At 40.9% G+C, this 122,373-nt stretch overlaps 6 protein-coding genes across 19 annotated transcripts; 1 reads left to right on the top strand and 5 right to left on the bottom strand.

Annotated features, from left to right (window-relative positions):
• Positions 1-25,354: 25,354 nt before the first annotated feature.
• kcnc4 (potassium voltage-gated channel, Shaw-related subfamily, member 4) lies at positions 25,355-55,950 on the bottom strand. 2 transcript variants are annotated; one of them, XM_049580473.1, is made up of 5 exons: positions 54,685-55,950; positions 33,692-34,628; positions 33,243-33,308; positions 32,646-32,822; positions 25,355-28,147 (listed from the first exon to the last, which is right to left on the bottom strand). In XM_049580473.1, exons 1-5 carry the CDS (start codon positions 55,288-55,290, stop codon positions 28,080-28,082), a joined length of 1,854 nt encoding a protein of 617 aa, XP_049436430.1. In that variant the 5' UTR covers positions 55,291-55,950; the 3' UTR covers positions 25,355-28,079. The 2 variants fall into 2 exon arrangements, with proteins under 2 accessions (XP_049436430.1, XP_049436431.1); XM_049580474.1 differs by lacking the exon at positions 33,243-33,308.
• A 3,757-nt stretch (positions 55,951-59,707) lies between these two features.
• hspa1b (heat shock protein family A (Hsp70) member 1B) lies at positions 59,708-62,627 on the bottom strand. Its single transcript, XM_049580472.1, has 2 exons — positions 62,471-62,627; positions 59,708-61,763 (listed from the first exon to the last, which is right to left on the bottom strand). The coding sequence occupies exon 2, from the start codon at positions 61,739-61,741 to the stop codon at positions 59,822-59,824; it is 1,920 nt and encodes a 639-aa protein (XP_049436429.1). The 5' UTR covers positions 61,742-61,763; positions 62,471-62,627; the 3' UTR covers positions 59,708-59,821.
• Positions 62,628-62,989: 362 nt separating this feature from the next.
• On the bottom strand, positions 62,990-84,439 carry ahcyl1 (adenosylhomocysteinase-like 1). Of its 3 annotated transcripts, none has more exons than XM_049581852.1 (17): positions 83,569-84,434; positions 74,798-74,912; positions 72,875-73,018; positions 72,014-72,114; positions 71,809-71,911; positions 70,763-70,857; positions 70,512-70,618; positions 68,522-68,638; positions 68,336-68,399; positions 68,104-68,192; positions 67,879-67,949; positions 67,478-67,572; positions 66,345-66,443; positions 66,148-66,216; positions 65,943-66,021; positions 65,629-65,749; positions 62,990-64,293 (listed from the first exon to the last, which is right to left on the bottom strand). In XM_049581852.1, the coding sequence occupies exons 1-17, from the start codon at positions 83,758-83,760 to the stop codon at positions 64,287-64,289; spliced, it is 1,668 nt and encodes a 555-aa protein (XP_049437809.1). In that variant the 5' UTR covers positions 83,761-84,434; the 3' UTR covers positions 62,990-64,286. The 3 variants fall into 3 exon arrangements, with proteins under 3 accessions (XP_049437809.1, XP_049437811.1, XP_049437810.1); XM_049581854.1 differs by lacking the exon at positions 83,569-84,434 and adding an exon at positions 78,488-78,596; XM_049581853.1 differs by lacking the exon at positions 62,990-64,293 and having other exon boundaries at positions 65,625-65,749; positions 83,569-84,439.
• Positions 84,440-85,371: 932 nt separating this feature from the next.
• On the bottom strand, positions 85,372-92,024 carry nfyal (nuclear transcription factor Y, alpha, like). 11 transcript variants are annotated; one of them, XM_049581605.1, is made up of 10 exons: positions 91,879-92,024; positions 90,999-91,103; positions 90,730-90,816; positions 89,652-89,798; positions 89,169-89,300; positions 88,975-89,077; positions 88,689-88,858; positions 87,803-87,976; positions 87,365-87,478; positions 85,372-86,414 (listed from the first exon to the last, which is right to left on the bottom strand). In XM_049581605.1, the coding sequence occupies exons 2-10, from the start codon at positions 91,077-91,079 to the stop codon at positions 86,349-86,351; spliced, it is 1,074 nt and encodes a 357-aa protein (XP_049437562.1). In that variant the 5' UTR covers positions 91,080-91,103; positions 91,879-92,024; the 3' UTR covers positions 85,372-86,348. The 11 variants fall into 11 exon arrangements, with proteins under 11 accessions (XP_049437562.1, XP_049437565.1, XP_049437567.1 ...); XM_049581608.1 differs by having other exon boundaries at positions 87,365-87,475; XM_049581610.1 differs by having other exon boundaries at positions 88,707-88,858.
• Positions 92,025-93,155: 1,131 nt separating this feature from the next.
• On the top strand, positions 93,156-97,558 carry ngrn (neugrin, neurite outgrowth associated). Its single transcript, XM_049580749.1, has 3 exons — positions 93,156-93,971; positions 94,060-94,170; positions 96,838-97,558. Exons 1-3 carry the CDS (start codon positions 93,733-93,735, stop codon positions 97,427-97,429), a joined length of 942 nt encoding a protein of 313 aa, XP_049436706.1. The 5' UTR covers positions 93,156-93,732; the 3' UTR covers positions 97,430-97,558.
• Positions 97,559-98,441: 883 nt separating this feature from the next.
• sort1b (sortilin 1b) lies at positions 98,442-117,819 on the bottom strand. The gene is made up of 20 exons (XM_049580257.1): positions 117,198-117,819; positions 113,988-114,047; positions 113,679-113,752; positions 113,495-113,591; positions 113,220-113,381; positions 112,162-112,235; positions 111,037-111,086; positions 110,097-110,224; positions 109,232-109,376; positions 108,739-108,894; positions 107,295-107,401; positions 106,967-107,069; positions 106,665-106,836; positions 105,815-106,005; positions 105,512-105,701; positions 104,107-104,223; positions 103,413-103,521; positions 103,176-103,288; positions 101,845-101,977; positions 98,442-100,678 (listed from the first exon to the last, which is right to left on the bottom strand). The coding sequence occupies exons 1-20, from the start codon at positions 117,468-117,470 to the stop codon at positions 100,664-100,666; spliced, it is 2,469 nt and encodes an 822-aa protein (XP_049436214.1). The 5' UTR covers positions 117,471-117,819; the 3' UTR covers positions 98,442-100,663.
• Positions 117,820-122,373: the final 4,554 nt, after the last annotated feature.

Here is a 122,373-nt window from a genome sequence, read left to right as displayed (position 1 = left end):
TGAGAGCAGCATTCTCATTCAAGAGGCTAAAGGATGGCATTTCCTACCTGGGAACCACTATAACACAAAATCTGGATAAGTTATATAAGGCAAACTACAATAAAATAATTGACAATATATCTGCTGATCTTAATAAATGGGCTGTGCTGCCCCTCACTATCTCAGGTAGAATAGAGAGTATTAGGATGAATGTGCTACCTAAGTTGTTATTTCTTTTTCAAATGCTGCCCCTCACACCACCAAAAAACATGTTTACAATTTTATCTGGCAGGGAAGGCGCCCTCGCGTAAGATACAAAACTCTGCAGTTATCTAAACAACATGGAGGGTGGGGACTCTCCCACCTTAGACATTACTGGCTGGCCTGCCAGCTAAGGGCTTTGACAATTTGGATTTTAGACAAGAGAGACACAGGGTGGTTGGAAACTGAGAAGTCACTCTGTACTCTAACGCCGTTATCAAATGTTCCATTCACTGAAAATAAAGCCCTAGAAGAGACCCTGGGTAGATGGTCCAAAACTACACTGGCAGCATGGAGAGAGGTGCAGAGGACTTTTGGCCTCCCTGGTGATGTGTCAGTTTTGTCGGGTGTTGCTCATGTAAAAGGTTTTATACCACTAAAATTGGACGCAGGATACAAAAGATGGAGACATCTAAATCTTAACTTCATCCACCAGTTCATTGAGGATCAGGAATTGAAAACATTTGAACAGTTTATTAATGAATTTGACCTGCCAAGATCGGATTTTTATAGATATCTTCAGATAAGAAGTTATTTGCTTAAACATCCAGACTGGAACCGCATTAAAAAATCAGACTCACCTATTGAGCAATACCTGCCAAAGATTCAAAACAGAGAGCACATAAGGACACCAATATCTAGTGTATACAGAATATTATCAAACATGAAACAAGAAAACACCCTACATATCAAACAAAAATGGGAAGCAGAGCTCAAACTAGAAATAAGCAAGGAGGTCTGGGATAATATCGCATCAGAAATGCACTAATGCAAATCTATGGAGAGAGTTCCAGTGGAAAATAATCCATAGATTCTTTAGAACTCCTCTAATCCTTTCCAAAATAGACCCCAGTCAAACATGTGTGATATATGTTGTATTTGACAATGTTGCTCAATAAACATAAAGTTGGAAAAAAAAAAGAAAAAAAAAAGGGCCTTCTGCCAGAGTACACGCTCGTACATCCATTTCAAGACAGACTTATTATTGGCTATCAACAGGGACACATTATCATCCTTTTGAGCTGCTGGCTCTTCACAGCTGCTCACAGTGACTCATAGTTCATACAAGTGCAGTCAGATGTTACAGATTTACACAAGAGACACATTTGCTGAACATCACTGGTCACAATGATGTGAAAACATCCTGTTTCTACACACATGCCTCCAGTTCATGTACTTGAGCTTGAAAAATGACCGAGATCAGTATTCCAGTCTAATTGTAGCTTCACTTCAGCTGAGTAGTGGATTTAATAAAATGCTGCCCCACTCCCACAGGCCATCTTGGAGTCTACAGAGTGACGTTACTTTAATCGATATTGGACAGCAGTCACTCAGAGTCCCAGTAAAGCAGAGACGAATGCCGCTGTGGTGGTTTGGACCTCACAGATTGTTGTGCGTAAATGTCAAGATATTTGTCTCCCAGGCTGCGTCACACTTCCTCTCTTGATTCGGCTGTCCGGTGCACTTTGAAGAACATCTCACTATTCCGTATCCTGTAAACAAATCATTTCCCACCACAGAGCAACACAAGAGATACAAAAAAAGGCTGAGGTGACTTGATAATACACACAAACAGAGAGCGTGAGTGTACGCACGTTAATGGAAATCCCACCTGCAGGAACCCTTACAGATGTTTATCTAAAAACAGCACATGCAGCCAAGAGGCCGCTTCCCATTTTCCCACTGCCCTGCCACCTGATCCAGGAAAAGACTGAGCTAGTGGACATTTTTCACACTTTGAGCAGCATTTTCCTGGCAGATTGGGATTGCGTGGGCAGAGATCCATCAGTCATATTCTCACATGGCTCTTTCAGCTGCTGTCAGCCTCCACATCAGAGGCCAGATGGTCCTCTGTGAGGCCTGCTCAGAGGACTGACCCGACAGCCACGACAGCTCATTACTGTTTGACCAGCTAGTCTCACTGCAAACAACGCTGAGCTTTCACAGCATTGACACTGAAGGAGGTCACATGTTGTTCTGTAGGAAGGCAGACAGTGATGTCATGCTTCAGAGGTGATTTTTTTTTTTCAATTACTTCAACACAGGCTTCAGATAACATGTTTGTTTTTAGCATCACAAGGCAATAGGGCAGCAGGTTGGAACGATGTGCACAAAATAAAGATTGTTGGTTTGAATCATTTGACTGTCTGCTCAGTGGATGAAAGGGGCAAAGGCTCCAAAATGTGAATGTGTACCCTTGTGGATATAAAGTATCTCACTTACCAAAACCTTCCTTAATTGATGTATAAGAGATGTTTTTAGCTGCACCAGCAGGATGGGCCTTAGGGATGGTAATGACACAAATTTAATCCGCACCAATTTTCATAATAGACATAGTGTGATGATAGTTACACTTCAATCAAGAAAGATAACAAGTGTAACAAGCCTCACAAATTGCTGATTTTCTATATCTTAAATCATTTTTCAGTGCATATCTTTCAGAGTGTTGGACAAAACAAAGCATGGACAGATTTTTTTGATAATGAATTCAAGCGTTTGTGCCTGCTCCTGAGTTAATTTGAAAAGCACTGCATGAAGCCTTATTGATTGGAGGTGAAATATCCTCAAGAACTAATCACCTCTTAGCACTTCTGAATATAGGCTACCATGACTGAGACTGAGAATCTTCCCAGACGTTGGTATGCTAACAGGCTAAACTACAATAAAAATCCTCAACATTATACATGCTTTGCATCAACATGTTAGCACTGTCACTCTTTACTCTCAGAATTTACCTCAAAACGACTCACAGAGAGAAGTTAACCTTCAGGGCTTTCTAAACACACAGTGGTTAACATTGTGAAAGGCTCTATTTGAACTAAAACCGTTATCTTTTTCTGAACCCAACCATGCAGCTTTGGTTGAAAAACAAAAGAAAAACAAAAAAAAATATATTAAGTCAAATAAGTCTAAGAAAAATTAGTCAGCATTGTCATTTGGTTTCTCACAGGACGCAGGACACAGTCTCCTGGGTGAAAATCTTGAGTTTGACCCAGTCATCCACCATGACCTCCTACCTGTGCGTACTTTGTTGCTTTTTATACTGCTTCACCTGACCTCTTAAAGCTTTTAATGCCATAAAACTTTTTGGCAGCAGCAGCTGCTTGGATCAGCTATTGTTCTTAAGTAATGAAGGCTAATGCCCTGCTTTCCTGTTTCAGTCAACAGACTCTGTGAAACTCTACTGCAAAGTTTATGACAAATGCTATTCAAATTTTTAAAAAATCCCAGCTCAAATGTTTTATGACCCTGTTTGTAAGTCCTACCTTTTAATTTTCCTAAGTGCTTGCTTTACACTCTTCCACCTGGGACATATGTTCATATTACACTGACATATCTTTGTTTGCCTGTCCGCTGGATTAAAGGTTCAATATAATGTACAGCAAAGCACTAATATACCAACAAACAATTATCCTGTTTGCTATATAAAGATAAAGTGGGGTAATGTCCTGATCAGAGAATGAATTCATGCTTCTCTGTTCTTTGATCTGGTAGCTGGTCCATCCAGCCACGTGTGCATGTTAGTGTATATGATGATGATGATATGTACTCACTAGCTAGCTAACCACCAGGGCTTTGCATTGTGCTCAAGCCATGTCCTCTGCGACAGCACCAGTTTCACTTGTCACTTTGTCAGAAGAAGGAGGCAGAGAATGAGGAGAGATATCCAGATCTGTTCCCCATCCCTGCCTACTTGGTGGTCATTAAGAGCTATGAAATGAACTCAGAGAAATTTTAAAAATTAAAAGATGAACTTCTAATGTTGCAGCAGATTGTAGGTATGGATTCAACGAGAGGACTCCGTGGGACAGCTCCAAGGAGTCATGGACTCATGGCAGATGGCACACACCATATCACATCACAGTATTGCATTACATGTGTTCTATCACAGTGCATATGGTTTATCAATTCACTGTTCATTTAAGCTTATTCACACATGTTCTCATCTGTATTTGTGATTTCATTGTAATATCACCGATCATATCTATTCCACAGTATATTTTTGTCATCATTACGGTCAGGGAGACAAACATTTACAGTTAAGAATTCTGTACACTCTCTGATAATCATTCATGAGTTAGTATTCTTGTTTAGTTATCTATTGATGATACTATGTACCAGTAGAATCACTGTATGTAATACTGATGGGTTCATGTTAAAGGTCGCCAGTGGGAGGGGCCGTAAGAGAGTTTTCTTGTAAGCAGCAGACAGGTTTTTTCGCTCTTACACAGTGTGAACCCTAATTTCGTGTAACCTTGTTTTGTGTAGTCTGTAATGGTTAGGTGAATTTTAATTTATCATAGCAAGCTGACCGCAATACTACAGGACAGTTTCACCAACACAGATCAATAACCTTACACACGTATGGGCACATAAAATCTGACAGCATCTGACAGCTTATGTATGTTCTACCTAATTGGTAGAAAAGGGGGAATATGTGGTGGCGAAAAGGTCTAGAAATGTCTGACAGTTAAGATAAAGTTAGAAGCAAAACATGTTTACTAAAATTGAATAATCCTGAATGGTCTCACTCTGGCCGATGAGCAGAGTGACCTGGCAAACATTGTGATGGTGAAACAAGTTCTGGGAAATGGCAGGATATCACACACACATACACACACGGAAAGTTAGGTATGATGTGTGTCTGAGGAGGAGTATAAGAATGTTTGGTGAACTGCTCCACAGTGCTGTCTCATTGTTGTGGCAAGGCTACGATTGACCCCTTGTCATAAAAAAGTATTTTTTCAACAGTGAAAACCGTTGATAACGTCTTCCCAACCAATGGTAGCATTATGGGGCGTTGTGGAAGAGTAAGGTCCATTAAAGGCCAAAACACACCGGCAGCGTACAACGCGTGTCAAAACAGCCACCCCCATTATTTTCTATTTACAAACCCACACTGGCGGCGGCTCGACGTGCATCGAAGTGCCGCGCTGCGGCACTTTACGCTATTGTCCTATTTTTCCAGCGTCGCCGCCCTTGAAAAAGCGCTATTTTGTACTTCCCAGCCTAGCGGACTGGAGTGTGCAATAGAAATCCGGTTGACGCCCCGCAGCGCGAAGCTTTTTGTGTGTGTTGGAGGCAGCACTTGACTCACATCAATGACGCCGCCGTCATATGATGCCGCCGGTGTGTTTTGGCCTTAACACTGTTAGATCTGTCAGCACTGTTGTTGTCATCTTTTAGCCTTGTTAGCACCATTAGCACTATCTGCCACCATTTCATCTCAGTCCCCGCCATGTTTGTTTGCGTGCACATGGCTCGCATTTGAGAGCAGTTTTCCAGGAGGGCTCTCTACCAGAAAGGTTTCTTGATTAAGGTTAGAGGGAAAAGTCTGTTGAAATGAATAGAATTTGTCACAAAGGGCTTTTCAGGAGAAAGCCTACGAAGAACACTTTCTAATGTGCTCACATCAGAGGCGAGAGCCGTGTGCAAGCAATCCTGACTCAGGCTCTTATAGTGTATTACTCTATTAATCTTGTAAATGTGATTCCATCTCATTTAGCTGACAGCAAGTTTTAGCCCAAGAATACTTTGAGCACATTTGGAAATTTCCACCACCAGACAGACAGTTTCTGATCCATTACAACCATAATGGATGGAGATATTGTTCCTGAGTGTACTCTAGCATCGTCAGAAAATTTATTTCGGTAGAGAACTGTTGAACCTAGCCTGCTATTTTATGATACTATTATGTAGAATAATAAGCAGGTGAAGTGATAACGTAGATAGCTGTTCCAATCAGCTGGGAGACTATTCAGACAAAGAGAAACAGGTAGAGCAGGTCATGAGAGGCAGCTGTTTCCGCTCCATTTGTTTTTTCCTGTTGGATGAGCAACAAGTTGTGTGCAGGGCTACAAGCTCTGCTGTGAGAGCCGGAGAGGTCAATCATCTGACGTAGAGTGAAGGAAGGCAGGAAGCAATGAGATAATTTTAAGAAACACCCAAATTTATCTTGGATTTTTTCTGAATATGATCATTCATATAGCCATTAAAAACAGTGATCTTTACATTAGAATATACAGTAATGTTACACATAGAGATCTGGCTGTACAGACCATCTCAGAGAAAAAGTTAAGAGCAGAGGAACATGGACAGCACCAATTATCTCCACACTCAAGCCTGGCTAGACCACAATGCACCTTGTCTTCCTGGATCCCAATTAGATGGTTGAGGCAACGGTGGCCCCAGACACCCACTGACAACCAGCTACCTTTAATAACTGCAGCGTTTCCTCTTCTCTGTGAGAAGGAGAACCTTTCATGTTTCACTTGCACTGAAGCTTGTGCTACATTAAAGGAGAGCCAGAAATATTTCTGGACAGACAATAAAGACAGGTGATTATGTTTTCAACAAGAGGATTTTACTAAAGTGCTGCTGTAACGACTACTGATGATGGATATAAAACCTTCTTATCTTTCAGTATGTGAACATAAGAAGTTACAACAAAACAACACTCCCATACAGACAAAATGTTCAGTCTGTTGAAACAGAAATAAGTTCCATCCATCTTTGCATTAAAGCTGTCTCTGCCTGTGAAGTTGAAGGGTCACAGGTAAACAGGAAGATGATTAAAATGCACCAGGAAGAGAGAGGTGGAGTGCAGAGGTCACGGGATCCATCGGAGGAATTCAGTATAAACAAACAAGCCCACAGACAAACACTGCCATCTGATCACATCAGTCATTTCTTGGTATTATGTAAGTCTATCTGTTGTGTGAAGCTGATGTAAAAAAAAAAAACATAAAGCAAATATTTTTAGACATAGTAAGCTACATTTGAATTTTATTAATAAATGGAAGCTGTCCTGGGAGGCAACTAAACAGGCAAAATAGATAGATAGATAGATAGATAGATAGATAGATAGATAGATAGATAGATAGATAGATAGATAGATAGATAGATACTTGTCAGATTATTAGAAAGTTATTTTAAAGTGCCAGAGGTCACATGCAAAGAGGGAATTATTGAGGAAATATGATGTTTACACTTAGTGAAATATTCAAATCCAAGGCTCGGTGTTTCCTATTGTTGCATCCTCATCAAATGGAAATATTTAAGATATCTTGTGCACCATTTTGAATACTTTTGCGCAAGATATTCATCATTTTATTGGAAGCTTTAAAATCTCCAGTGTAATCTAAAATAAAAACCTGTGTGTATCAGTAATGTCTGGCTGCATGGCACAAATATACAGTGTGTTATTTTAAAGTATTTTACAGCAAAAGATTAATAAAATGTCTGCTGCCACTGTTAGAACCCATTGCTGGTGAGATCCCAAAAATTCTCGATGAAGATTTATCAGAGCTGAAGTGAAAAAAGAAAAAAAACATGCTCATCAAGAGCAAAGGCCAGACGCACGAGCAGATGGAAATATCAACAAGGCTTCCTGAGATGAGCGTGGGGAGAGATCTGACAGCAGGCGGCCGGATCTCTGGAAATATTTTTGAATCAGTTCATTCTTTCAAAGTCTTCTCCAGCAGCGCTTGGCAGGAGTCTTGTAAGTCCATACTGTGATATTGATCTCACTTAACTGAAAATACAACATACTATCACATGGTGCGACAGTGATGCCTCACACCAATTTCGAATGCAGACACACTGTATTTCCCACTTTGGTGATCTCTACCTCTGATTTCCTAGAGGACATCACTTCAGAAATGTGAGAAATGGCATTTTACAGCAGGAAATGGTTTTGTGAGTATGTGTTTAACTGTGATATACACACAAATAACAGCCACAGCTGAACATTGACTTCAGGTGTATTAAACATGAACCATCCATACAGAAGATGCCTTTTCCATTTCTGTAACTGATCCCCAGAGACAGAAGACCATTGTTCCACAGGGGGAGGGGGTGTGAGGTATTTTGGTTTCCCCTTTGTAAGTCCTCAGATGTCTGAGGAGGCTGATTTGCTGCATTGATCACTGCATTGATTGAAGCTGCTCCTATAGAAATTCTCATTGGTTGCTGCGGTTTCAGGTCTACGCTGAATCCAACTGTTGATGCTGCTTCCAGGCAGATTTGTGTGAATGACGGAAGGGAAATAGCCACCAGTGAATAAATCACCCAGATGGTGATGACCTACGTACAGACATGATGTTGCAAGTAAACTTGTATGTCTAGTCTTGGTAGAGTTTATTACAAGTAAAAGCCGTATTAATGATTTTTGTACAGAGCCAATAGTTAAGCAGTATATTCAAGCTGTGTGGTAGGCCTGCCTACTGCTGCTGTGTAATATATATTTGCTGTTAAGAGATAAAGAGTAGTGCAGGAATGAGTCCTAAAACCCAGAAATGAGTTAGCATTTTATTATTCCCGGTTCCCTTATCTTGAAGTCAATGTTTTTTTTTAATGGGTTTTTGGTTGATGCCTGGAATAAGGTCTGTGGTAAACACATGCTCAAGAGACTAAAAAAGGTGATTGCTAATAAGTGGCTAAATGAGACAACAGAACGTCATCAGGCAGATCACAGCTTTACAGCCTCGTTGTGGTGCCAACTTTAAGTCATGTGACCGTGGTGACGTTCACTTATAGCCTAACCATAGCTTTTTACTTCTGACTATTGCATTTACTCCAATGGACAAATCCCGTTGAATTTTTGACGAGGGAACCAGGACGAGGCTAACTTCTGCGTCAGCTTGCAAAAAAACATCAAGTACTCTCTTGTCACAACTTAAAACTTTTAGACACCATTAACACCTTGCATTAAAATGCATTTTGGGTGCTTGGATTGCAATCAGATGGTGCTTGACCATTAGCGTACAGGTGTAAATGCACTCAAAACCTATCAAGGACGGACTGTGATCCGATCGGCTAAACCACTTTTGGAGGTGGTCATGGGCGCGTTGTGACCACATTAAACACAAGTATAAATGCAACTGTGTTTTCAATCCACATACAACTACATGGGGGGAAATGCATAATCATACGGGAGTGTTCCAAACCAACGAAAAAGTAGCCATTAGCCTGTTAGCAAGACAAGCTACTGGCAAAAAAGTAGCAAGACAGCTCTATGGATGGATATCAAGACACTCGTGGATGGAATCAAGATAAAACCAAGTGTCTGCTTTCAATTCGGTCCAGTGAAAGTATACAAGCAAAACTTGGCAATTCATGTTGCAAATGAGTCATTTATGAAGCAATGGCCATGCAAATGGTGGTGAACAACCGGTACTAACTGCAATGTCAATGAAAAATTGAGCACATGAAACTTGCATACAGAAAAACCAAGGACAACAACAGGAAAAGAGTCATGGGCTGGATCCATTGTTTGGTGACTGACCTACGTTTTGCCCTGGCGTAGAATTTTCAGATTCTAACATTAGCATGGACTCCACAAACAGTGCCAGCTGCGACAAGGACAACAGGAGGGGAATCACCACTGATAAAGGAGGTATGTTGTGATCAGATCTCAATCGGTCCTTTATATTATGGACACTGGAGACACATTTTAGCACCAGGTGTAAATGTAATCAGGTTATATAATATCTAGATTTAAAATGCAGATGTGCAAGGTGGGTCTTTGCAGCTCCACTTTATTTGGTCTGGTATAACCAGAGGCTCATTGTAAGTAATGCTAGAACACATTGATACTGCTGTAACTGACATGACAGAGTAAGTTTGGTGACTTTACGACTCTTCCCCTGCATGTGCTGCTACAACACCACATAAACATTTAAATAGTTTTGTCTCGATATTGAGCAGACGACATACCATATCCTCACAGAGGACATGTTTGCTGTGGCCTGCTTGTAGTCCCATTGCACTCACTCTCAGTTAGGTTTCCTAATGATGAGGTTTTAGAAGCAGGTGCCTAAAGAGAGTCTTAAATGGAAGGGAAGTTCAAAGTGCCACTATCCTCTAAGTGTCACAGTGGTCATTGTTCAACTACACTACAACATTGTTCAACTACATCTCTCAAACAGTGTATCCTTGGAATTCTTTAATTTGTGTCTAAAATGTGTTCTACTGAATGGATTGCCATGAAAATCGGAACAAATATTCATCATTTCAAGAGGATGACTTGTAATAACTTTGATGATCCTCTGACTTTTTGTCCAGCACTATCTGTCCATTTAATTTGTTTTTGGACCAATACCTGGAAAATGAATGTTGTTCCCATCAATCCAGCCAACCTGGACTCATTCCTAAGTCATCGAATACTTGCGTCACAGGGAAATGCAGCCGGACAACAACAGAAGTACAGGGGACGAAACGTCAGAATAGATTGGGTGGGAGGGGTGGTGGATGTGTCCAGCAACCATCAATTTTCCCCTGGAAGGTTGTTGTATGATTCCCATATGAATGTAAAGCCAAACCCTGTTATTTCTTTCCAAACCTTACCACATGCTTTTGTTGCCCAAACCTAACCACGTACCTGTGTTGGCTAAATCATGCGATTATTGTCAAAGGAAACCATCGTCAATTTGCGGTGTTGTTACATTGTTTATTTTGAAAGAGACTGTATGCAAACTGTATATTTCCTGTGAAAGCAGAATTTTTGTGTTAAAACAGACAATGCATGCAGATCATCCAGAACATCAACAAACACACCCAGGGTACCTTGCACATCATATGTTCACATGGAAAGTCCATGAGCAAGCGTTGATATGTGACGAGTTCGGAGTGAGAATGTGTTGGTCCAGATGTACTTTGACTTTAGCTCTAATTAGCAAATCTTGCCATGCTAGCACTTAGCATTGTTATTAGGAAAGTGAGCATGTGAGAATGCTGATGCTTGCATTTAGCTCAAAGCCTGGCTGTGCCTGAGTACCATAAAGAGAACCGGATACAGTGTTGGAGGTGGGGCCCCCTTCACTTCTAGGAAAGTTGCTCAGTGGTGCATGAAGCCAAAAAAGTTCAACTGCTGCATAGAAACTACCCAGATGATCAGCATTGTTTCTTCATCACTGAGTGGGCACACTTGACACTTCCAATTACCAAGTCGGCTACTTTGGGTTTAGAGCTCTGCGAACTCGAATGGGAATAAAATGATTCAATCATGTGGCTCTTCTAGGCCTTCCAAATGTTATTGGGCCAAATGGATCAAATTCTGTTAGTGAAACGAATCATTTCACGGATGTTGTGATGCTCAAAAAAATTGGTCTAATGATGTAAAGATGTTTCTTTTGCATGTAAGTCAATAGGGGAAAGTATTAATGGGCCAGATGGCGTCACATGACGGATGTAATTCCACTGTTCGACCACTATGAAAGCAAGGCTGCTAATGTGGCTGTAAACTCTTGTTTGCGATTTGCAAGAACAGATCCTTTTTATTTAACTCCAAGTTTCAAGCTTACAGCACTTTTTTCACTTTTGAAAATCCCCAGGGAGTCTCCTGAAATCCAGCTTGAAGTCAAATAATCCACCCACATGCAATTAGTAAATAGGCAGCAGTATCAAATATTTAACAACTTTACATTGTGCACTGAGTAGTTGACGGTAGCACAATAATTACTTGATGAATAACGGTGGCGCCTTTATGATTCCCCACCTACCTGGGGAAGGCCTCATCACTAATGCATTAGCCATTTACTGTGTGCTGGACCAGTCAAAAGGGATGACTGCACCCATTCAGCCATTCTTTTGGAGTGCAACTCTGAAATGACAGCTGAAGAGCAGTGGGCACTGATTAGACCGCTGCTGAGAAAGAACGCACATTCTCATTCATTCTCCTCATTGATTTCTGATGCAAAGACTTCGTCATGCATAAGTAATGACGTCCTGTTAGGTTGAAAGTTCACAATGTAGTGTAACTGTAAAGAGGAGAGTCTGTTATGTTTTACAGATTCCTTTACAGCACGTGACGAAGCCATTCGAGTGATAAATATTCATGAGCTCCTACTTTTCACTTCTGTTATCCATTTTTTAATTATTGCCTTTCAAAGTGTTGGGAAATGACTGCATGGGTATCTAAATGGACCGAGTATTTCAGAGGCTTGCATAGTGAAGAGGCAAATGCACATAGGCTGCTAATGGCTGTGTTATTTCCTGCCTGTCTTTAGACATAATGGCCAAGCTCTTACACAAGACATCCCTCCCGTCTGAGAGGAATCTCATCCACCAGTAGCATGAATTTACTAAATGATAGTAAAGAGCTCTAAGAGAGGCTGTCCAGAAAACACTCAAAGTTTCATAAACTTCCCTGCTGTTTGGCTGACTCCAGATTCAAAACAAAGATAAGCAGCCACAGTTGAAATGTCACCCAAACATTATCAGTCAGTAAGTTACTTGTCACTGTGATTGATGACATTGTTTGTAAGTTTGTTCATGTTTCTTGGAAATGCACCCCATGATTGTCTGGCTGTTTATGAGCACAATCCACCTGGGAGATATCTGCGAACGAGGGGTCGGCTTCTCAGAAGAAGCAGCAGATGTGTTTTTTTTCCATCAGCTGGCATAAATCCAGTCAGCCGGGTCACTTGGTGAAGGTTGATTGTGGAGACTTCCAGTGCAGGAACGTGATCAAAATGTTCAACAATCAGGAAACTTGAGAGGTAAAATTTGAGTACACATGGGTCAGATTATATATAGCTCATACCCTCACATTATGTAAAACACTGATCTATGTTACTCTCCTTTTTTATCTAGATCCTCATGTGTAAAATATACAGTTCATCTGATAATGAATATAAAGATCAACAGTATATTCCTACAAAAAGATGGGTAAATATCAGCCTATTGACCGTAGACTAAGTCTATTTCCCACAGAATTAGAATAAATTTGTGATGGCTGATCACCAATGATGACCTGTTGCTGATGGATCGGCTCTGTGAGCCATTGCCCTCTTGCCCTGTCTGTCCAGTCAGTACGACCTTACACTGCATGACATGATCTCATACCTACTTGTCACGTGTTGGCACTTGGGCAGAAACCCTGCAGCAGCAGTTAACATCCGACACCAACCCTTTAATCTCGCATCGACACCAGACGGCTTGACACTGTCATTAAACTTGTTAAAGCCGTCTGATGATAACAGATGATGATAACACTTAGCCCTGTTACTGTGTGTGACTCCAGTCACGGAGCTCTGTCCTGTGGCAGTAGTCTCATGTTAAAAAAAGAGATTTCAGTCTTTCAGCTGTGTTCAGTGGCAGCCATATGTAGGCCCTTCACCTCGCAACATTTTCATGATTATTTATGCAGTGGCTGAGTGCAGCAAGCAGTGAGAGTCAAGGCTATAACTATAATTCAGAGACCGTAAAAGTGACCAACGTTTTCTTAAGTGTCCACAGCACCTTTCCCCTCTGACTGTCAACTCTAGACAGCTACAGTTGCAGGTTTGAACTGAAAGAGACAGTGACAGTGTGACTGACACAGTTATCCCAAATCAATAATTTAGTCACTGTTTACAAATTATTTTAAATTTGTTGCAGTGTAAGATGTCAGGGTAAACACGTGTCTCCTCAATCTTAATCTCAACCAGCCAGCCAAAGGAGCACAGGAACTTCCAGAGACTTTAAGGGGGCTGTACACATGCCAAGATTTTTGTGCCCTCAAATACATTGTTTTCAATGTAGATGCGCGGCAGGTATGCTCAAATGCCAGACCGATGCCGCCGCGGTGCACACATGTTTCCGAGTGTCCATTTTTTTTAGATAAACAGAGTTCAACTTTTGAAATACCATGTCATGTGACAACAAACAACCAATCACAGCCAACAGATATCTTTTCCTTCCTCTGTAAATATCAGTCTGTGTTAAATACGGAAAGGTTGATCTTTTTAGTGCAGGGCTACCCAAAGCTTTACATCTGTCCCAGGGACGATAGGCCTAGACACTTATAAACAGCAAAGAAAATCAGTTCTGCAGTCAGGATTTCAGGTAAATGGACTATAATGTGGTGCTTGTAGATGTTGCTTAGCAACCTCAGACACAACCTGCCGCCACACTCTTGAAAGCCGGCACAAAAAAGGCACAAGAGTAGCACCCAGTGCCTGACCTCATGTCTTCCAGGTGGTTACGCAGCATGCGTATTTCCCCTAAGAGCTTCAATAAAGACACATGAGGCAATTAACAGCAACAACAGCAGGGTGGTGTTCCCTTTAATAGCATATAATGCTTCCTTGTATACACCCTGTTGAATATATATTTTAGTGACAACATTGGGGATTTTTCTTATGTGTAGGCTGTGATGAATTTTAACCAGCTGCCTATTACGTATCAAAGAACTTTTTACACCAGCCTCTTATTGAAATGGGGTAAATGTTGTCATAAACAGCTCTGTGTCTGTGGCCTTACAACCTTTGTGAAAAGGTGAAATATTTTTTTAAAACTAAAAAAAGGAGATTTTACCCCTCTTGAATAGTCAATTTTTATTAAAATTTTTAATTGCAGTGACTGGACATAATTGCAAGGTTGTGCAGAATTCATGGGCATTGGCTGAATTACCGTTAACTGTTGCAATCCAAACCTCGCAACATCCTGGAGCGGCTGGTCAGCCTGGCTCTTTTCACAGGCAACACAATCCGCCTGCCAACTCTAATGCTCATTAATTAACATATTATACCTTGTTTGTTTAATCTGTACAAAACCAAAGAGTAGAAATGACACATTGCTATCTGCAGGACTATTTCTTTACCTGGCACAGTCCCTTCCTGGAGTCTCCACTCGTTGCCTGGCAACAAGACTCCAGCTAACCTAACCTGTCTTGTTGACAGACATGAAAGTGGCGTCAATCTTCTCATCGAACTCTCAAAATGTTGAACTATTCTTAAATACAGATATTTTTTGCAGTGAAGTTTTGCGTCATGAGGAAAGGATCCATACAAAGTGCTTGGAAGCACGGTAATATGACCCACATTCTCATCACAAATCCAGACACCACTTTCTCATATTTTCCTTTCTCAGTTGTGGCTAAACAAGCTCATAATGAAGCGGCCTTGCTGCCTGGCCTTTCCTTTGGCTCACAAGCTGCACCTCGATCACTCATTAAGATGTGGATGCACAACATCTGAGTCTTCTGGACAGCTGACGGAAACAGAAAACAGCCAGGCATTTATATCCAGTACTAAAAACCAAAGAAAACAACATAAAATCATTTACTGGGCTTAATGCATGTGTTTTATTATTTCCATCTTTCTGTGGAAGCATATTCAGCAGCGATAAAACGTCACTAATCAAACATGTCTTGTGTTATTTTAGTCACAAGCTGTTAGTGACTGACTCAGCTGTTTCCCATATGTCCTGATGGTTGTTCTTGGCCTCCTCTTGGCGCTGCATACAGTAAACTTCATCAGTACTTTTCACTGTCACAGTGAGCGCATATTAGAACCGTCTTCAGCTAAAGGTAAATTGACTTTTGTTGACCGCACTAGAAAATCTACCAGCCATGATTAAAGATTGTTTCCAATTTTAGTGTGTGATCATTACGTGACGGTGGTTGAGAAAAAGAGTGGTGGCGGTGGGGGAACTGGTGTGATGTATTGTTCAGTGGGGTCAATGCTGATGGAGCTCCCACTTTTTACCCCTCTCCTCCCCACCCCCACCATTCAACCCACACACATACACACATTAGGGCACAGGAGAGCAGGGAGTGTTGTCCATTAGCGGCCCACAGGAGACTGGCCTCGTGCTGAACACATAATGCTTCTGCGGTGAGGGGAAACTCCCTTTAGGATAGTTGACTGAGAAATAACTCTCCTGCTCTTCACAGATCATTACGTCTCCATCCCCGCTCATAGGGCTGGATTGGTTTCACTTATTGTTTGGGGTTTTGTTGTGATGGTCAGTGGGCTTTTTACTTTAGGACACTCATGATCATGATGCACTTGGGCAGAACGGCTGTGAGCAGCTTTGAAAAATGTTGATATCTGGTGCCCTGATGAGATTCAAGCTGCAGATGGATATATTCTAGTTTAGAGGATGATTCTGGTTTAGTACAGCTCTGCTTGGCTTTATCATTTCAAATGGTTCTGAAAACATTATTCTCACGGGGTTAATTGCAAAGATTTGGGAAGACGAGAAACAGGGTAAAGAAACAACAACAGATCAGACAGGTCATAAACAAACAACCAGATTACCCGTCTTACCTACACTAACTTTATTTGGAGGCAAAACTGACACTGAATATCAGTTACAATCAACATTGCACAGGAAAACTGATGCATGCATGGTAGGTCAAAGGTGAACCTGGGAGTCTGTAAACTATGGCTGCGTTCAAAATTCCTCATTACTCACCATATAGTGACCTTGCCATTTTGTAGTGCTGTCCAAATGCATAAAGGGAATTATTATACTCTATATAGTGGACTCAGATTATCCCCATCGTGAAGTGTACAGCTCATGGTCACGAACCAAGCACTATATCCCATCATGCATTGTGGATGGACACAGAGACAGACAAGAGGAGGAAGAGCAGCTCAGTTGCCTTTACCTGTTGTACATGTTTAACTTTTGATGACACGTTGAAGTTTGCTTCACCAGTTTCTTCATCATATTATTGTAACCATAATTACTGCATGCATTATATATTAATGGGTACATTATTAATATTTAAGTAGTAATAGATTCAGCCTTACTGAGTTGCTGGTAAATTATTATTTCTATGTTGTTTATAGTACTTTGTATATTGTTTCATTTGTATTTTCACATGCAGTGTTTAAGTGAAGTCATTGTGTTCCCCAGTGCCTCGTAAATGTATGGAGACCAGGCAACTGGAAGTCCAGTCATTCCTATGGGAATTTTCGTGATATCCGATGTGTCTGTGAAACTCTTTCTATCAGGTTTCTATCCATCTGTAAAGAAATGCACTTCCTGGCATTGGCCACTAGAGGCATCATCTGTATATTTACTAACACTGTTAGTTGTTACATGTTATCAATCTGTTGTCAAGCCATGCTCCAGAATCAGTTAGGTGTAATAACAACAATGGAGAGCACTATAGACAAGATAGATGCTGCTACTGAGGCTCTCCCAAATTGGCATGTCTTCTCAATCGTATTTTGTTTTTTCTTTACTCTGCCCCACTCTTAAAACCGCGGAAAACAGGTGTGTTGGCATGGACACGCATCAGTGTGAACTTAAAATGATGTTAGATTCAGGCAGATGCATGAGTCTCTTGTGACTGGTTAGGGAAAATTGAAACCTGCTCCCCTAGGGACATCAGTTATAAGGGATGCAATGTCAGACTGAGTGTAACGAGATGTCAACTCTGTCTGATATCAGACAAAAAAATACCACAAGTTTAATTTCTAGATTATATTTTAATCAGTTACTAATCTGAGATGTATCTGATCAATCTTTTTCTCTATATTATCAGACAATTATCACAACATCAGATATTCTTTTGGATCGGAGAGAGTCTTCCTACAGAGAGTGTTGCATTATGGGTTGTTTGTGGCTTTAATGTCGAGAAGATAAACTCTTGAGTAGAGAAAATGACTTGAAAGCATCTCCCCGCATCGACTGCAGAAACACACCAGGGACCAATTCATCTGTCGAGCAGCTGAGAGTTACGACTGTCACAGATGAAGAGCTCAAAAAATTATCCGCTTCCAAGAGACACAGCGTGACAGACTGACCACATACGCACATGTAAGATTTACATTATGCTTTAATAGACGTATTTCATGTTTTCCTTTTATGTCTTATAATCAGGATTGTCAAACATTCAGTACAAAGTGCGATTTCTTGATTTTGGAACAAAACTACCCAATCTGTGAAAAACACGGGTATCAAACCTCTCTAGTAATGAGCTGTGGGCTCAGTCCAGAAACAACATGACACAGGATCTTCTGCTCCCTGTGATGATGGCAGTGAAGAGCTCCTGTGGCTCCACACCCACTCTAGTTCTGAAGGCTAATAGAGGTTAGCTCTCCAGATGGGAACGACCCTCGAACTTTGAGAGCGGAGAGAATAAAGGGAAAAAAATAAAAATCAGAGCCTCAAACGTCCATCTGCATAGCAACCACATCATGTCATCCATCCATAAGAGGCTGGTGGATGTGGGCTCAACAAAAGCCTGTCAATTAGTCCCTCTAGGATTTCACAGGCTTTTGGGGATTGATGCGTCCTTAAATGCCTGATTTCAAGGCAGCTTTTCTAAAACATTGTGTTGCATGTTGCAATGTTTTCATGCGTGTTTTTGCCAAAAACTCTTGCAATTTCTTTGGTTAATACCTTCTTAAAAAGGGAACTTGTTCCAGTGAGACAAAAAACACCCTTTTGTCAGTTAAGTTATCTTACTCTAACATTACAATTAACTGTGTATATTTAACTCACTTTGATTCTTTAGCACATGCAATAGATGTATGCACCAGCCTCATTCATGGTGATTTGTCTTGTCTGTTGTCCACACGTGTTTTGCAATAGAAAAGTGTTCTCTGGGGCGCCTGCAGAGCTTGGTCTTACACCGAGTCATCAAAACCGATGCTTGGGCAGTGACTTGCAAAGTCAGAAACCAACAAAAAAGCGTCCTCTAATGTTGGCATGATTTGCAACTGGTTGCCGTTACAATTTAACTCTGTCCAGTGGTGTCAGGGGGAAACGCGGCAGGACAAGGACGAAAGTTAAGGCGGCGAAAGTCCAATTTGGGGCAGCCAAGAACGGTGGTGGATGGGTCCAACAAACACTAACTTTCACCTGAGAGAGCGGTGTTTGTATCCCATAAGATACTAAAGCCAAGCCTTGTTCTTTTTTCCTAAACCTAACCACGTGTTTATGTTCCCTAAACCCAACAATGTGCATTAGTTGTTGAAGTAAAAAAAAAAACCTTCAAATTAATGGTGTTGTACCGACGTAGTGCTTTTAATTTGAAAGAGACTGTATGCACTGTAAATGGTAAATTTCCTGTGAAAACGGAAGGGTATTTTGGAAGAAGACAATGCACTTCACACAGCATCCCAGGACGTCAACAGCAAATGCACCCATGGTACCTTTAACGTTGTGTCTGGACGTGGAAAGACCATGACCAAATGTTAATATGTGACAAGGCTGTAGTGAGAATGAGTTGGCCTGCAGCACCTTGCTGCAAGTCATCTCCTCTCGCTCCCCTGTCACACTTAGACTGTCCTGTCTAATAAAGGCAAAAATCCAGAAAAAGGAAAATGTTTGTCATTCCACCATATTGTTGCAGACAGTGTAAAACAGTTCACCCCCACTTTTGTTGGTAAATGTGAGTCGTTAGTATCACAGGAGAAACAAGTCAGAAACAAGTAAGAGAGTTTGGTGACAGATAACTGCTATTATTGGCAAACTAATGGGAAGCTACGATGAGTGGTCAAATTTGTGGCGGAGTTAGTGTGATTGGACAAAATTGCAGGATTGCAGGGATTGATTAAATTTGCATTACATGCTGTGATTGCACCATCGTAACATCCTACAGGGGCTGGTCAGTGCTGTAAAACAGATTCAACATCGCTCAGGATTCAGACCTCCTTGACATGACTTCATTGTGGCTATAATGTGATTTTTAAAGCTGCCAGATCCTGCCTCGTAAGATGATTTCAGTTGTCAAAGACAGCAGTACAAGTCTTCTACCTGTTTGAAAAAATCTTCTGGTTCATAATAGAAAACCATCGACATGTTTCAAAGAGATTAATGGACAGTCTTTTTTCAATTATAAAGTGCTCAAAGTGAGTTCAATACATTGATCCAAATCTCACTTTGCACGTGCCCAGGATTTGCAGGCTGCAACAGTCTAATAATGATACATAATTTATATACTGGATGGAAGCTTATATCATCATATGTATAGTGGAAAGTCAACCCTCTAAATTACGTCATCATAAAGCCATAAATAAGTAAAAGATTGTTATTCCACCAAGATAAGACGTCAAGATGGTGCCTTTTCCACAGCATCGCACCAGTGAATGAAATGGTGAAATGGCTCAGCCGTTCTCCATGGAAACTGTGTTCAATATTGTCATGACAACCTTCAACAGAGGAGGAAAAAAATAAAACAAAGAATGAGGGGAAACAATGAAAGGGAGCAATCACGGATGACAGGACAAGCCCTGACAGATTCTCTCTCGACTTCCAGCTCTGACTCTTCCTCCTCTGCCCGAGCTCATCTTGTTTCATGAATCACAGCCCCGCGAATCTGTCAATCATCTCTCCTCCAGGCCCCCAGAGCGAGAGATGCTGCTCCACTAATGGAGTTATTCAGGTGTGGAAAACTATCAGCTACAAGCATCATGGCTGCTTTGTGTTGATAGAGTCATCAAAATACAGCATTCAGCCAGATCAAAGGATCCAGCTGGGCAATTATCACCTCTGAGCATGGGGATGCACACAAATTTAAAGAGGACTGTTAAGGTGGTATTTCCCTCCGGAAATCATCTGTGATGTATGTTATCTACAGTGTGGCTTCTGTAGTGAGTGGTGAGAGGGCTTCAGTCATTACAACCAGGTGATTATGATGATTCCTGATGTACAATCTTGACATTTAAATAACAATAAAGCAAAACTGCCAAACATTAAAAGGCAGTTTTTAAACATACTGAGCTGTAAAACACCACTAAAATTCGTTCATCAATCACCACCAGACACCCACTGTGTAGAAAACTTGACATGTTTCTAACAGATGTGTATAACGTTACTGCTTTATTTAAAAGATATAGATAATTAAACCTGAAACACAAACACATTCAAGTGTCCAAATGACAGCATGAAATAGTGAAATGTTAATGTAGACTTGATGGAAACAATAAGAAAAAGGAAAATTGATGTCACCCAAATTTTCAGTCTATTAAAGGGTCAGTTCAACCAAATACAAAACACATTTTCTTGCACTTACCTTTGGTTGGATCTCTTAAATTTCTACCCCCAAAACAATGGAGATGAATGGAATTTTGTTTATGATGCCCACAGCATTGAACAGTTTTCCCCCGACAGCCCCAGTTTTTGCCCTATCAAAGGCGAAATGTGTGTGTGTGTGTGTGTGTGTGTGTGTGTGTGTGTGTGTGTGTGTTTCTGTGCTTCTGCCATTTGGCTAAAAGGCGCAGTGATAATGGGAGTCACCCTCACTAAGAAAGCACATAACCTCCAAATGGATTCACAGACGATTGGAACAATTGGCCATGAGCCAAAGGGACAGCTGCATGAACATTTCGATGTATGCGCATACATGGTCCCAGCTATTGCAACTTTGCATTTGTTTACAAGGATCAGGCACATTAATTAACCTTTTTTGTAAATGTGCCAGTGCTTGCCAGCCTGATAATGTTCAGCTGCAGTCCTTGTGGCAATTTGTTCTGAAACTATGAAGTTACAGGTTAAGAAGTACAAACATAAAACAATAAAATATGTCAAAATGAAAACAAATAAGCAACAACTAAAGCATGCAAAGGACACAGATTGCTCAGCATGCAGAGCAACAGAAAGCAGGAAAACACTGATGCAACATGACAACATGCACAATTCATGCAACCATACAGTATAAAACAATTTAAACCAACAGAACATAAAAGAGCCAAACTGCTATTAAACAGATGTAAAAATGGTCTGCAAGCTACCTCCAGAGCAGGTCAGTAACCTTTACTATCAAAAAGCCATTATTGGCCAAAAAAAATTGAAAAACAATCTGTCAGGAGCCACAAACCATTTGAATAAAGAACAGCCTATTAAGTCTAAATTAGCCCATCAATATTATGAAGAGGTCTAAATGAGCATTCATTAATATGATTTACTATGAGGTGGCTACTCTGCAGTGGGCTATATATAATTATTTTGTAGGCTACTTAAGCTTTGCAGCATTAGTGGTGAAAGCAAATATATCTGTCTGCACATTTTTGAAATCCTCTATTTTCCTCCAAGACTTTTCCTTTTTTTTTGGATTTGGACTCCAGGCTAGCCACTGCTACTGAGCTTAAGCAAAATTTAGAGACAAATGGAAATCTGAATGTTTAGAAAATAACCATTATTCATTTCCATATAATTTTATGTTAAAGCCACAGGGAGACTATGGAGAGGGTCTGAAGAGCTGCATGTCTTTGTAGCCGCAGGCCGCCTACCCCTGCTCTAGAGGTTAGTAAGAATATTAGTGAACTGTCCCTTTGAATCCAAAGACTGATGCATCTCACTTGTAAAAAAGCCCTCGAGCTAAATCCACTTGTCTCACAAATGTTCACTGTATTTAAAAATATATATTCTCATGACCTCATGCAGCTCTGTGTGTTGAGATGATGTCACATGTACAGACTCCAGTAATCTGCCACTTAGTAAAGATAAACTGAATATTTCTCTGTACATGTTAACGCCCCTCCTCAAGTTACCGTTAAAGGGAAAAGTCTCCACTTTTTGTGTGGATGTCTGATTAAATGTAGTTGATTGAAGCAATAAATTCCTCAGTGTGTGCTATACTGACCGAGAAACCTGAGTTACGCAACTTTATAGACGAGGATACATTTTACAGTGGTTCTTTACGTTCTTTGGTGAACTTGGATATTCAGCCATATTTATCCAAGCCAGAGTATATGGTTGAAGAAATGCAGCAGAGAGAGGCCAAGGCTGCGGCTGCATTACATGCAAGAGGATGCCGTCAGTGAGGACCCTCCAGAACCTGAGCTCCTGAGAACAAACACTGACTGGTGAGGCCTTTGCTCAAACTGCCCTCTAATGTCAACAGAAACTGAATCATTCTGCTGCAAGGAATTTCAGTGTGGGAAGTTTTTGTTGGATGAAGTCACCACTGCGAACCCTGACAGAGCAAAAATGTACTCCTCACTCCAGCAGAGGTGTGCTTGAGACTTTCTTCAGGATCACAAAGATGAACTGGAAAAGACAACTAAGATCAGCAGGGCCGAGAGGGCAGATGATCACTGAGTAAGTATGTTAGTCACCGAACACTAAGCTGTTTTAGCCCAGTCACCAGAAGAAAATGTTGGTATTGTACATTTCTGTGAACCATGGATATGTTACACCAAGCTGTAGACCACAGTTGGAAACCAACAAATAACAAAACCAGGTCTATTTTAGAGACCCATGGCTGTGTTTTAAGTGGCTTTTTAGCCACAGAACATGAGTGATTTTCAGCGGCCTATTGCTGTTTTTCCACTGGGGTTAGTGCCACAAAAAGCAGTTGTCTTTTACCAAGATATCGCTGCATTTCCAGCAGAGATTAGTCCCTAAAAACTGAGATTTTACGCCAAAACAGTATCCTCTCCTAACCATAACCAATTGTTTGTTTATGCCTAAACCTAACCATGTTAACCACATCATTGTTGAAATGTAAAATCTGAACACATTGGCTACATAATAATGTACAAATGTGACATATCTGTGGTTTTCAGAAACATACAGGGACAATGTTTTATTTTCCTGGCAGTTGCCTCTTTTGTTGAGTTAAGTTGCCTCCTAGTAAGATGTATTAATCTAAAGTTGGTAGGCCAATGTGGGTAATCGGTCACTCTTTCACAACATGTGGGGTCCCTTCATGTGTTATGTGGAGAGGACAGATTTACTACACATGTTGGAAGCAGTGTGGATATGCTATAAGTGACCCTCTGCTATAAGTTTTTTTTTCTTATTGTCGTCAAAATTTGTACGTTAATATAACGTGTACTGAAACTGAAGTGTATTGTATTGCACTAATACGATCTTCAACCTGTAATTTATGATTTTCTTTCTTGTTGTTTTTATTTCTTTACTTTCCTCTCTCATTTATTAATTTATTTTTAATGTATTCCATTTATTTTATCTGTTTATTTATTTTTAAATTCATACTTTTTGGGTGGGGGTGGATTACATGTGTGTTAAATACTCTGCAGTTGTACCAATCTTTTTGTGGTGTCCTTTTCTTTTGCATGTTTGTGGATGTATATATATACACATACTGGATGTGTGTTTATGTATGTCGTTCCTTGTTGTTGAAATCAATAAAGATGTTGTTGAAAAAAATACTAATTTAAGTTGGGCTTTTATTGTAAAAGGTTAAAAAAAAGGGAAGGAGTGAAGTGATAATGTGCTACTGTGCATGAAAAATAATAGTGTTGCCATCTTGGTTGCCACTGGTTCAGACTACGGAGCCTCCATATTTTTATTTTGTCACCTGCAGGCCAAACCTTGTAAACGTTGGCGACGTCATGTTTTAGTTCTGGGTGTCAGAAGCTCACATGCATTGCATCTTGGTACATGTAGGCCTGCTGTCTAGGCTCAGTGAGCAGGAGAGCTCAGCTTTCTTGGTCAATATAGCACGCACTGAGGAATTTATTGTTTCAGTGGACTACATTTACCATCAGCACTGACTGGTTATCTGCATAAAAAATGGCACATTTTTCCTTTAATATCAGAGCAGCCAAATACTGTGTTTGAGACCATCAGAGCATCTTCTCATCATCAACCTGCTTTAATCTGATCAGTCTGTATCTCAGTCCACGTTTAGCTTCACTGAAAGACTGTGTCTGCTTTTGTATGAACACATGGCGTCTGCTTTCGTATTCATGCAGCCTTTATGGCTTAGACTCTCCCATGACATCTTGCCCCCCCCCATTCCTCGCCACAGTGCGCTGCACAATACATCCCTGAACATCAAAACACTCCTCATGGGCAACAACAGTAATGATGATCACGCTGAGCTGAGGTGAGTGTGTGTGTGTGTGTGTGTGTGTGTGTGTGTGTGTGTGTGTGTGTGTGTGTGTGTGTGTGAGAGAGAGAGAGAGAGAGAGAGTGGTGTTTCTTTGCGTGTGAAAGACGGGGGGCCGAGCAGTAATTAGTGTTGCCTGTCATCCCAAATCTCCATGGTGATGTGTTCTGTATGCCATCTACACCTTCGGTACATAATCATGGAGGCACAGGAGAGCAGGAGGCACGTCTGTGACTGCCGTTACACCACTTTGAGCGAGCCCTAGATCAACCACCAGACTACACTTGTGTCACCACTATAAATAGCCGTACAGTAGGTGACACAGCGGTGGCGGCAGCAGAGATATAGAACCGCTAACTGTTCACCTAATGGAAAAAAAGGCAGATTCCATAATGCAAGCTGTGAACAAACCAGAAACGACAAGATTTTATCTTCAACAGCAGGAGGGGAAATGGATTTTATTTCTAGTTCTGCATAGAAACATGCCTACATGATACATCACACACACACACACACACACACACACACACACACACACACACACACACACACACACACACACACACACACACACACAAAATCCAAAATCCATCACAGTCACTTATACAATCCATAATGGGGAGATATGAAACTGGTGTGCTGTGTGCTTCTCCATCACATTCGAGTACATATACAACAGGGAAAACAGGAAATGAGGCTAAAAAGGCGGATTATCAAAATAATAATCTTTCATTGTTGGTAAACAGCTAAGCATGTCATATACAGAGGAGAAAAGGAATGATCCAGAATATTCTACTGTGCTACATACGTACAACTGTGCTTCTACATAATTGCAGACCTCTGGGGTCAGCATAGAAACGGAGCTGGAGTCTAATGAAGATGAAATTAACTTTCCCTTTGTTTGTTAAACATAAGGCCACTATGGTAGACCATGAGGAATATATTATAAGTCACAAGTGAAAGAAACCACACTCCTGCTTCTCTCTCCGTGGAAACATGTAACAGGGTTTCTACGCATCCGACACAACCAGAAGTGTTAGGGAACAAATCTAATTACATTACTGCACACATGTAAGCTCCGTTACTCAACATGAGGCACAAGTGGAACTGATGGCATTGCACTGTATGAAGTTTCACTAATGATGGTACTAAAAATCTACCATGCAGTCTGACAGAGTCTACGTTTGGTCCTGACTCAACCAGCAGTGATGCATGCATTGTATACGGCTAATGTAACAGACAGACAATACTGCTCCATTGATTTCTTTTGTTAAACTCTCTTATTGTACAAGGATTTATAAACAATGTGTTGCCTGAGCAGCATTTATACCACGCTGTGTCCCGACAAAATATCTGCATGTTGTCCCAGTGGTCAGTGTTAAAAAGCAGTGGCACGACAGAGGGCAGAGACCGGATGATCAACAAAGAATAGAGGGTCTGTTTCGTCGAGAACCGGACAATGATTTCAAGTTTTAATCTAACCCTAGTTCACAGTAACAGTTTCGCTGTACAAACCCATATTCACAAATGTTTGGGTGTTCTTACTCGACATTTAACAACGTTTATGGACTTAAGACGTTAATCCAAGTGAAGTTTTTAGTTTTTTTTTTTGTTTGTTTTTAAGTTCCAAAAACTGTCTCTGTACATATCGCACTAAAGGAAAAAAAAATCATGCTAATTAATGCTCTATCTCATTAGAAAAATGTTGCCATGTGGTTTCAACAGCTCACATCATGGATGGATTACTGAACACGCCTACCGGCACAGGCCAAGGGGCCCCTCTGGCCTTCACCTGCAAAATGTCACCACCATGTACTCACCAGGAGGAGACTCAGATGACAAGATAAACATTAAAATGAACTGATAAGAGACACAACATGACCAAAAGATACATAAAATGACCTTAGAGTGATACAAAACCACCTCTGAATCTGTGTGTCCTGCTTCTAACTAAGAAAAGGTCGAGCGGCCTTTTGTGTATCTGTGCCCAGGGGCCCACTGCCTCGTAATCCACCCATGGTTCACTTCAGACCAAAACCCACAAAAAGTCTTCCTCTATAACATCAAATATTCATGGATCAATACAGTCAAAACTGACCAAGAAGGAATTACGACTAACTCATCAAGTAACTAAATCATCATAACTGATAAAGAGTTTATGACCTCATAAACTCGAGACTGTGTGTGCGTGATTTGATCAGATTTGATTGACAGTGACCAAACGACGTTACTAAATCCTGATTGACTGACATGCATGACATCACATTTCTGCAACTGAGTCCCTCCCACTTCAAACCAATAAGAAAAGCACAGAAAAAAAAAAAAAAACAGAACTGTTTCAGTAATGGCAGAAAACTGTGTGTTCATGTGCAGCAGGACCCCGTTGGTAGGGCTGGGTATCGTTAAAATAAACATTATGATACCAGTACCAATACCAGTTCTCTTAAACGATGCCAATACAAATAGAGAACTTGATTCAGTACCAATAATTTTTTTAGGTGGCAGGTAGGTTTAGGTGGCATCTTGGCATGCTGAACTGCAAACTGCGGGAGCTTGAGCTCTGCACCAGGGACAGTTGTGAGAGTCTGCCCGACTGCACACGCACAGTGAGAGGGCTAGCTGTTAGCATCACATGGCTAACGTTACTTGATAGTTATTAATTGGTTAAACGACTGAGTCAAGCTGGTTCAGTGTTGGTGTGAGTTTGTTAGGACGTTTTAACTGCTCGGGGTTGGATGTTAGCCGCTGCTGATTATGTTAGGTTGTGCTAACCAGGCAGATGTTAAACTGATCGTTTGCCAAGGAGAGCAGCTTTGGAGATGGTAGCAACACAAGTCCGGGAAAGGATTGAATGCAGGCATCGTTTCACTGGAAATGTTTCAATGTTACTTCGCTCTGGGTTACTTCAGTCGATATCTCAAAGGTATTGAGTACTGAAACCCAGCCCTACCCACCAGACGCAACAAGAAGCTGATTGACAAAATGTGATTTCAGGGCCTTTTCAGGCTATGACATGTCCACTAAATGATAAGCATATTAATGTCATTTTCTAAAGTACATTATACAATGGTAGATCATGCAACACATGCAAACTGTTCTGTAACATGTAAAGTGTGTGAGTGTACATATGGTAAATCTCTTACGCAACTGATTTTCTACCACAGGGTTTTGGATGTTTGACAGAGACAAAGAAAACTTGTCTTGAATAAAAAGAATCCGCTCTGCAGTTCATTCAGGACCAGAGCCGAAGCTCTGCGCAGCATGTACTCCATCGAGAGTTCACGCTCTTTCTCCTTTTCCTAGCCAATCAGCATCAGGTCAGCGTGGTGACCTCGGGCTGAGCGTAGTTTCCAGTGGCAGCGAGGATGTCTTTGCAGCTCTCTATTAGGAAACACAGAGGACACAAATACAATGAAACACAGTGACTTATGATGTGAGCATGAAAGACCTGGTTAACGGCTATATGATAGAATATAATAGACATATGAAGTGATGAAATATCTCTGCTGAATAAAAGCTGCCCACAAGAAGTAGCTTAAGCCCAAAGTGACATTCTCAAATAGCTTGTTTTGTTTGACCAACAATTCACAATTTAAACTCATAAATTTGAGAATGATGATTAATCAGCTATCAAAATTAAAGTTTCTTATTTCCTATTTAAAGATACACTATGAAGGAATTGTTGGTTACTGTTTGTAGACAGTATCTTCAGTGAAAGTGAAAGCCAAACCCAGCTTTGTCTGCTTGGCATCTTGCCTCTCTCTGTGTTTTGTTGTTTTTTTTTTTTTTTGTTCGTGTGTTTTCTTGGCGCTGTGTCCACAATTTTTGTAGCTTCTGCTTGGATGTGTGCTGCTTACGGTCTGGCACCTGGTCACTGTGCCCAGGAATGTCCCAAACACAGAAAATAAGAAGAAAATGAGAAAATACAAGCAGAGAGAGGACAGGGTTACACTGCACGTACTGGGTCATCAGTGATGATTGAGGGATTACTGTTGGGTGAGTCAATACGCTAATTTTATTAGGAAATCCCTGCATAGTGTATCTGTAAAAGGATACTTCACCTGGAAAATGATCATCTGTATATCAATTTCTCACCCTGTGTTTCACTGAGTTCATGAAGAAAACTTTATTTTTCTTGTATCCCTTCACGGTGAATGGAGAGTACCCAAAATGATCAAGTCATAGGTTTCTGTGATTAACAATGGCAAAACTCTATCAAAACACCTTACATTTTATAAACTCACACACAACTTGTGCTGCTGAACCAGTTGTTCTCAGATGGTATGCCGTGATGCCATTCAAGGTGTGCCGTGGGATTCTGTGATAACCACACATTATTATGGAAATATTTAACTGGGCCTATACAAAAAGTTAGGAATTAATTTTTTCATTGGCTGTATCAGTATGCTGCATGCACCCATTTCTTAATAAAGAGACAAACTAATCAAACTAATAATGTAATTTGATTTGATAAAAAAAAAAACCTTCACAGGGGACCTATTTGTTCACAAATTAAAGTGAACACACGATGAGTAGTTGATATACAAATGGTTATTTTGCAGGTGAAGCAGTCCTTAAAGTAGTAATTGATTAACTGACTGGTGTTTTTACTTCTCCTCCACAGACAAAGAAATCCTACAGATCTGAACTTCAGAGGCCAGCAGGAGGCTTTCGCTCTGACCACCCATGTTGTTAATGGAAACCTATTAGTAGCAATCACCCAGAGGAGTCACTGGGGAATATGGAGGCTCATCCGAGCTCAGAAGTCTTTTCTCTGCTTGTCAGAATATCTCCCTGCTGCTTCCTCTTAGAAACACTTGAACGGTTTGCCACACCATTATGCACTCATCTCAAGGCAACAAGCTGGCGGTTGACACATTGCTGAGGCAGTGCGCTTTCTACTGGGACAATGTTTGCGTGTATAAATGGTGACAGCGAGTGTTAACATTGTCACAGGCTCCCTGTGTCGACCGTAATCACTTTAAATCCACCAGCATTTTGTCCCACTGCGGGCCGGGCGACCATTTCCTGTCAAATGATAACCATCAGAGCATCTTCAGACCTGCTGCATCCATCTGTCCTCCTCTCTGCTTCCTGCCATACAGCTCTGGTGAAATATGATCCATACCTTGTATCCTGTAACCCTGAAATTAACCCAATGCCATCCCCTATGGGCATAGCTCTAAAGAGCAGAGCCACTGTGTCATAATCTCTTTCCATCTAACCAGCTCAAAATGGCTGCAACCACAGAGCAAGCCTTTCTCATGTCCGACAGAAATGAGGAGATTTTTATTTTGAACTCTGCCACAACACTTTCCCTCACTGTTAGGAAACAGTAAAGTCCACTTGAGCCTTTTTTTGCAGGTAATGTGCACTAAAATGTGTTGTGTATGTGTGATATTCCCCTGTAATAGACTAGGATATCATTATCCACATACTCACCAGACACAGGGCTCAGGATTGAATTACCCCCTCCTCTCTCCCTCAAAGATTAGTTTTGAGGTGTTCTGGCTTTGCTCAGCCTCCCATTGTTTTTGTCCCTGCGATCAGAATAAAGCTCGCTTGGCAATTTCACGAGCTGACCAGATAATTTAGCGTATTATTAGAGAAGTCAGCGTGAAAGCAGCCTGGTAACAATTTGGTGTTTCGCTGTGTTTGTGTCTTTGCCACTGTGACTGTGAGGCTATAGATTTTATTTTGACAGATGTTTTCCTCCCCTGAGCATCACAACATGTCCACAAACATCCCTTCTTCTCATTTATCTGACAGACACAACCGAGGCTGTTTTTTTCCCGTCATGTGACAACATGCCATTAACCAACACCAATCTACAACACTCAACACGTTCAGGGATTGGCAAGGCTTTCAACACACGTTCAAATACAATTTCCTTGTAATGGGCTGTCAAAAAAATGTGGGAAGTATATAGTCTCATAGGAGCCGAGCTACAGTAAGTGCCCCATTTATGTGTTGTTGTTTTTTCCTTGACAGTGATGTGCTAATGAGCTTTGGTAGAAAAATGCATAGCTGTAAAGTGCAGTTTTGCCGGAAAACACCTTCAGTGTTGTTGGGCTGTTTGCACACGAGAGTTAGGATGTTGACTGGGTGGGATGTGTGCTCAGGATGTCAGAAATGAATCCATGACTGCCAAATATAGAGCCTCTTCTCACAAGGGGCTTTTGGGTACTTTGGGAAGCTCAGATGTGAGATCCAGCGGCCATTCAAGCAGAGAGAGATGGCAGGCTGACGGCGGATGTCAATTGAAAGATTCAAAGGAGCTTTGCATTTATGTTACCTGTTTCACACGGCTCTTAAAACTGTCACAATTACAGAATATTGGTGTTACTTGTTAAAAATGTTTAATTTGAAGGGACAGTTCACCCCCAGTATACCTATTTTCCCTCTTACCTGTAGTGCTACTTATCAGTGTAGATTGTTTTGGTGTGAGGTGCAGAGTGTTGGAGATATCAGCTGTAGAGATTTTTGCCTTCTCTCCAATATAATGGAACTAGATGACACTCGGTTTGTGGTGCTCAAAGTGCCAAAAAGGGTGTTGTGTTTTATATTTAGTTACAACAGCTTCTTTGGCAGCAAAGCTTAAAAACCACAATGTTTTATTTTTGCACCTCTTTTTTTGCATGAATTAATCAGACAAGATATGACATGTTAATTGGTGAATGTTAGAGGTGCTGGTAGGCAGATTTGTTTTCACCACTGGACAGAGCCAGGCTAGCTGTTTTTCATGTTTAGTGAACAGACATGAGAGTGGTGTCAATATTCTCATCAACAGGCCTTGCACACCAAATCTGTATTTTTGGTATGTGTTTTTTAATCCATCATCAGATGAAAACTGCTACACACGGAAGCCTTGCACTGAGTCTGGTATGTTTTATTGTGTTCATTTCGACAAAATTTGCATATGAGGCAAAATAGAAAGACACATTTGCTCCTTTGCTTCTCTCCTCAGGAGGTACCTCCCTGGCTGTCGCCACTCTGCCCACATTTTGCATTTGACACCGCAGCTACCTGAGTCATGAAGGATACTATTAAACTGCACCCTGCCGCAAGCATTAGGGTTGCAATGGTATGAGATTTTCACAGTACAATAACCTCAGAGAATATTGCAGTTTCATGGTATCATGGTATCAGTCAGAATGACCTTTGAACCAATGAGAGCAAAAGGGTTATTTTTGGTTGAACAAATGTTTATTACCACTTGAAACAATAATTTGTAATGGAAGTATGTGTAAAATACATAAAATAAAGGTGAGATTCTCTATCCAGTTATGTATATTTTTCAATATAGTAGATAAGCAAATGCACATGGTACGATAACCATCCAATTTCATATCACAGTATACCACTGCAAACCTAATAAGCATCATCATTTCTGGATAGGCAAACATTACTTTCTCATTGTCGTGGAAGATTTCAAGGAAGACACTGCTCCCATGTATTTCCACTTCTTTTTCTTGCTGATTGTCCACTTCTGCCCTGCCAAAAGTCTTGGAGTTGGTGTGTAAACGTGTTTGACACAATGTGAGGTTGCATTTATTTTTAAATGTGACAATATTGGATGAAAAATAAAGACTTGGTGTGCAAAGGCCTTCACTATCTGCAAAGAAGTACCAGTCAAGTCAAGTACAAGTACATTCAGTCTGTCAGGAGCATGTTGCACATGTGACTTAAACCTCTTAAATACACTGTACAAATTCCAGAGAGCTCCAGTGGAGAGACACAAAACACCTGACCACATACCAACAGAACCAAAATCTCAGAGAATTGACTTGAAACTACAGTACAGATAAAAGCACGCAGTACAATGTGCAACACTACAATCAGTACAGTGTTTTCTCAGGTGTGTAGTGATGTAACTCACCACTGTGGACGTTGGGGTCTCCAGAGGTGAGTAGGAAGCAGGTGGCCTCCTTCTTAGTCTTGTCTCGCCCTCGGGAGCACCGCAGGGACCACTTTTCACTGGGGGACAGCGGCTGGGTCAGACTGCAGCCCTCCTCCTCTGAAAGGGCCACATTTGCATCCCCGTTCTGTTTGGAGTCTGACAGGAAGACAAAAACACACAGCAACGTAAATGCCAAAGCTTTTACTGAGACTGCCCCGAGGGCCCAGACAGACAGAAGTATATTGCATAAAATCGGTATTTTTCTGTGATGAAATTCAATTTGACTGAGACGTTATGAGGAGTAATTTAATCCCTGTGCGTTACTGTCTATATGACTAAGTGCGGTTCATCTATCAGACAAACTCTGAAAAGCCTCAGAAACTAGAAGACTAGAAATACAGTGCTGTGTTTCTATTAGGCTCAAGGCCACTCAAATATCTGTCATCAATTAAAGAAACAGGATGAAGAAAAATAATCTTTCTGATTTAAAAACCTATCAAATAAATTCAATAAGCAGTAACATTAGATTAAAGGGTTACTTTACCCAAATTACAAAGAAAGCATTTTCTAACTTACCTCCAGTGGTATTTAGCCACGCAGATAGTTTTGTTGTTCTGAGAGGTTCCACACTAAGATTTCTGCCTAAACATAAATTATAAACAATAATTAAAAAATCAGAACATCTTTTTCCAGCATTAGTGTCCCCATTGCTCTGGATTATCCATAGATTGTATTTAATTTTAAAATACAATATTTATGTGATAGAAAATATCTATTAAGAGATAATTACAGTAACAAGGACACTGTTTCTAGAAGAGATATTCCTGTTTAAGTCAAACATTTTCATTCATCACACAAATATCAATCATGTTTGTATTAAATTGTCATCAGTAAACCTGAGAATTAAAACCTGAGTAAATGAAGCCAAAGCTGTCTGCATGGCTGGATACCACAAAAGATCAGTGAGAAAAATGTTTTCTGTATTTTGGGTGAACTGCACCTTTAACATTAAACTGCAGCCTGACCTGAGCGGTTCCTGCTGATGCTCTCCTCAGCAGCCAGCGGACACGTGTCGCTCTGAGTGCTGTCTCTGTGTGAGTTTGTTTCCGACTTCACAAACGAGGCCGAGTCAGTCGGAGCGTCGGGGTTCGGGTTGTGCTTCTTCTTCTTTTTCGGCAGCTTCTGTTTGGCCATAGCCAGTGAGTAGTACATCCCAAAGTTATTGACAATGACAGGGACCGGCATAGCGATGGTCAACACCCCGGCCAGCGCGCACAGCGCCCCCACCATCATGCCCAGCCACGTCTGTGGGTACATGTCTCCGTAGCCCAGTGTTGTCATGGTGACCACTGCCCACCAGAAGCTGATGGGGATGTTCTTGAAGTGTGTGTGGTTGGAGCCTGTGGGGTCATCGGGCTTGGCTCCGATGCGCTCGGCGTAGTATATCATGGTGGCGAAGATGAGCACACCCAGTGCCAAGAAGATGATGAGAAGGAGGAACTCATTGACACTGGCCCTCAGCGTGTGGCCCAGCACGCGCAGGCCTACAAAGTGCCGCGTCAGCTTGAAGATCCTGAGGATCCGGACAAACCTCACCACGCGGAGGAAGCCCAGCACGTCGCTGGCAGCTTTGGATGACAAACCCTTCAGGCACATCTCCAGGTAGAATGGCAGAATGGCCACAAAGTCAATGATGTTGAGTGTGTTCCTGATGAAGACCACCTTGTTTGGGCAGCAGATGATTCGCACCAGGAATTCAAATGTGAACCAGATCACACAGACGCCCTCCACCCAGGTGAGGATGGGCTTGGTCACCATCTCTGGCCTCTCCACTGGGACTGTGATGTTGCCCACGACAACATGCTCTGTGCGGTTCTGCAGTTCATTAAAAGCTTGATGGGTCTCCAGGCAGAAGGTGGTGATGGACACCAGGATGAAAAAGAGCGAGGCAAGCGCTACTCCCTGCAGGAGACAGATGAAAAAGTTAATCAACACAACGTCAGACCTTCACACTGACTAATAAGCAATCAAAACTATTTATTGCTTCAAATACTGTTTGTTCAAAGGCTTTTAATTGAACCTTTGCCTGCATGATGTGTGCCTCCAAAAAAACTATTTTTCAATCCATGCCTTAATTAATGATATCATAAGACTTATTTTTTTTTATCAAACTCTTCAGTATCACCAATAAAAGACATGGATGTGCCAATCATGTCTGTAAAGCAGCGTGTTTTGAGGGATTATTTTCTGGGGGAGGCAGTGAGCGTCAGGTGATTGACAGTTAGCGAAGACTGAAATAATGAACACACAGATATGAGAACATTTAAGTCAGGCGCAAAGAAATATGATAAGACACAAACTCTGACAACATCAAAGTAAGGATATAAATGTATTGTGATGAATCAGTGACTGTGAAGTTAGTTTTGCACATACATGAATGAATGACTGCAAAAAGCTTCATCTGAAATGGAGAAAATGAGCCCTGATATCTCTTACAATGCAGGAGTACGATACAAATATACCAAAAACTAAATATTCAAAAGGAGGAGAGCCACCCAGACCACTATGGCAAATTCATCCATCTGTGACAAATTCCAGTAGATACCTTAATGTGACTTACACCTATGAGGCTGCATTGCATTGCAGTGCTATGAGCTAAATGCTAACATAAGCATGCTAACAAACCAGTGTTTAGCAGGTGTAGTGTTTACGATGTTCACCATCTTAGTCTTGTTGTTAGCATGAAAACGTTGGCTAATAAGCACTTAACATTAAGCACAGCCTTGACTTACAGGACTGTCATTAGACTGGCAGGTCTATATTATGCCCAAGCCATAATATTGGACAAATATAAATTTCAACATGATGGTAGCACTGGATGAAAAATTCAGGGGATCACCAAAGGTTCTGCAATTCAAACCGCAGGAGGAAATTAATGTCTGAATCCAATTTCATTGCAATCAAAGTAAGAGTTGTACAGATAGTTCAGTGTGGATCAAAGAGACGGTTGACTGAAACTGCCATTCCTACACCTGCCAATGACATGCCCAGTAAACAAGAAGTTTACAATGAAAACAAAGATGCTAAAGAAGATGTGTTATTGACAGTTAAGCTCAAAAGGCAGATATTTGATACTATCATTTTACACCCACCACAGTCGCCAGAATAAAATGTTGGCACTATAGAACGGATATGTCATATTTGCACCTTTCGTATGAATCATATCAACTTTTCTAAAGTTTAAATAACATGTATATGGGCTGAGTTTCTCATGAGGAGGAACAGCAGATGGTGGATGGCGAGACAACTGCCGAGCAGCAGACAGCTGCAGACCACTGCTCGAGACCAACAAACAACAAAAGCAAGTGTTTTTAATAACACGTCTCCAGCCTGTTTTCCACCTAATCATCAGAAAAATGTTGACACACTGAACGTCTCTGCAAACCATGGATATGTTATATTTGCACGTTACATAGCGGATACATTGAAACTTCACATTTCAACAACGCTGTGATAAAAGTGGTGAGGTTAAGGCACAAACGCAACTTAGATATCATTAGGAAATGATCATGTTTTAGCTTAAAATACCCTGTTTGGAGAACACAATCTGGACAGGAAAAGCAGTAATATCTTGGTAAAAAAAAACAACCATTTTTTAAGCCTAAAAAGCTGCTTGAGACACAGCGATAGCTCCCCAAAAAGACCCATATTTGGGGGCTAAAAGCCACTGGGAACACAACAATGACTCATTAACTTGATTCACTAACAACCTTTTCTCAAACAGTGATCTGCAGCTTGGCAGGCATCTCACCTAGGTGACACACCATCAACCACGGCCTCCACCTCCCGATGACAATGCAGGCTTACATATTACATCCCTTTAGAAATGACATGATATGTGTGGAACGTGCAAATGTAACGTTCATAATACACCAATCATGTAGCCCAAGTGGAAACAAAAATAAATAAATAAAATAAGCACTGCCACTGACATCCTATTACCTGCCAGGAAATAACAAATTCCTGTGATTGTCCACTGCCACTCCAGTTTAAAGATTAGTGAGTGAAGATATCTTTTTTATCATTATTATTATTTGAAAAGGCACCACGGCTGCAGGAGGGCCTGGACAATGTTCTCTGAGAAAACAGACCAATTTCAAACCAATTGCTGAGAGAAAACGTGATTCTATTAACATGGGCCGTGCCAGCTGCGGACAGCAGGGGGCGCTCACATGGTGCCAACATGGAGTGAGCTGACTTACTAAACCAACTTCAGATAAACACACAGAAAATGGTTTCATGATTTGAATTTGCTGAGACCAGGGAGGTTTTTGGTTAATGTGGTAACAGCATGTGTCGCCTCCGACCACAAGTGGAGAGGAGGGAAGTGAAGAGATGAGCAGAACAGCGAGCGATAAGAGACACTGGACAAGAGCTGAGTCATAAAAGTCACCTGTGCTGTTGTTTGAGTGAGTGAAACACTGCTGTCAGTGTTCCCCCTAAAACAGTAATATATAATATAAAGCAAATGGTCCGTCTTATAAGTACAAATACAAACAAAATGCAGAGAGAGTCAAACGGCTTATACAGCAGATGGGAGGTAATTTAAAGGATGTGGCTGCATGGCATTCACCTGATCCAGCACAATGGCCGTGCCTCTCTGTGTTTGTGTGCTAACTCATACCCAGCCTGTCTTTATTGTTTACTAAAGCCTGGACAAATTATTGTAATGCCTCTCCAACCTTTCTAATCTTTCAGCTGGATAAATATGTACCTGTGCCTTGCATGCACTCAGCTACTCTCTCCCTCGGGGGGCCTCTCACATATCAATCTGCTTTATAGTGTTTGGGTCTGTAGTTAGAAAAAACAAATAAAGCATGTGATGTCGGATGGGGACGATAACTCACTGTGGAACAAATACAATAAATAACAACAGGACAGTCTATGGAGTTTAGAGAACTGAAAGAAAAGCAGCCCATATTAAAATAAATAAATAAATAAATACTGCACATTTACACTATGATACATGTACTCTTAGATAATGTGCAGCTTTCTACCATGACAACTTTCTTCAGCTTTGTCCCTGCAGAGCTCTGAGGCGCCCACAGCTCTGATCCCCTGAGGAGACGAGGACCAAGCAGCAGGACAAGAGGGGAGGAGGTGAAGCCTCGACTCTGTCCCAGGAGGAGAGTCCCCCTCCCTGTCGCGTGGACACGGTTTCCCTGAACATCACCACCGAGGTTAACTGTGTGTGCGTGTGTGTGTGTTACAGAGCTGAATCACAGGGAATATCATAACAAGCCAAACAGCTTGCAAAAGACGCACACAGCTGGATTAGTTACTGATACAGAACATTACAGCAACCAGTAAATAATCTGTCTGTCTTCTCTGTTGGTCTCTTTCACTCAACATTAGGGTGGAAGAAATATTTAGATACTTAAGTAAAAGTAGAAATACTATAATGTATAAAAAATACTCCATTACAAGTAAAAGCCTTACTTCTCTGAAGTAGAAGTACAGAAGCATTTTCAGCAAAATGTTCTTTGAGTATTATTGTATTTTTTTCCTAATAATATTAATCTTTACAATACAAAAAAGGAAAAAGTAAAACTATTCATTATACAGCAGAATGTTCCTGTCAGAATTATAATAATACTGGGCATAATTTCAACTATTTGTATGCTTTTATAATGTGCATAAAATCTGGCACCAATCAACGTTAATTTCCAGCACGACAGTGAACCTTGACCATATTTAACGAGAACACATTCAAAGGAGAGAGAATCACTGCTCTTTTGGGTCGTGACTGGACCGGAGACTTGTTTTGTCGAGACTTGGAAACACAGCTTACATAAACTGGGATCTTATTTTTGTAATATTTTAAAGCTGAACAGTGAAGTGATGCTGGGGTGAGCAGCCCCACTTATAAAAGTAAACAGCTTCCAGTTGTTTCTGAAACCCTCACAAGAAATTGTGAAAGTAGTTTTGGCACAGCTACTGTGGCCATGACACCCAACACCCGCATTTTGGCTGCTTTAAAGGGAACAGGGACATCAGGCTTTTCTTGGAAATAGAAAAGGAGGGTGAGATGAAAAGTGAAAATTAGTATTAGGTCAATACAGCCCTGTTGTAGTAATACATATATATATATATATATATATATATATATCAGACTGTATTACTATTGGGCGGCACAGTGGTGTGGTGGTTAGCACTCTCGCCTCACAGCAAGAGGCATGTTCTCCCCGTGTCAGCGTGGGTTCTCTCCGGGCACTCCGGCTTCCTCCCACAGTCCAAAGACATGCAGATTGGGGACTAGGTTAATTGGTAACTCTAAATTGTCCATAGGTGTGAATGTGAACGTGAATGGTTGTTTGTCTCTATGTGTCAGCCCTGCGATAGACTGGCGACCTGTCCAGGGTGTACCCTGCCTCTCACCTGATGTCAGCTGGGATAGGCTCCAGCCCCCCCGTGACCCTCAAGAGGATGAAGCGGTTAGAAGATGAATGAATGTATTACTATTATTATTGATTCATAAACATTTAATGTTGCAAACAGACTTAATCTTGACTACTTTATATACTGTTGGGTTATTTAGTCTGTAACAATGCATAAGTGATCACTTTATTTAAAATGTAAAATCTTAAGTTTTCTTTTTCTTTTTTTTTTGTTGTGGTAACATCTTGGCCAAGAGACTACAGATGAAACATAACCTTTTGGCTAATTCTGGCATTTTTATACCATGTGTATTTATTAATTTGCACTGTCCCCTCTTAAATAACCTAAAATAACCTGCAGGGTAACTATGGACTGTTGCTGTCAGATAATGAGGTGAAGTAAAAAGTATTTGTTTTCCTCTGAGTTTACCAGAGTAGAAGAATTTTGTAACTGAAGTAACTGAAAACTAAAACACTCAAGTAAAGAACCTCGCATATTTTCTTAAGTAGAAATAGAAATTATGTTTTATTTATTGCTAAAGGTCCAGTGTGTAGGATTTAGTGGCATTGAGCTGTGAGGCTACAGAACCCAAACTTCTCTGGCGCACTAAGCGTGAAGGTGAACCACGTTGGCCTAAATCACAAATGGCCCTATCTAGAGCCAGTGTTTGGTTTGTCCATTCTAGGCTACTGTAGAAACAACATGGCAGAATCCGTGGAAGAGGACCTGCTTATTCTCCTTCTAAGGTAATAAAATTCTTATTTTTAGGTGATTATAAACCAATGTACACATTGTTATGTTTATTATATACCATTTTTGCCAGTAGATGCCCCTAAATCCTGCACACTGGACCTTTAAGTCTTATTTTATCTTTAAATCCTGCATCACTGAAACAGATTTTCTTTCTTGCTTCACTTGAAAATGAAATGTGTTTCACAAAATTGAATTTAAACAGCCTGCATTCACCCTAAAATTAATTAAGTACTCATTTACAAGCACTCAGTTTCTCTAACACACACACACTTACATGCACACACACACAGGTGCAAAATATGTTTTCATTGTGTCCTTTCATCCATGATTTCCTATTGGAAACTCTCCAGACAAAAGAGCCAGATATACCGTCAGGGCTGGATAATTAAGTTGGGCTCCACCAAACGAGAGGGTTCAGCTTCTGTTGAAGCACCTCAGCGAGACAATTTCCAAAGTCAATTAATAAAGAAAATGGCCCTGCTGCTTTTCATCAATCCTCTCTGGACTTCAAAGTCCCAAGGTGGGTTCTTCCCTTGTTACACAGCAGACCTGAATAATAACCCGAAGAGAGGAGCTCAGTGTAAACAGTAGAAGAAGAAATGTTTAAAAAAAAAAAAAAGGAGCTTCCAACTCCAAGTATAAGAAAACGGGCCAGACATATTGATAAGATTGGTAATAATAACAGAGCCAATATGTACAAATTACTTTGAATATTTTTTCTGTCATTTGAGTTGATATGATTGTCAAATATCCTGTGACATACGCACACAAAACAGGTAAATTAAATGTATTTTTAATTGTACATGATTCCCTATATGCACTGCCGTCCTCGTCACTTTGTTGGGCCAGTGTAGACAGACAGGTGCCACCTCTGTGACATATAAGCAACAAGCTACATCAAGCAACATATGACACACTGATGACACCCTCCAAACAAGCAGTAAGTTGAAAACTGGTCACCACCTCACAACCAAACACAGCAGATTGTGTCCGTTGAAACGCACAGTTCAGTTTACATAAAAGCCTCAATAAATGTTTCCACTGTGTGTGATTTCTAAAAACTGCCCAGCTGTTTCATCATCGATCTCTGTATTTATCTTATGCATCTATTCATTCTACATAACATTAATCATTTTAGTAAGTATAAATAAACGTCATCTTGCAGCCGAACACATTATCCCACTTTTCTGGCTTTGATAAAAACACATCACACAGAAAGCGGTCCTGCAGTGTGACAACAAAGCAGCAGCATCCCAAATAAAACCTGTGAGTCCTGCTGCTGTTCAGACGCCTGTAATGAGCCTGACAGGCCCTGACAGCGTTCAGTTTACTCAAATGCCAAACGGTTTATCCCAGAACTAAACAGAGCTGGGTATCAGCAGCCAGGGGCACCTCTGCAGGGAAGGTGCTGGAGGCCCTGGCACACACAAGGACAATCCGCTCTGCTCATAAAAGGCTCAACAAGAAAGTCTAACAATAACACGACACAGCTTGACCTAACACCTGTGTGTGTGTGTGTGTGTGTGTGTGTGTGTGTGTGTGTGTGTGTGTGTGTGTGTGTGTGTCTGTGTGTGTGTGTGTGTGTGTGTGTGTTTATGCATCTGCAGGACAGCCACTTCTCTTGCTGAGAGCATTTTGGGGTTTGTCGTGAAGTGTTTTTCTTATAATCTGCTTGTGTCCATGTCTGTGTGTCTTTGTCCCATCCAGTCCATCTTGCAGCATTAAAATGCATCTGTATGGTTATAATTTAAGACCTGACCCACACATGGAGACCACAATATCATGTTTACAGCTGAACAGTGGGAACTTTAAACACAGTCAGTGCTGGAGTGATTGCCATAATGTCTCCGTGTCACCACAGAGTGTTTCCATGTTGGTCTGCTGAGCCTGCTGATGTTATAATGAATGTTAACACTGAGGTTTTTACAGTGCATGGAGCAGCTACACAAAAAAGGTGCAGCGCTGGGCGTGGCACTTTTTCTCCAGGCAACTGCATACGTTCGCATCACACTGAGAACAACTGAAAAAAGACACCAGCCCTGAGAAAAAAACGTTATGTGGACACAGGCCCTTACAGTGTCTATGAGTGTTTTCATTTGATGCTACTCCACTTCACGTCACCGACAGATATTTTAAGTTCCGTTCTACTACATTTGTTTTTACATGTCTTATAGCCTGATTATCGGACTGAATTGCTGTTACGTTTTACCTCATTCATTTTATTCAAATGGCAGAGATGCAGACAGAGATTACAGTCATGTGATTACAACTGAATCATCTACATCTGCCAATGAAGACCATGAGATCCGATTAAAAGCTACAGAGAAAGGGACTTCTAATAAATAACCTACAATAAACTGCTGATTAAACAACAATGTATCACCAGCTAGTCATCAACTGTGCAGTCAGTGTACAGTGGGTTTTTGGAGCTTTTCACTGACAATAACACTGTGAGAAGGGTGACAGTGAACCAAAACAGTGAAGCTGTGGAACAGACAGCTAAATAATAAGTTATATAAAGCTCCATAGAGTCGATAGAAAGTACAGAGTTGGTGATAATTATCTGTGAGTTCATCACTATGAATCATGTCACACAGAAAGGAAATTACAACCATTTGTTGGTCCTCTAATATAAAATCTACAGAAATGTAGGCATCACTTTGGATTCTTATTTGAACTTTGAACCACATGTCAGTAATCTCATTAAAATTGTTATTGTTGTTTTATCTTCATGCACTTTGTGAAGCACTTTGTCACCTTGTTTAGATAAGTGATACACAAATTAAACTATTATTAATAATAGTATTATCATTATTTGAAGATTTGATCCATTGTTAATAAAAAAATATTGAACATCCAATACATCCACTCAAAGAATGAATGATGATACAGATGATACAAAAGTCTGTGAGTACTAAACACTGGTGCCAAAAAGACATCGATTCAAGGTCATCAGGTGTCAGTGTGCAGACAGAGCAGAGGTTAGCCTGAGGGGACAGCTGCCCGGTCCCAGCTGCAGAATCAGAGCAGGAGGGAGCAAGACAGGACGGGCAGCAGGATGCATGTCAGTGTGCAGCAGCTGGGGAGTCCCTTCACAGCCATCACCTCCAGCTGTTCAGCATCACGCTCCGTTACTAACACTGACATGCTATACACAAGAACCACAACAAGGAGCCTTCTAAGCAGTCAGCAGCTGCGAAGCCAGAGAAAGCAGCCACTTGTGTTGCTTTCTCAGAGTCTATCATGTCACACTGACTCAGAGTCAGTACACCTGAGGATGGAGAATCAATGCTCACCTCCTCCTGGGTATCTGTAGAGAAGTCATTCATTGTCACACCTTTATGTTTCATTCAACCAGAAACATTAAGTGCAACGTGATCTAAACTTTGATACAACACAAGACAAATTACTGCAGTTCTAAATTTTGACTTACAGCTATTGAAGTTAAGTGACTTTCATCTATAATCAACCTTCATCAGCAGTCAATGAACTGCAGAAGGGACAGGGGACTGCTAAATTCAAAATCAAAAACTTAGAGCCTAAAAGATCAGCAGTGGAGACGTTCCTACACAGAGAAAAACATCTCATTAATGAAGAGGAGGACAGAGAGACTCCGGGCCAACAGGTGCAAGCATTTGCGTATCAGTTACTCATCCTGTGTTACGCTGAATACGTGAAGAAACCTTGTTTTTCTCGCATGTCTCCATGACTCCAGTTCTCATTTATCAAGTCATATGCCCAGTACCTCCCAGACAGACAGCCCTTTCTGGGGACGGGAATTAAACGGAAAGTGAAACTTAGGGTGCTTTCACACCTGCCCTGTTTGGTTCAGTTTAATCAGGCCGAGACCTTCCTGAAGAGGTGGTCATGGCCTAATTACAAATGAACTCTGGTGCGGTTCATCTGTGGTGAGAATGTGTTCTGACCTCTATCTGAACTAACTGCAGTCACATGACACATTGTTTGGGTTAAACATGAGCATGTTCCAGTCCTGGAGGATTATTAATGTGCACCTCCTCCTGTACTGCCTTAATATGCACATTCAGCACATCCAGTGCATCAAAACATTGTTTTCTAGTTGGAGCCGCGCCTCGTTTTCAAACTGTATGGTTTGACTAAAATGAACAATGACAGCAATATAGTCCATGTTGACCAGCGCTAAAATCAACCTGCGTAGTTGTCCCTCCATTGTGACATTAGAAAGTGTCACATTTATCTTGCAAGTGTACTCTTCTTCAACATTTTGTTCACTTCCTGGATTTCTCCCACATGGAAATTCTGACCAATCAAGAGTAGCTTTCCGGCACAAGGCATTTTATCTGGTCTGCTTGTAAATGCTGCCGTGAGAACACGAACCAACTCAAGGCAATTATGCAACTTTGTAACAAAATTTGTCCCTGATTCAGACCAAAGCAAGACAACTCTAGGTCGGAAAGCACCCTTAGGTAGTTAAACTGATCGAGGCAGCAGTAGACCAGCAGCTCTCGTGTTCAGCGAGGTAAAATTACTGCTTTTGTCATTAGAGCCTGGCTTAAAAGAGAGCATAGATATAAGTTTCTCTTTTAGTTCAGCTCCCTGTTGGGAACAGCTGTTTATGGAGTCAGTTTCTGGATTCTTCGTTCACCATTTTCTTCACAAATTCAACATAACATGGGTTGGGTAACTGATGTAGAAACGGTCATTTGGGGGGTTATGTACATGCCAGTGGGACTCTCTTATGTGGCTTTAACACCTACAGACGTCTGCTGGTACGTCGTAAGGACAGGACTGCCTCTGACATCGCATGCAGGGAAACAAAGAGGGCCTGGACAAGAGACAACACCAGCTCCCTATGGACACCGGAACAAAGCAGGTCACAGCATAGACTGTTTAGAGGTCAAAGGTCATCAACTAGGAGTAGGGCTGGGTATTGGTACTCTTCCTCTTTAAGGTGTCAACTGAAAGAACCCAATACCAAGATGTACTGAAACTTCTCCAGTTGAAACATATCTGCATTAGATCCTTTTTGAACCCAAATATAGAAATAATAACTAAAGCAGAAGCTACAGTCTGTGGTGGTGTGGTGAAGTTGAGCACGGTGTACTTAAAAGAGCTCTTTGTAGAGGTAAATAAATATTTTAATAATTTCAACACCTTCAAAATGTGTTTGTGTAAAAAAAAAACATTTGGATGTGGGGAAGTGGTGGTGGCATTTTACATAACTTCCATTCACATGATGGGAGTACAAAAAAATGTGTCAAATGGAGTACTACTGATATCAGTATCACTTTAAGGGTACTGTTATTGGTACTGGTATTGAATTTTTTTAAACAATACCCAGCCCTAAACAGGAGTCAACAGACAACCAGAGAAAGATTGTCTACGTCTAATGCCAGAGACCATCTTTGAACATTTACAGGAGTTCTGATCTCCCCCCATATACGACCATTGGTTATGATGTGACACACGTTCCACACATGGCAACTGAGGATACACTGTCCTGATGAGGACCATGAGATTTACTGTAGAAGTTCAGGAAGAAAAAAGACAGAAAATGAACCTTGAGCTGGGCCCCTTTTTTCAGTCAAAATCCAGAGACTACTGAGGAGGTTACTCTGCTGTGTATCACAGCTTCCAGACAGATGCTGGGTCAAAGCAAAGCTGCATGTGTCAGGTGGTGTCAGAGTGTGTTTAAAAATTTTAACAAGCATTTTGTCTCAAAACAAAGCACAAGCTGGATAGTTGGGCAAGAAATTTCAGCATTTAGAAAAATAATTATTTGACCTTCAATACTGATCATCAATCAAAGCCTTTTAAATCCATTCAACCAGTAAAAAAACTGACTGCACTTATTTCACAAATGTGCAAATGTAGTGAAGTTAAAAGAGCAGCAGTTTTTGTTTTTCTCTCCCTCTGAAATGTAAATATACTGTCTACCATCCTGCTGAGGTTTGAAGCTGTTAACAATACTATCTAATCTTTCTGGCCAATCTTCTACGCTTACAATTAAGCTGTTAATTGTATATTTCTATATTTTATGAATGCTCTCTGTCAAATTATTTATTTAATTATGAAAAAAACTTTTCAACCAAAAAGCTTTAAAAAGAGAAAATCACATTGCAGCTCAAACACCAACAATCCACGTGACTGATGATTGCTCTTTGGCTTAGGTAGAAGTAAGATGATATTTTCAGTAATGTGCATTTATTGATTTTATTTTGTCTGCAAAATAAAGTCTGCAACTCTGTGTATACTTTGTGATGCATTCACTGACCTCACGGCAGCACAGCCAATCTATTTCCAGCTAACAGCTTGGAATCGAGCAGAATAAACAAGCAACATAATCACACAGGATTACATGCCTCTCTCCTCGAGAATTTGGTGTTATAAGAGTCTCCTTAACGAGGCTGCGCCGCTTTGATGATGTGTGAAAAATCAAATCCTGTGCTCCATTCACAGAGCAGCACAGAAAGGTGTCAGCGCTGTGAGAGCCGAGCCCGGAGGAATAAGAGGTTCTGCACGCAGCGCTCCTTTATTATTTATCAGCTGGGTGTCACACGGAGACATAATGTGACGCATGAAATAAGTTTCATATTCAGCAAAGAACAAAGCAGCCTACTGAAAGATATCGACCAATTTTTCTCTTTTAAATCAATTTTTACTGGTTCAGCCTGAAAAGCAGAAATGAGATTTGATGAAGATGTAGCTTCTGCAAGTGAATATTGATGTGTGAAGACAAAAGTGAGATGCCAATATTTAGCTCTTGTTAGGGTTGGACGTTCCACCCAATATCAGTATTTTACAGAAGTGTCAATATCAGTAAAATTTTGGCTCACAGGACATGAATTACATCTCTAACATGATGTTTATAATATGACACTGAGCTCACAAAAAACATGCCAAAGAATCTAATCTGGATAATGTCTTAACTTAACACATATCTTAACAAGTTAAAAGAATAAACACATTTTGTATTGCCAAATAGATTGTTTATTGGCAACTTAGACTCCAGATAATATGCATCAGACCTCAACAATCCCACATCTGTTAATCCCTTGGTCTCACAACACAGACAAATTGATTTCTTTCTCTACGTGGGATAAAATTTGTTGCTCTTTTCTGTGGGAAAGGCAGTTTAATTGCTCACCACTGATAACAAGTTGCAGTCCATTACCACAGCGGTGATTAATTACAGGCAGCAGCACCATGGAATTAATGAAATATTGGGTATGGGGAAGTTATCTGGTCTGAGCTCCGTGTTAATAATGTCTAAGTGAAGGTCTGATTGTCACATGTAATGAAGCTGAGATTACAAAGCCTGGTGCTCTATCAGTGTCATAAAGCTCTCCAGGTGTAGAGACTGAAATAATATGTTTATTTTTATCGTATTAATATTATAACAGTGATGTGTTTTCATCGGTTTGGCTCTGTGCTCCTGTAGTTTGGCTTAAAAGTCAAACAATCACTATGAGGTTAACGTTCTGACTGTCAGCTTTAAAGGCGTTAAAGAGTGTTTACATCCATATTTGGTAAACGGAAGTAATTGTACCCCTTTTAATACTAAGACCACAAAATTTAGGAGATAAATATACAGCCAGTCAGCCAAGGAGCTTTTAAAGGAACACTTCACTCACAAAATTACCATTTGTATATCAATTACTCACCCCAAGTTCTGCTGAATTCTTAAATAAAACTTTATTTTTCTCACATGCCTCAATGGTGAACGAATAATCCAAAAACTGAGAAAATTCTTGAAGAGTTGAAGTAAATGGGAGCCACGTTAACAGCAGCAAACAATATCAAATCATCCATTTACAAACTCACACAAGCCGTGCAGTATAATCCAAGTCTCAGTTATCCAGTCGTATGCTCAGTACTTCAAAAACACATGCATTTTCATTAAAACCTTAATATTTAAAAGACTTCTGCACAGCATGCATGGGCAAGCACGTGAATTTGAACTCTGCTCATTGAGTGCCCAGGTACGCTAATTGTCAGTGCATGAGACTGTTTATGGGGAAGAAGGCACGCAAAAAAAAACGCTAACATGACGTAAGTAACAAATGATCATTTTGAGAGTCAAGTATTCCTTTAAAGCCAAACAAAAAGACAGCTGATCGCTTTCCATCTTAACGTGTTTCACATTAAGTCCAGACTGAAGTCAAAAAGCTCATAAACAAGTCAGATATGAAAATGGCTGCAGTTTATGCCTGGTAAATCATCAACAGGGAAGATCTGCTGACGTCTCTGAGTCAAAAACTTCAGACAGCCATTAATTACAAAGGATTCACAACCAAATATTAATAATGATGACTTAACATTAAGTTTATTTTAACTTTATGTCCCCTGAAACTGAAAGACTGAGTAAAGGCAACAACCCTGCTTGTGGCTCTTTACCTGGGGACCAGACAAAAAGCTCATGTTTTCTTTGCTCTGGCAGATGAGTCTGGTGCCCCTCCCCAGCCAGCCTGGCTGTGGCCGGGCCAATTCCAACAGTTCTATCAAATATTAGACGTGTTTGAAATGATGGTTTACAACTTGTGGAAGCTTTGCACTTATGCAAACTACATGATAATGTCAGTTTTGACCCTGTACACCTGCACACAGCAAGAATAACCAAAGCTCAGTGAAGAGGAGCACTGTTGAGGCATTTTTGAAGACAGCCAAGATGGCTGCAGATGATGTGGTACTTTCTGTTGAAGTACTATTTTCATATTCTGGTGGCAAAAGTGTCAATACTTGTTCACCATCACAGTTCATCGCTGCACACTGTGGTCTGTTTACATTTGTCCGTTTCTCAGTGTTGCGTCACGTTTCTTTGCTCTGCATGGTTGCAGGTCTATCCAGTTGCTTTCAGGGGCTTATTAGTCTATGATCGCTGACAACGCCCCGTGGAAATCAAAAATTACTAAAATGTGTGCTCACAGTGGCACTTCATACGTCCTGATGTTTAACAGGTAAAATATTTATTTTTCATTACCACCCTCTTTGTTTGGCGTGTTAGCATGCTAACACAAAGTACAGTTGTGGTATTGGAAACATTAAAAGTTTGATGTCGGCTCCAGGTGAAAACTCAGGGGATTAGCAAGGTTATTCACTCTGATATGAATATCTGTCAATGGCAAAATTAGTTGTTGAGACATTTCACTCAAAAGCACAATTGTCAACCTCATGGTGGCGCCACAGGAAGTCAGGGAATCAGAAGTTTCATGGTCCCTAATGTTGCCAACAAGGACTATAAATGATACAAAGTTCATCTAAATGTGAATTTAAACAGTGAGAGTTAGCGCTTAATTCTTAGTCACTGTTTCATGTACAATCTAATGTGCTGTAAAGCAGCATTACTGCTCTACTTCCTTCTGTATGAGCAGCTCTACATGATCCTCTCATGTCTTTAATTTAAGAGTGGTGCCATAATCAGACTGAAGGCTTCATGTGCCGACTCTCACAGAGCTGCGCCTACAGTCTTGGTGGATGGTGAGGAGGATGTGGCCGAATGATGGACAAATTAACTTCCCTCCGGCTCTCAAGAATCACATTACCTGAGATGAGCTCAGAGGCTCTTTGAAATATAAAGGCCATAAAGGTAACGTGAGTCCCTCAAAATGCACTCTGCATCCTCTGAGAACGCACACAGAGCCAACATGCATACATGGATCATCTGCAGAGGAAATGGACCAAGAACATTATGACCGGGTCAATATGGATCCGCTCGCACTCCTTCTTATGACATACTTCCAGATTCACATCTACACTGCTGTTCTGTCGCAGAACTTCGCAAATCCTAATTGATTCATTTACAAATATTGAGTGGTGAGAGACGGCCGTGATGAACTGGCAGGCACAGCGCGGTCATCCTCAGATGGCAGCTATGACTCAGAGATGTCGGCTGTTCTGCAGTGACAGCCTGCAAATGCCACCTGGACGAGAGGCTAAAATAAACATTATCTGTATTGTGACTGGCGTGCAATAAGAACACTGCACTTCTGCAACACTGCGGGAGTCTCTGAATAGACCATTCAACTCCACAAACAGGCAAACAGAAATTAGAGCATCAGCCTCTCTTTTTCTGGACTAAATGTATTTTTCTTTTTTGACCAATGAAAGCTCCTGACCCTTCGCCTGACAACTCCAGCTATAGTGACACTCGATACTTGCTTCCGCGTTTACTTCATTAAGCACTCTGCTCCTTTTGTTGCAAAGCCATTAGGCTGAGCATACTTTCAAACGCTTACAAAAGGCTGATATTCCCTGTGGAAGAAATGAGAGCAAATTGATTTTAATTTACAGCACAAAAACATTTATTTCATTGATAAACCAAACAGAGGTGTATCTTGGTCATCTTAATAAAATGAGAAAATTAAATTTTTGGTGGGGCTTATGTGTGCTGAAATCATAAATAAATGTCAAAAAATTTAAGATGTGGCATGACGATCTTCATAAATGAGCAAGATGCATCTAGAAACATCGCAGTGGTTTTTCTCTCAACATTGTAGATAAAATTCTTAATGTTGTGATAAACAGATGCTTGGTTTATTTCTGCCTGTATTTGTATTTGGACGCTGCTCTGTGATTTAATATACAGCAGGGTTTACTGTACATGGACGTACACTGCTGCAGCCTTTCAAACACTCGTGTTTTGAGGACCTCTGAGTGCAAACCTTGAACAGGATGTGTGGGAACACTTCAGCTGCACTGTATTTTTGCCATGAAACAGCATTTTCTCTATTTTCAGCATTTTGGTACAATTTCATAACATATATTTAAGTGAGAACTGAAAACCTGCTGTTCACATGACTGAAGGCAACATTTAGTCGCCTGGAGAGAGCACAGACCTTGTAGTGCATCATAAGAAAAAAGGAAACATCTGCATGAAACTGACAGCTGTATAAATACATTTGTTATAGCTTCCAAGTATTAACAACTAGAGCTGCAATGATTAGTTGATTAATCTATTAGTCAGACAACAGAAACTGGCAACTACTTTGATAATCAATAATTGTTTTAGTAGGGATATGTAGTAGGATATTATAGTAGCCTTTTTTATACAGATATCGCGTTATAAGGCTGCTACAAAGTCCCACCTTTATGACTCGTTTGCATTTTCACAGAATGAAACAACAGTGGCAACATCCTGCTCCAGAGTGTGATTATAAACTGTATCCCAGCTTTGCGTAATCAAAAGAGGCATGACGGGTGTGACATGTTACAGAACAGCATTGGCCTCTAGTGTGACATATAACATCCACGTCAGCAGCAATGGCATTACCAAGTCAGTAACAATCATTTACTGTCCCTGTTATATGGCGGCTGATCTCGTCCACTGCGCAGAGGGAAAGGAGCTCCCGGGCCCCGTGGGTTTCCCCATTTTCCCAGACATTTACAGCTCCTGTTCTTCTTCTTTGAGTTAGCTGCTAACAGCTACTTTTTAAATCTCCCGTGGTGGGATGCACGCTTAACAAGTCATCAAAGCGTCACACTCGTGCTCCCCATGATCTAGTCCCTCTTCATACAGACACTGTTTCGACACTGTTTCAACCTGCCATGGCGGATTAAAGGCGAGACTACTCTGTCCCCCCATTCCGCGATTGTACCTTATATACAGCATGGTTAGGAGGCCTAAGGGCATGATATTCCCGCCTTAAAAAGGCAGCGTAACAATTGATATTGTGATATGAGACTAGATATCGTCTTAGATTTTGAATATTGTGATATCGTGTTGTCTTTTCCTGGTTTTGAAGTTGTCCTTAAAGTAAAGTGATGTAATCTTTTTTATTTACCAGACTGTTCTTGCTATTTGTCTTTACCCACTTAGTCACTGTATCCACATTATTCAAAAATCTCATTGTCTACATATTTGGTGAAAGCACCATTTGTCAACCCTATTGCACTGTAATATCTGTGTTGAGGCATTTGGTCAGAGATATTGGGATATTTGATTTCCCTCATATCACCCAGCTCTAAGTTTTAAGGCGTTTTTATATCAGGCAGGATTGATTGACTGCCTCCTCTCTCTGCTCCCCCACCACTCAGCTTTCACATTAGTAATGTTGTTACATACCCCAGTACACCAGCATCAGACTTAAAGTTTCTTTTTTTTTAGTCTTTTGTTATAAACCCATGTTGTCTTATGTGAGGCAGTTGATTTTTGTTTGTATGGATTCAAAATAAAAGAACATCATATGTGATAAAGTACGATATGGTTAAATCAAACCATTTCTTAATTGAATTTACAAAGCAATTACTGTAATGTGATATGTGCTGTTACTGTGATATAAACTGAAATATGTCATGATTGATGATGTTGGCCATGTCAGAAGAGACAGAAGAACAGCAGAAAAAATACATATTTTAAGGGAAACAAATGCTTGATTTTGCAGTTATTACTGCTCCACATACAGCAGTGGGCTCTGTGGGACCCCGACAAAGAGGAAGTAAAGCCAGCATTTACAACAAACCTGATCAATCCACCTCTGTGTGGTTGTTCAACATCTCATTACTACGCTGCTTCATCAGCCTCCACTATCCTGGGAAAGATTTCCACCAAATATTTGGCACCAGTCTGCAGGGATTTGCTCCTACTTAGCAACCAGAGCATTACTGAAGTCCACCACTGATGCTGAGTAGTGCGACCCGGCCCACAGTCAACGTGTCAGGTCAACCCAGAGGTGTTGGGTGGGGTTGAGGTCAGGCTCTGTGCAGGTCGGCCAAGTTCTCCCACACCGAACTAGGAAAACATTTTTATAGACCTGGCTTTGTGTCAAAGTAACCAAAAGTACACATTACCACATACTTTGTGCAACATGGTGCTCTCGTGTTTTAATCTTTTAGCACAATGAAAATAATAATGATGTTCTAGGTGAGAAACCACCTGTCAAAATGGAGGCACAGTTTCAGTTTCATCACTCTTCTCACATTGGTAATCAGCACATCAGTCATTTGTGTTTTTACTGGCTCTGTGTGACATTCACAAACAGGAAGCCACTGACTATCTGCATTTTAACCAGCTGTAAAAAATGTTTGTGTTTGGCGTGTGTATGATTTCCTTTGGTCTAAAAGGGGAGCAAGTCAAAGTGATATAGAGGATGTTCATTGTGTTTGTCTCTTTTAGGATGTGCAGATTCAGTCTCTGGTGGATGCGTGGGTGAGTCTACGTCTGTTCCTGGAAACAGTCAATGAAACAAATGTGGAGATATGAACTGCAGCCAGAAAGTCGTTCTAAAAAAAACACTCTTTCCATACAAAGAAAAATCAAGCCTCAACTCAACCTGCCAAGAACATCACAGACTTGTTTCAAAGTGCAGGAAATCCTGTGTGCACTTAAATTAAAAGCCACATTCACACAGATGCTGTTGCCATGATCAAAAACTGCAGTTATGAATAGGTTTTCTACACTCACCTGATCATGTTGAGTTATTAAGTTGGTAGATTTTACAAGGGTCAAACAGGAATAACATGTAACCAGCACACTTGACTGCTGCCATTAATATTTATGTTTTTAACTGAATATTTTGGAAACAACATACATTTCTTATCATCTGCTACGTTATGAACCATCCAGACCTCTCAGGCTGTCTGTTCCTAGAGTCAAAACTTGGGAGCAAATGTCACCAGTGGACTCTAGTGATGTCTGTGTGCTGTAGATATAAAGAGGCCATGGATACCTTCAGAGGCGATCTCCATTTATTCCTGACAACATCTGGCAAAACAAAATCCTCCAGTATACACACCCACACAAACTCCAGCCCCACTCCCACAGAGCATGACAACAAAAAAAAAGGGAGAGGCAAGGTGGGAGACACCCCTTTATAGGTGGTGTACACCCAAAGGTGAATGTAGGGGTACAGAAACTGGGTAACAAACGTTCCACATTCGGTTCATATGCACCATATTTATGAAAGAAACCCCCAGAAAACTGCAGGTCATCTACAACTCTCAGTGCATTTAAATCAAGACTGAAGACTTTACTGTTGGCCAAATTAAATATATCATCTCTTACGCTGCACTGTACCGTTTAGTCTTTATTTTTAGCTGTATTTAAATGTCTTTTATTCTGCTTTTCTTTTGCACTTTTTCTCAACATTTTGGATGTTTTGTGTAAAGTAGTGTTTTCAAAAATATTGATTTATCATGCATATTAATTCTGAATATTTGAATCTGTTTCATTACTCATTTTCACCAGTATCGATACAAAGGCACCAGCTGTGTTTTCTTGCTCTCTCTTATTGTTAATGTTTACTACAGTCATTCCTCTGTTCTCTGCTGCTAACCAAGAAATGCTGTCATTGCCATGTTTTAGCCTTGTTATAGTTATTTTTCGACTGAAAAATTTAGTTTGTGGCTTTGAAAATGGTAGCAGATACTAATGTTTTCAAAGTATTGCATTAAAGTTAGGAATTCTTGTATGATGGCAGCACTAATGTAGAGCACTTTGAACTGCCTTGCTGCTGAATGTGCTGTATAAACTCGCCTAATGTTTCCTGTGCTGATTGAAGGTACTCAGGAGGACTCAGTATTGATATTGAGTGAATGATCCTGAAGAATCAAGGCTATGTGAAAGTGAATAAAGCTGCTGATCATTCAGACTAGAGGTTACACTAACACACTTGGTGTAGACAGATCCTAATTTAGACAGTACATAATAAACACCTTGATGTGAGAAGTGTAAATACAAACACACTCCATGTTCCTGTTACTGCTGCAGCCTGATTGGCTGAACTTTGCAGGGACACCTGTTGATCATGACATGTGCGCATCCTAAAATGGAAAATAGCTCGCCGGTTTTATGGCCCCACACTGACAGGGGCCAATTAAAGCGCCCAGAAGAGAAAACACCTGGTGGACTCACCCTGGCTGCTCTGGATGAGTACGGGTCGTCAAACAAGGCCCAGACCTTCGGCTGCCAAACTTCGCAGCATCCTCTTGACCTGTCCGGACAGTCCTCGATGCCAAACCGTCTCGGCATGTCATCGTCTGTGTCCTCCGGGTCCGGTGGCTCAAACGTCTCCAGGGCCTCCTCCGCGTCCCGGTGCTGCCGGTAGGTCATCCAGCAGCACGGCTCCACGTCGGTCTCGTCAATCCCCCAAAACGCCAGCTCCTCCTCGAAGAGAGGCCCGCAGACATCCGCCGGGCAGTGCAGCTTGCCGGTCCGGTAGTAGTTGAGCACGTAGGCGAAGATGCCCGGGTGTCTGTCGAAGAAGAACTCGGTGCTCGGGGGCGCAGCGTCCGAGTCAGAGCTGACCTGCGAGTCCGGGTCTGCCAGCCATGCCAGGCGGGTCCCCGGCAGGGTCCTCAGGGTGCTCTTGTAGGTCTCATGTCGAGTGCCGCCCACGTTGATGATAATTTTGTCCGAGTCTTCCCCTCTGCACATCTCCTCCTTCAGACATGATTTAGACGGAGGTTTGTTGCCTGACTTGCGCCCCCGGTAAGACGAAACACACACCGAGCTGATCATTGAGAAGCAGGGACCTTCTCCGTTATAAACTGCTGTCCACTGTACAAAAATCAGAAAATGAACGCAAAGTGCGCCCTCATTTCAGACCCCAGTCATTATAGGAACCTGCGCGTCTCATCTATCCAAAAAAATAACAGCGTAATGGTCCAGACAGCGCCGGAGCGAGACGCTCAATAAAAACCACCTGTTACAAAACTCAGTCTGGGGTCGCAACAAAACGCAGATGCTCAGACTCACTGGATGTGTTCTTCCTAGAATAGATTACAAAATGTGACTTACATGAATTCTTCCAGATGTTGCACTTATCACTCATCAAGCCTGTTGCACCCCAAAAATGCCTGATTACGCACAGTAGGATGAACCACTAAGCCTGGAGTAACGTGTCACTCCTCGCCGCCTTTTCTGGCAAATCTCATCCAAATTCTGCAACGCCAAAATCCACAACTACCCCTGACAACTTTTCTCCTCTCCACATAAAACGAGGAAACCTGACAATGATCCGGTCACGCATTTAATCGCGCGCTGAGATATTCATCCAGGTCTTCCCGCTCAGATCGCGTGCCAGATGTGGGGTAGTTTTCCAGCTGGAGATCTGTTGCTGCTCCACAAGTAGCCTATCTTCCCTTAGCGACACAGCCCGGTTGGATGGTGCGCTCAACAACAGGCTCTCGACGGTTTAACTCTTTGGTTGCCGGCGGAGGCTGGTGCATTATTGAACCACTCCCTCTAATCAGACCCACAGGATGTGCTGATGAAGTGTGTGTGTGAGATATGATCAAACCTCGGTTTGCTTTTGGTATGCTATGATGTTTTACATATCCGGGTCTGACCGCACTGTAAAGAAACACCACTAAAAAAATTAAAAACACATAAAATAAAAAATATCAAAGCAAAATGTGAATTGTTCTGTTGCAGCATTGCATGGGCTGTTTGCGCATGTGTTTATATGTCCACATACTGTACTTGCACACACTGACTGAAGGACCAGTGCCACTAAATATAGAAGGAACAGCTACTTTACTGTCCTTAACATCTGCTGATGTTAACTTGACAGTCTAACCTCTTGAAATAAGCCATATTATCACTCTTTATATCAAGATTAATGTCAGTCTCGATTTTCAGCAGCAGCTCAGCTGAAAGCTCCAGCTGTGATTTACTGTCATTTCCTGGATTGTTATTGGTATTATCATTATTACCGAGCTACTACAAAGTGTGAGCCAACAGGTAGCTTCCAGGCCTCCAGTGCGTTTAGAGGAGTCATGATGTTGGTGCACAAACTAAGACCGCCACCTAGTGGATCTTTAAGTGAATTATGAGTGAGAACGAGCAGGGTATAAGTGACATCATGGGAGAAAATATATTAAATGAAAGCTGTTGATGAGCTCTTTCTACTGACAAAAGGGTACTTGTGAATTGTGAACCAATCCAGAGTTATTACTCCAAAATTAAAAGACTTGAACACTGAATACAATTAAATATTTGGGGCCAAAAAGGGTGGAGTTGAGTCGCATGACTTGGTCTGATGTCAGACTGAAGTCACAAATGTAATGACTGTAGACACTACTTGATGAAATCCAAAAAGACCTGCACCTCGACTTGGATTTTACACCAATTACTTGTAACTTCACTTAGACTCGAGCCTTCTTATGAAAGTTATACGCATTTTTTTCAAAATGAGATGAGAATAAGACAAGACAGGACAGAAACATACAAAATTAATTCTGCCGTGGTACTGGTTAATGAGGCTACATGAAAGTGCCATGAAATTTCAGCACTTTCTGACATTGCACATTGACATTTAAGTGCAAAGACTTGTGACTTACTTGTGAACAGCAAAACAATGACCTCTTCCCACCTTTGGCATATATACCGATCAGGCGAAGTGAATAATATTCATCATCTCATTACAGTGCAAATGCAAGGTGGATGCCCCCTGACACACTCCACAAACCCAAACACTATTGCAGATTGACTACCTCACCTAATGGCAACAACACTCCCTAATGGCAGTGGTCCCCCAGCAGGACAATGCACCATTTCACATCATAAGAACTGCTCAGGAACAGCTCAAGGACTGTGAGAGAGCTCAAGGCATCAACCTGTCCTACAACTTCCCCAGATCCCACTTTGCTCAAGCATCCATGCCAGTAGCCCACCTCACAGCCCACAGAGCTCAAAAGATCTGCCAAAAACACCAGGCGCCACATGCCAGACGCCACAGGACAGCCCCCAGAGGTCCTGTGTTCATGCCTTGACAGGTCAGAGCCCAGTCCGATTCAAGGAGACCTCACCATGGATCGAGGAGACCTCTGGGAATTCGGAAACCAGGTCGACACCTTGAGCTCTTTGTAACGTTCCTCGGGCCATTCCTTAGCAGTTGTTATGGTGCATGGTGTACTGTCCTACTGGTAGGACTACTGCCATCAGGTTGTTGTTGGAGTGTTGTGCCATGGGGTGGGGCTCTTGGTCTGCAACAGTGTCTGGGTAGTTGGAGTGAAGAAGCATCCACATGAATGCCAGGACCAAAGGTTTCCCAGCAGAATATTGCATTGTAACAAGATGATTAATGTTTTCACTTCATTTCAGGGGTTCAAATGTTTTGGCTGATCAGTGTATGTACGACTACATGTGTAAAAGTTTTATATTAAAGATTAACATCAATAAAGTCAGGACATAGAATTGTCTTTTTTTGGGGCTGTCCTGTAAAGTTGGTCATATGTCACCCCTCTGGATTCACCCCTCAGATTAATTACAAGTGGTGTTAAGTTGATTTACTATAGCCTAGTTTAAAAAAAATCTGTTACAACTGGATTTATTTTACACTTATCAAAGCCTGTTTACTGGAATAGGCTAACCTGACTAGCTCATTGCAAACCGGTATGCAAACAAAAAAAGTTGTATACAGCCTTTGTGGCTCCAGAAGCAGCTGTGGGAAGTCTGATAACTGGCTGGTCTGAAGACTGCAAGTTTGAAAAATGTGAGTAAAAAACAACAACTTAAAAATAAAAATAAAAATAAAAATGGGTGTGGAGTTTGAAGTGATCTTACCTGACCTCTGTAGTCCACTCCACATCTCTGCTTGATACTAACAGCTTGAGGCTACAAGCTCATTACACCTGAATCTACTGAATCACCTGAATCAGCTGTCGGCGCTGGAGTTGCATTGTGGATATTGCAGATGGTTTTGGAGGGACTGGAAGGCATGAAAATAAATATAATAAATATCTCTGGTATACTTTCTTGAGTTGTTATAGGAGCGCGGTGGAATACTTTATAAAAGAATGTAACCTTAGCCTATTATGAAAAAGTAAAAACTCATTAAGCAGAGTGGACTCTGTCAGTGTTTTCTTCTCTTTTTTTTTAATTATTGATTTTATCACTGCTAATTAAAAAACCTTAAGCTCCTACACAAACACAACAGCATTCATTCATATTGCCACATTAGACTTCTTCTCAGGTCTGTGTGGGTTACAAACTGTTCTTGATTGACACATCCCTCACCCTCCTCCATCATTAGTCTTATAGATCTTTGTGGCATCACATAATTAGCAGCACAGCTCCGACTAATTTAAACCCGACTAGAGGTCTCATCAGCCATATTACTGAAATCACCTGTGTTGGTGTACAGAGCCTTTAATCTGCAAAGCTGTAAGATACATGCAGTGAAGCAAACAGTTAATATTTCCCTCTGAAATGTGGGGGAGTAAATGTGCATACAAGGGAAATACTTGTATTGGCAGAAATGGTATATAACTGTAAGTATGTTTTTATTAGTTTATAATCACCTGAAAATAAAATAGGTTTTTGTTACCTTAGAATGAGCTGTTTATATCTACATAGGGAATGGATCTCCTCCAGTGCACTCCACCATGTTTTTCTAGCCCACAGTAGCCCAGACACTGTCTCTCAATAGGGCCATTTGTGTTCTGACGTCTGCCACTTTAGTTCACCTACATGCTCAGCATGTAGAAGAAGTTTCTGTTCTGCAACCTCAATGTTAGATTTCCCCAAAACCAATCAAGCATCTTTACCAAAAACACCCCCCTTTTAATACATTTTCTGCACAGATTCACAAGAGCATTAAGTATTAAACCCAATTTTAAATTCTTCCTGGAGGCTGGAGCAGCATATCTGAAAGCAAACTTTCCAAGCTCTGAATGTATAATTGGAACCAGCAGCCAAAACCAGTCTGCAGAGTGAGTTTGATGAGTACCAGCTGTCTTTGTGAGATGTTAAGATAAATAAAATGGTAGTCTTATCAGTAAAGCCTCAGAAATACTAGACAACAAACACTGATGCTCACTTTCTAAATAGAGAAAAGGCTGACTATATATGAAGTTTCAGACTGGAGTGAGCCTAACAGTCGGTCAAAACATGCAAAAATCATCTGTAAATTGAGTTGCAAGAGCATTCAAGAGCAATTTGAATTATTTTTATTATGACAAGTCAAGAAAATAAATGGTGACATACATTATTCTAAGTACCAAACAACAGTGTTGTGGCCAAAGTATTTCTGTAAATGTCCACAGTTTTAATCGACCTCCTCAATAGTGGGGCCCTTGGAGTTGCCCCCTGCCTGGCTGCCGCAGCTTCCCGATGGTGCTGCTCCCTGGTACAACTTGGTCACAACTGGCTTGCACACTTTCTCTAGTTCACTCTGCTGATGCTCATACTCGTCTTTCTCCGCCAGCTGGTTGTTCTCCAGCCAGGAGATCGTCTGGTTGCACTTGTCGATGACCATCTTCTTATCCTCCTCGCTGATCTTCCCCTTCATGTTCTCGTCCTCAACGCTGCTCTTCATGTGGTAGGCGTATGACTCCAGTGAGTTCTTTGCTGCGATCTTCTCCCTCTGCAGGTCGTCCTCAGCCTTGTACTTTTCCGACTCCTGTACCATCCGCTCGATCTCCTCTTTGCTGAGGCGGCCCTTGTCGTTGGTGATGGTGATTTTGTTTTCTTTGCCAGTGCTTTTGTCAACGGCGGACACGTTCAGAATGCCGTTGGCATCGATGTCGAAGGTGACCTCCACCTGGGGTACACCTCGGGGTGCAGGAGGGATACCTGTGAGCTCAAACTTGCCCAGAAGGTTGTTGTCCTTGGTCATGGCTCTCTCGCCCTCATACACCTGAATCAGTACACCTGGCTGATTGTCTGAATATGTGGAGAAGATCTGGGTCTGCTTGGAGGGGATGGTGGTGTTTCGTTTGATCAGAGGCGTCATAACTCCACCTGCAGTCTCAATGCCCAGAGACAGGGGAGCCACGTCCAGCAGCAGCAGATCTTGGACGTTCTCTGAAGTGTCACCCATGAGGATGGCAGCCTGGACTGCTGCACCATATGCCACAGCTTCATCTGGGTTGATGCTCTTGTTCAATTCTCTGCCATTGAAAAAGTCCTGCAAGAGCTTCTGGATTTTGGGAATTCTTGTGGAGCCACCGACCAGAACGATTTCATGGACCTTGGACTTATCCAGCTTGGCATCTTGCAGGGCCTTCTCAACTGGCTCCAGTGTTCCCCTGAAGAGCTCAGAGTTGAGCTCCTCAAAGCGTGCCCTTGTGATGGAAGTGTAGAAGTCAATGCCCTCATACAGAGAGTCGATTTCAATGCTGGCCTGGGTGCTGGAGGACAGGGTCCTCTTCGCTCTCTCACAAGCTGTACGCAGTCTCCTCACTGCTCTCTTATTCTGGCTGATGTCCTTCTTGTGTTTTCTCTTAAATTCCTCTACAAAGTGGTTCACCATCCGGTTGTCAAAGTCCTCCCCACCAAGGTGTGTGTCTCCTGCAGTGGATTTCACCTCAAAGATGCCATCCTCAATGGTCAGGATGGACACGTCAAAGGTGCCTCCACCGAGATCGAAGATGAGTACATTGCGCTCCCCTTTTTTACCTTTATCCAGGCCATAGGCGATGGCTGCTGCTGTGGGCTCATTGATGATCCTCAGAACATTCAGTCCAGAGATCACCCCGGCGTCCTTGGTGGCTTGCCTCTGAGAATCATTGAAATAAGCTGGAACTGTGATGACTGCATTTGACACTCTCTGCCCCAGGTAGGCCTCAGCAATCTCCTTCATTTTGACCAGGACCATAGAGGAGATTTCTTCTGGGTAGAAAGCCTTCATCTCCCCTTTATACTCCACCTGGACTTTGGGCTTTCCATTATCATTGATCACCTTGAAAGGCCAGAGCTTCATGTCGGACTGGACAACAGCATCGGTAAACTTTCTCCCAATGAGCCGTTTGGCATCAAAAATTGTGTTGGTGGGGTTCATGGCAACCTGGTTCTTGGCAGCATCTCCTATGAGCCTCTCTGTGTCGGTAAAGGCCACATAGCTGGGGGTGGTCCTGTTGCCCTGGTCGTTGGCAATGATCTCTACTTTTCCATGCTGGAAAACCCCGACACAAGAATAGGTGGTGCCCAGATCAATGCCAATAGAAATTCCCTTAGCTGAGGACATCTTGCTCGTTGCTTTAGAGTTCCTGGAAAATGGGGGGAAATCACGTTTTAATTTAATTTAATTTAATTTAATTTTCTTATGCTAGACATGAAAGCACAATGCAGCTCAATATCAAATACAGCTAATTACTAAATTATTAATGTCAGTAATGTTGATAACATGTTTGAAGTGCGATAATTTTTGTCCACATAAATATCACAGAGAAATGTGCAGTTATACTTCAGGAAACACTGACTGAAAAACCTTTTTATTATTAGTCATACACAGCCAAGGGCACCGTCTATTACACAAATTTAATCTCATGGAATTGCTCTATTGTTGAAAAAAAAAGATAAATAAATAATAATAATAACTCTTATACATGTCAAAATCATAAAATATAATAATTTTTGTACGTTTTTCTATATTAAAAATAGCTCAAACTACATGCTTTAAGTAATTTTAACACCTTTTTATAATTTAATTTAATTATACTTAAATTCAACTGTTTCTCTAATGTACTGTGAAATTAACTTCATACCACCATTAATAAAGACATGATATAAAGTAGAATTGATGCGTTAGTGCTGGTAAGTTTAAAATATCTTTTAGTGAACAAGTAGATTCAATTAATGCCTGAGGATGAACACGTCACCATCACAGATGTGTCTTAACATTAAGAATTCTGCTTCGATATTTCCATTTAAATTAATTAATTTACTATTTAATGGTATAATAGTTGCTACTTACTTTCAGGGATGAGCTCTCTGTTGCTTGAGGATGTTGAAGGATCTCAGCAGAGTCTCCTTTAGTAGTTTCCTTTGCAGCAGCTTTTGCCTCTGTGTGGTTCTTTCTTAAACTAATGCCTGCTCTGACTCAGGCCCTTTGCTTATATAGTTGTAACTAGGTTTCCAGAAGCTCCCAGCTCCCTCCCTGTCCCCCTCCTCCTCCTTGCTCAGTGACTCATGGTTAATATTAGCAGCCACTGCAGCTGGCCGGGTGCGAGAGAGCCGGTGAATATTCCAGAGTGGGACAGCAGTTTGAGGCTTGGCCAGCAGGGCTGACGGCGAGGGAACACAATGTAGGGAATGTCGGAGTAAGGAACGCTGAGGGGGAGTGTGGAAGTGTTACCGGTCATGAATATCAGCTTTGTCCCCAAAAATAATGGAAAACATGTCCTGTGAATACCCAACTACACACCTAGATGCATATCAATGTCAGTCTTCTTGGTTTAAACACATTTTGACCTGTTTAAAGTTTTTTTCTCTGTTAAAAGAATTTGCTTTATTGCTGATTTAATGCATTCTTTTACATACATAATATACACTTATGCATTTTGATCACATGAATTTTTACTTTAGGTGACCCTGCTGGATCAAATTAAGACAGTGGCAATCATATGGCAAACATAAAGGTCTAATATTGTTGTCTCAACACACACAGCTCATACATTAGGGTTACAGTTAATACAGAAGCAGTGAAAGGAAGACATTAAATGCACCACTAATAGATGTGGTTTTACAAACAAGGAATGTTCATTTAATTAAGGTCAGTGCTGATATTTATGTGTAAATGATTAAAAAGGCACATTCATGCCATGGCCTTAAATGTATTATCCAGTCAAAATACTGTGTAACACACCACGCTGCTCATCAGGGAGACAGACCTCAGCTGGAGCTCGAGTGAGCGAATGGAAACTTAAATGAGGGAAGTCAGAGTCAATTTGAAAATGTTTTACTCCTCAACCTTTTCAGTATTTCCTTTGTAGGAATGCATCAAGCCTGTTACTTTTAACGTAACATAAACATCTTTATCTGTTATTAGCACATGAAACGTCCTTTTGGTTTGAATTTATTCAGGAGAACTCATGGGTGTTCTCAGATCATCTTAGGGTGAATGCTGAATGCCAACACCAAGAGTCAGGATTTTAAAATGCACTTCACAGGCTATTATGAATTCTTAAAATAAACAACACGTACTATATTTCATCGCTGTGCTTGGCTGGAATAAAAAGGATGACTGGATGATACCTTTTAGGGCATGGATGCAGATACCAGTCAATGAGATTATTTAGCGCATGTAAAACAAAATCTAATCTAAAATAATGTACATTGTAATGCAGGGTTTGTTTCGGCTCAGCCCAAACCCTGGCTCATGGAATGTACTGATAATGTCATCGACAGACAAAACAAACATGGTATCCGTTCCATTCTTACGGCCATCGTTTGGCACTGCGCGTAAATAGGGTAAACAAACAAATCAACAGCTTTGTGATCTAGCAACAGAAGCGCAGCAACTAAATAAGTACATACACATGAAAGCATGCAGGCAGGCTTCTTATTTAAACACATGACAAGACATGTAAAATGTTAGTTGGTTATACATCGTATGTTTCCTACATGTCTTATTTTTCTTATTTAACACTATGTCTGAAGTGCCAATAATAAGTTACATTCAGCATAATTAAAATAATTCCTCCATTTTGTAGCAATTTAGAAAATAAAATAGATATCTCTGTTTATCCCAGGAACAGCTGTGCTGAGGACCACAGCATCAGACACTCTCATTAATACCTGCGGACAAAGCACACAGTATGTTATTGTACACATGTGAACACATCATAGAAATATAAAAAAAAAATGTTAGACAATGAAAAGTAGTGGAACATAATAGAGAAGTATTAAAGGGTAACTTTGTTTTTTTCCAACCTGAACTCTATTTTCCCACGTTTTTGTGTCTAAGTGACTGATGGAGACAGCAGTTTTTGAAATTGGTCCAGTATTGAGCGAGAGCACTGCAGCCAGCAGTGATGGAACAGAAATGTAATCCCTGCGGGCAATTGAGCACTGTCAATTTATGTCAACAATAAGTGCCTGGTTTTGCCACTGACAGGCTCAGATTGTTATTAAAAGTGTCTGACAACATCGTGGAAAAGATCCCTACAGAGAAAGAGCTGTTTGTTAAACAGTAAGATCCTTTTTGTTTAACTGGAAACAGCCACAAAATCCTCATTGTCAAAGACTCCATCTAAATTAAGTCATTTTTGCTCATATAGAGCCAGGATATTTTCACACCTAACTGGGTTCAGCTTTATTTCAACCAAACCAGATTTGGTGATTGTTGGTGACAGTGGAAAGACAAACCAAGATGGCTTTTATCAGTTTTATTTTGCTTTTGTTGATTTTTAAAGTGCTTTACAATGATAAAATGAGGGAGGTTATATCTGGTTCAGCAAAAATTTACTGTTTAACAAAAAAACAGAAAAAAATCTCTCTATCTCTGTATGGATCTTTTCTGTAAAGTTGTCAGACACTTATAATAACAATCTGAGCCTGTCAGTGGCAAAAACAAGCACTTTTAGTGGAAATAAATTGACAGTGCTAAACTACCCGCAGGGACTACATTGCAGCCTATTCCGTCACTGCTGGCTGCAGTGATCTCCCTCAATACTGGACCAATTAAAAAAATGGTAGTTTCCTTTACTAACTTCGAAACAAAAACTAAAAGGGTCCAGGTTGGAAAAAAACAAAAGTTAACCTTTAGCATCTTTTACTAAACACAAGCAAAAGTCCTGCATTCAGAATCCAAAAGAAAATATATTTAAAGTATAAAAGTAAGTTTTTATGTTGGTTGTTTGAATTTACTGTGTAACTGCATCATATTTAATATATTCATCATATGTTTTTAATATCTTCATCTGCAAAGTAACTAGTAACTAAAGTCAACATATACATGTAGTGAAGTAAAAAAGTACAATATTTCTCTCTGAAATGTGGAGTAGAAACAGAATGTAACTTAAAATTAAACACTAACATAAAGTACAAGTGCCTTAAAAATTGTACTTAAGTGCAGTACTTGAGTAAATGTACTTAGTAACTTTTAACCACTGGGCATACAGTGAAACCTACCTGTAGTAATTAGGTTTGAAGGGGCCGTTCTTGTTGAGGCCCATGTACTTGGCCTGTTCGTCAGAAAGCTCTGTCAGATGGGCATCAAAATTTGGTAGGTGCAAACTGGCCACATATTCATCTGGAGGACAGAGACAGACAGGAATCAACATGGTGTGGAAAGATATTTGGCTGACTGGACGATGTCATTTTTAGGTCTTGTCACATGGGGGCAACAATGAGCACCAAACTGGCCACAGCTTTTTAACTAATGTATCATTCTTATACTTAATCTATTAGTCAACAATATAAATCAAAGTAAATTTGTTTCTTACCCATCTTCTTGGGCAGCAGATACACATCCTGTTTGTAACGTCCCTCTGGAGCATTGAACAACTCGATCAGGGCCAGAGCCTGCAGGCGACAGAGACCACAAAATGGTTATAAGACCAACAGTGAGGGACAGGACACGACAGAACAGCAGGGTGGTGCAGTGAGAGGGAAAGCAGTGTCAGTGATGGAGAGGGCCAAACTACTAACCTGAGTTGTAGCAGTGATGGACAACACAAACGTAGGCACTGTGGAGCAGCTCAGGTTTAAGAGGCGGCCCTGAGTAATAACAGAGTTCATACATGAACAGCACTGTAGACACTGACACATAATGGTGTGCTAAAACTAATCATAAGATTTTAAAGGACACGGTTCTGTAATGATATAGTTCTGTAGAGTGACATCACCTCTGCAAGCAGAACAACCCTCTTTCCATCGGGCCAGATGATGTGATCAACCTGAGAGCGCACCCTCTCCCAGGTCAGCTCAGGGCTGCGCAGACTCGCCTGAGCACATAAAAGACAGGTCAGTCTTTCAACTACATGACAAACAGAAATAGAATAAAGAAAAGAACAAAGATGAAGGGGTTTCATGCAACTCAAATGGTGTGACTTATTTGGTATATTGTCCATGTAGAAAAACAAAAACATCAAAAGAAATCAAACAAAGCAGAGCGGAACATAAAAGTGAAAGATGTAAAAAAAAAAAAAAGAAAAAAAAAAAGAAAAAGAGAGAGATCTGTCTAGCGGAAGAACATTTATTTTGTATCCCCTGAGAGGTTTTTAAGGATGATGATAATTTGACAGTTGAGCTCTGCAGCTAGATCTGATGACTGATCAGATATACAGATCTACTGTATAAATGGAAATGGTAAACAGCCTAAGACATAATGGAGGCAAGAAAGCCACAACATTTGGTGAAGTGAGTAAGACACAGTGTTTCAATTTTGTTGCACTGAAGCTCCCACTGGTCTGCACCATCGACTGTAAAGATGATCGACATGACAGCTCTGCAAAGTGAAGCCAAAATATCTCAGCCTAGTCCCTGCCCCCTGGCGGCTGCTGGCTGCAGTGTAGGTCATAAAGCCTGCCCTCTCCATGTTAGCAAATGAGACATGGGCCGAATTCAAAAACTCTGTCAGTTGATGACTGTTCAAGCTTTCATTTTTCTGACTAGTTTGGTTATAATTAGTTATCTGATGCTATAAAAAACAGGTTTGACAACATGATTGACCTCTGTGTGTGTCAATCCATGTGCTCGCAATCAATGGAACTGCTAGCAATTGGTTTGATGGGTATATTGGTGGAAACTCAATACCATGCCCAGACTCTGGTTCCAAATGACATCACTACTGCAAGATGGCCGGGATATTTTCACTTCATTTTTTTGTATAGTGTTCATCTTTTAATACAATTATTGATCTGCACCTGCCGTGTGCGTGTATGTGTGTGAGTTTGTGCTCTCAAAGTTAGACTTTAAAATATAAATTCCCAGGCACACATATTTACAGAACACCCATACAATGAAATAGACACATTACCACATCAATCTCAGTGTTGGAGTGTCCCATATTGCAGACGATGCAGCCATTCTTCATTCGGTCAAGCTGTTCCCTGGTGACAACATTCTTGTTGCCTATAAAAAAAAACAGTGTTGTGATGTGAAAACAGAGTCACTGTGTTAGCACAAGTGAGAGGAAGTCATGACTGCAGAGTTTCAGAGTGCATCTGTTTCTCTTATAAGAATGGATTCACAGCGACATGTAGATTGTGTTTGCTATTACTGTCATCTGACTAACACATGGACTGAAAGAGCATTTTAGTCGTCAGATGTAAAGCCTGTTTGAACTGGGGTATTTAAATGAGGCATGTTTTTTTTATGCTGGAAACACTGTGATTATCAAAGCAGAAGTAATGGATGTCACTGCATGGGGCACAGTACCAGTGCAAGTTATCACCACGTCCATCTGCCGGATGACCTCACTCAGCTTGACCACTCGGAAGCCGTCCATGCTGTGTCGATACATATGGAGACAGTTAAAACAGCACAAACACAGTGAAAACCAGAGATGGTAACAAGCTGTCTTTTTGGAATCACAGCTTATATAATGCATGTAAAGACAGCGGAGAATAATATGAAACAGTAATGGTAATGTTAGTGACTCACCATGCCTGCAGAGCACAGATGGGGTCAATCTCTGTGATGCACACAATAGCTCCAAGGGCCTTTAGTGCGGTGCAGCAGCCTTTCCCCACCTACACACCACAGGGCAGTGCAATAGTTGTAAACAGAAATCTACAATACATGTAAAAAGGTCTGCTGCAGCAGTGAAAATAGTCATTACATCAGAAGTGACATAAAAAAAATAAAAAGAATCTGAAATCAGAGAATGATTCACCTCTCCATAGCCACACACGACAACTTGTTTGCCTCCAAACATTATATCTGTGGTCCTCTTCAAGCTGGCAGAGACAAAATGACACACGCTTTTATCCATCAGCACGACTCAAACACAGAAAATCTCAACACACACACACGCACACACAAAATGGCTGTCTTTTTCGGATTCTCTAATCCTCCTCACCCATCCAGGATAGATTCACGGCAGCAGTAAAGGTTGTCAAATTTCTGCTTGGTGACTGAGTCGTTCACATTCATGGCAGGGACACACAGCTTGCCGGCCTTAGACAACTGGTACAATCTGAGAGGACACATGAGGAAATGTTAAGACACACACATGCACAAATACACACGCTAACTGAGCTGCAACCCTGTGTGACCTTCTGCTTTCCGGAGTGTCTGGCTAATTGATTCCATTGAGAATTGTACATGCACAGCTGCTGTGACCTGTAGTGCAGCTCTGTCATGCTTCTCAAACAGGCTCCAGTCGACTCAGGCCGGTGACCTTTTCACTGTACAGTGTCAGTGTGTATTAATACTACTATGACTTACATAACTGCTTTTGATATCCTGTATATATCATTCATCAGGGTGGTCAGTTTGCTTCCTGCTCAGCTCCATCTAGAGGACAAAATAATGTAAAGACCTCATGGAGAGGGATTCTAGAAGCAGATTAAACTTGTGCTAGATGTCTGTGCTATGTTGGCACTTTACATAGATATACTGTACATAGACACATATAATATGAGCCTAAAAAGGCATGCACTCATATCAAATCGTGGTCTTTCTCCAAAGATGATTTTACTCGAGACAACAAACCCTGCTGCTCTTTGCACCTGCACTTTTTTAATGTAAAGAGTTATTCATTTTAAAATGAATTTTGTTACATTCTTATTTATCTTAATGTGCCTTTGGCCATTTGATCCATGCTTGCAAACAGCAACACAGAGGAAACGTCTTTTACAGATGAATAAGGACAGGCTGCTAACTGAAGAGTTGTGTAACAGAGTTTCACACTGGTGCATTACAGCTTCATATTTATGCACGTAATGTGTATCAGCTGTGAACTGACATTTTCCTTTTGTTTAACACACTTAACAGAGTTTGAGTCTTTCAATGAGATCTGCGTTAACTGTTTTGACAATAGGTGAGGAAAAAAGTGTGAAAACAATAGAAAGTGTTGACTCATTTTAGACCTCTGCTTTGCTAGAAAGATCACGATGAAGAGCAAGAGGATCCCAGTCTCATTAAGTGTGTCTTAGCAATCAAGAAAATTAGTGTTTCGACAGTGGGTCTTGTTAGGTTTTTATTAATTATAAAAGTAGTAGAGTAATCAGAACTCCAATGAGGCCAAATGATTTGTGCCCAAACTGAAGGACATCAGTGAAAAATGCTGCTAGTTATACTATATGGAGAGTGGAACGGTTTCAAAATTCATGAAGACATATGCAAAATACAAACTGCATTAAAAGAAAAGGAACAGCAGTCACATGGTCAAACTACCTATGTGGGATAAGTGGAATATATGGAGTATGACAGGGAATAGATGGATGGATGATGGGTGATAGATAGATAGCAGTCCTTTTGGGAAATCTCTGTATCGTCATGCAGTGTTGCTGCTGTCCAGTAATCTTATTGGACAGACTGGCAATCTTATGCAGTTTGTTTTTATTGTTTAGTGACAATGAAAAAAGCCAAGCATTAGAAACAGAAAGTTAAAACACTCTCCACAAAGGAGCGATAGAAGAGGACCAATATATGTCTGTCCACTCTGAACAGTCTGTTTACTGTCAGTTTACTGTTTACTGTCTGTACTGTTTTAGAAATTCAGTTTTGTTTAGGCTATTTCTGGAACAGGAAGCAAGATTTTACTTTCCTGCGGCACAAAACAACCATAAAATAACTCCCTGCATCAGATCAATATGAATAACTCACAAGATATTGCCACAGTCTTTATTATTTATAATCCATTAAGGGCTGTCATGAGCTGGCCCACAGACATATCAATTTTGTGATTTCTTGGTGGTTAAAAGATCAATTCTATAATTCTTATATTTTTGGCAGCAGTCACAGCTTTGGCCACCACCCACACTTTACTCATCAACATCAAATGGAGCCTCTGTGTCTCAAGTGGTGGCCCAAACTACAGAAACAGACACTAAGCCCCATCTCACCTGTGCACTCCAGTGACACTCTCCTCCACAATGCCCCGCACCTTCTTGAAGACACTGGGATACTTCTTGTAAACCCAGTGGGTTAAATCTCCACCATCATCCAAGATCTAAGGACAAACACAGGAGAGTTAACAGCATAAATGATAGCCTTCAAAATCAATGATAGCTCAGTAGAGCCCAGCGATAAAACAGATAAAAGATAACCGTCTAAGATTAGTGTTAAATGTGTCATGGGATTGTCAGGTTGGTACCATATTGGCCTGCCAGCCCTCCGTGTTGACACAGCGATCGATGCACCACCAGAAGTCGTCCTCTGACTCACCCTTCCATGCAAACACAGGTACCCCTGCAGGACACAAAACATACACTCCTCTTAGCAAAGACAGACATCAGAGGACAGGAGGGCTGGACAGCTGCATGAGCAACAGGTCCATTAGGGGAACATTACACGGTGAACGCACAGCATGCACACATGGGCTGCTTTATGCTTTGCATCAGGGTTTAGACTTTACTATAACACAAACTGTTTCAACCAAAATCAAAATACATACAACACTTTTCAATGCGTTGTAGACATCCATTATGGTTAACATAACGATCCATAAATAGCTTATTTTTAGCTGACAGAAACCTTTCCTGATGTCATTAGTCTTTAACTGTCAGAAATATAATGCTTTCTATCTAATGCTGATCCACAAACCATGACACTGTATAAAAGAAGTGGACGTAGCCAACATGCCTCATCCATTGGTTTGTAAACTACGTTCTGAACCCTCGAGTCTGGCATTTTGGCCGAGGCCATCTTGTTTTTTTGAAGCCAGAAGTGAGGGCAGAGCTGTGGATGAACAAGGGGTAGATCTGTCTAAAAACATGAGAAAAAATCACAAGGTAGCTACGCCCTGAAGCATACCCTGCTTTATTGTCTATTTGACACTAAATGGGACCATATTTTACAAAATTCACATCATGCTGTACTGAAGAAGACTTGAAACTAGTGATTAAGACCATAAAGTCCTCAGGAAAATGTTTACTGAGGTAATAAATCAAGTGAGAAGTAGAAGCAGCCAGTAGAGTCGCCCCCTGCTGGCCATTGGAAAGGGTGCAGCTTTAAGGCACCTTCACATCGGCTTCACTTTTCAAAGCTGCACATAACCCCTTGTACATAACCTGGCAGTGCATTATAATGATGATGTGTTCTTGTCATTTATGAACTGATTCTCTGATGAGATTTGGCTGCAAACCAAGTTGCAAGAAAATATTTCACATGTAACGCCAGCCTTCGAGGAGAGGAGTTCACCTGTTTCAGCGAGAGCAGCAGCCACCTCATTCTGAGTGGAGTAGATGTTGCAGGCAGTCCAGCGACACTGCGCCCCGAGGGCTACCAGAGTCTCGATCAGGACCTAAGACGGGAAATTCAGATACATGAGCAGGTAGCAAAGGTAAAGAAGTGACGGACATGAATTGTTACAGTGATCTACTATGAACAGAATGAGAGGACGTACTGCAGTCTGAGCAGTGATATGGGTGCAGCCCACTATCTTGGCCCCAGCCAGCGGCTTCTCCCCCTGGGCTCTCTTCCTCAAGGAGATCAGGGCAGACATGTCTGCAGAGGGACAGATTGAGCACAAGTCAGTGCAAGCTGAAAGGACATAAAGGTCAGGTTTCGTGTTGGGAGAGAGAAGAATGATGGGCCGTTTTGAATGCAAAAATAAGCCCTTTCTACAAGGTGGATGTGCAGTAAATGGCTGTAAAATGAAGACTGATTAAACAACAATGTCAGCAACAGCTGTTGCCACCCAGGCTTCAGGCCTGGAGAACACTTGTCAAGCATGCACGCCTACGGTTCACTCACATGGCCAATGTAAACAGACAGATTTGGAGCCTGGGAGTATACAAAAAACTAAAAGGCCTGAGATGGGAGAAGAGGTAAAAGGATGAAATAAGTAAGACATGATGAAAAGAAAAAAGAGACAGAGCTCTGATCATGTTTCCAGAATAATATTGACACTGTTCCAGCCTCAGGTCATAAACTATTTTGAAATCAGGAGGAGAGGGCTGTTTATCAAATAGTGTCTAAGCAGCAGAAAAGATGCCATGTGATACGTATCTGGGAACAAAGTCACAACAGGTAGCACAAAGCTCTCTTTGTATTAATGATAATGATACCGAGTCTGTTATACGACTTTATCACAATAAAATCACAGAAAGAAACTGTGAAATCAAGACTGATATGGCAGGTACACGAGTGAAAAAGAATCCATAAGACACCAAACACTATCAAAATCCTCTGCTAAAAATTGAGAAATGGAAAAAAAAAATCTGTAGTTGTTGAAACCCCCGTGTGCCCGTGAGGTCAGATATACCTTGTTCTGCAATTTCGATTTCACGGCGGCCAAATTCGGCCTGCTTGATGTTCTTCACACAGAAGTCACTGCTGCCGTGAGTGTTGACCTGGGCTTTGTCCCTGGGGGAGGTTTCATCATCAGAGCTGTCGGTGTAGGATGCAGCTGTGAAACGGAGAACACAAAAGGTCACTATTGTGGAAAAGCATACAAAAGAGCCAATTATGAAATATATGCTTCAAACCATTGTGTGTGGGGCGGAGCCTGTGAGTGTGTTTCCTCTGTGTATGTGTCTGTGTATACTGTATATACTGTACATGTATATGTTTATTGCAACAAAGAGTGTACTTGTGTGTATAAACAGTCTAATAATGAATTTTTGAGGCCTAAATTGATGTTAATATTTGAGAGTTTAAAACAATTTATTGTGGATATGTTGGCTGAAAGTAACTGTTTGAATAATATAAACAACAATCTACGTATGAATAGCTTAAATATATTTTCTTTAAGAACTGTGAACAAGATACATATGAAATAAGATGATAATAAGAAAGATATGCTACACATGGAAAATAAATACTGTTCCTAAATTACCTCAAACCCAATTTGGCATCTCTGTACTGTCATTTCTTGTTAGCGCTCAACATATCGGCCAGGCCTTGGTCTACTTGTGTCTGTATATGCGCTTTTATGCAAATATTAGGGCTGAACAATAAGAAGAAAATATGCAGTATGTGATTATGTTGTTGAATACTGCAATAACAATATTGCTTGCAGTAAACATTTATTAAAGTGAAATAAGTTCTGCTTTTCTGCTGCCTTCGGTATACTGCTAGAACATTCAATTGCTTGTTGAATTAAATGAAAGGAAATAACCAATATTCTTAAACTAAATTATTGAACACTGAACTGAACACAAACTGCACCGATAAAAAAAGAATGATAGCTACACTTCAAAGTGCAGTTTTCTATTAATACACTCTTCCAGCTAACACAAAAAATCCCTGTGTGCTCTATCACAGTCTTTCATGATGTGATTATTATGCAAGTTGACATCACAATAACAATTTCAAAAACTAGAATTAACACGTTGCTGCTGTATGCTTTCACGAGTCAAGTTGCAATTACAGTTTACATGCATGTCTGTACAGACTCATACGTAGCAATGTCAGTAGACAATGCTTTAAATATGGATGTTGTTGCAAAGAAGCTACAAATTTTAAAAAGTGGATGCTTCACACACAGAGGATCTCTACAGTCTGCACAGTTTCAGGGTGAAATCAGTGTCACCAATTCAGCATCTGACCAAATGTCTCTTGCTGAGTTATGGTGTTGACTAATGGCCAGAAAAATGTTTTTGCAGAACATAATGATGTCACAGTGAAGTTGACCTTTGACCGTTTGGATATAAAATGTAATCACTTCATCATTTTGCTCTGTTAAACATTTGTGTGAAATTCTGTCAAAGTTAGCTATGAATTCTTGAGGTATGACAAATTCCAAATTCTAATCAGCTCTTCGTTGAGTTCATGTTGATGTTTGTGCCAAATTTAAGGGAATTCCTTCAAGGCCTCCTTGAGATATAGCGTTTGCGAGAATGGGATGGACAGACAAACTGAAAACATAGTGCCTCTGGTCAGAGCTATGGCCTGGGTGGAGGCTTAAAGGCCACATACTGTACAGCCCTATTAAATATGTATGCTTATGTGCTGCATTTGTGAATGCGTGTAGATACTTAATTCCAAAGGTGATATGGACTTTAAAATGGACACATAAATTTCATCTGTTTTTTGTTTTTTTTTAATGAACACAAAAACAGTTAGTATAAACATTTGTGAGTAGAGGTCCTATAGTGCCCCTCAGTCTCAACAGGAATCATAATTACTGTCAGCGGGTGTTTTAACCTCTCATGGTAGTGTAATGAAACATTCAGGTGTGCAGTACCTGAGCTGTAGCTGTCTGTAGAGGACTGCGAGATGGACCGAGACAGGGAGCGGCGGCCGGCCTTGGTGGGGTACTTGCTGAACTCTTGTTTGTCCTCAGTGTTCGCAAACTGGATCTGGAGGGAAGCAGAACAAAACAATGCACAATGTTAACATGACAAGCAAATAAAATCCACATATTACTGACTTAGCGTTAGGACTGTTTGCACTGATTAAGTGTAAACGATGAACCCAGGGAAGCGAGGAACAAACAGTACAGACTCAGTCACATGCTTACGGTAATTTGTTCACACTGTTTTAGTTTTATTTGGACTCATTCTGCTGTTTCCTTTCAAAGGTAAATCACCTGAGTCTGTTATAATAAATCACAGGTGGATCAGGAAGAAGAGAGCTGATGCCTATTTTTAGATGCTCCCTCCTGCTCCGTGATTTATGCTTTGTTCAAATACACAGGCTTCAGTTGTTGGTGTGGTTCATCGTGTCAACCCAACCCTTCAAAGGGCCCAAGATCAAAGACCTGGAAACACATAAAGTGAAACAGCACACAGCCAGCGTGGCTATTTTCTAAGCTAGCCTTTAACAGAAGATTAAAGCTTCAACTGTCCAGCCTTTGGGGTTGCTGTAGCAAACCAAATACGCTGATTCGATTTAAAAAAAAAAAAATCTTAGCATTCAGCTGTTAAATAAAAGCCAACGCTTCCAGTGAATTTGGCTCTATTTAGAGCTTGGCAGGCTACAAGTAGACTAAGGATCTGACAAATCCACTAAGTGTCATTTTAACACCCTGAAACTGTAACAGTCTGGCTGCACTAGCAGACAACAGTCAGTTGTCAACATCAGAAATAGTAAGGAGTCCAAACTCTCTCTCTTTTGGTAAACTGGGTCACTCAGACAGTAAAGTTATTAGTTACAGAAGTATCCAACTACACTGATCTTAACAAAAATTACAGAGAAGTCACAAACAATCTAAAACTGGATGCAGAGATATTTTATTTTCACATACGTAGAAGCCCAGGTGGGCTTACACCTGACGCTATAAATAAATAGGCCTGTGAGAGAGACACAGGGTCACACGTAGACGAGTTACTCAGCATTTTACTTAAATAGGAAGTCTGCAGGTGAGTTTCAGGTCTATACCTCTGTATGTCCTTTAGATTTAGGCCCTATGGCTTTGACTTTCATTCATCATCATCTTCCAAACTCAATATCATATCTGGCAAACACTGATGCTGCCGAAAACAGATCCACTACTGCAGGTTTAGCAACTTTATCTTGCATAAAACACACTTTTAAACCAATGTAAAAGCCTGATTAGGTGTTGCACAAAGACCTGCAATGCTCTGACTTTCCAAGAAATCCTACAGGTGTCTTAGTGGCTTAGTGGCAAGTGTGTTGGACCAACTCCAAGCTCAAACGTTGTCGTTCTCACAACACTATAATGTCACACCATGTAATGTCATGCATTAAAGGGGGTTGGACTTTCGACATGTACGTTTGCACAGTTTTACTTGAATTATTTCATCCTGTGTTCCTTCATTCTTTCCTTGTCATGGCTGGTGAGTGAAAATGTGCTCAAGTAAGTTTTCACGATATTACGTTTTTATATTGATGGTTTGCGTGCACTTTTATTGTGGAGGATGTTAAAAGGCTTTCTTCATGCTTAGACTTTCTAATTCCTGATTATTTGACTTCTGCTAGTGCTATCCTTAAATTTCTACACAGCTTTGTTCCCCTCATTAAAGGGACAGTTCACCCCAAAATCAAGAATACATATGAGTGTTGGAGATATTGGCCATACAGATGTCTGCCTTCTTTCCAATATAATGGAATTAGATGGCTTGTGGTGCTCAAAAAAATCAACAGAAATTCCCTTTACAATAGTAATGACCTGTTTACTCAAAATATTCCACAGACCTTGTTGTGAGCAGTTGCGCGTAGGAACTAATTTCTTTCTACAGAACTACACAAGCCAACTGTATCACCACACAGACGGAAGCGTATATCTACTCATGGACGAAAGACTCGTGCTGGTGATAATGCGAGATGTAAACGTTAATGTCGTTCTCTGCTGCTAGGTAAGACAGAAGTAGACGCATGCTTCTTTCTGCGCTGTGACACGTTTGGTGGGTGCAGCTCTGTATAAGAAAACAGTTTCTACATGAAACTGCTCACACCAAGGTCTGTGGATTATCTTGGATAACCGGGTCATGATTTCTGGAAAAGAGACATTACTGTTGAGGTTATCAAATGTATTTTTTTGGCGCTTTAAGCACCACAAGCTGAATACCAACTTGTGCTAGGCAGACGTCTCTATGGCTGATATCAAAAACTCGGCAGCTCATGCCAAACCAATCTAGACTGATAAATACCACTACAGGTAAGCAAGAAAATATGTATTTTTTATTTTAGGGTGAACAGTGCCTTTAAACACTGTCTTTGTCTCAGTGGTAAACCCATTAAAATATTTCCATTCATTGCGACAGTGCTGTGGGATTTCATTGTTCTCTTATTTTAAATGTCCATACAATGTGTTTGGACTAAAAACTAACATGCCGGCCAGCAGAGTTGACACAACACACAGATGATAAATCCGGGAGCACATAAAAGCCAGACTAACAACAGTGAGTGAGGGTAACATTTCAGTGACATGTACACTGTATGTACAGACACCAGTCTACAACCACGTCTCATAGGTGAAGCTTAGTGTTGATGGTTGTGACATTGAAGAGTTCTGACATAAAAGCAAGACTAAACGTAAAGAAAGTGTTTCCACTCACAGCCGGGTGCAACTAGCATGCATGACTCAGTAACCTGGTAGTCACCACACAAATGTTACCGGAAACTGATTGAATGGGGTTCATAAGGAGCAACACCAGCATCATTTGAGACTCCTGAGGGAAATAGCTTCACACAGCCATACTACTTGCACTTTACTTGAAACTTAATGGCTACATTTTCACTTTAAATTTGAAAAATGTAAAGGTAACTACTACGCAAGTCATTTAAAATGAAAGTTAACTGTATAATAAATATAGAATTGGCTAAAACAGTTGTAACTTACCTCACAATCCATCCTGCCATATACAGTGACACCTTCAACATCTACTGTGTTAGGATAAAGAAACTCAAGAAGCTTGTGAGACAGTGAACTGGGGGGATCTCTGCATGTCTCTGTTTTCACAATTGAGAGTGTGCTCTGTCTCACACACTTGCAAAATAGCTCCTTTATGTTTGCTTTGCATCAGTTTTTGCACAGTCTCTTGAATTTCTGCATTGTTCTTGCCCCAAATCCACAGACTTCAAAATCAGAGACTCCTTCTCTAAGGAAAGGAGGAATTAAAGGACAATAAGAGAGATCTTGTTCATGATGAAGTGTTACTTAAGACAGAATTCTAGTTCTGCTACTCTGACACAGTAAACTATCCTGAAGTGGAGCTCAGTGGATACACTTGGCCTTTTGAGGAGAAGACTGTACTTGCCTGCACTCAACTGAACACTTTTGTTGCAAGTCAAAGAGAAACACTTCTGTGTGGTCTACATTGCATTGCATAAGATAGTCATTCAACATAACAAAAAGAAGAAAAGTTTTAACATGACAAAAGTAACTTTGGCACATGTGTGTGGGATATGCAGTATCTTTAAGAATAAGTGTGCTGGATGACGTCCTGGTGATGCAATAATAGCGACTCACCCTTTCTCTCCCGTGCCCATGTTTGTGTGCCATGGCTGCGAGTCACTCTCCAGTTTTCCAGCCTACTTCCCTGTGCCTGTGTGTCCTCTGTGTGATGGTACTAGGTGTCCCTGATGCTATTATCCCAGAACACTCCCAGGCAGAGCCGGGGGGAGGTTCCCACCTATTATCATGATTTCTAATGGCCAACCTGGACAGAGAGAGGGAGAGAGAGAGAGAGAGAGAGAGGCTCAGCGCAAATCAGCCTTCCCTTTCTCCCTAGGCCTCTCACTCTCTCTCTCTCCGTCTTTCTCTTTCACTCTGGTTCTGCCCTTGACAACCAGCTGCTAAAGTCAGTAGGTTGTACTTCATACTTTAAGTGCTGAGAGGGCAAATGTCAGAAGATTCAGATATGCTCATACACACAGAAGAAATGCGAACAGAGAAGAAATCACATACACACACACACACAGGCACAAAACACATCTGCTGCAGCTTTTACTTTCAGGCTGTACTCCTGATTTGGAGTACTAAATAAAAAGGGGATTGACAGGAGGAATTAAACCCTGTTTCCATTAGCCTTCTGCTGCATCAATAAGCGGCCCATCCAGTCCTCCATCCTATGGCTAAAAATACCCTTTCTCTCTTAGATAGCAGGCCAGGTCACAGACTTAAGCTGTGGTGTGACTGTCAGCAGGCGGTGTAAAGGGTTCAATGTGAGCCTGGCATAAGGTGCGTTAACTACTTAGCCGGACATCACTGGTGCTCCGCAGCGCCATCTAACTGGAAAGACATCCAGTGTAATCCACATAGATCTTTGCATACTGATAACTCACAGTGGGCATGTTCAAAAAGTCAAAGAAATAAGGCCTGGAGGATTTTTCTCTGATTTAGCTGAGCACAAATTATGTTTAGACAAAGCAAAGTTCAAGTCAAAGAAGTGAAGCTCTTCATACGGGTCTCATTCTTAAATCACTGTGTTTACTTTTGTCTGCAGAGGCGCCTGTTTAGATCAACGCATGCATGACGGATTACATGGTGTTGTGCAAAAAACATACACTATGCTAATCCTTCCTCCAGGACTATGTGACCTTTAGCACAAACCATAGCTTCCACTCATTACCATACACCTAAATCTTCAATGAATATCAAGATAACCCACAACCATATTTCATAAACAGACACATGAACATCTACAATATCATTTTGCTCCTAAAATGGTAGAATGAGATAAAAGCCAGAATGCTGGACACAAATACTACAGTTAAACCAGAGTGTTTTTACAGTAAATACCAAAAGGCACGACTAAGAACACAGTGGGGATACGATGAAGCTAGTCAGTATGGATGTGTTATATTTCTCAGCTTATGGTGACTTTTCCCTCAATGTTAATATGGGTCACACTGTGGTACAAACACAGTGCTGTACTTGTGTGGGCTGCGGCACAGTGAGTCTCGCTAAACTTGAAAGAGACTGTTGTCAGTGTTCTCTTTTAAAAATAGCTATAGGTGGCCTTAAAGCCCCATATTGTGAAATAATACACACAGTGTAGGCTTTAAGATTGCCCTCCGAGTCTGACTCTCAGTTAGTTTTACTTTTCAACACAAAGGTCTGAATCTGAATTGAGTAGATTTCTTTTTATATCATTTTCTGTACCTCTCCATACCTTTATTTTAAGCTGCCAGGGGAAAAGAAAATCTGCATTTGACCTTCACAAAACTCTGCCATAATGTTGGCAGACAAACAAGATGAGATTGTGCAAATACGGTACCAACATTTTGGAGAATCTATGTAAAACAGCCCCACAGGGATCAGACAAAAATGATGATGATGCATGAACAAATTCACAGCGAGCGAGTCCTGCTCCCAGGGGGGCGTATTGTGTAACTGCTGGATTGATTCAGAGAGAGAGAGAAGGCAGAGTAGTGGCGTGTTTTGACTCACCCACACACGCGTACACACACATTTCATTTTGTAGAATTGATTGTTTTTGTTCGCGGCACCTCTCAGTCGATTATTTGACAATGCACCAGCCCCTGAACTTCAACTGACATGAAGCTCTTCTTTCTCATGTGTGATATTCTCTGTGATTTTAATTAGTTTTATCTTGTTTCCCAGTCATTTGCACTATTTGTTTTACTCATTCATTTTTTCCATGCAAACAGGTGGCTCTGTTTGACACCGCGCTCTCACATTTATTCATAACACAAGGCTTTGTTTTCATAAGCGGAGTGAACATTCCTACCATCCAATATGTTTTCAATCAGGCTCCCTGAGGCGACTCGCAGTCCACACATTATTGCCTCGTCAGATGGGGGGTCGGAGCTAATATTCTGAAGTCTGTGAGCCCCGCTGCTGGGAAAATAGATATTTTTATTGTGCTGATTATTTTGTCCACCTCTTGTGAACGTAATTCTACATTGATTTTTATGTTTTGTTGAGACTGTCAGAAACATTCATTCAAATCTATCATGATTTTTATAGGGACAGTAACTTACCATAGTGCTATTTATCAAGCTAGATTGTTTTGGTGTAAGCTGTGTTGGAGCTATCAGCCATAGAGATGTCTGCCTTCTCTCTAATATAATAGAACTAGATGGCACTCGGTTATGACGCCCTAAGTGCCAAAAAATACATTTAAAAAACTCAACAGCAATTTCTCTTTCCAGAAATCATGACCCAGATACTCAAGATAATCCACAGACCTTGTTGTGAGCAGTTTTGTGTAGGAACTATTTTCTTTCTACTGAACTGCATCCGCCAATTCAATCACCACACAGAAGGAAGCGTGCATCTACTCATGCACAAGAGAGATCCAAACATTAATGGTGCCCTCAACTGAGCTGTAATGTTAGCTAGTTCAGTGGTGCTAGGTGGGTTAGGGGTAGGTGCTGAGTGTCATCTAGTTCCATTATACTGGAAAGAAGGCAGACATCTACACAGTTGATATCTCAAACACTCTGCAAGTCACACCAAAACAATCTAATTTGATAAACAGCACGACAGGTAACAGGACAAATATGTATTTTAGATTTGGGCGTGAACTGTTACACCTAAACACTGTTACATAAGGACAAGCAATGCAACATAATGTATAGGAGAATAAACCTTAGGGATAATTTACAGCCTCCAGAGATTATATTATTCATCTGCAAATATTCAGTTAACTGTTTTTAAGTCACCAGTGCTGCTGGTTTGCTTTTGATTAGTCGCCTTTCTCTGCCACTGCAGTTTGCTGGGTGCTGCATGTCATCGTGACTTGTCAGATTTATCCACTCACCACGTCATCTCATGATTCTGCAAGGCTTGTGACTGATTTATACTCAAATCACTGAACACCAACTGGCAATGTAATTTGCACTTCTGATAATCCCTATTTTAGATGTCAAATTTTAGATGACAAAGATGTCACAAACATCGCAAACTGTGTGATCAGGCAAAGCGATCACGATCAACATAAAGCACACAGCATCAAGAGATGTGGCAACTACTTTTGGCCCTGAGATATATAAAGTTACATGAAGTTCAGCAGTCGTGTCAGTAACAGGCGTAATTATTTCATGTGGCACGTAGAAACCAACTGAGACTGAATGTATGAGGCTGGTATCAAGACTACAGAGACGGTAAACATAGCAATGCATTTTGTACAGCCTAAATAGAATTTATAAATATCTATAAACAAAAAGCACAACACATTACAGTGAATAAAAAATAAGGATATCAGGATTTCTGCTCACTTATATGCCAGTAACTTTATAAATATTTTCATATCAGGTTATATTATCAGACTGCACCACTACAAAGCACAGGTAACACACAAGTAAGTTAAAGGTCACCTTGATGGTTAGGAAAATGCTCCACAATCAAATTGGCAAACGTGACAATGATAAGACATCAAAAGGTCCCAGCGAATTTCATCATCACGTCTGTGACGCAGTCTTGGTAAAAAAAGAGTTTACCAGAAGTTTCATATCACCATAATCAGTTCAAACATGTGCCAAACCTCAACCTCAGAGTGAAACAGTTTTCTTTTCAATATCTGGGCAGGTTAGATCTGAGAAAATAACATGCCTGTCTGTTTCATGTTTTTCCACTGCCTGTTGCGTGCTGTTACACACGGTGGATCATCTGTAATGATATGAGCTGCCACCTCAGGGGACTCTTTTATTCAGATGATTGTTCTGTGCCGTTGTGTAACAGCCAAGAAATTCAAGGCCTCTTCTCACAGGACCTTGTGCTGGTAATGCTTTTCTATCACACTCTTCTTATTACTTATAATGATGATTATTAGTCGCACAAACACACACCCTGAGCAAAATCAAGTCTGGTGTCATAAACATAATGATTAGTTTACTAGGTACAGACACAATACTTTCTTTTAAAATGGCATTTTCTCGACCCCACACCTTCAAAGAATTCAGCTTTGTGACTGATGGATTGAAAACCAACACATCATTAAATGCCTCATATGTAGCGTGCAGCCCCCCTGAGCTCAGGTATGTTAGGCCATGTATTACTTCACTTAGTTGAGGCCTTGAATCAGAGATTTAAGAGCTCAACTTGGCTTTTAGTTGCTTCCTGCCTACAGGATGCTGGCATGATGTAGACATTGTGATTTACATAAACAGGAAGGCTTTATGAAGGCAGACTATAACAATAATGCAGTCATGATTAAAATCCTGTTAAATTATATGCTGTCACCTCAGTAAAAACATTGTAAAAGCTTTGCTCAGACCACATGTGAGACAGTGAGGCAAAGCTTTTCTCCGTGGCTAAACTTCTCAGATTCTTTAGTGGGATCTGACTGATACAGAAATATTATTTTGCGCACAGCCGCTCAGCTTGGGATGGAGGGATCCCTCAGTGTGATGTGTTACTGTTACGCGTGACACTGCAGCATCACATCCATTAATCTCCCTGCTGTCAACTTGCAGATGGAGGCTTATGAATACATCAACACACAGTGCATCCCTTGGCCTTCTGTACAGTAGTTTGACTGCAGCACAGTGTGTACCGAGGTGGATGTATCCTCCTCACATGTGCCTGCCTACAGGACACACAGTCTTTGCCCACTGAGTGATGGCGAGCATCACGTTTCCTACCTTCTTGACGGATTTCAGTGTAGGGACTGCGGTGAACGCTGCGGAAGGCATTTCCCCAACGTTCATATTCACATCACTGCTGTTCTTGCTCACAGTCATCGCGGAGTATTTCTCCGCGACGTTTTCCGTCTCTTTGACATATTTCGTGGCTTGTTTCACCTCCGCCTTGCTGTCCACAACCGAGTCGGTCATTGCATCCAGGAGGTGTTGAGACTGTTACCGGAGAAAGGCAGAAAGCCGGCTGTGGGTTGACTCTTCAGACTAACGGTAACGTCAGCTCTGCCCGTCGTCTCTTCTTGCTCTCTCCGTTAAGCTTCGTGGCTTAAAATGACCGTTGCTGGAGCACTTCCACCAGACCTCGGCACGGAGCGGTAAGTAGGCTACTTTACGAGAGATTAACGAGCTCTGTATCTTCACTACTTTGTAAAACACCAGTACTGACACTTGTTTCCGTCCTCAAGGTCTGCTGCCATCCACAGACAGCTCCATCTCTGAGGGGGAGGGTGTGTTGAGGCTGTCACCTGAACGAGTGGGCAGTGTGTGTAGGCGGGGATCATCCAGTCACCGGCGGTGCGGAGGAACATGGAGGAGTAACGGCTGAGGAGCGGTTCTCACATCAAGAGTAGCGCGAGCGTTGGTCGGTTACGTTACATGTACTCGTTACTACTTGTCAGTCGGTGCAAGTGTAACCTAGATGCTCTGATTCAATAGCTGCAGTATCAACCTCACAGGAGCAGGCTGAGCACAAGTCCCGCCTCCTTCAGTCTGATTGGTTGGCAGTGGTACAACGTCTATAATCTACAGCGTCTGATTGGCAGACCGTGTTCGGGACAGTGCTTAACTTCAGAGGTTTCTCTGTTGATCCCTCATTTCAAGATTTAATAATTAATTAATTAAAGTTTTATCATTTAAATAGTCTTTAACAATAAAAAAAACTAGTCAAACCAGCAAAATAGTATGTAAAAAAAGGAGCTGGTTTCAGCCTCTCAAACATGAGGGTCTCCTGTTTTTCCTTTGAATTATTTCAGTTCATTAAATTGATTTAAATATTTATGCACCGAGTACTTTTGCTTTTAATACTTAAATACATTCTCCTGCTTGCACGTTTCTATTTTTATGTAAGTAATATTTTCAATGTAGGACTTTTACACTGCACTGTAACTTTAACCGTGTTTCATAACTGTCTTAGCTTATTTTTATTTTCTATTCTTTCACTCTTTTAATGGCATTTTTAAAACTGTATTTAAATGTCCTTTTGAATTGCCTTGTAGCTAAAATGCCTTGCCGAGTAACAGAGTATTTTTACAGTGATATTACTACTTTTATTTAAGTAGAGGATCTGAATACTTCCTCTACAACTGCATCTTAATAATACAAATGTGATAATATTGTGGAGATGATCCAGTGCCCCCACCATTTCCATTTCTTTCTTTCTCTCCGTCTCCTCCGCCCGACACCATCTGGTTCCCTTTTCACTATCTATTAAGTGTAGTTGCTCTTTTTGTACTATTTTGAAGTTATGGTTACAGACTCTCTCTCAACCTACTTTCACTTGTATTTTGGGTACGATTCATTTGCCAAAAAAGAAATAAAAGGCACAATAAAAAAGTTAAAGATGAATTTGACTTAAAGCATTTTTTCCCTAAATTTTCTATACATCGGTTGGCCACGATAAAACTCCACCGTGCCAGCCCTAATACAAACTATATCATCAATTTTTAAAATACCATGCAATGTTACTGATTAAATATTGATGACAGAGTAAACTAACCTGAATTAGAGTTAAAAACTGAGCCACTTAAGTCGCTTAATAAAATTTAATTGACATAGGTTTCATGAATGTCCAACCTTCCTTCCTGTTATATAAAAAAAAAAACATTTCAGAACAGCATCTGATGGGTAAAAAAATCTATTATCTACAATGAAAAAACAAAAACACTTAGGTGGACTGAGTGATGAAGAAATAACTACATGGAGAAAAATGTGTCATGATAAAAACACAGTCATGTTTTCCTACAAACACTATGTCTAACCACGAAATTGTATAAAATGCATCCACAGTACTGGGCAAATTAGTAAGTACATCCGATACACACCGGGGAAGAAAAGAAATTCTGTACAATATCTTCACATTATTATCACATTTCAGCTTCTGCTCAGTGGATGCAGGTTGGATTTATGGTGCTGAGTCCATCCCCCACAGTGCATGGGATGAAAAAAAAAAGAAATGTCAAAATACAGGGCATCACATAAAAGATACGAGACACCAATGCTTAACAAGTGTCTCTGAAAAACACAACATCTGTACCATTTACAAAAAATATTTAAAGCAACAAATATCCACTGGTGACAAATTCTCATCTTTTTAACAGACCAGGGTCTGACATGGCTTCACAGCTGGTATTTACTCTGTGTGACTAGCCCTGGTTATCCAAGACTTCATGCTTCATTATTGTCCAAACACATCCTTGTGAAAATGAAAAGCTGGCTGTAAAAGGCTCTACCAGATAAGCTGAGGGTGGAAGCATCCTTGATTTCTGAGAAGAAGACCAGAACAGTCCACAGGCTCTGCAGCCACATGGTCAGCTCCCTGGAAGACCAGTGTAGGAGTAGAGAGAAAACAGAACAAACCCACTGGTGGTGCTGTGGTTTGGTGTATGATGGCTGGGCAGGAGGGAGTAAAAGTGAGAGTAGAAGATGTGGCAGATCAGGTTAGCTGTGATGAAGAGTCTCAGGCGGGGTAGAGTTCAGAGAGAGAAGGGATGATGTTGGCCACAGTGCTATGCAACTCGGATCATCTGCCCCACCGTCTCATCTGCTGCTGCCTGGGCTGCCTCCTGCTGTTGCTGGAAGAGGAGGAGGAGGAGAAAGGATCAGTGAGGTCACCATAATACATTATAGGGAGTTTCATTCCAAAGTAAGATATCTCATATTTAAACAAAGTGACATTTCTTTTTAATCACATGAAGTGTCAATCTCAAAGATTTCAGTCATTGGCATCACCTGTGGTTACTGTGGTAACAGCAAATGTTTTAATACTACAGGTCACAGAGTTCTGGAGAGAGCAACAAACTAGTTTTGTTTGAATAAAGAAGTCCGGCAATAATTGGCCTTTTTTAATCATTCTGTGAGCAACTGTGATCTGATTTTATGCAGCACACAGCATGAGTCTGCTGACAGCCAGGCACACTAAAGGGAGCTGGCTACTTTGGTAAGTCGGAGGTGTGTTGTCTGTTGCCTGCAGCTCTTCATCTCACAGCTCACTGAGGCTGCTCCTCCTTGTTCCACTGCTATCTGCATTATTTAAAACTGATCTGCTGTCAACTAATGCCTAAAATGACCATAACTTGTTTTGTATACGCATTTTTGATGATCGATAGTGGTAAGTGCTACGTTAATTAGGAAATACTATGTATTTCCTGTCAGCTTTTGTTTTACCAGTTAAATGAATTTAATATTAAGCTGCAGCGGTAGAAAATGTTAGGTTTGCTTGATTAGCAATAACTTCACCCAGCATTTCTTTCCACAAATGTCACCTTTGACACCCAGTTTTTAATACTGCAAATGTATAAATACTGCAATACTTCAGTGGGCCTTAGGTTAAATCACCATTGTGTGACCTCATTCAGTGACAGATAGCAACTTCATAGACATTTATTTATGTGAACATCTTTGAGATTGTTACTTCAAGTGCTTAGTTGACATTTTATAACAACATTTACAGGCTTGAGTCAGAATATATCTCTTGTTACTGAGTGATGATGTGTGTGATATTTTTCTGCACCCAGCGTCTTACCTGTGCCAGTGCCAAAGCCATTTCCTCCTTGTCCTTAGGTGAAAAGAAGCGTCCTCCATCTCCTCGCTTACGCTGCATAGCGTGACGGTGGCGTGACTCGTGTAAGTATTTCTGCTAGAGAAAAATTTATTGTATCATACAGCTCATGGCCAGCTGAAAGATCACTTACCAACCCCAAAAAAACAAAATGCATTTTCGTACTTGTCTCATGGTATTTATAAACCCCAATATAACATAATAGACAGCTACCTTCACAGCACAAGATGATACACAGAATGAGTTGAATATGAAATTGTAGACTGACTGAAAATAATCAAGTAGCTGGTCAAGAGAGGAACAAGGGCTTAAAACATGCATGCTTGCAATTAGCAGGTAGTGAGAGAGAGAACTTCAACGTGTCCGTTTGTGTGGTGTGAGATGATGGATAAAGCCTCTTACCCTCCTTTCCTTGGGGATCTTGCCCTCAGCCTCCAGTTTGGCTCGGGCCTGTCTGCGCTTCAGGATGCGGTGGTACTGTTTGGCATTGACATACAGAGGTTCCTCCTCCAGCATCTCAGCCCCTGGCAGGGGGATACGCTGCATTGTGGGAACTGCACCGCCTCCAGGCACCATCTGATGGTGGGAGAGACACAAACAGGGACACGGTATTTTGAGCCTCTGGCATGGAAATCATTCATGTATATCAGCAAGTAGTTACTGTGCATATACAGGTGTTTTCAGTCATTCTAGATAAATAAAGTTCTTTAAAGGCTGACACTGGGTGGAGTTATGCTGGTAAGTGCATGAGGTCACCAAATATCCAGAACTAATAAGAATCATGAAGTCGTCCTGCTCTAACAAGCACAGTAAAGGTGAGTGAGAAGCCATAGTCAAACATAATCTGTGAAAGCCTATACAATCCTAGGAATGGTCTAGTCAGGCAAAATAGGTGAAAAATACTAATGTCAGTGGACACATTGGGTGTTAGGGGTTTTAAATAAACAGTACTTTTAACTGCAGTTAACAACATGGTTCAAAAAACTAAACTAAAACTAAGCTAAAAATCAAAATTTTCCAATAATGTTAATTTTCACAGCTTTCTGATCAATTTTTACAGAATTAAAGTATCACCAAATTATCAGTTCATCATATCATCACAATATGATTCCACTAAAAGAGACTCTAAATACATTTGTACACCACAATTCTGCAGTTTTACGATTGATAGAGAAAGGATGTTATGATTAGCACAAAAATTATAGATTAAAGAGCTACGTTTGGTGACCACCATCACACCGTGTGAGTCTAGAGTTAAAAAAGAAAAAGGTAAGAAGATGCTGGGTACCTCTGCACAGGGTCTTACCATGACCATTCCACCTGCATTGACCATGTTACCGGAGACGGGCAGGGTGACGGTCACAGTGCCTTGGCCGCTGTTTGTAGTGTTGGTGTTGGCACCCCCTGCCTGTACTATCTGGGCGCCTGCCAAGCTGGCAGCTGGGATGGTGATCATTCCTGCGAAGAGATTATCATTTCAGTTCTTATGCAAGATGACAACTCATCAGTGCTCCTGTTCATAAAGTCTACACAGTAGAAGGCAAACAGAGAAGGGAGGAGAAAAGTGAGTTTACCCTGCTGCAGGACAGTGCCATCTGCATTGACAGGCTGGTAGACGATGGTCTGTCCGTCAGCTGTCTGTGCCACCTGTTGGCCCTGCACGCTTATCTGCTGCCCCTGCGGGACCACAAGTAAGGAGAGAAGTTACTCAGTATTCATAATAATTTGATTACAAGGATTTGCAATTCCACTGGTCAGAGTTTAACACCTGGTTCTGTCCGGCAGTGATGGCTGTCTGGGGCTGCTGGATGATAATCTGCTGGGGCTGACCCTGCTGGCCCTGGAGCTGGAGAGTCTGACCACCCTGCAGCTGTATCTGACCTGGCTGCACCAGCTGGATCTACACATGAACAAAGTACCACAGACTGGCTCAATAAGACGGAAAATTCAGGAACATAGTCTCATTCACATTTCACGGCAGTCACCTCAAACATCTACTCGAATAAACTGTAAGGAAAACACTTATTTTTTGGCACTTCAAATTAGTTTCACAAGTATGCAGCATTTGTCAAAAGTAACGTGTAAAGAAACTGATAAAGCCCAGTCACACTGTGCTTCTCATACTGAAATACTACACCCACTTTCCACATCTGCCAGTACTATTACACAGAGAACACCACTTCCTTGTACGAGATAATGTGGTATAATTTGAATACAGATCTTAATCCAGTAAATGAGCCTTATCTCTTACCTGCTGCAGTCCCTGGGCTCCAGATACAGGGACCTGCATTATGGTTTGACCCTGCCCCCCTGACATGGCCTGCACCATTATTGGTTGCCCTGATGATGTGATGAGCTGTCCACCGCTCACCTGGACCATCAGAGGCTGTCCTTGCACCTACAGAGAGATACAGAAAGCTGTTACAACACCACTGCCAGTACTTGTTACCTTAATATGACTTATATGTCGGTCACAGGACTGCGAGCAAATGATGTCAAATCAGCAACATCCAGGATACAATATCATGGATATAAATACTTAATGTGTTCTGCTTTGGGATACACAAACACGAAGCCATCTGGTTCCATACTAAATCCAAACTGTAGCCTATGTTAGTCGGGCTACAATTGCAAAATACAAACCCTCTGTATTCAGTGGTTTTGTATTTACTGGAATACTGCTGCTGAACCAAACGGTTACACAAAGTTAATTAAAACTTGATTTGCTTAAAAGCACATGATTAGACAAGATGCTGCGGTCAAATGAATTTGCATTCGCATATGCAACTTGACAAGTACACAATGTCCAATTAGCATTCATAAATGAGTGAGTGGCCACAATGGACAACTAAAAGCCTGTGGCAGCAGCTGTACCATAGGAAAAATGCCAGAGGAAAGGAATCCACTGCCATTTTGCATCTAGACAATAAGAAAAATATAGCTAGAGGATGAGAAGTGACAGCCAGGATCCATGCTGTTCAGCACTGGTACTTCTGCTAACTGCAAAACACACTGATATGACTCATGTTTCAAATGGCTTTTGTCCTCACTGAGAAGAACAACATCTGATTTGCATAACTTGCTTTTAAAAGCAAGAGACAAACACAGCTCAGACAAACAGAAGTCATGAGAGCACGAGCAGAAACCCGAGGCTGACGCACAACACACTGTGCTGAGGAACATGCAGTTCAGGCAGCTGTAAGACATGCTGGGGAGGGAGGATGAACCAAACAGCACAGAGATGGGTCATGAGAAACAGCCCTGCTTGTAGCATGCAAACTCGTAGGTTGTAACACTGTAGTGACACAGGGCGACGGCGGTGACACCACTACCTGGAGTGTCTGCACCTGCTGGCCTGAGGCCGTCACCACTGGCGCCTCTGTTTGCAGCTGCACAGCCGTCACTGTGCCCTGTGTCTGCAGGCAAGGCAGGATAATACAGGACAATACAGTCTCAGACAAATATCAGGAAAATAGACTGGATCTGGAATCCATTGGGCACCTGTTACCTGTGATCTTATAGCAGAGGGTTTAACTGTTGATGGTATACCAGACTTTTATTTAGCAAAACCAAATTTATCAGTCAATCCTGAGCTCACCTGCTGTTGGATCTGTCCATTGGCAGTCTGCACAACTATCTGCTCCCCAGTAGTGGTGGTGGCAGTGGTGTACTGCTCCATGGCTTGTTATTGTCACAACCCTCTCTAGAAACAAAAGAAGGACACATACAGTATTAGCTGACGTTAAATGTATGATTCTTAGGTATATATTTTAATATATATTCACCCACAACCTTTTTGATCACCCAGAAAGGAAACAAGGTGTTCACAATTGATATTTAACGTTACTGCCAACTCATTGTTTGAAAACGTTACACATTACACAAAAGGGGACACATTAGCGTCCCTAATAATTTAAATTCATCACACTAATTTATGACGTTATATGTAAAATTTTGTGTATGAGATTCAGAGGTGATATATGGACCCCACACTGAATGATATAGGTCAGCAGCTGGCTTGCTTGTTTTGCTAACAGGATATTGTCGTGGGAGCTAACAAGGCTAACGTCAGCTAGCTAGCTAAAAAGCCGTGTAAATGCTACAAAGCACAACAGGGAGGCCAGTTAGCAGGTAAACAGCTAACGCCAGTCTTTATGGTGGTTATCGTTAATGATATATGATGATTGTTTGCTAGGCAGCGTTTTTCTGACAGGAGGACGTTGGCGTTATCAGCCGTCCCTTTGTTTGAGGTTGTATATTTTAGCTAACGTTAGCTTAAGGCTCACGGAGCACCAGAGATCACGTTTCCTCACAGGAGCCAACATTAGGGACAAGAAGTTACCCAGCCCGGGACGCAGCGGTCGAAATCAAACTGCCATTCGAGTTTTTTGCATTTAGCTGGGTTAGTAATTTGGTTGGTCCATGGCAAACCAATCCGTGCTGACAACTACCAATGCCTTCAATCGGGTCTCCCTTACCGTATCTTCGCTGTCCGGTTTCCCTCTGATTGGCTCTAGTACAGCTCGCTAAAGCCCAATCAACAAAGTGAGCGGACAAAATGGCGCAAATGAAACAACGGCGCCAGGGAGGAGGTGCGCAGCTGCGTGACACATGAGCACCGGGGACAGAGCAGGATGCAGAGCCCCGGGAGCCCGGCAGGTGTCGCCATTTTGTTTTAATTTTTTGTTTTCTCTGACAGCTCCCCTGGGATATAGTATTTACTATCTGGGTCTTGTCATATTATATGGAATTGAAATTGAAATTGTAATTCACAATGAAAATACTTTTTTCTACTTTTTATTTTTTCTACTTTTAAGGTAAATATGTTGCAGGAGTGCACAAAAGGCCTCAAAGGAATCTTTCCCTCATTTTTAAAATCAATTAGTCATGCTCTGTTGCCTTGAATTCATAAGGAAATCTTTGTTTTTCTTGCAGGCCTCCAATATAAAGGCAAACATATAATTCATTGACTGAGTGTGGACCAGCAACAGCAAAAACTATATCAAAACATGCATTTACAAACTCTAGTGGTGTGCTCAGTACTTCCCAAACACATGCATTTTCACTAAAACCTTACTTTTTTAAACTGAACTGAAAGTATGCTCTTATGCTCTCTTCAAAGCCAGACTCCAATACATTACCAAATACTTTACCAAATACATGCTACATGATGATTTTTTAAAGCAAAAATGCATGTATTTTGGAAGAAGGCCTACTGAGATTAAGTTGATAAGTTGTGTGAGTGTTTGTAAACTGGTGTTTTGATACAGTTTTGCTGCTGTAAAACGCTAGTCCCCAATCTATCAATCACTGTGTCCCTCATTGTCCATGGAAGCATATGAGAGGAAAGTTTTCTTCACAAATTTAGGATAACAGGGCATGACTAACTGATAAACAAATGGTCATTTCTGTTGGGAAAATATTCCTTTAATGCTTTTTTATGCACTCCAGCAACTTACTTTAAAGTGAAAAAAAAGTGAGTGTAAAAAAAAAAAGTGAGTGTGAATCATTATTTTCATTGTAAATTAGAAAATGGTTGGAAGGCCGCTTGATTGATTTACAAAAGGTCATTTTGTGAATGAAGCATTGAATACAGATTTGTTTATTTAAAAAAAAAAAGTACCACAAGGATTCCCCTGTCCCCAGAGGTCCTGGCTATGACCCAAATGTGTACACACACTTGACCTATGCAGGGCTGTAATTTTCCTCTTGGCAAAGATGAATAAGGACAATAAACATCAAAAGGTTGGAAAAAGGCAATTCATTTATTACTTCATTCATTATATTAGTTTATTAATTGCCCCCTGGCCTCTTGTCATTTTGAAAAAGTGGCCCCCTGGCAAAGCAAGTTGTGTACCCATATGATAGCAGACTTAATGCGCTTCATGTTACAAGAGAGCCTCTTTGTTCAGTTTAGGTCCACTATAATAACATTTCTTTAAAAAGTTAAAGACTGACACAGATGTAAATTGCTCTTTTTGTGAGTTGCACCCTGAAAGTTGCTGTCATTTGTTTTGGTCTTGTTGTTCACCTCCGCTCCGGCAGAGGGCAGCACCGCACCGTCTTTATGTTTTGAGAGTCATGTTTGCGGAAGTATATTCACGAGGGGTTTATGCGTGTATGGCATGACTGTGGGTGTTGTTAGTTTTGGTGAAGTGGCTCCTCTGTTGTAAAATAACGGAATAGAAATTAAGTAACTCCGGTGAGCAGCAGTGGACAGTTGAAGTGTTACACGCGCGTCAGTGTGTGTTAACTTGTGTCTGGTTGTGTGAACATCTTTGGGGAAGAACAAGCTAGAGATACTGGTTAAAAGGGACACAGTGTCTGTGAGCATGGCCCGACCTCTCCAGGTCCTCTCCCTGCTCTCCAGGCTCGGTGCTCTGTCAGTGATGCCTCCTGTGTCTATGAACAGCTGTCGGTTTGCGAGCAGAGGAGCCAGTAAGGCGTGGAGGGGACAGAGCCATGTGCACAGAGACAGAGCACCAAACAGAGCTCCTGCAGACGCTGATGAGATGTCTGATGATGAACTTGGGGTAGAGGATGTGGAGGACAAGCTCCAGGCCTTGGTTGAGTAAGAGTCAACATTACTCCTATACAATGCTTTGTGTGTGCTGTCTGTATAATCTATGTGAAGTTAAGCTTCCTCTCATGTTTTCCAGTGAGGGGAGGAAGAGACAGAAGACTGTGAAATATCATATACTGAGGAGGCAGATGACTCCATCAGGAGCTCCGCAGAGGAAGCTGACCTGGGATGCTATTGAGCAGATCAGGTGAGGAGCTTTGTTGTTTACACTCACTTACCCAAGAAATGTCTGTAAATCTACAAGCTGTGATGTCATCAAGTGTAAAGTCTGGACCCGCGCCACAGGCAATGAATTTGTGGACCCATGAATGTTTGATATCTTTTTTATACCCATATAAGTATTATTCTATGGTAATGTTCTAAGTTCTGAAACAGAAAATGTTCCCATATACCCAGAGCATTCCCCTGTGTGCTCTCAGTGTCATCTATAACATCTTTCACCATTTGTTGTCTATGGAGCAGCTCCAGACTTTATATCCTGTGACATCACAAGTTTGAGCTTTAGCACTCTAGCTTTTGGATTTGGGAGAGAGTTGTTCATGTTCACCAATATTTTTGGACTGTCATAGACCAGTAGTTCCCAAACGGCGGGTCTTGGTCCAAAAGTGGGTTGCTGGTCTATTCTTAATGGGCCGCAAGTGTCCACAAATGTGTCAAGTTTGTAAAAAACACACTTGATTTCAAAGTACAGTGAATTTCTGGCATATAGCTTTTATTTTGAAGTGCCGTTTCCTGCTGTAGAGTGAGTGACTAACAGACAGGTACTTGACAGAGACATCAAACTAGCTCAATGACATGGCCAAATGCAAGTATGACACTAAATATATTATACTGAGTAGACCTTGACTAATATAAGGAGAAATCTGGACCCCATGGCTAGAGCATCTGGAAACCACTGGTCTCAGAGCATAGGAATTACAAGTATGAATTTTGAAAATGGGCGTAGTTCCCCCTTTCAATAAGGCTTAAAGAAACAGTTTGTAAGATTGAGGGGGATTTAGTGGCATCTAGTGGTGAGGATTGTAAATTGCATCCAGCTAAATCTTCTCCCTGTTAGAAATTCCATCAGAGTTCATTGTTCATGAGGGTTTTACCGAGAGCTGAATTATTTACAGAGGTCTCTTCCTCTCCAAAACAAATGGACAGATAATAAAATCAGTAAAAACACAGAAAGAAGCAGTCTCACGTTACAATCAGGGTCTCTTCGAAGCAGTTTGGGATGTCAGATTAGGGCCACTAATGTAGCACCGCCTAATGTGTGCTCACCTTCTTTTCTGATCACTAAAATTCTAGATATTCAGGAGGTTTTTACAGTTTCTAAAAGAAGTGGACCCAGTGATTTAAACCAGTAGAAACACTGGATAAAACAGTTTCACGTTTTAAAAAATCTGTGTTTTTTCAACGTTCTTGTTGCGGAGGGGCTGCGAACTAGGGTGGCTGACGCAAAAGCATGAATGGCCCTATCTAGAGTTGGTGTTTGGTTTGTCTGTTCTGGGCTAGGTTTGTGTGGATTGAAAATTTTCCAACCGGTTTGATTTAAAGCCAAATATCTAACCAAACCGATATATCGAATTATATACCTAATTTTACCACTGGGGGTCGCATTTGAGCTATTTTTCCCAATAAAAGCCCATTATAGGTGTAATGCGCTTCCAATCCACTAGGAGGCAGTAATGCTGTATTAACCGCCAATACACACAAGGTTACACAAGAAGAAGAAGACGCAGAAGGACACCACGGAACCTTCCTCCGACTCCGCTCTCTCAGTGGAGACACAGCGGTTGAGAGGGCCGAGCGAGAGGACGTTCCTGTAGTAGTTCCAGCCCCCCAAATAGTACCAGGAACTTCTTCAGTGGAAATGGGTTACTAGGGCAACAAACTGAGGGGCTGTCCACACCAATGCGGGTATTTATAAAACCGTGACTCTTTGCTCACGGTTTGGCCTTTCATCCACGCGCAACCGCAGTTTTGGGCCTTTGTAACCGGAGTTATTTGTAACCGGAGTCCACGGTGAACTTTTTGGAAAAGTCCGGTGTCAGGGGGAGTTCAGAGATTGTTGTTTTTCCGCTAATGACGTTTTACTGCCTTCTGATTGGCTACAATGGCAGTTAGGAGTTATATCGCCACCTACTGCTTTGGCATGTGTATGACATTGCTTGATAGTGGAATTTGCGGTGTCATGTGGACGGAAGTATTTTTATTACACCGCTCGTACGGACGCATATTTTTTAAAAACTGGAGGCCAAAAAAGTTCGGTTTTAAAAATACCCGTGCTCGTGTGGACTAGGCCTGAATGACTGCTGACTCCCTCGCACTTTTCCCCGGCCCCAATGAAATTTGATCTCTCGCAGCATCAGCAGACAGCTGAGCAGAGCGGATCTGCGAGTCCCTCTGAAGCCTCTGAGACAAACTAAACAAAACACTTGTAGGCTCCTCCACTTCATTTATAAACAAACATAAAGCTTATTAAGTTGTCATAATGCATGTTATAATGCAAGATAAGTTGAATATAGTCCCTTGACACGCCGCCGATGTGAAAAGCTTTTTTTTTTTTTATCCGGTCGACGTGAATTATAAACCAGGTATAGCTCTTAAACCGGACCGAACCGGTTAAACTGGAAATCGGCACAAGCCTATTCTGGGCTACTGTAGAAACACTGTGTTTCAACATAGTGATCCCTATAGAGGTGGACCTGCTCCCTATGTAGATATAAACAGCTCATTCTAAGATAGGTCCTTTTTTCAGGTGATTACACACTAAAGAAAAGGTACTTATTAGGTAGGGTTTAATTTCTGTCAATATATCCCTTGAAATCCTACAGACTGGAACTTTAAAATATGTCTCATTTTTCAGGTATCTGAAACAGGAGCAACCAGAAGAGTGGACAGTAGGGCGTCTGGCTGAAGGCTTCTCTGTTACCCCTGATGTCATCCTGAGAGTCCTCAGAAGCAAGTTTGTCCCTGTCCCTCAAAGAAAAGCCAAGCAGGATGCCAAAGTAATGGCTGAACTCAGACAGCAGGTGCTGCCTTCAGGTGCTGGAACAGAGCAAGACAGGTTAAAGCTGCCTGGAAACCGCACATCAGCTGCACTCCCACCTGGAAGCACTAAAGGAGCAGTGGTGCCTGTGGCTGACAGGACTTTAATGCTTCGGGATGAAGGCTCAGGTTCCCTCGCTAAGAGTCCCGCTGCCCCTGTCACTCTTCTGCCCACCCAGTTCAGACCTGGTATCAGTAAAGATGTCCCTGCGGCAAGATCAGAGGAAGAGGACAGCATTTCTCACACAAATCCTACAGAGGAGGACGAAGAGGACGAGGAGGGCTGGGATGGATGGCTGCTGACAGAGGAAGAGCTTGAAGAGTTCATAGAAATGGAAAAGCCTCATCCGGCGATGCAAATTGGAAATGACTTCTTTGATGCCGAGGGCAACTTTTTGTACAGAATCTGAGGGCCTCCTGTCTTAAACTGTTAGCTCACAATGTTTGATGCTCAGGTTGGCATCATAACACCTGATAATAATCTGCCCAGTGACTTTCTGACATATTATTAAAGAGGCAAAATAAAAGATCAAAGATTGTTCTGCCCATGTTTTTATTTCTTAATCTCTGTATTTATTCCCTTATTAAAAAACTGATATAAATGCAGCTCTTGTAGAATTAGGCAGAGAACACAGATGAAACTCAAGTTGCACCCAGAGAATATCTCAACCAGCAGCAGCAGCCGTCCTACAACCAGGATGTGCTTTGGTAACTGATCCCTTTGTAAACCATGTGAAATTCTCATTAACTGACAGGGTGTGACAGAAACCACTGTGTGAACTACCAGCAGTGTAGTAGTCCAGATCACCTAATCCGAGACAAAGTCATGACCACATGATAAATTGATAAAATGTGGAACGTACAAACCATAGGCAGTCATATGAATAAAGGAAATAACCGCTTGTCGCTAGGCTAATACAATGTAAAATGCCATAGGCTTGTGCTAATAACATTAGCATGTTGTATTTATGGGGTGTAGGCTACGGCGTAGGGTCTGCCACACAATTATAAATCTCGCTTAAGTCTCTTTATGGTTGGTATGTGTCTGTACAAATGGCATTTTGCAGATGAAGGCCATGAGGGCCCCTGAACCTTTGGGCCCCCAGGCTTGTTTTCACTTCCCAGTAGGCCTGTTCAGTAATCCATCCATGTATGTGTGTATATGTATGTGTAAATGTCTTTATAAAATAATTAGTAGGCACTATCACACTCCTCTTTTGCACAAATAATTTAGGGATATCCCTGCAGTCATGACTGGTCTTGAAATAAAATCTAGAGTCCTCTTTGTCTGAGATCAAGACAAGACTGAATAAAAATGCAGGCAAGTCTTAGATGAGATCTTTAAAAAGTGGTCTTGAGACCGATTGATTTTTCACCCTTATATTTTTACACTGCTATAAAATAAAAACCAGGCAATAAAAATAGAGGAACATATGAATTTATTGGCAAACCAAAAGAAAATTGCCTCAAATATACAGAAAAGAGAAACATAGCAGATACAAAGATGTAACCTTGTATATTTACAGAACCGTCACGATGAATTATTAATTTATACAGCAGTTTTAAACTGTAAGAAAAATATGTTACCTTCACTTAACGCAACAAACCATCATAAAATAACTCGCCATTGTATAGCAGCTACGTAATAACCTTGTATTCACTCTGTATCACTCAGAATTATACATCATGCCGAGATATGACAGAGAGAATAACCAGGTTACTGTAGGCTGTTTTCTTTACAAAGCTCTGTGGATTTAAATATTGAGAGATAACATGCCATTCAATGAGAGCTCGTATGAAACGCACACATCCGTCACTGCTCAAACTCATCTTAGGCAACAAGTGCAACTTCGAGGTGTCACTGACAAACTAGATGGAACTGGTTACACATTAGTTGATATAAATAATAATCAATCATCATATCCTCACCCCAGGCACTTGTATAACCACATCCAATTCACTGCACTCTGAACCTGCAAGTCACAAATAAATAAACCTGTATTAAAGCAACATATTTAACACAAGACAGACAAAACAAAATGTGCAATAGATGAGTACAAGAAGAAGAAAAAAAGCCCTGTAAGACTTAATGTGAAAGACATGATAGATCGGTTTAGAGGCATCAGCCAATCCAGTTTCAAAATGACAGCAGCATGATTAAAAAGAAAAAAAAACAGCAGATCACTGTGAAATGAGAAACTTTCATTGACCCTGTTATTTTAGAGAATTTGCTCCGGCCCAGAAGCAAATACCAATAAAAAAAGTCCAACAACCATGTCTGTTAACTCCAAGAGGCTAAAGTGTTAGTTACGCTATACAACATTTACACAATGTTTTAATAATTTGCTCCTATGCTTCTGTTGCCAAATCTTATCGATGTACTCTGAATCTGATGTAAAAAATATCTGTAGATATTTACTATCAAACTATAATTATTTGTCATTTCAGAACTTCTTCAAACCGCAATTTGTTACACAAGTTCAAAGATTCGTTAGTACAAAAACTGCTCCAGTGATTATAAACACTACTTGAATATGACTACAGTGATTATTACAGTCTCATCATGTTAATCAGTAGGTCACGCTTAAGAAAAACTACAAACTCTAAGCATACAAAGGACCTTGTGCTTTGGACAGTTAGAACTGCAGACATGTTACTGAACGCACCCTGTCTTGAAACAGACACACTTCACCACCCTTTACACACTGATGCGTGATGTGTTTCACGCAACGACATCTCCATTCATCAAACAGAGCGACTGGAAACATTATTGTGCCAATAGGATTATTTAACATGCATGATCAATATGCTCAATTGAAACACGTTATTGCTATCAAACCTAATGCAAATGGACATGTCCACTTGCTTATTATTACTTCAGCCATTGTAAAAGTATGCAGGCTTGCATCCCAAATACAGACAGGAAATTTCACAAGTCAGTACTCATGGAAGAAGAGGCCCGAGAACCTCACATTTACATACTCTTGGCCATCCGGGGCACACTTTCTGACCAACAAATACTTTCTTAACAGCAGGGATTAAGACTCAGATGGTTCGGGAAAGTTATTAACCAGCTACTGAGGGCAACCTTTTTTTTTTTTTTTTTTTTTTTTTACAACTACCAAATTGATACCACATCAGAAATGGCAAAAGAAAATCAGGTTTATGTACAAGTGCATGAGAAAAAAGGACACAGATGTTCAACAGAAGTGAGAGTATTTCCAGGAGCACTCCCATGAGATGGGAGAGGCAGGACCCGTAATGCAATGGTGGTGGATTTACACAACTAGCTTTGCTTAGACACCCAGGACTCTGGCTCTGTCAGCAGTTCAAATGACTGCACCAGTTCTTTGTTCCCTAAAATAAATAGCTTGGAGACTCGAACTCAATCAACAGAATCAATAACTGAAGCACGACACTACAAGACGTCCGTCCTCCTCAGCTGTGGCGTTCGTCCCAGGAAGCCTCCGTACATTCATTATACTTCACAGATGACAGCAGACTCTTAGTCTGGTAGCTGAGGCCAAAGTTCATACTAGAAGGTGAAAGGAAGAAGTAGCTGGAGACAGAGAGTGACAGGAGCAGCAGCCGGCCACGGGGGGAGCTGGAAACCTGTTGCTCAGTTGCAGAGCAGGTTGTGCCTGCTATTCCAGCAGGTCCTGTGTAAAGACAAGAACATAACATACCAATGAAGCCAGCGCCAACGCAGGTGAGCAAACAAGAAGCCATTATGGGTTTGTGTACACACACGCGCTTAACTCAGTTACTCAAGTGGCCTGTTGGAGGTGAATTCAGGTCATAACTTTGTAGCAACAATGAAACATCACCCTCTGACCTACTGGACTAATTAATGTTGTATTTAAACACAGTTTCATTTTTAACAAAACTATATTTGACAAACAGGCAAACAAACATTTGGAGAGCAAAGCTGCAAAGACAGCTGTCCCCTTCCAGCAGTCTTGGCTCTTAGTGATTGTCTGGGAGGTGAAACTGTTGTTTTCCCAAGGATAGCGAGGGCATGACCCGCCCTACCCTGCCTCTGACTGGCGAGTACTCGTTGGATAGGGTGGTTAGGTTTAGGCAACAGCAGTGAGAATGGTTAGGGTTAGAGTAAGAATGTCAGGGAAAGTCCATGAGAGGCAGAGGAAGGCAGAGTAGGGCAGGACATGCCTTCGCCATCTTAGGAAAAAATTCCAGGCAATGTATCAGCTCATGCATCATTCATGTGGTGTCGGAATAACTGGAAAAAAGTTTATCACAGGTATGTTGGTGTCAGCTGACAGGGTCATTACAGAGTTTGTCCACCAGAGAGCACTGACAAGTTTGTTTGTCAAGAGAATAAGTATCAGCTAATATATCATCATCATTGTGTGATATATTATATGGCTCTCTTCCTTTCTACACTTCACAGCAGGTGGTTGGCGTGCACAGTAGGAGTGCACAGTGGGACAGCGTGGCTTCGTCACTGTAGGGTCCTTAATGTTTAATAGACTGATGAATGAGGCTCCTGACATGCAAAGGCCCTAACTCCTAACTCTGTATCTGTACTGTACAACAATACAGCTGAAAGTGTCTAGGGTTTATTTAACAGCAATAATTATTCTTATTTGTCTCCAGCATCAAGATTTGTTGCAGAATTTTTGGTCTGGTTTGGTTGTTTTCTGTCTAACTATTCTATTTCTCTGAATTTCTACATGGCATCAAGCAAGCTTTAAGATAAACACATATGCTGTTGGTTTCACAGTAAAACCTTGGCGCAGTCTTTGAAGAAGACCATGTTTGTAGCTTAGTCCAAGTTTAAAAGAGGAAAAGGTTTCTACTGTACCTCATCTGAGTCGTCGTGAAACTCTATCTTGCCATTCTGTGTGGTGTGGTTGGTCTCCAGCGGGTCATCCATCTCCTCAACAGCATTGTCCTCGACGTGCTGCTGCAGCACAGAGTATCTGTGAACCAGGAACCTGTCGGACACATTCACGATACTGTCACTTGAAATCATCTGAAAGATGCAAAGCAACAAAATGCAATGAAGTGTGACACCCTAAAAACACCATGGTTCAACCTGACAGGCTTGGTTTTGCATGAGGCAGCTGTGCATGCTCTGTGTCCATCTCAGCCCATGCTCTGAGTGCATGTTCATACTTAATATGATGACCTGAACTATTTCTGTTTGATGAAAACGAGAAGTTGGACTGAGTGGAAAAGTACGGGCTAGTTTTTTTTCTGTCTACATGGAAGCTGACAGTGTGACTTGTAAGCCTATTTGGGCTGCCAGATTCTACACTGAGATCAGAATACAGACCCTCATCTGAGCAGATCTTTGTTGTTGGTCCATCCAAATGTCTATATATTTTTGCAGTATTTAGTTTAACATGTTTTTCCACATAACGTTATGAAGGCTAATTTGAGAATTTGTCAATAGTCAGATAAAAGTCATTGGAAATTCTGCAGGGACATCTTGGCCCAGTTGCAGCCATGCGAGCAGTACAAGGAGAAAAGTTTAACTTCATAACTTGATGATCACAAAAATAAAAAATCAACTCTGTTTGAAGTTACAGTTAGGTGTGAGGTCTCCTGTAGGTTTAGTCTTGGGGCCAAGGCAAAGATTAGGTAGATAAAAAAAACTTTCTAGGCTCCAGTTTAGCTGGTTTATCTTAAAAGTGGTGAGACAACCCCATGCAAGCTGACAAGAACGAGCATTAGGCGCAGGATGTAAGGTCCCATCTTGGGGTGAAATACCAACTTCAAGGTGTCTACAGGTATCAGACAGTTTAATTAAATGCTTTCAAGACCCTTTCAAGACACCTTTAACCAAATTTAGGAAAGCTATTTGGACAAATCAAGTATTACTCATTTAAGCATCACAGGTAATCATTGCAGGTAAGTAGTATATATGTGGTCTTGGGCAGAGCTAAGTATTATGTAGAATTATGATTATTAGAGTGAGTTAAGTTGATCTACATTTTGTCAGCAAGTTAAAGTTTAAGATATTTTATGACTTTTTAAGGATCTACATAGACCCTGAAGTGTTTAGGGAATCCTTAAGGACAGTAAAAGAGAAGTGCTAACACAATTACAAAGACACAGTTTACCATCCTGGACACTTTCTTCTGCAGACAGGGCCTGGTTATGAACTGGACAACACATAGACACACTAACCTGCCACCACAGACATATTTCTTGACAAAGACGACTCCAGCTGCGACGCTCAGCAGCATGACGATGATGACTGTTATCACAATGGGTATAGACTTGGAGGAGTGACTGTCCACCTGTAAATATAACAGTAGACAGCAGAAGTAGGTTTAAGTGGAAGCGTGGGATATAAATATATATATATATATGTGTGTGTGTGTGTGTGTGTGTGTACATATATTAGTAGGCAAAGGTACTGACCAGAGGTTCAGGAGCCACCAGGTCGCTCACACATCTCTTACTGAGGTCGATCTCTTTACGCTCCGGCATGTTTCCTCCCTCACATTTATCACCAGGGATTTTCCTATAGCTGTGGAACAAAGGCACATCAACAGTGAATGACAGTTATACTTAGTGTTAATTTATTATCACAATTCTATACATATAAATTTAGCTGTATGGATACGACAGTGACCCTACCTACTGCACATAATGGTTTTACTGGTTTATATAACCTTCTGTGTTCTGTTCATTTAGTGTCAAGATGTACTGTCATTTCTGTGAAGTCAGTCTGCATGCAGACAAGCGAGCACAGTTTACTGAAAATTTCATTTGCTTTTACAGTCAGCATTCACTCCTCCTCACTGAGGAGTCACTCTCACCCTGATCTACTTCCTCTGTGTGACAATTACTTCTTCATTTTCATCACTTGTCTCCTCTGAGAAACACTGAGAGCAATCCTCTCTCTCTTTCTACCATAAAATGTCGCAATGGTGATGGCTTTGTACAGAATGTATTTTACACTGTATCCGTTGCAAAATTAATATGTATTTAATATTAAAACATAACACAGTAAATAAATATAATTATCAAGCAGACTAGACAGTTACAGACAAGTTGAAAGAAATCATGTGTCATCAATGATCACAGCAGAGCGTCAACACATTTCACTCACCCACTGGTCTGCAGTTGTTCCTCTTTGCCGTGCAGACAAAACTCCAGCACTTTGCCTTTCAGGTCCGGCTGCTCCACACACTCAGAGCTGTTCTCTTTACGGTAGTATCCAAAGTCGCTGCAAAGAGTCAGAAGATGCCAGGATGGTGAGCGAGGGTGGAAGAAATAACCTGCATTTGCTCTTGTTACTCCTGTAACGGACAGCTTGTGTGGCTCAGCACTTGTACTTTTCAGTTACAATTCATTTTTACTTGTGGAAAAATCCACTCCAGAATACTTTTACACTCTTATTTAAAACCACTTTGACACGTTAAATGTGAACTCTCCAGTTACTGTATGTTTCAAAGCATCCATTACAGAGTAAACATTTAAATGAGCAACCTTTTACCTTTACTTAAAAGATTCTTACACCAGTAAGTTTACTTTTAACAAAAGCAATCACAGCTAGTTAGCAGCACTTTGGCAAAAGTAAAGTATAGTCAGAATGCATACTAAATAAACACACTTTTTTGACTGTGCTGTTGATTGATAATATTCTCCCACAATGCATTGCACAAAGGGACCTGCTTACAGCTAATGAAAAGAATTAAATTGTGAATGGTGATCAAAAATCTAAAAAAGCATATTAAATCTTAAGACATTTTGCTTCCATTTCTTGAAGCTTAACTTGCCGTGACCTTACAAAATTGCAGTTTGATGGACGGTTTATATTGTGCAATTGACTGACTGCATCACTTCCTGTTAGTATAAAGAGGTAAAACGCATACAACACAGTACCTTCCAACAAAAAACACAATGTATGTATAGAGTCATACAGAAGTAATCCCTCTCAATCATTTATAACCCACTAGAAGTTAGTGGTGGTGGGTTTATCTGCAGAGACTCTGCCCTCTGCCTCTATTTTCCAATTTTCATTTTATTTTGCTGTGTTTAGGACGTGGGCAGTGGGGTGTAGTCCCCAGCCAACAACAACAGGCAGGTGAGGTCAGGATTTAATAAAAAGAGAGTGACCAGGTAGCAGCAGCACACATCCAGGAGGAACCTATTAAAATCACGGACACAGTGCCCCCCCCCCCCCCAAAAAAAAGGATGGTAGGTAGGTACCAGTGGTTAGCTTAGTTAGCTAGCTTAAGTATCGGCTTTTCCATTACAAGTAATGTAACGTTCCTACGTTAGCACAGTAGCTTGCAGGCAGTGTATGTACAGATATTGTAGGGAGGAGGGGCTAAGTTTAAATGTTGTGTTTACTTACAGTAACCAACACTTCCTGCATAGTATACCTTCAAGTATGTGGATTTTCTTTTGTACACTAACCGCAAAAACAGTATACTATGACAATTACAATGCAGCATACACTGTGTATAATTAGTAGGTAACATAGATTTGGGACACAGTGAGCGTCTTACCACAGGAAGTCATCCAGGGTGCACGGACACGGAGTTGGCTGGGTGTTGACATTGTAATCTCGTCCGTTCCAACAAACAGAGTCCTTCCTGAGACGGAGGAACTTCTCTTTGTAGCCCAGCATGCAGCCATCGTTGGGGTCACTGATGTCATCCGAGTGGGCCAACCACTGCACGTAGTCCTTGTCATCACCTACAAACATAAATATTTTGGAATCTGTTACACGTAATCTCAGATCACAACAGCTCACTAAATATTGCATTACAGTCAGTTTGTTATATCAACATGATTCTCATGTGACTCACAGTCTCTGGTGAGAAGATCCCTGAAGTCGATGGTGGTGGAGATCCAGTACTGGCTTAGGAGGGAGTCTCTGTAGCCCCAGATACTGACATTCATGGAGCGAGCTCCAGGCTCTGAAGCCAGCCCAGTAAAGTAGATGGGCTCTTGGGTGAAGGTGTAAACACCCCAGCACTGTCCTTCATCAGTAGAGAATCTGCCAGGACACAAAAGCATGTGCAAATATTAGCATAACCCAAAGAAACTTAAAAGTAAAGCACTAAGCTGTAAAGCATGCAATGTAAATTAAAATCAGAACTCATATAAATCACATTAAGAAAAATGAAAACAGAATTCAAGCATGAGCAAATACAAATTCATCTGTTCCCTCTGATTGTTGCTACCTTCAAATGGGGTCATGTTCACTGTGTTCATGAGATGAGTCCATATAAACGCCTCTCTTTTGTGGTATTAAACTTTTAAGCAGAAATTTTCTGATGCTCTGAGTTCACGAGATGTGATGTGTTTGCTGGCATTTTTAGAAACTGTAGGGACCATGGAAGTCCATTTTTTGGTGGATGGTATGTTAATACATTGTAATTTTAGTCATGTAGACATAATCTTATAATATCTGTGGGGAAATAGTTGATCTTCCTGACAGCCTCATCTTTTTCCTCTGTCATTATACCTTTGCATTCCCTGCATTACATTAGCTGCTAGCCAAAAAGCTAAACTCTTCTTAATGGCTTCTGGATGCCGACAGTTGCTGTTGCATAGCTGCTTAACCACTTGAAATGGCAAGCATATCCTGCACATGACTTCCCATGTTGTAACCAGAAGCTCACAAGTTCCACTTGAAGGCAGCGTGTAACTCACTTTATCTTGTTGATAGGTTGAGTGGGGCTGTGCTCCACAGCAACCAGCAGCCCTCCAGAGTCCAGAATAGCGTAGTGATGGGGCCCATTGAGGGCCTTTATCCAGGTGTACCCCCCGTCATCAGACACATACACATCAGGCTTCATCACTGAGATGGCATCACCAACACTCCCTGATGAAAAACATAAATGGTGAGATGGCAAAAAATCTCTTTAATAACTATCTACTATAGTAGATATCTTTAAAAAACAACTTGGACATTGTCAAAAACACTTGTCTGAAAATTCTGAACTGAGAATTACCATGAGCTAAGATGAGACCGATAGCGTTTGGTTCAGACAGAGGCAGCATGGGGACATTCAGCCTCATAGCAATACTGTAGGCTGCGTGGATGTGAAGAGTGCACTACAGACACAAACACAAGCAGCATTTGGTATCAGACGGTTATATCACCAACACTGTGACAGTCGAAAAAATAACTTGAAAAATAACAAATACTGACACAATAAATGGACTGTGTTTTGGCACTGCAGTCCAAAGTAAGTTTCAAACCCTAGTTCATCAAAGTGCACAGTTTACATCAACTTTCTATCTGTTTTTTCTCCAGACACACCAGCTTCTTCTCTTTACCTTGTCTGGGTCTTTGGCTGTCGCATCACACTTGCTGTTGGCAGGTTTTCGCAAGGGAACCCATTCTCCTCCCTGATCAAAGGACACCACAGACTGCACAGAGGTATCTGGAACAACATGACAAGGACAGCGCATTTACAGGGATTCTTACAGGGGAACTATTATCCTCATTTCCGCATATTTCAGGATTCTACTAGACATGTTTACATGCTTTAATGGTCAAAAAACACTTTATTTTCCTCCTGCTGTCTGTGCTAGAACACCTGTATTCACCCTAGCACCTGTCTCTTATGCCCAAAAAAAGCCCAGTTTGCTCTGATTGGTCAGCATTTCTAGGTCTTATGCACCTTTATTGCAGCTTGAAATGACTGTAACTGAGTAGAGCGGCACTTTCTACAGTGAAAAACCAAAAAAAGCTTCTAAGCCAAAGTCTTCACAGCAAGACATGTTCCAGCAGGAATATGGGCCGATTCGGGGAGAAATCAGCGAGCAAGATTACCTGTTTCCCCAACATTAGCATGTTTGAAGTAGTGCGTACTGTTCTGTAGCATGTACACTATTTAAGCGTAGATGAGAGTGTGTGAGTTTGTTAGTATGCAGTGGATATATGTCTGAATCCCCAGGGCGGCAGAAGTATGCCCCGTTATTCTAATTTGCAGCGTCTAATTCACATAATACGCATGCGTCCTATTTAAAATTCAGTGTTTTTACTGTGTTGTTTCTATTTCATGTTTTGTACTGCAATGTTTGGTTTGATGCAGCAATTTCCTATTACCCAAGACAGTTTTCTCCCATGTGAGACAAATGAAATAACCTTGACCTTGAGCCAAGTCATGTAAATGCTTGCAGTAGCATGTTTGGAGCAGATGCCCATGTAAAGAAACCCTCCAGGGTGATGTCAGCTTGTCTCAAAGTAGAAAACATCAAGTCTTCATAAGTGTCTGAAGCCTGAAGTTTTTGCTCACAGAGATTTGAAACTTTGACCACATTTAATATGAACATCCTTCATTGTATAAAATCATTATATATACATATATACATACATGACAGAAAATGATAAAAGACATAATTGATCCTTGTAAAAAATTAAGCTGATGTGCCTATCCAAAAACAATGCTTGCAAATAAAGCTTTAAAGTAGAGGTAAGAAAAATAGGTAAAAATAAAAGAAGAAAGACAGAGGAGACTGAACAGAAAATAAAGTGTGCAACAGACATAATGAAGTTAAGACTGAGCTGGTGATGTGGTATTTCTGTTGAAGCGTCAGCCAGCGGCATCAGAAAGACATCAAGTCTGACACTGAACAGCTAATTAAATATTTACATAACACCGTCACATCGCTATGCAATTGAGAACTCATATGTGTATGTTCTTCTGAAGGGAGTCTGAGTGCAGGCGTGTGTTGCGATTCTTTTATCTAAGCACAGGCACATGAATAGAGTTACCTTCTGCCAGGACGCTGGTGATGAAAACTCCTCTCAGAGAGGTGACGTTAGTGAAGTCTGTGTCGCCGCCCGTGGTGGTGTAAAGGTGGCGCTCCAGTGACTTGGAGTACACAGTGCCCCGGTCATCTGACACATAAATGGTACCAAATCCTGTATCTGTGGGTATAGGAAAAAAACATACTAATTGGTTAACAAATACTGGAGAGAAAACGCTCATGTTCTCAACATGGACAAAATGGTTACAAAATTAAACAACCCGTGCTTGAGATGGCTGTCAGAGATAGCACAGGTATGATCACATTATCCTATTTGAGGTTTAAAAGGTGGTGTGTTCTGAGTGTTTTATGTCCCATTCGCTTTAGGAAAAAGGATTAGTGTACCGTTACCATTGGAAATTGCTGGTTCCAATAATTTATGCAAGGTATCACGTTGACCAGGAATCAGGTCACTACAGGACCAAGAGTGAACAGGAGAGGTTTCTGTGTGAACTGACCTCCTGGCTCATCGACATGCATGAAGACCATTTCATCGTTCGCTGCAAGGATGGAGTAGAACTGCTCGTGACCGACTGGGGGCAGCTGGGCCATGTTCCACGTCTCACCCTGATCCACTGACACATAGATCATCCTCAGAGTGCCCTGCAAAGGAAGAGATGGGGAAAGAAAGAAAAACAGTGAGAAGGACAGGACGAAAGAAAGTGGAAATGATGTGGAAAAAGAGCAGTTTGGAGAGTATTTACCTCAGGCAAAATGACTTACATTCATAAGGTAAAGGAAAAGAAACAGGGCCATGAACAGTGCACACATGTAAGCACACACAACACGTCATGAGAGCCATGTATTTTGAGTGTAACAATATCCACATGAGCTCGCCATGCAGTGCACATTTAGCAAACATTCAAATATGATGATTTGAGATAACCAGATTAACTGGTTTGCCAAAACTGCCGTTAGATAACGTCACAGTTTCTTAACCATAAGAACTGTATGAGCTAGGATATCTATCCAATATCCATCGAAGGAACTAAAACTAAACAAAAGGGTGACTGACTGACAGATACCAGATATTACTTCTGGAAATCATTGCTACATACAAGACAAATAAGACTGGTGTTTCTCCAACCCTCCGTAATCTGAGGAGGACTGTGGGCAGGGCTGTCATTCTCTGTCTTTGTCTCTTTAGATTAGTTCTGCATAGCCTATTCCCATTCAGTCATTCTAAATGATTTTTTAGGTGGCCAAACATTACACTGTAAAAACTAACTGGATACAGTTGATGCTGATAATATTAGGACTACCTCCAAAAGCCTAAGATTCAAATCAGTCGGAGACCCCTCCATCAAAATTCTGTATACTAACCTTGCCCGTCATTACAGACGCGAAGAGGAAGCGTCCACCCAGGCCAAAGGAGTAGATCTTTGTGGCAACAGTCTTGATGGTTTTACCGTAATCTGTCGTCCTCCTCAGTTCCAGCATTCCCCGATCAACTACAAAAAAAAGACAACATGGAAAGTGTAACTAGTTACGTATAGCATTTAGCAGAGAAATATGAGACGAAATCATGGCAGTCTTGATACCATTTGTCATTACGATTTGTATTCATTGTCCAATCCAAATCCAGTTTATCCATGTAAAAAGAGGTCTCAATAAAAACATGCAGACAATTATCTTTAAAGGTACACTATGCAGGATTTTCCTAACAACAATGTATAGATTCATACAAAAGTAATTTCTCTTTTATAGAAGTGTATGGTGGTGTATTTACGTATCTGCAGAGACTTTGCCTACTTTCTTCTTGTTATACTGTGTTTCGGATCTTCCTGGGCACAGTGCGCAGGAGTGGTCAGGACTTAATAAAAAGGTAGCCAGCACGCAGGCGCCCACTGGCTTAGTGGGTAGAGCAGTCATCCCATATACAAAGGAAATATCCTTGCCAAGTGGCCTTTTGCTGCATGTCATCCCCTTTCTCCCCATTTCATGCTTAGATTGTGCTATCTAGTAAGGCAAAATGCTGAAAAATCTGAGAAAAAAAAAAAAAAGGAAAAAAAAAGAGGAAGCTACAAAAGAACTGCAGACACAGCGCTCAAAAAATACAAATATAGCGAGGCAATCGCCAAACAGTCAAAGCTGGGGTTGGCTTTCACTTTCATTTTGATACTTATCACAAACTGTAGCCAACAAATCCGGCATGGTATACCTTTAAAATGTCTTGAGTTTAAAAGACATTATATTCCATGTACTGCACCTCCGTAATCTACATGTACACACACAGAGGTTGCACATGCTAATTTTCACTTACTGCAGGATCCGTTATGGCTGGCTGTAAAGAAGATGGTATTTTGCCGTCCCCTAGAATCAGAATGGAAAGTACCAAGAATTTTCAGATAAGCAGACATACACATTTTGAATCCACAGAGTCAAGGATATGAAATGCAAAATAGATGTAGGCTGCTCGGTTGATAAGGATGTGACAGCTCTCGTTGAGCTTACATCTTAATAAACAACAAAATAAGGACTGAAGAAATCAGGAGTCTTTATGCATTCTACATCTGTTTCCATAAAAGTTTTGCTTCACTGTGAAAGTACGTATCATGTGACAAGCTTATCAAATGCAACCAGCCATGCCCTACCTAAATATTTACTGTCTTCTGAGTATTATGCTTTGACTACAGAAAGCTCCTGCCCCAGTTGAGAATGACCCATTTTCCTGGAGCTTGATCAGACAAGCGTCTTTGGGATAGTCATGAAAGGTTTCAGGAAGAAATTTTTGTACATGCAGTTCTCTCAAGCACAGAGACCTTGAAAACAAAACCTTAAAGGTGACTAGAAAGATATTCAGAGCAGCCAAGGTTACTAAGTGATGCATACCAGGAAGTGCCTCTAAAACAACAGGAGTGCTGCGAGGGCTTGGCAACAACAGAGCTAGTCAAACAGTCACTGCAATGCAGTTTTACTGCCTACTTCGCAAAGGTGGAGCAACAATAAAAGTCTTGGGAGGAAAATTATGAACATGTTTGCCTCATGTTATTTAATGTTATACAAATCTTACATTTATCAATTAGCATTTAGCATTAGCAGTTAGCATATCAAAACCAAACACGGTTAAACAGGCTTTGCTTTGATCAGTGATAAAGCTCCACAGCAAACAGGGGTGGAGCTTTACTGGCTTCAACTACCTGTAATAATAACCCTCTTGGAGGAACTAAAATTACAGCCAAGGAGAACTGACTAACAGATACCAGATATCACTTCTGGAAATCTTTGCAACATGCCAGACCAATAAGAACATTGTCCTCTCTATTCTCACTGAATAGAAATATTTCCCTGAGTCACAGACACTCGGGATATTAAATGACACTGCTGTTTGTTTACGGAGCACCTGGCAAAGGTGCTAATGCTAATATTAGCTTGTCTAGTCTCTTACCATTTCACAAGACACACCATGTCGTGGATCTTTTTCCAGTTGCTGCCCAAATCTTCAGACAGCCACAGTTCATTCTGACGACAGGAAAAAAGACTTATCAAATGATGAACTCAAGGTTCAACTGCAAAGATACCACTGTTTACACGGGACACACATAATCTGGAATACTAGAGGGGCCCATAAATGCCATAAATATGTTAATAAATGTACTCTGTGCAAACAAATGGTTGACCAGCAGGAGTTTTCTTGCTATGAGGAAGTGAGATGTTGACCTTTGTTTCAGTTTGCTCACCCTGTTAAATTAATGACAGATTTACGATTACTAATTCAGGGTTCACACATCTTAAGGCAAGTTAAGACTTTTTAATGCCACTGGGAATAATATTTAAGACCAATTTTACAATAACCAAAATTCAATAACAAAAAAACATGAGCCAACATCAGTTAATCAGGGTTAGGGACAATTTTGCCCACATGTTTGTTGATGGGTTTGCTGTGCAAGTTTGTGCTTCTCACTCTGCTTGTGGTATTCCACTGTCTTGATACCCATCATGCCCGGTTTGGAAAACCTCTCGCCTTATATTGTTTTTAGCCATACCACAAAGTCTTTGTCAAATGGCCAATTTTTGTCGACTATGCACTTCCCCACGTTGTCCAGGGAACAGTGACAGATAGCTAACAGAATGTTGTTTGTTTGGCTATCCTGAGCTGGGTGACTTTAATGTGTTAATGTGAGAAGGATTAGTAAATTATTTACAAAAAAATTAGATGTCACCCATTGTTTTGAGACTTAACAACGCAATGTCAGAAAAAAAGGATTCATAAAAATCTTCTTTCCATGTCTGACACTTTTAAGGCTTTTGAAAGATAGATTTAAGACATTTTAATACCAATTAAGGCCTTATTTTAGATGAATAATTTTAATTTTAAGTATCTGCAGGAATCTGTTGTTACTTATCTGAGTTACCTGCACACAGAGCTAGAGGTTTTAAGTTTATATATACTAGCTAACTTTTCCTTCCAAATAAATCTTCAGCTCTTTAACATTCACTACTTACGTTGTTGCTGAGGACCAACAACACATTGGCGTTCTCAGGGTTGTATGTGATCTGCATGAGGGGGATGAAAGGCAGGTCTCTGGGTGTGAAACTCTTTCCAAAGTCACTGGAGACAAAGATCCGAGAGGTTTGATCTCCGGACACTTCTCCTGTCAGGATCACCTAAAAGCCAGAGCCCCAAATTCAGGACGTTAAAGGTTAAGATGTTACAGTGTCTTTACATCAGGCACATATTACAGAAGTGCTATATGTTTGTTCATGTGGACGTGACTTACTTTCCCAGAGTTCCCAATAGCAATGCCAAACTCTGATCTGATGAAGGTGTTGTTGATGAGGCTGGTCACATCCTCAAACGACTTCCCATAGTTCTCACTGGCAGACGAGTGGATGCAGCCAAATTAAATGCAAATCAAATGCAAACCGTGTGGTTTTTCCAACAAGTGTGATCGTGAGACTTACCTGCGATAGAGCTTGGACTGCCCGAGCCTTAGCATGAAGAAGGGCACCTGGAAAGTCGTCAAAGCCAGGATGACCTGCCAGGAGAAGAAGGTTCAGCTTGAGGAAAGTGGAGCATGGATCATTTATTAATGTGCACTAGACCCTGATGTGAGGGAACTCATTATGTAATCCTCGAGGTTCTTTACAGGCAAACTACCGTGCCACTTTCACACAGTTCACTGAATAATCCAGCCAAGTTTATCCTATTAACATCACAGAGGAGCAACACTGCATGAGAAGCATGTTAGGTGCAAACAGAAGAACACTCACCCCTGTGCCATCTCCAACCCAGGCCAGCGACACTGACCCACTCAGGTCATTGAAAGTATACTAAAAAAAGACAAAAAATACATTAGAAATAAACATTGTGCATAAAAATCACAGGAGCAGTTAAGCAGTATGTCTACACAACTGTGTGAATGACACTAAATTGTGAGAGGAGTTGGCGTCCAGCTGGCAGGAAGGGATGATCTGACCACACAGTTATAAACTGCAGTCAAAACCTAATTGTGAATTTTGCTTCCAGACTGTATTTTTGCTTTGACTGGCACCATGTTTCCCCTCACCATGTGGTTAAGAAGAGATGACAAAGTGTAAAAAGTGAAGCACCACTTATCAAACACACAAGCATTTCAGCAAACACAAGGCTTTGAGCCAGTTGCTCTCAGCACAGACTTGTGAATACGACGACTGCACACCACATTAAAAACTGAGGTCAAGAATCAGACTTTCACTTTGACGACAGTCTTGTGCATATCAAGTCCATTCAGCAGTGTGGCTATAATGAAAATACTTTTGCTTTTATTTTCAGAGAGAGTCCAGCTGCGTGATGTAAGAGTCTTGATTACTGAAACCCATATCAGTGGCCCATTATTCCTCACAGGGTTGCCATTGCCATTTTGTGGGTGAAGTATTCCCTTCAACATGTCCTTTTTTGGCGCTGATGATGGAATTAGCTAAGGAGTGAGTCACCTCACTTCCTTCTCATGTCAATGAAAGTTGTATACGCTCATTACCATTTGGGCACTCGCAAGAAAATGGTGACGAGTAAAGTCAAAGTTTATGACCTTAAGGGCAGGCGAGCATTTCAGTAAACCTGGACACATGAGCTACAGGCATTTATTAGGCATGTATTGTGCAGTTTGCTGCAACTTCTGTTCTTATTTGATAACCGCTGATAAATGTACATTTGCTTATCTACAGTAGTGGGAAAAATTCAGCCAGGCATGTGTATCTCCTTTCCTTCTCAACCACCTGTCAAACTTTTTACACATAACTTTTTGTTTACCCAAACAAAAACCTTTCTCATTCCTTCACAGGCCACTGTAAATCATAATAATGGTGTAACACCTTCATACTGTGATACTGTAAAACTGCAATTTTTTCTGAGACGATTATCATATTATAAAAATTTCATACAGTTGCAATCCTATTCTTCAACCATGTGAACGTTCACAAACAGTTTAGGCAGGTCCGTATCAGCAACTCATGCTGTAAGCAGCTCCGGCACCAGTGGGACCTGTAACAGTATCCTCGAGGGGAATGACGTGACAGGAATTCTGTCAACTTTAGATTACCGAGGCCAAGTATACAAAGCCTGCAATGCAAAGTTGATCACATGGCAGTGAGGAGCTAGGAAAATAAGCAACACAGGACTCTACTGAGGTCTTAGCCTCCTGATTGTTTTGAGGAGAGCATTGCATAGCTGCATAGATATTTTTATAAGCCACATTAATTTGGGGGTTTCACTTCCAGGGTAAAGTGCTAAAAACAGTGAAATCCATTACATATCTGGTGAGACCACTTAGCCTCCTCTCCTACCCAGGATTTCACTGCTAGTAAAAACAAAACACTGTAGTCTGTCTGTATCCTAACAGACTTCCTGCTCGCTAACTGCTCTCACTCTCAAACAAACACAGCTTTTAATTACAAAATAACTACCACACAGCCAGTCACATGGATCCCACTGGGCACATTTCCCTGTCAGCACTGGGGCAGATTCAGTCTCGGTGGATCCTTAAATACAGAATACAGCTCCATTCTGGAGAAGAATAAGATATAGGTCATGGCCAATAATGGAGCATTTGAGAGGTAAACCAGTCTGGCAGTGCTTCAGTGGAGCCTACGTTGGTCTTATGGCATGAGGAAAATAGGCGCTGTTACTGTTTCCCTACACTGTGTTTCACTGCACCAAATATTAAAGACAAAAAAATCATAGCAGTCCAGAATTGGTAGGCAACAGAAAGGCGAGATGGTACCTTTAATGGTTGGCTGAACATTGAGAGAGGTATAGAAAGAGAGATTTGGATGTTGAATGTCATTTTGGATCTTTAATTAAGTATTTTGTTTTAGGGACTGTTCTTACTTATGATGGGAGCAGGGAGTGGTGCAAAAAAGGGGAAGACATGTCAAATTATTTTTTTAAGACTGAGGAGGGACATAAGTATCTATTTTGGTTTAGGAGAGGGGCAGACGAATTTAAATGGCTATATTTTGTATTTATTTTACGACCAATTTTAGAGAAAACATGCATTTCAAATCTGGCGAATTTGGAGGGCATGTTTTCTTTCTAAATCGTCAAACTTACACCATTTATCATAGCCAGAAACAGTAAAAACACAAATCAATATTGGATTTTCAAATTTCTGATAGTCCTCAGACACATCGTGTGTGACAAATAGGGCTGCAACAATTAGTCGACTCATCGAAGGCTAATTGACTATTAAAATAATCTGTGACTATTTTAGTAGTCGACTAATCAGTTTGAGTCATTTTTCATAGAAAAATACTATAAAAGTACCCCAAAATACTCTTAATGCAGCTTCTTACGCTCAAATATTGGCAGTTTTGGGGTTTGGGAGAGACAGACCGACATTTTTCAACATTTTAACACATTTTTCAATAAAATGATTAGTCGACTAATTGAAGAATTAGTGCCTAGTGACAAACACACAATCTGAGCCTAAAATAGTAATATTCCAACAAAACTACACAACAAAGTTACACTTGGTTTAAAATTTAGCCAAAAATAAACCATTTAGGGTGAAAAACAGACTCCAGGATTTCGTCTTCAGCTTTTAACTTTCCTACATCTGAGGATAAGTTTTTAAAATGTAATAACTAATTTATGGTGGAAGGAGATTCATGCATTTTCAGCCAGTCCACAAAGGGAGGCTCAAGAAAAAAAATGTAGCTTCGAGGAGGGTCAGAATTTAAGAAGAAAGGAGCCACCCGCCTCCTCCGGTAAATAAAGAACAGTCCCTTACAGGAAAAATATAGCCGCAATGCAATTCCTTGTATTTGTTATCCTGGGCTTCAGGGCTTACAGTTGAGTGGAAAACAGCCCATCAGGTTTCTAAGGTCACTGAATAGCTGATTAGGCCTATTTGTGCACCTGGTTAGCACCTGCGCATCATCTCCTCTAGGCTCATTTAATTGTCAGACGTGTGAAGGGAAACACGACCTCAGTTGGTAACTTACACGGTGGGTGTTGCCGGCTAACTTGGTGTCAGATCCTTGTAGAGCTTTGCAGGAGTCCGCCTGCTCGGTGCTTCTCCGTTTTATCTTGTGGTTTGGTGATGGAGCCAGCCATGCGGGCAGAGACCTCTTTACGATGCTCGCAGCTTTTGCTTCAATGTTTGAACGCTTCGAGAAAAGCGACTGTCCGAAGGGTTTGGATCCCAGCTGGAAATCTACACCGGCTGTAAAAGTGGAGACAGATAACAGCAGGATACAGCGCAGCCAAAGTCCCATCCTCGTTGCTGGTGTCACTGGCGACAATAAAAAACAAACAAAGACAGAAAAAACACGTAAAAAAAAAACAGTCTTTGTTTATCCCGGTCTTGCCCAGAAATTGAAGGTCGCTACAGCTCTGCCGCGGATGACATCAACAAAACAGTAGTCCTCCTGACAGCGATTATTTCGGGCTTTGAAAACACGGAGCGCCCTCAAAGCTCCCACTAGCTTAAAATTTTAACAAAACAGTTTTAAAAAATCGCAATTTGTCAAATTAACCGGAGTGTCTAACACCTAATATTCGCGCTGCAACTCGTTAGCCTGCATTATATCACTGTAACGATCACAAAATTGTGTCTACGGGTTGTAATGCTCTATGCCGAGAGAAACCGCTGTGATTGGCTGGTGCGTCCACCTGTTTGCTGCTCTGATTGGTCAAATTCTGAAAAAGGACGGTACCAAACGGAGTTAGGTTGTGCAATACTATCATGTAAGTCCAACCAGCCAGAACTTAAACTTCAAGAAAAAGCTTAAAATGGCATTTTCAGCCACTTTTGGTTTTATTTGCGGTGGGGAATAATGTTTACTTAAATAAAGGTAACCTTCAAAGCTGACAATGACTGTACACACACAGTAATAGCGGTGGAATTAATGATTTAGTGCTGCTTTATAATTAATTGTCTCAGCCCCATGAGTCCACCCACCAGGCTCTGTCAGTCACAAAGTAAGAAATAGGTTAAGTTAAAAAAAAATTTTTAAAAAAAATATATGTTTAGTTTTTGTGTTCCCAATTTATTTTTTCTGAGTCCAAAATGATAAACTTGTCCCCCTCATGTTAACTTATTTCAGTATTTCCCTCACCACATGATAGTATTAGTTTAATTTAGTTTATTTTATACATAGACACAATTCACAAGTGAATGTCATGGGGAGACATTTTACATTTTAGACATTTTGCTTTGAATTCAAAGGCGTGTTTACAGTATAGCCTTTGTTTATAAGTGCGATAACTGTGTCTGATTCTATGACATTTCAGATTAATTCCTTCAATATGTACAAAATTAAATTCTACAGTAACACATGTATCGTGCCATGTTTTAAATGAGACTGTCATATCTACACACTCGTGCCACAGGTTATTTTGTCAGGGATTATACATCTAGGTCTGGTGTGATGTTGGGAGGCTCAAACAACAGATTAAATCACACTGAATCTGAGTAATCTCTCCACCAGTGGAACAGTCCTGCCATCGATGAACTGAAATCCTGTGCACAAGGACTATTTTAAATGCTCTGTTTATGCAAATATATATGAACAATGTAGGGGAAAAACACGAAATATGATGAAAATTGTTGTAGCACTTACAATTTGTAATAAAACTGGTAAGTGACCCCTTTTTAATGGCAGATATTTGGTAATAAATCACTTATTTCAATTTATGTCTCTGCACTTGTGCCTCAACAATTTTGAGATAACTGAAGGGTGAGTATGTGACTGTGCTCACATCATTATTATTATTATTATCATTATTATTATTATTAGAACAGGGTCAAAGAGGAAAACAGAGTTAAGATCATATGATCTTAACTCGTGTAAATTAAGTAGAGTGGATGTTTTTATATAGTGTGCTGCATTTTTAAATCATATTTATTCATTTTGCCGGTTGCAACGAGCCACATTGTGTTCTTGATTAAATTTGTGCATGTGATGGGACAGTAGGTCATAACAAACACATGACTGCTAGTCATGTGATGCGGGAGAAAAAAATCCTGTACCCATAGGTGCCATGACCCTGACTGAATAGATTCATACAACAGACCACAAGCTGTAGTCCAAATATAATGACATGCAGTTTTAGGTTTCATTGTACTGTCCCAGGTCATCTTTTCTGTAAGCTTCCAGTTGGACAGTATGGGACTAGCTGCCTAGTCATACCAGCAGCAGGACAGCTGAAACTCTGTCAGTAGAGGACGGAAGGATCAGATGGTCATGCTGAGTATTTGGTTATGCTCATGTTTAGCCTTTGGTATGGCACGACCTGTCTGACAAGTTTGTGAGCCTGCATCAACAATAAAATGGTGTCATTCCATCGCAGCCAAAAATAAAAAGCTGTTGAACAGGTTTCATTAGTTTCATAAGCTCTGAAACCTTGACCTTAAATCCACAACTTTGCTACACTGAAATGTGCTTGAAATCTGCTGTGTGTTTTTGAGTCTTGCTTGTGTTTTTCTTAATTCCCATATTAACTCAGAAAGCCAAACAATCTGATCTGTGGAGCAGCATTCCTCCACAAAGGGACTGTACAATGGAGTTGCAGCCCCTCCCCCACGGCAGCCCAGTCAACTATTAAAAGGTGGAGAACAAAGCCACTCTTATTCCTTCGAGATGTACTCTGTTAGGATGAGAGCCGTGCCTTTCTACAAGGACCTAGATTTTTCTTTTTGGCTGCACGGTTTGTTGAAAGGAAGTACTTAAATTAAGGGATGGAACCAAGTGTACCTAAGTTTCCCTGTTTATTAAGCCCAAAACAAGAGTTTCCATTGACCAGAACTGAGGGAATAACATGAGCAGCCAGTGTATGAATGAGTTCAGCCTACACTGATGGGAGTCATGGGAAACACATGGCTGGCTTTGTATAAAAAGGGGTAGTTCAGTAATGTAGTGTCTGTGGAAATAGCAACCTCTAGTGAAAAGCCTTTACCATTACAGTGCATTCACCATGGACTCATTTTACACTCTGCCAACTCCAATGCTTAACATTAATATCATATTTAAAGTTACAGTTAGTTATAAACTCAAACATCATTAAAGTTACACACATTCACCCTGTGTTTGTTTAATTTGACAGAAATTATTTAGTGCCTGAACATTTTCAAGACATTTTGAAATATGGAATTAAAAGGTTCACCTTTTTGGAAGCAGCATGAAGAGTTTTGTTTCATTTCAGCTGTTACCATCAGTGTGTCTTGAGCAAATATATGAGGAGCACCATGACCAGATTAACCTGTTGAGAGGCCCCAGGGTAAAAGATTGTTAACAGGCCCCAGCAGAGCCCAATGCATTGTGGATGTAACTGGTATGGTTTACTGTACTAATACACCCAGACCCAGAAACCTCTCCTGGCCCCATGTTTGCAGTGGGTCAGTTAATGGTAATTTGATTGAGTCAGCACTGGTTGTTATGTTAAACACTGTGTGAACAAAATGTTAACTAAAATAACTGAAGTCTCCTCTACACAACAGGGGGGACAATAAAAGATAATAATGCAGAACCAGCTTAGATGATTTTGCACCTCGCACAGTATACCGTGATGAGGCAGTCTTCTGTTCCTTAAATATTTAAATAATACAATGTAAGTACTGTATGTGTAGTGTTAATATCTGTATCTGTGTATATTAATGAAATATCTACATTTGATCAATGCAGTAATGTAAATTCTGCCACTGCTATGTCTTGCTTTCATTTTTTACTGCTTATAATCAATAAGCAATATCAGTACTATTAAACAATATTATGCAATATCTATACTTCCATCGGTTGTTAATGTAAAATCAGTCATTCAGTTTGTCCCTTTATTATTATCCTGCTTCTTTTTGTTGCTTCCTCATCATTTTGCTTTGTGTTTTTATACTGTTTGCTTATTGTACCGCTCTTTGTTTTTGTAGTTTACTCACTTTATGTATTTATATACTTGTATATGCTTTATATTTTATTTTTTTACTACTTATGCCTTATCTTATCTTATCTTATCTTAGGGTGGAAGAGTTATTAAGATATTTTACCTGAGTAAAAGCAGCAATACCACAGCATAAAAATAATTTGTTAAAGCCCTGCATTCAGAATGTTACTTAAGTAAAAGTACAAACATATTAGCATCAAAATATATGTTTTCTTACTGGACTATAATTACTGATGCATTAATGTGTAGGCTTACATTTCTTTGATGTTGCAGCTGGTAAAGGTGGAGCTCATTTGCATTACTAAATATATTGCTGGGTAGCTTAATCTATAATAGTGTCATATTTTATTAGTTAATGTATGTTTTGTATTAATAATCTGAATCTGAGCTAACCAGTCACTGATGCTGTCATATAAATGTAGTGGAGTAAAAAGTACAATATTTGACCTCTAACTGCAGTCTAATGAGAGTATAAAGTTGCATAAAGTAGAAATAGGCCTACTCAAGTAAAGTACAAGTACCTCAAAACTGCACCTAAATACAGTATTTGAGTTCCGTACTTTTAGTAACATACCACTACTGACAATGATGCAATCAGGGGCGATTCTAGGATCAGAGGTTTAGGGGTGCTGAGCACCCAGAGAGCTGCCTGGCCAGGCAAGATAAATTTCACTGTTTTGTACATTTTAACGCAATTTCATTCCCACATTTGTGAAAGAAAAGCACAACTCTTTTTGGGAAAGTCTGTGACTAAACCATCAAATCTGATAAAGGTTATTTGAGTCACAGCAAAAGAGGAATGGATTGGAATCATAAAAGAAACATATCGTAACCCTAATTTCTGGGGGAAGACAACTCATTTTGAAACAGCAGCTCCTCAACATACACATAAACAGTATGTATGTTTCTGGAGTAAACCAGCCCCCTATAGTGAGTACCAAAAATACTAATAAGAATATTAATAAATAAAGTCCTCTCTCTGCTCCTCTCTCTCTCTCTCTCTCTCTCTCTCTCTCTTTGTACTGTCAACCAAAAGGCAAATAACCAAACAATGCGTTTTATATCTATAAACTGATACATTGATCCAACTTACAACATCATTCTAGATAGGCAGACTGGGCACACACACACACACACACACACACACACACACACACACACACACAATAAGAGTTATAATGTTAATGGGCATCCAGTCAGTTAGCTAGTCAGTAGCACCTTGGCTTTAATATTAACACATGC

This window comes from Epinephelus fuscoguttatus, linkage group LG7 (genome assembly GCF_011397635.1).
Source record: "Epinephelus fuscoguttatus linkage group LG7, E.fuscoguttatus.final_Chr_v1".
In the NCBI taxonomy this organism is placed as follows: Eukaryota; Metazoa; Chordata; class Actinopteri; order Perciformes; family Serranidae; genus Epinephelus; species Epinephelus fuscoguttatus.
Note: the sequence above shows the minus strand (reverse complement) of the source record. Positions and strands in the feature narration are given on the sequence as shown.

Excerpts from the sequence above, each read along its gene's own strand:
- hspa1b (XM_049580472.1), bottom strand. The coding sequence starts at position 61,741 with ATGTCCTCAGCTAAGGGAATTTCTATTGGCATTGATCTGGGCACCACC.
- ahcyl1 (XM_049581852.1), bottom strand. The coding sequence starts at position 83,760 with ATGACCGACTCGGTTGTGGACAGCAAGGCGGAGGTGAAACAAGCCACG. Across the intron at positions 68,400-68,521 it reads CGTGAATCTATCCTGGATGG|CTTGAAGAGGACCACAGATA; the intron begins GTGAGGAGGATT and ends TGTCTCTGCCAG. Across the intron at positions 67,573-67,878 it reads CGTGGTGATAACTTGCACTG|GCAACAAGAATGTTGTCACC; the intron begins GTACTGTGCCCC and ends TTTTTTTTATAG.
- ngrn (XM_049580749.1), top strand. The coding sequence starts at position 93,733 with ATGGCCCGACCTCTCCAGGTCCTCTCCCTGCTCTCCAGGCTCGGTGCT. Across the intron at positions 93,972-94,059 it reads AAGCTCCAGGCCTTGGTTGA|TGAGGGGAGGAAGAGACAGA; the intron begins GTAAGAGTCAAC and ends CATGTTTTCCAG. Across the intron at positions 94,171-96,837 it reads GATGCTATTGAGCAGATCAG|GTATCTGAAACAGGAGCAAC; the intron begins GTGAGGAGCTTT and ends CTCATTTTTCAG.
- nfyal (XM_049581605.1), bottom strand. The coding sequence starts at position 91,079 with ATGGAGCAGTACACCACTGCCACCACCACTACTGGGGAGCAGATAGTT. Across the intron at positions 89,799-90,729 it reads AGGTGCAGACACTCCAGGTA|GTGCAAGGACAGCCTCTGAT; the intron begins GTGGTGTCACCG and ends ATCTCTCTGTAG. Across the intron at positions 87,977-88,688 it reads TGGTAAGACCCTGTGCAGAG|ATGGTGCCTGGAGGCGGTGC; the intron begins GTACCCAGCATC and ends TCCCACCATCAG.
- sort1b (XM_049580257.1), bottom strand. The coding sequence starts at position 117,470 with ATGGGACTTTGGCTGCGCTGTATCCTGCTGTTATCTGTCTCCACTTTT. Across the intron at positions 111,087-112,161 it reads ATGGTGTGTCTTGTGAAATG|GGGACGGCAAAATACCATCT; the intron begins GTAAGAGACTAG and ends TTCTGATTCTAG. Across the intron at positions 103,289-103,412 it reads TGGTGGCTCCTGAACCTCTG|GTGGACAGTCACTCCTCCAA; the intron begins GTCAGTACCTTT and ends TTATATTTACAG.
- kcnc4 (XM_049580473.1), bottom strand. The coding sequence starts at position 55,290 with ATGATCAGCTCGGTGTGTGTTTCGTCTTACCGGGGGCGCAAGTCAGGC. Across the intron at positions 34,629-54,684 it reads ACTCATCCAGAGCAGCCAGG|GGAGTAGCGCTTGCCTCGCT; the intron begins GTGAGTCCACCA and ends TGTCTCCTGCAG. Across the intron at positions 33,309-33,691 it reads CATCAGCAGGAACCGCTCAG|GCAGAAATCTTAGTGTGGAA; the intron begins GTCAGGCTGCAG and ends ATTTATGTTTAG.